Here is a 117,044-nt window from a genome sequence, read left to right as displayed (position 1 = left end):
TTTTATGACATTTTAGTTGTTTTACTCTTTGGGTTTTTATGTGTTAAGTTATTGGCTTTTAGTACATTTTGTTATACTTGTGTTTTAAATGTGTTCTGTTCTTATTGTAAAGTACTTTGTAACTGTGTTTCGAAAGTTGCTATATACAGTAAATATGTATTGTGTTTTATGTGTTTTAATATTTCCTATCTGGATGCGATATGTTGTTTTAATGTTGCCTTATACGTGAAAAGCAGACAGTAAAGTATTTTCTATTCCATTCTATAATTATAATACATTAATCCATAATATACTTTTGGTACTTTTAAGTATATTTTGTGCTAACACTTTTGTACTTTTACTTTAAGTAAGAGTTTGAATGCAGGACTCTAAAAGATCTGAATACTTCCACCACCGCATGTCAGCTGCATGTCTATATTAAGTATATGTTCCCTTATTTATCTACAGTATAACCAGCTCCAGTGCACCTGGTTGTGGTTTTCTTCAAAGCGTCTTAATACGGAAGGAGCAAAACCACTGATTATTTGAAGAACTACTGTAATAGTGCATCTGTATATCTCACTAGCTTAAAACGTCTGAAATACCACAAATGAGTCATGCTATTGGCATCTTTGTACATCCTTTCAACAGCTTTGAGGGTGGTTTTAAATATCTGTGTGCACCAATTCAAGCTGTAATATCAGTAATTTAAGGGAAAAGTCTGACAAAATCAAATATTAAGTTGCCCATATTCAATATTTGCTGCATTCACAACATTCTTTACATGTTTTTAAGGAATATTTTGTGCAATTATGACAAACATATTAACACAATACTGAATGTGTATTGTTACTAATGTGTTTTCAACTATAGACACCATAGTATAATAGAACACAAAAGCTCAAACATTGAAGACTAAATGAATTTCCTTTCTCCTCGATTGACATGAATAATTATCAGACACAAACACATTTTATGTGATTTTATTTTTCAGACGTTGCAGATATTTCATCGCCAAATCACATTAGTGGCAAGCAGAACAAGTAAAGCACTTTATAGTTGTTAGATGTAAATATACAGAGACAATCCAATATATAAGTTTTGCATTTTTGCAAGTGTACAGTTCAGTGAGTAGTGGGAAGGTAATATCCATTGATCAATGCACTGACAGTAGATGGAAAGCAACGGGGGGAAGGTAAAAGCATCAATAATAACATTGTGAGTGCATAAATCCCCGTTTACTTCTTCATCTCCAGGATTCCACTTCCTGGCCCGCGCTTCTTCGCACTGCAGATGTTACAAAACTGCACCCCAGGAATCTGAAACAGGAAAGAGAGAAAAGGTACAGGAGTCTCAGTATAGGTCAGTCAAGTTATGTGATGTGTTGTGTAAAGAGTGACACAGATTAAAGGGAAGTTACTTACTGATCCTGAAGACGGTAAACATTCCTTGTGAAACATGTGTCTGCAGTGAAACACCACCACGCTGAAGGGCTTGGCCATGTCTGAAACACAGGCGTGAAGCCAAAAAACTAGCAATGAATAGCTTTCAAATGCAAAACAACAGTCAAATACTTGAATACAACTACACAGAAAACCCACCTGACGGTAATATTGTAGCATGACACGATTCGCAAATGTTCTCCTCTGAAAAGAAAACCAACACTTGTGTTAGTACAGTTTAAAAATGAATTGATCTCCGCTGCTGCTTCTGCATAAACGCCAAGAAAGTGCATCGCCCACCGTCGAGCCGGACTCCTCTCATCTGCGTTCGGTGCATCTTCTGGAGCAGCGAGAGGGAGTCGGCCACCAGGATCTTCTTACATCCTTCTCTCAGAAGAATCTTAGAAAACGAGAAAACAAATGCTGGTTAATAAGCAAAACAACATGATGTTCGTGTCATTTCGGGTTGCAAAAAACCAAGTTGGCGACGGCCAAAATGCCGAACTCGAGGCTTCAGAACGGCAGTCTACAAACCAATGGGTGACGTCACAGTGAATACGTCCACTTCTTATATACGGTCTATGTGCAATCCCCAACTGACTATACTGGTACCTGTGAGGGTTATTTTAGTTTTTATCTTCTATTTCAACTGAACAAAAGCCGTACTAGTAGTGACGAACAATGTTTACTGCTGCACTACTGTATAATCTTATAATGTATAAAGATTTCTAATGAATAAGAGAAACATGTCTAACCTGTAGATTGTAGTCCTGGAGGATCTTTACTAGTGAATCTCGCAGGTTTGGGATCTCCATGCCCTCCTTAATGCGATGGATGAGCAGGATGGGATCCACATGAGTACCGATGTTATTAAGGAGGCCGGTGATGAACGCTGGGGAGACAGCAGCAGGCAGATAGAGACAAAGAAATATATATAAGAAAGTGGCAAAATGACAAAGAAAGACAGAATCAAACAGGGGTCAATGGGAGACTGCATCATACGTGGTTTGTCAATGGAGTAAGAGATGAGATCCTCCCAGAGCTCTGCGTCGTCCTGCTCTTTGGCGAACTCTATGGCCTTGTCTACGTCCTCCAGCTCCTCCATGATCATCTGCAGAGCTCGTCTGCAGTTTCCCATCCGGCCTGGGAGCCAACATGCTCGATTAGTTTCCTTTTAATAATGTCAAACACACTTAAAGTAGGAAAACAGACCTTAACACTTAACACTTACTGAGCAGGAAGACAGTCTCCTCTACAAAGTTCCTCTGCTGACAAACCTCCAGAGCCTGAGAGGAAAAAACAGAAAAAGAAGACACGATAAGTCATGTCTTTTAGCTTCTGGAAACATGAACATACAGTAGGATGATATGTAAGAATAGTACCTTTTCAAGCGGGCAGTGTGTGCTATCCCTCAGGAACGGTAAGAGATTTGGACGGTCATATTCGGCATACAGGCCAATCTGTCTCTCGTGGTATTTCTGGCCTTTGTGATGGTCCCGCTTGAACAGTTTATGGAGGTACTGCGGGGAAAAAGAGGAGTCAAATCAGTTCTGAATTCAATCTTGAAAGTTAATATGATTGTATTTAGTCAACTCACCACATGCAGAAGCTCAGGCCTGTCTGCCAGCTCTTCCACCACTCTGTCTGTCTGTTAGAGGAGAGAAGAGAAACAGGATCAGTGGGCTGCAGGTTTTCATCACATCCTTAATAAAATACTGAGAGAAGTCGGGAACACTCACCGATAACTTGTCCTCGTTGTCCAGAAGCATGTCAACAGCTTTCTGTAAATTTAGAGAATCTATTACTCAAACATCAAACTTATAAAATGAAAACATGACAGTAAAATGTGCACGTTTTCAGTCACCTCTTTGTCAAAATCCATGAGGAGTACGATCTTGTCCTCTATGGAGGAGAAAAGGTTGTGTTTGTGGATCAGCTGGTAGACGTCTTTGTGCCTCAGTCTCAGGTAGATTTCTAAGGCTCTGTCGTACCGCTGATCGTACGTGTAGCTGCAACAGCATCAAATACCAACAAGTCACTTTATGGAATTTGATTTTGTGTCATTTTAAAGTCCTTTGAAAGCTTCAACCCAACAAGTCCTACAGTAAATATATATTTGCAGACAAATATTGTGTAACCATGCATTGATCAGATACACAGAACTTCATTTAAAACTTCAGTCTAGATCATAGAATTTCAAAAAATACCAAATAATTGACACAGAATTCCTTACAAATGTGTACAATGTATGAACCTTTTCCATTTTGTTGCAATATTAAAAACTGGCAACTTGAGTTTGGATATTTCCCTCAATATGTATTAAAATGGTTGAGTAATGCACACGTTAATATCACTTACAGTTCAGCTAACGTGGTGAGCAGGGTTCTGTTGGTGGGGTCCCTCTTCAGGTGATCGGTGACAGCCTGAACAATGGCCATGTTGTTATAAAGCTCTCCAGGCCACTCCCGGATCAGTGTGGCAAAACCCTTTGTGGACAGCACAGGAACCATTAAGCTGACGATCAACCAGTGGATTAACTCTGGATTTCTCACAGGATATTATGGGACAAAGTACCTCATAGTCGGTTTTGAGAAATTCATGCAAGATCATTTCATAGATGGCCGGTCTGAGACGCAGATCTCCTCGGGGCAAATACTGACTGATGGCCTGAAATTAGAAAGAGAAGGAGCAATATTGATAACAGACGGATGCTGGAAGAAAGAAACACGACTTTCTGAAGAAAATGCATCATTATTTCATGATCATAATCACTTTAGTAATTAAGTTCTATTAAGGAAGAGAAATTCCTACCTTCAGCTGTCCGATGGTTTTGAACCTGTACACTTCATTTTCCCATAGTTCCATGTTTTTTCCAAGAACCTTTTGGCACTTCCTGAATCATTCAGATGAAATAAGAAGATTCTGGTTTTTGACTTTGTTAGCGGTGGACATGCTTGTGGCTGTCGAGTCATGAGTGAACTAGAATACGATCTTTGTGCTTAAAAGTTCCATTACAGGTAATTAAAATCTCATTTTATCCTTTCAGTAACCATGGTGATTTTAGTGAAAATACATTTGGATTATGTTTAAGAGTGTTCCCTCTTCCTACAATTTTAAATAAAGACACGAGTGAAATATTCTGCTTAGGGGTATAAGAAAATATCAATACACTTGAGTATCGTGATATTATGTTTTGTGAGACTGTATCGAGTCTAAAAAACACTAGATTTACATGCAAAGATTCGTGCTTAAACCCTGACTGCTAGATAGCAATGTTGTAATCTATCTTCAGCCATTTGACTCTTCCACTCCAACGTAACAACATAAACTGAGACAGGAAGTAGCCTAAGGGTGCACTGCAAACTTTTTTTCACTCATATTTTATGCATAAAGTGGTGTGTTCTTTATACTATGACAGTTTTCCTAAAATTATATTTTGAAAGAAATATATTGCCTTGCTTACAGTATCACAATATATCCCAATACATTAAATCGTAATCCCTGTATCATGATATGTACTGTATCGCCAAATATTTGCCAATACACAGCCCTAATTCTGCTCAACACTTAGAATGTTTCTGTAATATGGACACATATTTTTTTTCATATATCTCACACACGCTCACTCACTGAACAGCTTATGAAATGGATTAACTGACTGTCCACCTGCAGAAGTTAAACCCACCTCGCAGCGCTGTCATAGTCTCCTTTCTCCACTAAGTGATTGATGTAACCCATCCCAATCTGCTGAACGTCGTGTCTCTTGATGTTTTTGAAGCTGATCTCTGCAGCCATCAGCGCCTCCTGTCACAGCAACGGGACACACACAGTTAAACTATATAATTGTAGGCCGTAACCTTTTGCTGCATTCATAAAACTCAACAACGCAAACCTCATATTTCTTCTTTTCAAGCAGCCAATCGATGTGGTCGTCCTGGTCTCGCTCCTTGGCCACGACGATGTCTTTGGGACTGATGATGTAGAAGAGCGACTCTCCCTCAGAATGCTCTGTTAATGAAAATACATTTATGCCTCTGCGTACTGCGCATTACAGCTGACATTTGATGGCCGATGCATAATGAAATCAGAGCTCAGTAAAAGGCCGCGTGACATTTTCTCTTTTCATAGTCTCACCGAGGCGGTAGTCTCTGCACTCGTTGTCTTGGAAGTTGCGCACAGTCAGCGCGTCTGAAGAGATCTCCTCGCAGCTCTCAGGGAGAGGCTGGATGATGTCGAGACGAGGACGCGCACGAAACTCCTCGTCCTGCAGACACACAAGAGTACAAAATCTTACACCATATTTATATATATATATAAGAGGCTCTATTATGTGTCTTTTTTCCCCTTTCCTTTAGTGTGTTATATAGTTTTTTGTACATTTAAAAAATCTGCAAAGTTACAAAGCACAAAGTCCACGCCAAAGGGAGAAACATTGCTCCTGAACTGCCTGAAACACCTCGCTGAAAGTCTTGCCTTTTCTTCCGTAACATGGTGATGTCATCAAGTAATGCATTTGCATAATACCCGCCTAGTGACTAGTTTAGCACGCGCTCAAACAAAGCTAGTTAGAGCGGAGCTGGAGAGGTTGACCAGGAGCTCAAACAGAGCGTTTCAGACCGATCGTGAAAAGAGGTGCTGCAGCACAGCTGGTATAAGAAAAGTAAAGTGTTTTTTGGACATTAAATCATGTAAACCTGTTCTAGTAGAAACCCAAAACACAAGTTTGCATCTGACAATGAGCATAATAGGTCCTCTTTAAGATCTACATGTAAAAGAAGTATAATTACCATGTGATCAGAGTTCTCCTTGACGAAGTACAGGGTGACGAGCTGATCAGCCAGCGGGGCCAGGCCACTGATGAAGAACTCCGTCTCAAATGCAGACACTGTTTGAAAAAGAGAAACCAAACAAAAAAGGATCAAAGATAGTATGATAGATACTATGTTAGAGTGCATTTAATACATCTGTAAGTTGGCAGTAGTAACATAATGATATTCTATGCATTTATTGCCTGTTCTGGCTTTATGTTGTAAAACATCTTTGTTCAGAGAAGTGCTCTATAAATAAAGTTTATTATCATGTAGTTTATTAAAATGTGCAGTGTATTTCATACCTATTTCCACATAGCGGCTGGGCAGATCTCTCATCTCAGTGGGATTTCGCTCTTTCACAACACAAATCTGAGGAGAAATAAGAACAATAGAGAAAGTCTGAAACACTAGTGAACAGCTAATAGTGTCTGTAATGGATTTAAATAGAAAAAGCAGCAAACCTTGATGGAAGTGCCCCAGCCCACAATGAGAGTGCAGTTGTCCTTCCAGCACAGGCTGCAGGGGTACATGTCCGGCCTCAGGCTGACGTTGTCCCGCAGCACGTTTGTGATCCGCTGCTTTGTGCCGATATCGTAGATCTTAACTCCCTAAAAGACATCAGGAAAAAAACAAACATTTTATTTGGGCTGTAAAAGTTAACGTGATAATAACGTGTTAACGCAAATTCGTTTTAACAACACTAATTTCTTTAATGCATTAACGCAACTTGCGATTTTAAGGTTGTAGCGGGCTCAGTTTGAAGATACTGGTATCATATGAAACTAGGGTCTTTCTGAGTTTATTCTGGGCATTAGAAATTAACGCATGACGCGTCACACTAATGATGGCTTATAGCTGAAACGTGTTTGTTTTTTTGCCCAGAATAAACTAAGAAAGACCCTACAGTATATCTGTGAGTGCCGGTGATTTGTTTCTTCTGTTCTTACTACTACCTGGCACGCAATACTGTTCAAGATTTGGAGACGTGCTTGCTGCTACTTTCTATTTTATCATCATATGAAACTATAAAACCTAATGAATCCACTGGTACCAAACATGTCATACTGGCTTGTTGCGAAGGAGGCTAAATAACGCTCCAAACCTGCGCTAAATTTTGGTGAGGAAAAACTGGCATGCCAATTTTCAAAGGGGTCCCTTGACCTCTGACCTCAAGATATGTGAATGAAAATGGGTTCTATGGGTGCTAAATGCAGTACCTTTGAGGGTTTCTGGACAATATTTGTCATTGTTTTGTGTTGTAAATTGATTTAAAATAATAAATATATACATATATTTGCATAAAGCAAGCATAGTTGCTCACTCCCATGTTGATAAGAGTATTAAATAGTCTCCCTTTAAGGTACATTTTGAACAGATAAAAAAAATTTGCAATTCATTTGCGATTAATCATCTTTAATCATGGACAATCATGTGATTAATCACAATTACATATTTTAATCGGTTGACAGCCCTACATTTTACACATTCAATATTTTTAATTTTAATACTTTTAATACTTTTTATTGAAGTCTGTGTCTGATCACTCACCACATTGTTGGCCCAGGCGATGAGGTTACCTCTCCACTGGATGTTAGTGATGGAGCCCTCGCCTTCATGTAGAAGAGACGTCTTCCAGCGATTTAGCCAGTTTCTTTCATACAGTTGCAGCTGGGAAAGAAAACACATTTAATACTACAGTTTGCAGTTGTGCAGGCCGGCCTACAGAGGGCAGTAGATGAACAGCACAACGCACAGGGACAGCCAGTCAGGAGCTGAGTCTGATAAAAGAGTGAAACAGCCTTATAGATTTAACTTAAATCTGTTGGAAACTTTCTCATCCACGCTGCAAATTATGACGTAAAACCAGATTTTTAGTTCTTTATGAAGATCTTAATTCAGCTTCAGAGCATTTAGGCATAAAGACGATGAAGACAGATTGTTCATTAGACTCCATCAAAGTGAGAAAAGCTTCACATTCAGTGGTGGAAGAAGTCATTTTACAGGTTTCACATGGTTGACGTAATTTGAAGATGGTGTGATGCATTACAAGCATGATTTCATACATCCTTTTCGCTCCCATCATAATGGCTGCGGCTTCTTTAGGATACACACCATTTATTGTCGTCACTGTGGGCGGTGTAAAGTATAGAAACAAGTATTCAAACATCACATCTTCATGCTATGTTTAGGTGCGGATGCTCAGCGAGAGTGTTGTGTTTCTAACCGCAGGACTGCTTCATCAGCTGTCGTTTAATGTTCAGGCCTTGTGTTGTATGAGGACAAAAGCCCGTCATTCACATTCCCTGCATTGTTACTGTCCTCACTATATAAACTGCTAAATGCTCGTAATATGACCAAGGATGCCGAGAGAAGGTTGTATAGGCTCTTTAATTCAGCAGTTGTGCTATGTTAATAAACAGTTTGCTCTACAAAGAGATGATATGACAAAAGAACTGTGGAGACAAAATTGAATTTCCTTTGACAGGATGTGGCTCCCGTTGAGGCGTATTGATTTTCATCACGGGCACATTGTGGAGGCCTTCGCAACTTGGAACTGAGAGGAATCAGCGCCGATTGAAAGAAAATGGCAAAGTAACACTAACAATGGGGTTTGATAGAAAAAAAGTTGTTTTTCCTCACCCCTGTTGTATAAATGTCAGTATACTTTATTTACGAATGGATTTGCAATGACGCTACTTGCAGTTTATAGTTTTGTGTGTACAGTAATTGGCGTGTGGTAATAGGTAGGTGGTTTTACTTCCGAAAAACGAAATGACAAATATCTGAGATAGTTCCCGTGGTGGCATACCTACCAGAGAGAGATCACCGCATGCGCCCCGGAAACCCTAAGACTATCTCCCCTCTTGATAATGACATCTACTTGCCGTGCTCGCGAAGCATTGCCTTTCAAACACTGTTGAGCGAATAGCACTTTGTGAAAATGGGCAGCTCTCCCGAGAGCACTCCAGCAAAGAGACAGAAAACTAAGAGCCTTTCACGCCAGACAAAGGCCCGCGCATCGCAGCCGGCCAAGCCAGAGTGAGAAGGTTGGCGGGATTCGGTATTCGCCCCCGGACACAATCAGGATGAATTATTGTGGCAGGAAATGGCGAAAAAACTGTTCATAATGACTGCACGAGTAAAAAGTAGTGTTCAAACCTACCTTGTTGCCCCCGGTGACAAACTGTTTGTAGTTTGATCTGGTGAACTGAGGGTGTAACGCCACCACCTGCAAAACAATACAGACAGATTGTCTCATTCTGTTGCTAGGGCAACATCTTTGGTCCAAGTTTACTTCCTGTCAGCTACCCCATTAACAAACATTCAACATGAAATACAACATTTAAAATGTTCAAGTTGTCCAGTTTTAAAAGGTCTATATGCAGGTAATGCTGTAGCAACAGATGTATGATGAGGCACTTAAAGGAAGACTTCATCCACAAAATGACCATTTATATATCAATTACTCCTCCAGCGTTACCTTGAATTCTTAAAGAAAACTTTCTCACATGCTCCTCCATGGTGAAGGGAGAATCAAAAAAGAGTAAATCCTTGAGGAATTGAGGTGAATGGAGGCCGCGTTTAACAACAAAACTATATCAAAAGATCCATTTTGACACTCACACACTGTAATATAATATATAATAATCCAAGTCTCGTTTATCCAGTCGTATGCTCACTACTTCCCAAACACATGCATCTTTGCTAAAACCTCCACCAAAAAAAAAAAATCAAGGATCTGTTTACTGATTGGCTACGGGTCCTCTCTGGCCTCACTTTGCCGCTAAAAGTTAAACATTTCCCAACTTTTGTTTGGCCGCATCAGCAGCTTTTTGTGCGTGAAAATTGTCTGCAAAGTTACAAAGCCCAAAGTCCATGACGCCATAGAGAGAAACACTGCCCGCATAGCACGGGAGCAGCCGCCGCAGCTTTTCATAGACGTTGCACGGCGGCTCACCGCAGGCCGCACTTTGCCGCTGCTCTGGTGTGAATTCGGCATTGAATTTCGCTCGGAATCAATAAAGTTACTATCTATCTATCTATCTATCTATCTATCTATCTATCTATTAAAAGTGGCCCCCCATTTACTTCAATTCAAGACTTTTCTCAGTTTTTTTATCCTCTGTGCGCCATGGAGGCATGCAAGAAACACAAAGTTTTCTTCAAGAATTCAAGGTAACACAGGGTGAGTAATTGATGTACAATGTGTATGTATGTACAGTATATATATATGTGGGTGATAAGTGTGAAATGAACTTACTTTGATGGGACAGTCAAAGTTCTCGTGGAAGCCCTCTCTTGTATAGAGACCAAACACTTGAACCTGAAACAAAGACGAGACGGCTGAACAGGAAAGCAAAAGGTGAATAACTCAAACATTTCTCCTTTAATTGCTGCCTCTGCAACTATCCGAGGCCAGCGGGGGGAATTGTGGTCAGAAAAGACTTTGATTGGTTCCCTACTTCTCCGCTGGGTCACCAATTAGTGGACGAGTTGATTCTTTGAACCCCGCAGGGTTTAGAAACACATGTCGTCATCTTTGTTGGCTACAACAAACCCTAATGTACCATTAGAGTACATGGCACCCAGTTTCTCTTCATCCGAGGCCCCAAAAAGAAGAGTTTTTTTTGTAAGTAGAGGAATAATATAAAACTCCGATGCAATCTCATTTTTCGAACCGCACCAGCGATTAAGGATTAAGTTAGATTTTCAAAGGATTAACAGCCAACTGAATTGGTTGAGGGCAAACAATTGCTGCGGCATTGATTTTAATTGTCTGCTCCACTTTTTTTGCGCGACAAGATCTTGTTTTTGCCACCAGAGTGCTGGAAGTAAGGGGAGGGTGATATCAGAGAGCATATCTTGACTGCGAAATCCATGAAGGATGGTGGTAATGATGAGAAGAGACAAGATAACAGCGAGGTGGAGAACATGGAAAGGGTATCCATAGACGGCTGATGGCTGACTGACAGCTCGACGGATCCTTTCCTCCCTACTATTCAAAATAGGTGCAAGCTTTTTATAAATTCACGCATCATGAAAAAAAAAATATGTGTAGATATGGTGAAGATAAAACTTCTGGAAGAACTGCCTTCTAAAAATTCACAACCAAGTTCCATATCATTAGCATAAAGTTTAACAGTGATAAGATGAGTTTTTAGGATGAATTATGAGAGATGAAAAACACCCAAGGATCAGTAACCAGCGGCGATGAGCAGAGCGATCTCACCTTCCCATCCTCGGAGCAGATGCCCACATGCTCTCCACTCTCATCCAGACTGATCTGGTTGATCTTCACTGAACTCTGCGGAGACACAATATCATGGCATCTTTTTTTAGAGGCGGCGGGTGAGAATATCTTTGCGGCTGGCCAAATGTTGCTGGCTGACATTTTACCCCGTTAAGTGAAATGCCAGAAAAAGAGAAAAATTTGAGTATGTAATGGATGCACAGTCCCGTATGTGTCAATGCATGGAGCGTGGCATTAATACTGTGAAGGTTAGGGGGGTCTAAACTCACTGCTGATGCTTTTAAAGTTTACACATTCATGACACTATAGGGCTCTTTAGATAAAAGGAGACGACCAAATGGCATATATTATAGCAAATGTTACTTAAAAACCATCCCTGAAGGAGAACAAGGTTTTGCTTATCACATATTTTACAGTCTCTCCAGTGCATTAGGTTCACCTGGGTATTTGGTACGCATATTAAATCCTTTTCACTGAATTCAGACCGGTTTATTTTGAAACTATGTCACAAATCCATCAACCAGAACTCAGTGAAATCACTTCCTTGTTTCTTTTAGGCAGAGTCTGATAACTGGCCAGTACTGTAAGTTCCTCAGGTGAGTAGCACTTGAATCAATGCGCTCAGCGGAGACACTACAGTCAAATCAGCCCTGATTACTGATTTTGTTTGACTTGCAAATTAAATTACAGTTCAGAAGTAAATCCATCCACATCAAGTGAGCAGAAATGTTTAGTGAAAGTAAAATAGTGGGAATAAATCAGATATGCCTGCTGGTTAGAAATCCAACACGAGCAAAATGCCTCCTCATGCATCCCTTTAGGATCTAATATTAATGTCCCTAACCATTAAATGGTGTATGTAAAATAAACTGTGCTTCTGCTGTGTTTTAGAGACCAGAGGACTGTTAAAGGAATAGTTCGACATTTTGGGAAATATGCTTATTTGCTTATTTCATAGTTGAGTGTGTTAGCATGCTAACATTTGTTAATTATCATTGAACACACAGTAGAGCTGAGGCTGATGGGAATGTTACTAGTTTTGCAGGTATTTGGTCAAAAATATTAGACAAATCAAAATTTTGACCTGATGATGGCGCTAGATGAAAAGTCACATATGGGTACCAAAATTCATGGCAATCCATCCAATAATTAGGACTGTCCTCGACCAAAGAAATTCTTAGTTGACTAACACTCGTATGATTTGTCGACTAATCAATTAATTGATTGATTAACTGAGTTTCTCCACAAAGAATCACACAAAAGCACCACTTTAAATCTTGTGTTTACTAGAAATGAGCTCATAAGTTTCTTAGAAATAAGTCATTCAGCATAAAAAAAGCTTAAAAAACAACTAATCGACCAAAGAAATCTTAGTCGACTAATCAACTAAGAGGGGGCAGCCCTAGCAATAATTGTCAATACATGTCACTAAATAACACAAATGTCAACCTGCTGCTGGAGGCGCTAGAGGAAAAGTAAAAAAATCAACAAAATCATTAAGATTATTTAGTGTTAAAGGTGTTTAGTGTGTGGAGGATCTGGCGGCATCTATTGGTGAGGCTGCAGATTGCAACCAACTGAAACTTCTTCCAGAGTGCCAAGCGTGTAGCAGAACTACGGTGGCCAACGCGAAAACCTGAATGGCCCTATATAGAGCCAGTGTTTGGTTTGTCCGTTCTGGACTACTGTAGAAACATGGCGACCGGCTCCATGAAGAGGACCCGCTCCCTATGTAGATATAAACAGCTCATTCTAAGGTAACGAAAACAAAACGATTCGTATTTTCAGGTGATTATACACTAATGAAAACATACTTGTTAATATTATATTCCATTTCTGCAAATAGATCCCCTAATTGTTACAAACTGTTCCTTTAATATCATTAATAATATATCATATAATTACTAATATTAGCATTAGTCATTGGCATGGCTAAAAAGTTAATCACGTGCACCAGTAGGCCTTAATGAATTTCAGCATTATAATCCATTTCAATGTACTCACAATTTCAAACTTCTGAGTTACGTTTCCTTGGATGTCCAGCAGGAACACCTTTCCAAAATGAGTACCTAGGGCAAGAAACTGAAAAGAGACAAATGTAATGTAAATTAAACCAGAAGACACATGAAACAAATTCAAGTAAAAAAAAAAATCTTGTGCTGACGAAGGCTGTGTGAGAGGATAAAAAAAAAAAAATCACTTCCTGGAGCTGGAGCGACATGAGCAGAGTGGGATTGGGTGGGCTTGGAGGCAAAACTGTGAAATTGCAGGGGGTGGAAAAGCCCTATTTATTAAAGCATACAGTGTGAAATGGCATTTTTTTCACCCTCAAATTAAAATGCTTAAGCATAATAAATGCACTGTACATCTGACTTCTTCCCATGCTCCCCGCGCTACCCTCCCTGCCCAGCACACAGCTATTATTTCCACTGAGCAGCAACTGGTTTCTGTGTTTTGTGCATATGTGTGTGTGTACGTGAGTCCACTGGGACAAAAAAATTATAGAAACTGGGGGCTTTTGGCATTAGATTAAGTGTGTGTTCTTCCACCCCAGCCCCTGCACCGTGCCCTCCTCCTAATCCCCCTCCCTTCTAGACCAGCATGTGGATGTGCGGCGAGTCCACCATGCTTCAGTGCAGTCTATAATGAAATGCTTATATTTACAGGCACAGCTGAGCATGTCAGACAGAGCCCCGGCAATCTCCCCAAATAAAATAACCAAAAATAAATAAATAAAGGGTTCAACCTTGTGAGGCGGAGCGACTTTTAAAGGGATTTATCAGAATGGAATTGTTCAAATGAAATTCCGATTCAGACACTTAAAATATGAGGCAACATGAGGCAATATGTGCCGCCGGTGGCTTTAAGGCGGTGGGAGTTTTGCCGCGGCGGAGGGGGGGGGGGCTGGTGTGACCACACAGGTAGCTGGATGGCAGGAGCAGGAAGAAAGACAGTCAGATCAAATTTAGAATTGCAGCAAAGCGACGTCTCTCGCTGTGGCACGGTTTCTATTTTGAGGTTAAAAACAAAATCCTCAAAGTAAAAATAAATAAATGAAAATCAATAGCGGTTAATAAAACATCAGGTGAGGAGACATAACTGGGTATGACTTTTGCTCTGCTCAGGCGTGCATGTGCGCTGCTGGTGCCACAACGATTAACCATCTCGCCGAAGAGTGGCCCTCTTAAAAATACCAACAAACGGAGGAGAGGAAAAAATATGTAAGAGTGGGAATAAAAAAGAGGAGAAAACAATGGCGCCTTCTGATGCACCTCCCTGAGAGGGAAAAGCAGGGGGGAAGGTGAGAAAAGAATGGGCTGCCATCTCTACATAAACAATGTGTGCTTGAGATGGGTGGACTTGAGAGTGAAATGCCCTTGTGGTGGGTGGTGGATTATAACCTCTACCTTGTCATGGACGGTCATACAGCTGGCTGCATCCTTCTGGAGGATTTCTGTCACCCCATTGGAGAGCCTCTCATACTTCAGCTTGGGCTCCTCCTCGCTGTCCTCCTCCTGGTGGATAAAGCAGACGTGTAAGGTGGGCTCTCGCTATAACGTGTTCTTAAAAGGTATTCATTACAACAGCACAGTGTCCTCTACGGTTCACAATGTTCTTTGAAAGCCATCGACAAAACCCTTCACGCAGCAAACTGAAATATACACAATGTCCACCTCAAGTCATTTAAATCCTGTACTCTCCATTTTAAAACAAGTGAGAAGAAGAGAACAAGACTTTATAAGCTTCCAACTCAACTTAAAGGTGCCCTGTAGAATTTTTGACCACTAGTGGCGCTATGGAGCAATGTATTTATGTGCAACTCCCCACATATCCTGCCTTTGGTTTCACACTAGGGCTGTCAAAGTTAACGCGATAATAACATGTTAACGCAAAAAACCTAAGGAATCCATTGGTATCATGTCATACTAGCTTGTCGTGAAGGAGGTTGAATATCGCTCCAAACTTACGCTACATTTTGGCGAAAAAAAACTGTCATTGCCATTTTCAAAGGGGTCCCTTGACCTCTGACCTCAAGATATGTGAATGAAAATGGGTTCTATGGGAACCCACGGGTCTCCCCTTTACAGACATGCCCACTTTATGATAATCACATGCAGTTTGGAGCAAGTCATAGTCAAGTCAGCACACTGACACACTGACAGCTGTTGTTGCTTGTTGGGCTTGAGGTTGCCATGTTATGATTTGAGCATATTTGTTATGCTAAATGCAGTACCTGTGAGGGTTTCTGGACAATATTTGTCATTGTTTTGTGTTGTTAATTGATTTCCAATAATAAATATATACATACATTTGCATAAAGAAGCATATTTGTCCACTCCCATGTTGATAAGAGTATTAAATACTTGACAAATCTCCCTTTAAGGTACATTTTTGAACAGATAAAAAAATGTGTGACTAATTTGTGATTAATCACGATTAACTATGGACAATCATGTGATTAATCGCGATTACATATTTTAATCAATTGACAGCTAGAAGAAGACAACTAGGTAGTAAACATGGATGTAAACAATTCATCATTTTAAATGCTCTAAAAAGAAGAAGGAGATGCATTCAATGTGTTTGTTAGACGTCACAGATAAACACAACTTTGGTTTGCTTACAAGAAATCTCTGCAGGGCACCTTTAAGTCCATCAAACATGAAATAAGCTTGAAATAAGCATTTTGTAAGGCTGGTTAAATGGTTAAAAATCAATATCAGAACATTCATAAGAATATTTTTCCTATATAAATGTATGCAAAATCACATTAAATTAATTAATTGCGTTCCTCTGTTCATCAGATAAAATTCTTCACAAGTGTAAATAAAAAAGAAATAGACAATGCAAAGCCTCTTGAGGCAAATTTGTGATTTGTGATATTCAGCTATATTCATAAACTTGACAGGACATATTATTGTTTTTTAACTATATTTTGCTAAGAATTGGTGATATATTTTAAGGTATTGTTGCTTACATCAAGGTGTTGTATTTGCAAACTCTGGGTTGTTAGACCGCATTCATCTTCATTTAACTTGAACAAGAAAAAAACATCCATTTAGGGCTGCAACTAACAATTGTTTTCATTAATGATTAATGTGCTCATTATTTTTTTTTTTATTAAGAATTGTGTCCATAAAATAATAAAAAAGAAAAAGTGACATGACAAACATCTTGCGTTCACACCAAGAGTTTAAAATCCAAATAGTTAAGTATCATAAATGGCAAAGAAAAGCATGAAATCCTTTCATTTGAGAACCTGGAAACACAGAACATGTGCTTTAAAAATGACAAATGATTAACCAATTATTAAAAAGCTCTACATCCATTTATACACATGCATATGGTATAATACCAATGTATATAAAAGATAATAAAGACAGGGTCCTTCCTAGTCTTCAGCAGCATTCCTTTAACAATCTGCAGCAAAAAGTAACTAACTAACACATCATGGGAGGCTGGTTTCACATGCACAGTGCCCACCATCACTACCACAGTGACATTGAACCCAGCAGAACCTCACTGATGTCCAATCCTACATGTATTCTGGCCTCTTTAAAGACATTCATATGTCTTGCGTGTGTGTATCAGGAGATCTACTGTATGCACAAAGACACATTTCCATTACCTTGTGTGAAATGCAGCATAAAGTCATTTTGATTTTTCCACGAGACCGTTCATCCCCAGTGACATACATGCATTTAGTCATTTCATAAAGCAAACTTAAGGTATTCTACTGTGTTACACTTTCCAGCGTGAGCCAACATTTGCGGCCAGTCACAGCCTGAATATTACTCCTAATTCAGTTTATAACCAATGCTGCACAGTCTGTGGCTGCCCAGAGGGTGCATCAACTCAAAACAGTGTCTGCCATTATGTGCTACTGGGTTGGAGGTGGGGGGACAATAGCGTGGAAAAAATGTTATTTTCAAAAACAATCCTTTCCCACTCAACAACGCCATATCTAGGCTATTTCCTGTGTATTCTGGTTGTGAGATTTCTGATGCGGGGGCATTTGTCACGGGTTTCAAAGGTGTATCAAACAACAAAAAGAAAACTTCATCCCCGGAGAGAAACTACCCATTTTCAAACTTCTGCCATCTCTTGTAAGTTGCTTTTTGTTTTGTCAACTACTGAGCTGGCCTTTGTGTTGTAACCATTTTGGCCATATTATTTGCTTATTGCCAGTTAAGATACAACAGACTGAACCAAGCCGTCTGTCTACAATAAGAACAACATGCTGCTTTCAAATACACACTGAAGACCACACTAGTCACTAACTTACATTAAGGGTGAGAAAGGAGGACATGTCCTCTTCAATATTAAGAACATAATAGATCATCCTGCCCCCAACTCCTCCATTTACTTCCGTCTCAAACACAATGTACAGATGGGTGACCAATAATAGGAAAAACCTGAAGAAATGGCCTGATCTCAAACCATACAAACAACTAGGAGAGATTTTATATATATATATATATATATATATATATATATATTAGTAAGAATATATATATATATATATATATATATATATATAAATATTATGGCATGCCTTTCAGGAAATTATTATATAAATAATGTGAAATTTGAGAATATTGAATGAAATCCTGAATATATGGAATTATGTATTCAGGATTTCATTCAATATTCTCAAATTTCACATTATATATATAATAATTTCCTTAACGGCATGCCATAATATATATATAATATTTCTCTACCGTGTTCATAATCTTCCTGTCTATTCCTTGCCTTTATTTTTCCAGCTTTGGGGTCCTTGTCCCTAGCTGTTATTTATATTTCTGCGTAAGTACGTTTAAAGCAATGCATAAAAGTCAGAGTGAAATTCCTTGTATGACGCACTTGGCAAATAAAACAAATTCTTATTTCCTTTATACCACGAACAATCAAAAACACTTCCATCCAGGCTTATTGCTAGTATTATGTCATAACAAATCAGACTAGTCCGGCCAGATTATAAAGGTGAGTAGCATGCCTTTTACTTTCAAGATCAAATTGTTGTCCTGCTCATTTCCTGTGTGAGCAGCAGATTGTAGAGCAGCACACCGGCCCTCACTTCCTTCAACCAGTGAGCCTGCTGTTATAACACTTAACAGCAGCAGCAAGACACCAAGTGAGCTACATTATTTTGCTGTATTCCAAGTAAATAATCAGCTGCTTGCAGCCACTTGGAGGAGAGACAATCCCAAAGTCTGTAAGTGCCTGTTTCCCTGTGAGTGTTCATGTCCTACAGTACTGGACACACTGTGCACAGACAGGAAACAGGATGTAGGAGCTCTTTCTATTTACAAGCCTGCAGTTTTCCCCCTTTCCTCCTGTCCTTCTTAACTCTGCTGTCCGAGAGCCTTTCTCTGATATTTCATTCAATTCTCTGCTTCCTATAAAAAAAGACTCTCCCCTTCCTGCCAGGCTGATGTATAAAGTTATATTTTATTTAGCCTACTTGTGATTCTCACAAGCACAAGTGTACTGTAACATGCCGAAGCTCAGTCATAATATTGATGGATCTGGAGAGCTATCTGTAATTCATGAGTGTTTGACACCTCTCAAAAAACCTGACAAAGATCCTTCCGGGATCAAGCTGGGTTGATAAAGGCTGGGCTATGTATTACAGTCCTTTCAGTAGGCAGCGAGCTTTACTTGAGTTCAAAAAATCATCCATGCTTGACAGAAGTATGCACAGCCCTGTCATCGACAACATGCTGCTCTTGATGCATTTCTACATGGACACACTGGTGCAACCGCATGACATTTTTAGGTGTAATTCTTTCCCCTTTAAGCTCCATATTAACTCACTTTTTGTGCCTCACCACATCAGATCTGCTCCCTCTACAGAGTCTTTCAAAGCACAGCTCAAGACCCACCTCTTTTCTTTGGCTTTTGAATGTACTTGAATTGTGATTACTAATTGGCCTTTTATAAATGCTCATTATAACAGTCATGGATTTTACCTTGGTCTCTGTCTGTGGATGTGTGAGATTTTGTTGTCTGCTCTGTTGACCATTTTTCATTCTGCTTATGTCTGTAAAGCACTTTGGTCAGCTCTCGTTGTTTTAAATGTGCTATAGAAATAAATTTGACTTGACTTGTGTTTTTGTAGGAGAAAGAAATGGCAGCACATGTGATGATGTTTCTTACCTCAGACTCATCTGTGAATTCCTCACTTTGTTTTCTGCCCTGAATGAAGACACATTTTGAATGGATTATCATTAAATGTCTTACTATATCAAAGCACCAAAGCATACAGTAGAGCCACATTTAAAGTTAGAGTGCATTATAATGTAATTTAACTCAAACACCAGACTAGACTAGACTGCAAATAATATGTTTTACTTAGAAAAGGCAACACACAGGTATCAAATCAATGTAAAACTACTATCAAACCACAAAATGAACAAATGAAGAGACATTTTGAATGGATTTCAACAATCTGTCATTACATTTTTACTATATTAAAACACCAAAGCGTACACATTTAAAGTTAGAGTGCATTAGAATGTAATTTAACTCAAACACTAGACTAGATTAGATTGTAAATAACAGGTTTTACTTAAAAAAAGGCAACAAATAGATATTAAATCAATGTAAAACTACTATCAATCTACAAAATTAAGCTTTCCACGCCACAATAACTGTCACATAACATGTTAAATCTAATCAAAAGTGAGCTGACAGCATTCACTGATCACAATTCTTATTTATTTTGATGCATACATGTCTAAAAACATCAACATTAGCAATCTGCCATTACATTACTTACTATATTAAAGCACCAAAGCATACAGTAGAGCCCCACTTAGAGTGAGACTGCATTATAATGTAATTTAACTCAAACACTAGACTAGACTAGACTGTAAATAATATGTTTTACTTAGAAAAGGCAACAAATAGATAACAAATCAATGTAAAACTGCTATCAAACCACAAAATTAAGCTTTCCACACCACAGTAACTGTCACATTACACGTTAAATATAATCAAAAGGTAGCTGACAGCATGCACTGATCACAATTCTTGTTCATTTTGATGCACACACATATACAAATATCAACATTAGCCAGCTAAACATGCTATGCTCACCTGCTTCTCCTCCACATTCGCCATCCTTATTATTATCAGCCGTATCCGAGCAGAATAAGTTACAATATCTCACAACGTTTTAAGAGAATACATGTTAAAGATCCACAATATCGCAGTTAGGTTCGCTTTATGTCAAAAATACACCCACAATTCAACAAAGAGTGATGCTACTGTAGGTTTGTTGTTGAAGCTGCTTCCTCACTGTCATGAGTAACATCACATGACAGACACAGAGCCGTGATGCATTGTGGGTGTTGTAGTCGTTTTTGGCAGAGAGAGAGAGAGCGAGAGAGAGGGACGCCAACCGTCGAATGAAGAGACTTTGACGCTAATTAGCAACAGGTGAGACGTTTTTAATTGTTTTTAACGTGGTATTTATATTTGTCAAAAGATTTTTACGTTTTTGTGACTTCTTTTTGCTTGGTTTTAACTTTGTTTATTCACGTTTTGTTCATTTTAGACTGAATTAGCTTGGTGTTAAGCTATCAAGTTTCTGGAAAATTGACCGTTAGCTTTTTTTTTCTCTCGTAAAGTTGTGACTTTATTTTCGTTATATTACGACTTTTTATCTCGTTAATTTATTAATTTAATTTATTTAGCAACCTTTACTATCAAAAGAGCCATTTTAGGCAAAAAATAATAAAATAAAATCTGTCTGGAGCCGCAAAACATTTGAGCATTGTGATGAAGGTAACACAGTTTATAGTCTAAGTATATAGTATATGTCTAATGCAGTGAGGGCCAAAGAGACAATGTACTACGGAGTATTAGGGCCACATTGAGGGAAAAATATCGGAGATTTACAGAATAAAGTCATAATATTACAAGAAAAAAGTCATAATAATACGAGAAAAAAAGTTGTAATATTATGAAAATAAAGTCATAATTTTACGAAAAAAAAGTTGTAATATAACGAGTATGAAGTCATAACTTAACGAGAAAAAAGTCGTAATATTACAAGAATAAAGTCATAACTTTACAAGAGAAAAAAAGTCATAACTTTACGAAAAAAAAGTCATAATTTTACGAGAAAAAAGTAGTAATATAACGAGAATAAAGTGAGAACTTTACGAGAAAAAAAGTCGTAATATAATGGGAATAAAGTCATAACTTTATGAAAAAAAAGTCATAATTTTACGAGAAAAAAGTAGTAATATAACGAGAATAAAGTGAGAACTTTACGAGAAAAAAAGTCGTAATATAACGGGAATAAAGTCATAACTTTACGAGAAAAAGTCATAATTTTACGAAAAAAAAGTCGTAATATTACGAGAATAAAGTCATAACTTTACGAAAAAAAAGTCATAATTTTACGAGAGAAAAGTCGTAATATAACGAGAATAAAGTGAGAACTTTACGAGAAAAAAAGTCGTAATATAACGGGAATAAAGTCATAACTTTACGAGAAAAAGTCATAATTTTACGAAAAAAAAGTCGTAATATTACGAGAATAAAGTCATAACTTTAAGAAAAAAAAGTCGTAATATTACGAGAAAAAAAAGTTGTAATATTATGAGAGTAAAGTTATAACTTTGCGAGAAAAGAAGTCATAATTTTACGAGAAAAAAAGTCGTAATATAACGAGAATAAAGTCATAACTTAACAAGAAAAAAGTTGTAATATTACGAGAATAAAGTCATTACTTTACAAGAAAAAAGTCATAACTTTACGAGAAAAAGTCGTAATATTACGAGAAAGAAAGTTGTAATATTACGAGAATAAAGTCATAATTTTACGAAAAAAAAGTCGTAATATTACGAGAATAAAGTCATAACTTTACGAGAAAAAAAGTTGTAATATTACGAGAATAAAGTCATAATTTTACGAGTAAAAAGTCTTAATATTACGAGAATAAAGTCATAACTTTACGAGAAAAAAAGAAAACAGAAAGGTAACAGATTTCAACATAACACCTGAGCTTTGATTGGAATTTATTTTCATCTACCAATAAGAATAATAAAGGTGTAATTTGTCCCGCCCCAACAAGAGTCTCAATTAGTCTATACACGTCCACACAAGAGGTCTAATCAGCCAGATTAATTGAAAACACCTGTGTGGGTGTTCGGGGTCTTTCTGCGCCGAGTACAGGTAAGATATATGGCTAAACCATAAATCATATCTTCGCAGAGGTTTTTATTACAAATTTGAACGAGTGCCAAATTGAATAACTTAATAGCTAAACTGTTACGTCCAAACTTTCCCCAAGTGGATAGAATAATTGATAGCTAGCTTTACTGTGATGGAAAAGTAACTAAATACAGCTACATAAGCTACTCAAGTACAGTTTTTGAAGTATTATTGTGATACTTTACTTGAGTATTTTCATTTTATGGTACTTTATACTTCTTCTCTATATTTTAGTGAGATATATTGTATTTTTTACTCCACTAATTATACATTTATCTGACAGCTAACTGGTTACTGGTTACTTTGCAGTTTGATATTGAACTGCAAAGTAACCAGTAACCAGTAAGTAGTTAGCTGTCAGATAAATGTAGAAGTAGTGGAGTAAAAAGTACAATATATCTCACTGAAATGTAGTTTGATATTTTCAATAGAAACATATAATAAGCAATGTAAAATATCATTCATCGTTAGAATGAACTAGCCAGCAGTACTTAAAGTAGTGCAAAACAGCACCACCCCCCGCCAGCTACAACATTAAAATAGTAATTACACATCAAACACCCTCAGGGGTAATTCGGATGCATTACCTTTACTGTACTGTATGCTTTCATACCTAGGAGGAGTTTGAATGCAGGACTTTTATTTGTAATGTAATAAAAGTATTTTTACATTGTTGTATTGCCACGTCCACCACTGAAGACAAATGTCAGTACAGCAGCAATATTAAAATACTTAATTGCAAGTAAAAGTCCTGAAATATTATAAGTATTATTATCAAAATATACTAAACATAAATTACTTATTATGCAGAATGGCCCAGTTCAGAGTGTTATATTGTTATTACATGTTTATGCATCATGTTTGTTTGTTAAATCTGATTCTGCAAAGTACAATATTTGCCACTAAAAGGAAGTAGGGAGTAGTCGGATAAAGTAGAATAGAAATGCATCTTTTACCTCAAAATGATACAGTACAGTACTTGAATAAATGTACTTAGTTACTTTCCACCGCTGGATGACTGCTGCAGTTTTTTCTGAACTTGTCGCCCATGTATTCCTTTATTCAAAGTCCCTTTGCAATATTCAAACAAATAATTTTTGAATGGTTATAATATCAGAATTAGAGCTCAAAATCTCAACATTAAAATGACATAGAAGGCTGTGTTTGTGCATGTTGTAAAGGTAGTCAATTAGCTTATTGGTTTTGTATATTTCCAGACATTCCTGGACTTGATGGCCCAATGAATCCCTCAGAGTCGACTCTCCTGGTTCTTCTTCACTCTGCTGACAGCTGCTTGCCAGAGTCCAGATGAATGGCGAAGGTATGATTTGCCTCTTCTTTATTGAGATTGTCTCACACCCCCATCTCGCCTCATCCATCCTCAGGAGAATCCTAATGCACTGATACCAAGGGGGAATAATTTTTTTTTCTTTACAATCTACTTAGCAATGATTTATTGATTGCGGCTTCCACCCTCGCAGAGAATTACCGATCCTTTTTGGGAAATCAGATTTTCACACCTTTCATGAGTGTGTATGTGGCGGCAGGTCTCCAGAGACAGTGTGAGGGGAAACTGACTTTGAGGAGCAGCGGTGTGTGAATCTCTGCGGTGTCACTCCTCTGCTGCCAATGCTATGCCCCGTGGATGGCCCTGTGATTCTCTACTGCTCTCCCCATCGCTCTCTATAGTGTTGCATTATTTATCGCTTGATAAATACAGTGTCCGAGCTTGATTTCAATATGTTTTCCTTCTCTTTCAAACCTCTAAAACACATGATTCGCCCACTCTCGTATCATAAGCAATGTAGGAGCCCCTCTGAGGTATCAGCATTTTATAGAGGAAAAAAAAAAAAGGAAAATAATAAAAACAACCCTTGCCCTCATAGGAGGAGTCAGATTAGTGTGCTGAAAGCTTTGATGCTCCAGAATGTCAGCCCTGTGGATCGATCTAGCAAAAAACACACACACACACCTGACCAATCAGAGGCGTCTATCTGTTGTGGACCTGCTGGGCACCGTGGTTTACAAGCTTCAAAGAGCTCCTTTTAATACACTGCTTTGATAGCCCTCAGCCTTCACTGACCCACCGACCATCCACTGGGGAGCATTTTAGCTTTAGTGGAGTAGAGAGGAATAACTGCTGATCATATTAATAAGTGTGGAAAAAAATCACCTCAAATCTTAACTACTTACACCACCGGCCCACTGTTCGGCCCAAAAGTATTCAGAAGAAGTAGATTAGCTAGTAATGTGACAGGTAAAATAAAACAAACCTACTGCATTTTTCATGAGTAAATCATTAATAGCACTAATTAATAGCATAAAGGGACTTTGGTGAAACTACACAAAGATTCATTTACCATGAGAGAGGGGAACAGTTTGGTTAATAACCCTAAGGGGGAGACAAATCATCATCTAACATACCACATTAGACATGTGGGTCTTGGGATGTTTGCTCAGTACAGTAGAGTATAACAGCAGCACAGTTATTCAAAATAGGTGCTTCAGAATTATTGTTAGCTTTTGACTGATACATCAACATAAAAATGCAAAGTTCAGTATTTCATGTCTTCAAAAAAAAACGTTTTAAAGGTAGTCAAATCAACACTATAACTTTGAGAAAGGAACTGCTTTTTCTTAAAACACCAGAATGTCTTCTTTTAATCTTACATACAGTCTTATATGTTTATAGTCATTTTTGTGTAAAGCATTCCTTAAATACACTATTTATTAGAGCTCAAGAAGTCTTCATTTATATTTTGTTTAAATTAATTTATTCCTGGAAAACAAAATAAAAGAGTGACAGAAAATGTGACACATTTAAATAATTTTACTGCAGCAATGAAAACTAATTTCTTATGGCCAATATCGGATATACATTTTGGCAGCCTACATTGCAGGTCATTATGATTGCAATGCAAGAAATACTAACTCATTAGGTTCCAGCTGAAAAGTAATCAGCTAATGACGGTATGCATTTATTTGCTATTTAGCCAGTAAGCCACTTAGAGCAGTGATAATGAATTTAAAATAAAGCTATTATAGGTGATTTGTGAAGTGCTTGGAATACATGATGGACAAGATAAACACATGATTTGACAACATTAATGTTTATAATAACATGTGACATCTGAAAGAGACATCTGACACGTGGTGAGGTGTATTTAGGTAAGTTTTAAACCTCATTCTTTAATGATTTTTTTTTCACATGGACTTATCGAATTCACAATCACGGGTGTGCTGAGGTCAATCCCAGCATGCACTGGGCAGAAGGCAGGAAAACGGACAGGTCACCAATGCATTATGGAGATTATAAAACTCTTAATGCTGTGTCCCAACTCCATACTACATACTTAATGCAGAGCAGGTTTAGAATATGTTGTGTGTTTCACTGGAGAAGTAAGAAAATTAAGTATACACATAAACGTCAGTATGCGTTCTAGAAAATGCTTGATTTTTGAGTGTACTATGTACTGTCCGCAGTGCAATGCAAAAAAGGAAAAGGGGCAAGGGGAGCTGCAAATATTACACTAATCAGACAGATTGAGGGTAATATTAGAAAACAAAAAAAAATATTTTGATTATATCTTTATTTTGATTTGATTGTCACTGACCTTTCAAAGTCAGTTTGGGTGAGAGAAAGTTCATTTCTGGCATAGGGCTGCACAACTAGCGATCATTTTCATCATCGATTAATATGCCTATTTTCTCAATCGATCAATCATATTGTCTATAAAATGTGTCTGAAAATAGTGAAAAATGACTGTATCCCACAGCCAAAGATGATGTATTCACCTTGTTTGACCCACAGATATTCAGTTTACTATCATGTACGACAAAGAAAAGGAGCAGATTCTCCCATCTTGAAAAGCTAAAACCAGCAAATGTTTGCTGTTTTTGCTTAAAAAATGACAAAAAGCGATGTATTGATTATCAAAATAGTTGTTGATTAATTTTCTGTCGATTAATTAAGAAATTGTTTCAGCTCTACTGTTATACAACTGTACTGTCTTCAGCAACTTCACCTAGGCATGCACCGATCCGACTTTTTCAGTCCCGATACCGATAGCGATACCCGGGCTTTGGGTATCTGCTGATACCGAGTACTGATCCGATACCAGTGTTTAATTTATCAGCTGTATGCCTCACTGTGTGGAAGTAACTGGGATCATTCTTTTATGTGTAAGCCAACATCAGGCTTGACTTAAACATTGCTTTCCTAACTTTGTAAAACAAAATATAACAAATAAATACAGATATAAATTTAATTAATTGTTCTTTCAAATCTTCAAAATGAACAGGAATTACAATTCAAGTGGAAACCTTTTTAATGCAGCAACAAATTGGTCAAAATTCAAATTCCAGTATATAATGTACATAGTATATAAATATAGAACTGAATTTAATAGATCAGCCCTATTGTCACCGATACCCCAACTAGCTATTTCAGTCAGTATCAACCCGATATCCGATCCAGTATCGGTATTGTTGCATCCCTAACGTCACCCTACAACTACAGCATCACCAAGACCAGACCTCTGTTTGTACATCACACTATTAACAATGTCTTCAATAGTTTGAATGATGTATGTCAGTGCATGTATTGCATAACTTCCTGTTGATGCAAACCAGTGAAGTACATAACTTCTAACTTGGTCACAGCTATACAGTAGATACTCTGTTCCAACTGTTTGGGAGTCCATGTTGAAAACTGGTATAAATGTTAGAGATCATTGTGTATAAGATTGTTGTATGATATTGTGACAATTATCAGTATTAATGGTTTTTTCTCTGTTTAATAACCAGAAGAGCTTTGAGTGTTGGAGTGGAGTGTGTTGGTCCCAGGCAGAAAAATCCCTCAAACAGTGTCCCCCTCACACTGCTACAGCACTGGTAAGACCACTAGCTATTAGCATGGGTATCTGATGACGCTCGGGACTCTGCTAACCACTGATTATTCGGCCACTGGGGGAGTTTGGTGAGCGGGAGGCAGAGGGGGGGGATCAAGTGCTTTTTCTTGTTCCTGCAACCTGTTCCTGAGCTGTGGCCAGACTCAGTGAACAGAAAAGAAACGAGACAAACCTCCCTCATGTCTGCTCCCGCCAACCCTCTTCCACACACACATGAACAAACTCACATTATTGCTAATCAGAGGTCTGAGGGTTACTTTAAAAAATGAAGCTAATCCGTTACACATCCACTGCTTAGAATCAGTAATGTAATTTCTTATGGTAATTTTTAAATATCCCTTTTTATTAGGGATTTTTACAATAAGATTACAGTTATCCCATTATGTGTAATTGCATTACTCCCCGAGCTTAAATTAATAAACACACCCAACCTAGTGGCATGATTGCAAATAGGCGAAGCAAACTGTTTTGAAATGAGGTAATTAACAGCTGCGTGAGATGGTGAGAGATGTGCTGCCCCCTTATCCTCGAGCCTCAGAGGCCAGGGGAAGATTAGAGCTCTGATCTCATTCCCAGCACTTGTTTGGAGTCTGTCAGGAAGAGAAATGCCAGCATTAGAGAGGTACCGCCACACTCCTGATATGATGAAATAAGGAGAAAAGGGGAAAGGGAAAAAGATGGAGGGATGGACAGAAAGGACCATGCCCTTCTCTGAAGTGTCAGTAGCTTGTTTATTCTATTTTTCATCGTAGCTGCTGGGGCAAAGATTCCCATTTTTCCTTTATTTTTTTCCCTCACCTCCTAACAAAAAACGCTTCTCTCATTTTTTATAGGTCTTGCAAACTCTCATGCCCCAGTGAAAATTACATTGTGAAATGGTAGAATTTCAGGGCTGCCTGTGCTCTGCCCTGTCCCTCTGAGCTTTCAAACAGTCAACAGACTGTGAAGAATAAATAATAAAAAACTATTGATTATTTTGATGACTGCAAGATTCAATTAGGTATTAATTTTGCCCTCCAGTGGACCTATCAAGCAACTCAAAGGAGAGGAGGTAGGAGGTGGGGGTGGACCCAAATGCATGCAGAGTGTGGCCAGGCTCAGACAGAGGGGAAAATGTGTTTACCTCGGCGGGCAGAGAGGTGCATTGATGCGCAGTGTCCCACATTTAAGTGCTCCACAAATGAAGCCCTGATGACTAGTGACATTGTTACCGGGGATATGAGTATTGACCAGCCGGCTCACGTTTTTAACGACCGCTTAAACTATTTCTATTGATTAACATTTTCATAGATTATCATGTGTCATATCAAGGAGGGCTGATTCCTGTGATGAGCACATTAAAAAGGCCCCTCTGGGCAGGAACTCATCGACCACCCTGATAGAAAGGGTGGGGGGTGTTGATGGGTGCGGGGGCGAGATAAGACTCACCCTCTTTCTGTGCCTATATGTACAGGTCACCTGTCCTTTGCTCAGATATATTTAGGCTGGACTTTATTCATAAATAAGGAAGCGGGCCGTAGTCCTGCTGCTCTGTGTCTGTGTCTCAGAGCCTGAGGTGGGGTGAACACTGTCTGAGGAGCTCTCCAGTCACAGGACACAAGGGGGAAGAGACAGGAGGGAGGGAGTGTGTGAGGTAGAGAGAGAGAGAGAGGGAGGAGGTGACATCTCCAGTGCCTGTCTTAGGAAGCAACCTCAGGCTTGAACCTGTGGTGGCCATTCAGATACACGTAGGTTGAGGAGGCTGCTTCTGGTTCAGCAGAAAGAAGCATGTACTAGCTGGTCTCTGCGCTGTGGTGGCATGTTTTAGCTGCTGTTTGACCAACTTCAACATTTGGACTTTCTGAAAACTCTTTTTTTTTACTCTTTTCTGCTGGAGCTTTGTTTAGGTAAGAGCAGCGGCTTTTGAGAAACTTTACTTTTGATATTTGTAAAAGTCAGAAAAATATCCGTAGACTGGATTCTATTAATTGTGTTGGATAAAATGTCCTGATGGAAGCATTCATAAAATGCTCTTAAACATGCTTTTTTTTTGTATTTTTAAACCGTGGTGTTTCTTTCAAAGTTCTCTTTACTGAATTTGTTTCTATTCCAAGTTGTTCAGACAGATAATGCTCTAATCATGTCATGTAGATGCTCTTCATTTTTGTCTCTAAATACTGACAAAAAATGAAAATAATTGGGAGAAAATTTGGGGATCAGTGACTTCATCTCTTGTTTAAATCAGGCCTTAAATTCATGTTGCCTCACACTCTGCTGCAAGATGTCACCTTTGATCTCATTTAATGTCCCCAACTATGTGAAAATTGATATAATCACTGGTGTGTACTTCCACTCATATCTTCTTTTTAGATGTAGAATTATATTTATTTATCAGCCCACAGCTTGTGGACCTCTTTGTAGGCTGCTGTCAGCTTAGTGTTTGCTGAAGATGAGGCACATGTCAGGTAGTAATGAGCCCTTGGAGATGGATGTATCACCGTTTTAGGACTGCAGGGTATAATGGTAACGCCACGCGATCCGTAACAGTTCTTCACCAGGCAGCAGCCGGCAGTATCAGCGGGGTAGCACCAGCCTCAGATAAAAGAGAGAGCTGGAGAGGGAGGGAGCAGGAGAGAGAGGGAGAGTGATGAGTGAGCGATAGAAAGGGGAAGCTGGGTAGAGAGAGAGTGAGTAGAGACATAGAGAAGGAGCCGGTGAGGGTGAGACGCCGAAGCACATCTAACCAGGGGTGTTTTCTCTTTTTTTTCTCCTCCCTGTTTCCCATCTGGGCTCCCAGCTCCCTCCAGGATCCGATGATTACAGGGCAGCTGAGCAAGTCGCTGCTCTCCCTGCGCAGCGACATGAGCGCGGCAGAACTCCGGGCGGACGACAAAGCGGCCACCCCAGACAGCGATCTGAACGACGAGCCCCTGCTCCTGCCCTCCGACGCCACGGACAGAGAGGGCACTCCCAACAAGCTGTATGGTAAGTCAGCTCATGTTTGTCCCTTCTCCTTTCATAAAGCTGCTGGCGGAGGTCTGGTTTAGGCAGCGGTGAGGTGAGAACAGAGAGCTTCCAGTGCTGGGACAGGTGTCAGCAGTGTCAGGCAGCAAACTAAGTTTAAGTGCAATGAGCAAGTCACCGTTTGGCTCTTTTAAAGCTTGGGGAAATTGTATTTTATGTCATTTTTGTGTGTTAAGATGTTTCATGTACCTTCAGACTTTCAGCCTTCAGATTTTTGTAGGGGTCAGTCTGGTTAGTTGAAAGTGTATTGACTTGAATACAACAGGCAGTTATACTGCAGAAATGTTCCTTTGGAAGATGCGGTACATTTTTGTTGTACTGTCTGTCTTAAATACTGGATGCATTTGATGCTTTATCACTGTTTTATATTTTATGGCAGCATCTTTGCACGACTTTCCTTTATATAAAATGTATTTAAAAGTTGAATTAACCCTTAACAATCTGTCAGGATATATAGCTTCAACCTCACCTTCACAACTCGGGTGGTTATTCTTTTTTTCTTTCATTCAAATAGAGAAAATGTTATATTTGTTAGAATTCATAGCAACTAATGCAGATAAATAATAAGTAAGTGCTGAGTGAAATTAAAACCTCTACTTTATGTCAAGTATAATATTTATCATCAGCACATCAGATATAATATTATTGTTTCTAGATTATTGCAGAGACTTCTCTTCCTACAGTTATTTATTTCAGTTTATTCAGTAATTTTTAGTCTTGTGGCATCTTCAGTTGCAAATGATCTTTAAAATTAGCCGATTTTTATATCAGCATGCCTCATTATTTTTCCAGTTATCTCATGAATTGAGTGCTGACACTCACACTCTATTTTGGTTGTGTATAAATCAGTGTGTGTGTGTGTGTGTGTGTGTGTGTGTGTGTGTGTGTGTGTGTGTATGAGTGTGTGTGTGTGTGTTTTTATTATGAGGTGTTTCAGTCAAGGACTAATTTAATCACTGGGCCCTTATTATGAATCAATAAGCATAATGATATAAATTACCATTTTAGCACATTTTCAAATTATTTGATGGAATGAGAAAGGTACAGTAATAGAGCTATAATGTTTTTTTCCTGAGAGGCTTTCATTAGAGAATCATTCAAAATAAAACTGAATAATTTTAATTAAATCAAACTGTGGTGTCCAGTCACTGCATATATAATAGATTTGTCCTTGTGGAGAGAGCTACAGAATTTAAACTTGAATTTATATATTTAATTTTGAGGAAATGATGTGCTCTCATCCTTTTTAGTATTTGTGAAATGCATCCATTATTCTCCACTAAACAAATTAATTCCAAGACTTTGTTTTATTTGCTTAATTTCAGTAGGAAGCTTCTTTGAAGAGACCATTATAAATATTGTGCAAAACAAATTGGAAGGACTTTCTATGAAGAGCTGATTTGCTTAACATATCCTCATCATTTACCCTTTTTGTCAAGTTTTAATATTATTGTAATTATAGCATTTTTTTTTTTATGTGGATGCAAGGTGACAAAACTCTCTCTCTAATGACTTTAGATGATGGTTTCTGTTTTGTATATTTATACAAACTACCTTGTCTCTTCTGCTTGTGACGGTCTGTTTGTGTGTTTTTGCATCTCTGAAAGTTAAACTGTGTGTTTATTTGTGCGTGTGCATGTCTTAGTGTGTATGTGTGTGAGATTCTGGCATATAATTGTTTTATCGCTGGTTATGAATTTATACTGCGGTAAAAAGTGCAAATTTTTTGTTTTTCAAGATTTTAATGAGAGTTGTTAATAGAATATCATTATGTCTGGATGCCTGTGTGTGTGTGTTTGTTTGTCTGTCTGTGTGTGTGTTTCCTGGGCGGTAGCAGAGACTGTAGTATAGCTCCTATATACTGAGCTTGCCAAACATTTGTGAACGAAATAAAATACGAATTTGGACAAGAGATAGCCAAATATGACGCTCAAACCTAATGAGTGAGAGTTCAGCTGTCTCTTAAATCCTTCTTTCAAGAATAACCCGAGGCGAGAGTCTTCTAAACAAGGACTGTGTACTGCAGGATTTGTCTCAGAAGTGTTGCAATTTGGTTTAATAAGCATCAAGTCTCTCCGTCTTTCTTCGTTTCTGATCAGTCTCTATTTGACTCCTCTCCTGCTGCTCACTCGCTACTTTCTGCTTCTCTTTTTCTTGCGTGCACGTACACTTAAATGTTGTTAAACGCTTTAGTATTCATTTATATTTGAAGCTATTTTAACTTTACATTACTAATGCGCCTTTGTCAATGAGAAATTACTTAGGAAAAACATCAAGAAATACAAATCATTACTTATAAAATTAAGATTTTTCTATGTCTAGTTTGTGCTTGGTGTTCGCTGATGGCCCGTCTGATGGCTGGACGGAGCCTCTCCAGTGAGAGTTTTTGGGGGAATGGTTTCTCTCTGCCCGGTGGCGGAGCCCTGGGCTGTGCCAGCGGCAGGATTGGTTTGGGAACCGCTGCCCACATGACCTGTCAGAGAGAGAGAGAGAGGCAGGGACCGACGAGGAGACGTGGTACAGTCGTGTCTTTTGCTGGGGGAGATAGGAGGGAAGAATAAGAGAGAGAGAGTGGGGGGCTGAGGAACAGAGACTCAGCATTTTTCTGTAATGTAGTGTAGTGATCGGTCACTCACATTTTTTTAATCTAGAATTAGGATGGTAGTCTCCGTGTTTTGTTTGTTATTTAGTTGAAGTTTGAGTGAACATTTTGTAAACTTTTAACTGCAGTTGATGGATGATATAACCCGCTTTGAGTTGGCTCTATGAAACCTCTCTAAAACCAATTGAGCGTAACACACATGGCCATAAAGGTGAAAGCTATCCTGTTTATCTTAATTCCTGACAAGTTGACATTTTGAAGATGCACAATTTCCACACGATGACAAGTAATGCATCTTAAGGTACAGTATTTGGACCTTTTGAATAGCTAAAAATCTGTTGGATTTGATGTTGTAGTTATTTGAGCCACATTTGCTCGTATATGTGTTTGCAGTGAACATTCGTGGTTGCAAGGAGATGGTATTAAGTTTGCAATTCTCACCGTTCTATTATCAACATGAATGCCACTGATGTGAAAACAACCTTGAATTGAGCCTCTAAACTAGGCCTTACATTATTCAGTGGTTTTCTTTATGTGGTTCTGAACTGTGCAGAAGCCACAATATTTACTTGCATTGTGGTGAAGAAGCAAGAATACTGTCGAAAAATGTAAACTTTGTTCTTTTTTTACGGCTGTTATTTTGCATAATCTCTATGATATAGTGCTCCAGTTTCCTGAGTGACATTTTTACACAAACTAACACGCTTATCCCTTGCACAGAATAACAGCACACACTTAATAGTTTCAAGGAAATGCAAATCATCTTAAGAATTAATTAATAAATTAATGAATTAATAATCTTAAATGCAGTGAAACTAAACACATCTTTACTAAGTTTAGAGTAGTTTTATTACATACAAACACATGCATACGCAGTGTATGATGGAAATAATTGTGAGGATAGCCTGTAAGTCTTCTACCTACAGCTAATTAGTTATATACTCCTAGAAAATATACACAAGATCTCTTGTCGCTGGGGCTTTTTGTTACAAAAGTTGGGATGAATATGTTACCCTGCAGTTTACATCCATATACACATTATTATATTGATATTGAACAGTTTTGAATCATCATTGAATGCTGATATCGCTGCTGTCTACTTTGTGCTGCGATTACATGTGCCATACCCTATATGTGATTTCATAGTAGGGGTGTGAATCTCAAGTTTCATCACGATACAATATTATATTTATTCTTTGGACAACGATACGATATTTGCTGATATCACAAAGTCTGCCACGATACGATTTTGATTCAATTCAGGGGCCTGCCATCGATATGAGACAATATCATATGGCCATTTAATACAATCAGTTACATTTATATCAACTCACAAAAAGCAACTAAAATATGATTTGACAATTTTATTACTGGGCTCTTCCAGATATTTAAATGATCTATTCTTTTTATTTAAAAAAATAAATATAAAGTGTGAATTTCAAAATAAAGGCATATCTTAAAGATGATTTGTATCGATATTTATATCGATATTGGATTGTTGATCATTGAATCGATATATTGATCCAGATTGATGTACTGTTACACCCCTAGTATCTAGAGAGACCTACCACAACTTTTCTTCCATGCAGAGTCGATGTATGACTTTAGTTTTTAGTTCCCTAATACTATGTATGAGAGTTTGTGCTAGTGTGAGAAGCAGAAGTCAGTTGGAGACAATGACAGTAGCGGTCATGTTTGTCTACAGTAAATTGTCCACCTTCCACACCCACCACATGCTTACTGCAGTGGTGAAAGGGTCGTTCTCCTCCTAAAAGCTTGCCTGTGCAAATAGTCTTCCACTTCAGCTAACAGGGGCTACGAGGCACCACAAACATCCTGCCGCCTTGTATTTATTCCAAGTAGAAGTGGACATTAGGTGGGAAAGCTGTGGTTAGTAGGGCAAGCAATTTTTTTTTCAAAGCACGGGATGGTGTTGGATGCGTACAGTTTCTGTCTTCTCTTCTCAAGCAAATCTCCCCCTTTCAGACATCAACAGACAAGATAATAAGACACTCAGAGCACAATTCCGTATTATATTCAGCAACCAAAGGCTCATCTCTTGTCAGTTTGCATTTACTCTCCCAAGGATGTGACGCTTCTATCATCATGCTGTCAAAGTGAGCCAGGCTGGAACGACAGGAGCACTCATTTCATACACTTACTGTCTACATGAAATGGTCTGCACTTATTCGGATTCTGCCAAAATGGTGGAACATTTTCACAAAGGTCACCTAGAGACCCCCCTCCCCAAAAGAGCAAAATGAATCTTTCATCGATTCCTGGTATTGGAGGTCATTCAGAACAAAAAGTCCACACCGAATGCATCTGTTGTAATGCTGCTCCTGGCTTTTATGGGTTTCCTGGTTTGTTAGGCTTCACTTACAATCAGATTGCACGCTGGATGAGTGAAATTAATTTAATCTGGACTATTCATGGACTAGTCACTGACACACAGGACTTTATTGCGGAGAGTACTTCGGGTTGCGTCATAAGAAAAGTTGTAGTACTTCTCCTTAGGGCTGTAGTCAACCAAAGAAAATCTTGGTCGACTGAAATTCTACCTACTCTTAAACCAACCGACAGTGCACTGAGTGCACTCTTCTGGTAGCCTAATTTAATCATAAATAAACATAAAAAGCTATGTGTAGCATATTAAATTATTTTTAACCTAATTATTTTATACTTAAATGATAACAACAGACCCAAAGCTGACCAGCCTGCACTTGCCCATATTCATATGATTTACGAAAATAGAATGAGCCGTCGAAGCTGTCATAGTGCCTGTAGTTATATTATTTTTTAATACACGGACCCACCCACAAAAATATGCGTTAATCAATCACCCAAACCCGACCTGCAAACTGCCAACTTTATGCATTATGGTAGCTCAATTTTTAGGTTTTGAGGACTGAGCGTCGCGAGACTCTTCGAGGTGCTCCTCCTGCTGGGAGCAGCTACATCTAGAGAGCTACTCTCAATTCAATTCAATATACTTTATTGGCATGAATGTAACAAGGACAATATTGCAAAAGTGCTCTCTCTCACACACACACACACACACACACACACACACATATGTCCCTCCCGCCCTCGAAAGTAATGGATTAAGAAGCGATTGTCTGACCAATGAGAGCATATCGACCAACCAATTGACCAAGCATTCTGATGCCACTGTTCTTCAATATAGTGGAAGAGTAACTGTACATTTTTGTGTAAACATCCTAAAAGTCCTGTTAGCAGGTTATTTGGCCACGTCTGCCGTTTATGGAGGTATTTATGCCGCCGTTGCACGACATGTCGGATCATCAGTGACACCTCACAAAGGCGATAACGGCGCATACTCTGACGTCACAAGCCAAAAACTCTGTTTTCCTTGTCTACACGTCAACACGGAAAACTGAGTTTCTGAAAATCAGTGACCTAAAACGCATTTGGGTGTGGACGAAAGGTCAAAGCACATAAGTAAAGGCTAAGTTTACAAAAATACCCATGTAAGTGTGGACAAAGCCTAAGCTCCAAATTGTATATTTGCAGAAGCCTTGAAGTGTCACAATTTGACTTTGATTGACTTGATTTGATTTCATACCATCTTGTATTTTTTCTTATTATTACAAAACGGTAAAATATACTAATTTTGTATATTAACATACTCAGTGCATACTTGATAGTATGATTATGTAGTGTAGATATGGGATAAATCCACTGTCTTTCGTGCAAAATTCTCCTTTGCCTTTGCAAATTCATACACACATATACACACTAAGAGACACACACAGACTAACACCGCTGGAGGCACGAGTTCTTATTATTTTTGTGTAATCAGCTTAGTGAGCAGGATGCATGGTGGGATAGGCTGCTTGCTGATGCAAAGAGCCTCGTAATGTTGTGTGGTGAGGTTAAGTAATAAAGTGGCGCAAACCCAGTGCTGAATGGGCCACGCTGAGTAAATAAGAGTGGATAAAGGAGACCGAGGGAGAACAAGTCTCTCCCCAGGAGGTGGATCTCATTATGGGGATTTCAGCTGTCTGCGCAAACTTGAAAACCAGCTTAATGCATGCCTATAAAGCAGGTGTAATACATTTGCTAATGTGCCTGCAGTGCCCATGGCTACAGCAACACAATCGCTGCGTGGCATGGAGGACGGGGAGGATGAGCACAAGGCGCACTTCTTGTTTTCGATGCAAACAGCAGTAAAGGTCATCAGGCTTCACGGATGCTTGGTTATGCAGAAATGACTTTGAGCGAAACAAAGAACTTCAAAATAACTGACAATATAATTCTCCCTGTTGTTTGTGTATTTAAAGTTAAGAAGATTGTCGTCGCCTTGACTAGAAAGTATCCCAAACAAAAGCACATCACAAGGTCTGTAGCTGTTTCGGAAAATAAATTGAATTTCAATATTCATTTGTTTTAGTCATACAGCGTCTTTAAGTTGGGAAATCATTTTCAGAAAAACTTATATATGTCATGCATGCACTCCATAACCAATATCAATAAGCCTTTCATGTAGAGCTAACAAAGAGGCATCACATCTCCTGGCACGGACACGGTCGGTGTTGTTGAGATGTAATTGAAGCTGCAAGGGTCACATTTTCGGAATAGAAATTACAGTCTTGTCTTTGACTTGTGTGGCGTGAACCAGAGATGCATCCCACAGCCCTTGTGTCCTTCACAAGCCTTTATTATTTATATGCTCGCTCTTTGAGCAATGACCAGTACTAATGCATAACCTTCTGTCCTTCTGGCTGATTCGCTTCCTTTGAAACCAAAGATTGAGGCAGGAGAAGTGGGTGTATGGTGGATGAGGCAGGGGTGTGGGCGGGCGGTGGGGAGAGGGGGGGATGCTAGTATAGGGCAGTGGAGATCCAGGCTATCGAGAAGTTATTATGTTTTTTCCCTTTATATCTGAGGATGTGGAATAACACTGTGATGATTCTTTTCTCCAGAATAGAGTTATGGGCTTCAAAGCAATACTATTTCCAGACGTCCCTCCTTCCACTATTTGTCTGCTCCACCAGAATAATGTGCTGGGAGGGGTGGGGTGCGATGGGGTGGGCTGGGTGTCTTTTAGCTACATGATTATTTGCTTGTTTCCACCTTTACACACCCAGCTCTGTAAATATCTCTGCAACAGGGGAATAACTAATACAGGACTTTTTTCCAGATAAACTATTTTCTAGATAAACTCCGTTTAGCTCAGGTTCATTGGAGGGAAGATATAGTCTCGTGCAGCTTGTATCACCTGATGTTATCCTATAGTGATTGAGCCTGTGCTGCAGCGCTGGTGTGATCCATTGTTATTATACCTCTATGACAGAAGGAACGGGTGAGGAGGGGGTAGGAGGGGAGGCTTTGAGGGGCAAGGGGTAGAAAGTGGGACATAGGCAGCATTAGTGCCGGATAGCCTGGGGGGCCCCGGCTGATGTGTCAGGCATGACATGTGGGTGTCTAGCCCCCCACCCACCCACCCAAACACACACACACACATACACACACACACTCTCTGCCCTGGACTGCCCTCACACCCCACTGACTACTGCTAAATGTCCTGCAGCTGACCAGATGCAACGCAGGATGGACACAAGTCCAAAAAGATGCTGTTTTTAAAGTGATTATACTTTGACGATCCTAGTTTGAAGATCAACTGCAAATCATTTTTAAATTTGTATTATTGAATAATCTCTTTAGCTTGTTTATATTTTCCATTTAACAATCATTCTATTAACTGTTGGAAAAAAGTCAAAAATGTCCATCTCAACTTTCCAGATTTATTTTTATTTTTTTCAACAAACAGTACAAAACTAGAAATATTTTTGATTTGCAATGATGTAAAACATACATACATAAACTAATAGTAGATAATGGTGAGACAGCTTCAAGCATACCTGAGAAAAGTACATAAGAAAAGTATTAAATCTTTGGACAAACATTTTCTTTCTATTTGTTAAAGGCACAATGAGTAGGGGTTTTCCATAAAAATAAATGTATAGACTCATACACAAATAATCCCTCTCAATCATCACTTATGACCCACCAGTGTGTGAAGCGGTGTCTGAATCTGCAGAGACCCCGCAGCTCTCTGCCTGTATTTTCTTATTCTGCTGTGTGCAGGACGTTTCTGAGCGTCAGCCTCTATAAACATCCAAGAGGAAGCTATGAAAATGGAGAACACAGTGCTGAAAAAAACGTGAACATAGCAATGAATATTTTTTTATTTGTAATGATATAAAACAGAAGAGAACAGAAATCTGCAAATTTTCAAATTTGAGAAGCTGTTTGAAAAATGATAGATCGGCCCCATTGTCACCGATACCTGATATCTAGCTATTTGAGTCAGTATCAGCCCAATATCGGTATTGATGCATCCCTAAATTATAGATTACTGTCATTATTGTTTAATCTGCTGATTATTTTCTCGAACTATCAATTAAAAGTTTTGTCTATAAAACCAATACAGAAAATAGTAACTAATGTACATTTCCAAAACCCCAAGGTGATAGCTTGTTTTGTCTGACCAACAGTCCAAAACCCAAATACATTTACTTTACGTGATATAAAGCAGGGTTTGTTTGATTGAAAATTAACTTAATCACTTGTCAAAATTGACCAATTTTCTGTTGATCAACTAACTGATAATCATTCCTTGTCATATAAGCCTTGGGTTTCTATACAGACAAAGTCTGAACAAAGATTTGTGACACAGAGTGAGAGGAAAGCCTTTATTCAGCGCAGGGCGTCAGGCGGCCGGCAGCAGAATCCTATTTACAGCAAATATCATTTAAGTAATTTAGGAGGAGGAGCAATAGTGAAGCAGGCATCTCCTAAAAGGCTTACAGCTCTCTAAAGCTAGTCTTCATCTCAGCGTCTCGCCTCCGCTGATGGCCGTAAAAGGATGAAGAATAATTTGGATTGTTATTTGCCTCTTTCAACCCTGAGCTAATCAGGTTGACATTGCTTTGGGAATGAGGAGGACGCTCCATAACAGATGTGCTCAAAGTGTCCCAAATCCCCCGTGAAGATGCAACACAAAAGCACCTCTTCTCCCCTCCCCTTCCTCTTCCCTTCTCCATCCTCCTCTCTTCCATCACACCATCTCTCCTTCTTGACCTTTGAAATGGGCTTTGCCTCTTCTCACCAATTTACCTCCCTCTGGTCCCTCTTGTACTCGTGCTGCTTCCATCTCCACTACAGCATCGAGGGACAGACAGGTAAGAGCCTGAGCAGAGCACTCTCATGTCGAAGAGCCTTTTGCTGAAGACCTGTGGCCTCGAGTGAGAGCATAAGTGTTGGAGCACGGGGTCCTCACTGCTTTAAGCATCGTTTACATGCAGATTCATCAGAAACTGGGGGCTTACTTTTACTACTATTTTCTTTTGTTTACATGTAAAACCTCCAGCCAGTGGAGACATCTATGCATCCATTTCCTCTCTGTCTGTCCTTCTTCTTCTTCTGTCCTCTGAGTCTTCCCCCCGCTGCTTGTGGCTTAACAATCACCTCAGAAATAGTCGCAGAACTGCTGAGGTGTAAAATCCTTTCTGTTCGGCACACTCCGCGGCACCACCCCCTATGTAATTCCTTAACTCCATAATTCCACTTTGTGCCAGAATAATGAATGAGATAGATCTTTTTTCTCCCCCGTATGGTCTCCGCCCTTGCGCGATGAGGAATCAGGCTTTAATGTTAGAGGCCCGGAGAGAGTGCCGTGGCCTCTTCTCCCTCTTGCCCTGCGCTGGGCTCTTAATTAAGGAAATGACAGCTCTCCTAACAGCAGCGGTAGCCATAATGTAGCTAATAGTGTTACAGGCAGCCACTCAAAAGTCCGTCTCTGGTGATTTTCTATCCCCAGAAACACTATTGACCTATCCTTAGCAGCTTCTCCACCCCGGCCTCTAAACAGAGTATTACTTCCCAGCCGGTCCAGAGGGAGCCATCTGACTAAGAGCACCTGGAGTTATTGGCAGCAGATTATGCCCTGTGTTATTGTTGAGGGCTTTGGTGGGAGTAATGAAACACTGAGCTAAATCACTGGTGATTTCGGCCCTCTTGCATTCTACAAGGAGTTAGGTAAATCACTATAAAGCCGACACTGCATATTATAGGCTGCTCTCTTCCATACTGCACCATGACTTGTATGTAACATTACTTATTGGTAGGGCTGTCAATCGATTAAAGTAATTATTTGCATGATTGTCCATAGTTAATCGCGATTAATTGCATATTTTTTATCTGTTCAAAATGTACCTTAAAGGGAGATTTATCAAGTATTTAATACTCTTATCAACATGGGAGTGGGCAAATATGCTGCTTTATGTAAATGTATGTATATATTTATTATTGTAAATCAATTTAACATCACAAAACAATGACAAATATTGTACAGAAACCCTCACAGGTACTGCATTTAGCATAGAAAATATGCTCAAATCATAACATGGCAAACTGCAGCCCAACAGGCAACAACAGCTGTCAGTGTGTCAGTGAGCTGACTTGACTATGACTTGCCCCAAACTGCATGTGATTATCATAAAGTGGGCATGTCTGTAAAGGGGAGACTCGTGGGTACCCATAGAACCCATTTTCATTCACATATCTTGAGGTCAGAGGTCAAGGGACCCCTTTGAAAATGGCCATGCCAGTTTTGCTCACCAACATTTAGCGTAAGTTTGGAGCATTATTTAGCCTCATTCACGAGAAGCTAGTATGACATGGTTAGTACCAATGAATTCTTTAGCATTTATAGTTTCATATAATGCCAGTAGAGCCAGCAACAACCTAAAAATTGCAAGTTGCGTAAATGTGTTAAAGAAATTAGTGGCATTAAAATGAATTTGCATTATTATTGCGTTAACTTTGACAGCCCTACTTTTTGGACATTATTCCAGGCTGCTTTAGACAGAAAAATTAAAGTGAAATGAGCTGTCGCTTTACATTTCTGTCTCTCTCAGCCCTCTCCGCAATGCAACATCAACTTTCCAAGCGGCATTAACAAAATCAATGGTCAAACAATCTGGGACAATTGGTTGTGCATTGATGGAATTAAAGCTTGTGTATGATGTGGCTTGTTGTTTATCTGGGCCCATCCTTTACGCTTCAACAGCTCACAGATCGCCGTCCAACAAACGCTCTGAATCAACACATCTAATAATGAAAAGCATATTGCTGTTTTGCATGTTTTTGTGCTACAATAATTATCTCTACTTCAATAATCCAATTTATTATAACAATTAAGAATGTAATCATCTTATAATCTTCAGTTCTTTAAATGTGTTCACATGTGAAATTATTTTCCATGGATTAGATTTCACTGGCAAAATGATTGACACCATCTTAATAGCAAACACATGCACTCAGCCAGACATTTTCAAAAGGACCATTATAAAAATGGGGGGTTGGCTGTTCATTCTGAATAGCCTGAATCGTTACCAGGCCTCTCTCGTACATTTGACAACTTACATAATGCATTTCCACTAAAATAGCTTAAGTGTTAAAGCTTCTTTTATGGGCAAAAATTGATTCATGAATGCTTTGAGGCGAAAGCTAACATGAACACAAAGCTTTCAATAACACCCATTTTATTCAGACTGTCAATGTATGAAGCGGTTGCATTAGACAAGGTGGCATGCTGATTGCTTTATGAAATCCAGGCTAATTGTTTTGTGGTGTAGTCCTTGGGGCACCCTGCATTAAGACGGGCCGAACAAAGTCAAATAAATATGGCTCTTTGCCCCCCCCTCAACCACCCAACACGCACACACCCACCACAGAGAGACCTTCTGCCTTGTGTGGCATTGAAAGTCGCTCTCCAGTGGCCACTTTGGTGATCAATGAAAGAGAATTTATATAGTGGTGGATATTGGCAATATTTCCATGACATAACTCACATCAAATTGCACTCTGTGCCCTGTAATAAATATAATTATTTCACTTACATAAAAAAACGTTTCCACTGAAAATATCATCATGTCACTGTCAGTATGAGTTTGGAATTAATAAGACTTGATTCATATGATTAAATTCGTCCTCTTACTTTCAGTCAAGGCCGTGAAAATCGTACAAATCCAAACGTTTAAGGGCTGAAGAGTTTTGATTTGAGGGCACTTGTGCCGTTACAACAGTAGTTAAACTGCTCAGGAAGATGAAGCCTGAATGTCCTAGATAAATGTAAAGCTATGTTGAATGTGCATCGCCTGTTCTTTCATCCGTTTGGCCTCTTCTTTCATCTCTCCTCACATCAATACATCCATTCATTCCATTTTACCCATTGTGTAACCTGCGTATAATCACAGCATCAAAGGACTTTCTTTTTAGTGAAGGTTTGATATTTTCTCTTTTTCCCCCTGTATATTATATTAATCTCCATCTGGAAATCCATTCAAGAATCATTCACATTGGATACGTTTTTTTTCTTCTTTTTTTTAAAGAAAAGCAAAACATGTACAAAGATTCTAGCAATAAAAAAGAATTGAAGACTGACTCCCTGGGCATTTCTCCTGTCAGCTATTTAATTTAGTTAAAGAAATTACACAAATCCTTTGGGGGAAGATGTGCATGTGTATTTATTTATTATTGATTTTTTCCCCCTGCGATAAACGTGTTAACGTTACAGATATTTGCAAGGGGATGAAGCTTTCTAAGTTATTGTGAAATGAAGGCGTCAAGGAATCGTTATTCAGTAAGTCTCCCACACTGTTTATCAGATAGAATACATTATTCACAACCAATATCTTAACTACAGTCATGAGCTATACTGTTTGGAGCCTATTGATGATGTTATAAAGTCCTTCATTATTGCTGAATATCTTCATTTAGCTAATTGGCTTTGTTATGATGATAAATAGATAATTCAGTGGCGCAAAAGTTGTTCAGTAGCATAGCTGGGTTTATTTTATGTTATCACAGCAGCTTTTGAGATGTTGGAAAGTTGCAGTAAATGAAAATCAGAATGAAATTCATTACTTTAATTTAGAGCTGTCAAAGTTACTGTGATAATAACACAAATTTGTTTTAACGCCATTCATTTCTTTAACGCATTAAATAATAATAATAACGCTCCAGAATTACGCTAAATTTTGTCAAGGAAAAACTGTTAAGGCCATATTCAAATGGGTCCCTTGACCTCTCACCTCAAGATATGTGAATGTAAATGGGTTCTATGGGTACCCACGAGTCTCCCCTTTACAGACATGCCCACTTTATGATAATCACATGCAGTTTGAGGCAAGTCATAGTCAAGTCAGCACACTGACACACTGACAGCTGTTGTTGCCTGTTGGGCTGCAGTTTGCCATGTTATGATTTGAGCATATTTCTTTATGCTAAATGCAGTACCTGTGAGGGTTTCTGGACAATATTTGTCATTGTTTTGTGTTGGTAATTGATTTCCAATAATAAATGTATACATACATTTGCATAAAACAGCATATTTGCCCACTCCCATGTTGATAAGAGTATTAAATACTTTACAAATCTCCCTTTAAGGTACATTTTGAACAGATTTAAAAAAATGTGCAATTAATCGCAATTAAATATTTTAATCGATTGACAGCCCTACTTTAATTTGATAACATCCAAAATGAGAACTAACTGCTTGAACCAAATACTGCTACAGAAATCCAGTAAAAAAAAACATGGCCTTGATATTCACCCTCCAAAATAAATGTGATTATCCAGCAGATTATGATGACATTGTACTTTATCTGTCGCTTTATATTGACTCTAATACAGCCACAAAGTCTTTCCTGTATGTTCAGATTGATCTTAATTCCAGATACTGAGTGCAAAGGGTGGGGCTGCGCGCAACGTGATCTATAATGGGTGAAATAATTGGTGAAAAGAGACTGGCTTGTCAAAATATCCACTGCGTTGCGAGGTTGATAAGCGAGAGGATGTGGACCTTCATCGAGACGCAGGGCCAGCCAGCCAGCCAGAGGTAGAAACCAGCTCGAAAAGCAGGCTCCCCCTTGGGCTTTCACATCAGCCATCAAATGCTTGAGGTTTGTTAGGTCATGCCACTCACCAATTATTTGGATTTTATGTAAAGATGAAATGATTTTAGTTGGCGGAGTGGAGTTTAAAATGTAATGCATAAATATACTTGACAGGCAATGAGATATTTCTGGCAAAGGCTATTGAATAGTCGGCTTTGTATAAAGCTTTTAGAAAAGGACTAGAAACCACTGTATGTTTAACAAGAAAAAAAATCTATTCATGCAGTTTTGAGCGGACAAAGTATGCCTTTTAAACTCAAACTCAAAACTCAGTCAGAGCAGAAAAACTAAGGATGAAAATGTGCTGGTGACACCATGTCTCCAAAATAAGTAAAAAATAAAGATATCCACAAAGAAAGTCCTTAAATACTTTGGTTAACAGCTTGAAGGTCGAACAAGGACAGCCATGTTCATCCAGGTTAAATCTAATGTTGTAAAACATGGCAGTCGGCATCAATAAAAGGCCTGAAGTTGTCATTGGCACACGTGCGTGAGATGAATCAGTGAGAAGACGTTATCCACTACTGTATTGACAGCCTGTCAGTAAAGGAACAGGAGTCCTTGTTTATAATAGCACATAGTTTTATCATATTTGGTTTCTGCGGAGATACAACCTCACCTTCACCAACTTATTACAAAAAACATTCATCCTCTGGACATCTTTTCAACGGTCTTTTCTGAAATTCGAAAAATCAATTTTATTGTCTGACTGTTAACCGTTGTTTCTTTTTTTATATGCCAGTATTCGATATTTCTTCACAAGGATATTGTTTTAGTTCAAGTTTTTGGCACATTGGGAAAGAGAGATAACTGGTTGCTCTGTGCACTAAACTGTGAATCTAAAACGTGTTGGGTGCTTTCGGAAAACAGTGGAAAGATCAGAATAAACAGGAAGGCTATCCAGACACTCCAAAATATTAGAACGAGGGCTGTCAAAGTTAATGTGATAATAATGCGTTAACGCAAATTTGTTTTAACGCCACTAATTTCTTTAACACAACTTCCGATTTTTAGGTTGTAGCAGGCTCAGTTTTAAAGCGAAATTGAAGATATAGATATGGTATCATATGAAACTAGAAAGCCTAAAGAATCCATTGGTACCAACCATGTCATACTAGCTTGTTGTGAAGGAGGCTAAATAACGCTTCAAATGTACACTACATTTTTGCAAGGAAAAACTGTCATGGCCATTTTCAAAGGGGTCCCTTGACCTCTGACTTTAAGATATGTGAATGAAAATGGGTTCTATGGGTACCCACGAGTCTCCCCTTTACAGACATGCCCACTTTATGATAATCACATGCAGTTGGGGGCAAGTCATAGTCAAGTCAGCACACTGACACACTGACAGCTGTTGTTGCCTGTTGGGCTTGAGTTGGTCATGTTATGATTTGAGCATATTGTTTTATGCTAAATGCAGTACCTGTGAGGGTTTCTGGATAATATTTGTCATTGTTTTGTGTTGTTAATTGATTTCTAATAATAAATATATACATACATTTGTATAAAGCAGCATATTTTTCCACTCCCATGTTGATAAAAGTATTAAATACTTGAAAAATCTGCCTTTAAGGTACATTTTCAACAGATAAGAAATGTGTGATTAATTTGCTATTAATCGCAATTAACTATGGACAATCATGTGATTAAATATTTTAATCGACTGACGGCCCTAATTAGAACAAGTGACAATGAGGAAGGAATATTAAATTATATTATTATTATTATTATTATTATCATTAAAAAAGCCAACATGTTTTGACCACTGTAGATCTTCGTCAGGACATTAAAAAAAAAAAAAACAGACAAAACGGATGTGGCCTGAAAATAATGAAAACAATGAAATGGCATGAGATAAGATAAAACAGAAAAAACTTATTTATATACATCATCATTTAAAGATTTATACCCATAGGTTTTAAAATAGGCTTTAAGAAAAACATGGCAGCTCATACAGAGAAAAGAAAAAAATATATTACAGAAAACATGTAAAGTCTATATCCTCATTAAGATCAGGATACTTTAAAGCATCCAGTCGACGGATCCCAAACATGGCATATTGCTTTAGTAAGATCTTTGCGCTCTTCAAATTAAATTCATCCAGCTTTTAGTTTTCTCTTCTTTTACACAAATACCCCTAGAAAATTAAATAAAGTCATTTTTAGTCAGGTGGTATTTTTCCTCTGGACAGTCAGTTTGGTGGAAAAAACATCTAAGAGACATTTAATTTTTCTGACAGTTCTTTCTGCAACATTTACTCAGCAAGTCTTTGTTTTAACAGTGAGGCATCATGCGATCCCGATATCATCGAGGTCAAAGGGTGAGGGTCAACGCAGCCTTTCCGACCTTTTAGAGCAATCCACACTCAGTGCACCGCTGAGAGATTCTACGAGATGGGGATTGCTATGATATCCAATCGGCGGCGTCCTTTGTTTTCCCTGCAGCCATCAGAGAGCTTATTATCATGTCCCTGTCTGCTCCACTCCACTCTGCCCTCATAGCAAACAGGTCTAATTGTGTCTCGTAGCTGCAGGCTCAGAGCGGAGGGTTGTGGGGGGGGGAGTGGGTTTAGATGAGTGATACTCGGTGATGTAAATGGCTGAATAATATGGCCCCAGCGTTTGTGGTGGAGCTCTATCTCTCAGCGGTAATCTAGGCCATCGGGGACCCGCCAATATGCATCATCCCCCATCAATGAGCCTCTCCGCTGGTTGGTAATTTATTCAGCGCTACAGCGGTTATTGATAAAGCACTTAAATACAAATTCCCCTCCTTTCCCAACTGCCCTCCTCTGCGCCGTACGACACTGTGTGTTGTGATATCACAACGTGGTCTGTGTCGTGTGTTTATCTACTTATATCGTCTGTGTTGATCTAAGGTGGATTCTTTGTTGCGTCTTTTTCTCTCCCAGGAGCTCGCGACGGTTCGGTCCAGTCTGACACCAGCAGCAGTCCATCTGAGCAGAGTCACCTGGGCCAGTCCCACCCAGGATTCTCAATGGGACCACAGGTGAGTGAGGAGATCTGCAACAAACTGAACCCAAACCTAAAACACCGTTTAATCACGGATAATGTGAACACTTAAAGTGAGCTAATATTTTCATTCAAGATGTTTATTGTCACTCCGGTTATACAAGTACAATCGTGAAAAATGCTTTCACCGGGAGGCTCCATAAAAGAAAAAAATAAATAGTAAATATAAAAAGTTATAAACTTATAAAATGTAATAAAATATAAGAAGCAATAAAAATATCCATTAGGGAACATGATGAGGCTGCTCATCAGGTTTCAACCACCTGCTTGAGGCATTTAAGAAGTTTGCAAAAGCCGAAACTCCCACAATAGCTCAAATTATTATTATTATGGTTATGACACTCATCTGTAAAAGCTGAGTTAGCCGCCTCCTCGTCAAGCTTACAGAGGTCTGCAGAAATGTCATTAAAAGAAAACTGACATAATAAGATGTTAGACGAACAAATGTAAAAGGGCTTGCACTCTTGAACTCAGGATAAACTGACATATTATCATGCAAAGAAATAAGGTTGGCGAAGCTATTCAGAATCAATTTATTATCTCCTGCTTTGCCATTATTGTTTGTCTATGTAAAGCCCCTGAAAACCTTCACATCTTCAGTATTTCAAGTTCTTCATACTGTATTTTTATAAGTTGTAACTATTTCAATAGCCCACTGTGTCTCCACCTTATTCTAACTGACCTCCTAAAAAATACTGCGAAAAATTGAACTGACTGAAGCAGAGAGCTGCCAGCCTCATCAGGTTTCAACCACCTGCTCCACACCTAGAGGAGTCAAGATGGAAGGGTGACACCAGACATAAAGGTACAATACAAAAAAACAGGTCCAGCGACAATTTTGACCAATCGTTTTATGCTAAGTAGGTAAAAATACGACTGCAAAGTCATATCGCCTCCACGTCTGACTGTGTTGATTGTCACTTCCTTATCTCTCCTCAAATGATCTTTGATTTGAAGATATGTTGGTTCATGTAGGAACATAGTTGAGTGGATGAAATCAAACATATCCACTGTTTGGTTTGACTGTAGCAGTGGCGTACCGTGAGATGCTGTAATGATGATAAATGATTGGACTAACTGGAGGCGGGTGCGTGAGAAGTCACTCTGATTGGTTGGCTCAAGCATCCTTCTTTTTGATGATGAGCGTCCGACGTCGCCCCCTCGTTGTGTTTGGTGGGGGCTCCTTCATAGGGCTGGGCGATAAATCAATATGATCATTTATCATCTTTCAATGGAATCATATCATGATGAGATCATATAATGAGATATTGTGATACACAGTTACGTCATCTAAATTGATAATAAGAAGCACATACTCAAATTTCTCAGACAATCTGATCATTTTGCAATTAAATTCTTAATTAAATGAGAAAATACTCAGTACTTTTCATTTGTGAAGTATTTAATTCACACAGGAGTATAGATTACCATGTGGTTATTTCATATAGACTATTTCTTGCATTACCAGAAAACATGTTATCGCGATATATATCGTTATCGAGATACAAAATGAACTATATCGGGATGGAAAATTTTGGCCATATCTGCCACCCTAATCCTTCGTAGTTTATTTCTCTGTCTCCACACGTGTAGAATGATTCAAAGAAGCCAAACTGAGTTCAGTACACTAAGAACAAATAGAAAAATACACAACTAACTCTGTTAATTGAGTTATGTTTACTCTGATTGCTGCCATAATGAGAGAAATATTAAGGTGTTTGACAATTTCAGTAATGACATTCTTTGAGTACATATGGTGAGTGAAACAAAAAAATACTGAACGCTACACCGTGAATCGTTTTCAGCTAAAATGTGAAATCGTAAAGTATTTTGTCATCACACATCAAATGTAATTGAGTTGTGGCACTAATGAGCTGACAATACAGGCCTTGTCACAACAAGCAGGGAAGCAAAGAGCCTGCAGCCCTGTTAATAGCTCAATCAGGCATTGTCCTATCTGATTGGATTTATTGGCCTGGTGGCTCTGCGATGTTTAATGAACATCTATCTCATTAGCGTTGCTCAATGTCACCGCTCAACACACACATACAGAGCGTCAGATTTCTTCCACCCTCTTTAATAAGGCCATTCTCCCTGCACTCAGTGTTACTCAATGACAGTCAATCCTCATCAGGATAAACAAGAGAGGAAACATGAGAGGAGGAGAGTCGTTCAGGTTTGTAGGGTGAGAAATCCTCGGTGAAATCTGCTGCAAGCGGAGATGAAGAATGGACTTAATTAAAAGCACTTTTCTGATTACAGACACCCTCGCTGGTCAAAGCCACTGTTTCTGTAATAGATAAGAAATAAACACAAAAGGAAAGCATCTGGAGCAGGCAGCAGTTACAGTCTGAGCCTCAGCAGGCGGCTCTCAACAGTCACCATCTAATATATTAATGCTGTCAGTACAGTCTCTGTGAAGCTAACACTTTTCAGAAACAAAGGCGCTCCGCATGCCATACCCAATTCTCTTGTTCCAGGATCAATATGTTTTGATAGATTCTCGCTCCAGAGCCGGATATTGTTCGAACAACCATTATCCGATGGTAGTTTACCCAACATGAATCCACCTTCCTTCTGTTTCCCACTCGCAGTTAGGATGACAAAAGTCTGCTATCTGGGTGATTATGGGCAATTTCTCAGTGCCAGAGCTGCCAAGCAGATAGAAGGGCCTATTCTCCCCTGATGGGCAGAGAGGCTGGGTACCACATCCAGTCCTGAATGGGGCTGCTTCCCCATCCAGAGCCCAACACACACCCAGTCTGAGCGTCTGTGTGGCCCCTAGGAGACCACTTCTCAACACTCAGCTGTCAGGCCTGCCAAGCACTGTACAACAGATTTCCAACAGCACCTATGGAGAGGAGGAGTGAGAGTATCAGGCGGAAAGCCAGAAGGTGAACTGCTTGTAAATCTAGATGAGTGATGCTGGGGATTCTCGTAGTAACGGCTTGTTGTGTGGTTGCAGAGATGAGCTAAGTAGGCTCATGTTAATTATGATTTTGATGTGTGCATATACAGTGTTCTCACTTCAGATGAAGATCATAATCAGTCTTAAACTGGCACAACAAACAGCCTGAAGACCAAAAGCTTGCATGCTTTAATAGAAATCTGCCTCTCTGCAGCTGCCTGTGTGCCTAACAGCTGCCTGTTTCTCCAAAGCTGCCTGTAATGATAAATAAATCAGGGCTACATCTGATAATTGCAGAATTGTCTTTTAATGTTATTCCCTTCTATGTGAGGCTGTCTTTGCTGTCAAGCCTGGCAGTCTCATTTTGTTTGACTACGAGATGAAATGTTCAAAGAGTGTCTTTGATTATATGTTGCTTCGATTCGAGATTAAATTTAACTTAAAACGCAAGATTAAACATATGTCACTTGCAGCTAACAAACGGGATGCCTTTGTTATTGTCCTTTGAGGATTCTTTGAGCTCCCGGATTATTAATTCATTTTTTAAAGTTAATGGCAAATGTCATTTTGGATGCTCTCAGAAGCGTCAGATATTGTCATTTGCTATGCGCTGTTGTTGCGTATCAAAGCAAATGTTGAGAAAGAAGAATCCTATATGGTGTGTGTGATTACTCCTGCCAGCAACAATCACTTCTACGTGCTTTTTTATTCTTTAAACATCTTAGAAACACAAACAGGTGTTCATTTGTCTCAGATATTTGGCCTGAGATCTCTCTGTGCATTGTAGCTTTAAACCAACGTGACCTCGTACCTCTTAAACTGCGATCGCATGTATGTCGGAGCGGGTGCAGGCATTCTGCACCATGCAGGGTTATCACAGTGACACGCCTGTCACCTAGGAGCACCAGCTTTGGGAGTATGGTGGGGTCTTCGCACCAGTCAGCCCGCTCTGCATCCTGCGCAAGCTGCAGACACACCATGCAAAACAGAAGCAGATAGCTGACAATTGGAGTTAAAGGCTTGTGAACTTAAGTCACAGTGGAGGAGTCAACACAGTGCAGCCGGGTTCACCTAGCAACGTCTAAAGGCTGCTTTACTGCGGACACAACACAAGCTGACAGTGTGCTCTTATTATGTTATTCCAAACAGTTCAATTCAATGTTTAAACAGTAATTTTGTTGGATTTTGCAGCATCCCCAGTATCTCCCGTCTCGTAGCTCCTGTGTAAATTCAGTTTGACGTGCTCAAACGCTGACATAATTTGAAAAAAGGTCTTATCAGAATGAATACAATTTAAGATGTCATTCCCTGTGTATTCATGGAGATTTCAGCCACGGTACAAACATTACCAATTCTGACTCAAAGCTCTCGATGAAAAATGTGTTGGTGTATTTCCAAACCGACTTCCTCGGAAAATACATTTGAAGAGATCTTCTACTGTGCAAAATATCTCAGAGCGATACTTCTGATAACATATCTTTTCCTCTATGGGTATGACTGCACCGAATCCACTTGAACTAATGTGAATGAATGGATACACGGAGAGTTGAGAGTGATGTGTTATATCCCTCATCAAAAGAGTAAAGTACTGCTACTTTTTTTTCAGAAAAAGCACTGTGTATTTCAGGCACATTTCTCTGGTACCAGGGATTTGTTCAATGGGATGAATCATGAAACATAAATCACTCTGTATCTCCGTGAAAGAGAAATTCTCAGCTTTTTCATAAAGATTGGATTTGATCTCTGTCAGTACCGACGGCGGTGTGTTTTGACTGTCAGTCTGTGACACAGCAAAGCACAGAATTCATCTGCAATACAACTGCATTCATCAAAACACATTGATTAGGGGTACAGTCACTTTGGTGACATCTGCTTTACTGCTTTATTTCTTGTCTCAATTGAGCATCCCGGGATATAAAATAGTGTATATATGTATTCATCAATCCAATGTGATGCCCTTATTCTGTTTTTCTTCTAGTATTCTGCAGCACACACAAGTAATGACGGTAATGTGTGTGACGATAATTCAGTTATCATGTATCGACTACAGAGAAATCTTATCAAGGTATTGCTTTACAAAATTTTCAACAAAATAAGCTATTGAAGGTATTGTAGCCTCCTTCTATAACAGACTACTAAATCTAACGTATAAAATATAAACGTAGAATAACAGTAATATATTATATACATTAGCAAAGTGTGCAAAGTAGTTGCATTTTTTTGTTTTTAAATAAAAATGAAATGAGGTAGTATATGTGCAAATTCAACATGTGAAATGTTATTGAAGGAGCAAAACAGAATGGTGTTTGGTTGAGACAGAAACTATATATAATACAATAATATATAATATAGTAAAGTACTTTGAAGTAATTCAAATATATCACATTACAAACAGTGTTTATTCATTATAAGAAGGACTATATTACACAGTATAAATTAAAAAACTGTCCAGCACGTTACCCCATCTCACATTACTAATGATATTTTTGGTGATATGAAACCCATTTAAAAATAAAAACTACCCATCTGTGATTATATAACCAATGATGCTATGCATATGTGTCTGCTGCAGTCTCTCCTGGTGGCCCAGCAGCTGGCCAACGCAGTAGGCGGCGTGATGTCTGGGGCGGCGCCAGGCATGAACCAGCCCATCCTCATCCCCTTCAACGCAGGCGGACACCTTGGCGGGCAGCAGGGCCTCGTTCTCTCCCTGCCCACCGCCAACCTCCAGAGCCTGGTGGCTGCTGCTGCTGCAGGGGGCATCATGACACTCCCTCTCCAGAACCTGCAAGGTAAGAACGAGGGCAGTGTAGACATATGGCGACTCATTCGTATGACAAAACAAGGTCAGCGTGATATCTCAGGAAGAAAGTAGAAAATAAGGCAGGTACTCTAGGAGGCTGATGGATGTTCTAAAAAATCCACTATGTGATGGTCATGTACAGTAACCAGGCGGCAACCTCCGGGTCTGAAAAGTGAAGCCAATGCTGAAGTGCCTTAAACTTGCATTCTTTCTAATAGCCAGCAGGGGGCGACTCCTCTGGTTTCAAAAAGAAGTCTGATTGTATAGAAGTCTATGAGAAAATGAGCCTACTTCTCACTTGATTTATTACCTCAGTAAATATTGTAAACATGAGTTTATGGTCTCAATCGCTGGTTTCAAGTCTTCTTCAATACAGCATGATGTTCATTTAGTAAATTATGGTCCCATTTAGAGTCAAATAGACCATAAAGCAGGGGATGCTTTAGGGCAGGGCTACCTTGTGATTGACAGGTCGCTACCACGGCGTTGTCCGGTGTTGGAGTTGTCCGTGTTTTCGTTCATTAAAATTAATTGAAACATTTTTGTCGCCTAAAAATGTCTTATTCAGCGTTCGGTTGTACTTAGCTCCACCCTCTTGTGTCACTTTTGGCTGCAAAAAACAAGATGGTGACAGCAAAAATGCCGAACTCGAGGCTCCAAAACTGTAATCCACAAACCAATAGGTGACCTTACGGTTTTGTTTATTCTTTAATAAAAATGCTTTACAAAGCTCTTGACCAGGTACGAATCCCTAGGAGTTTGTATCCCAAAAAGCCGCTATCCTCAACTTGCCCGAAGGAACAAACATATTAATTACAGGTCAACGTTTTGCAGTGCAGCGCAAAAGCACTTTATGCCTCTTTCCTGTGCATAAGAGTGCACTGTACTTCACTTTTTTATCTCTTTTCCACCTCATCTGTCCATCCACATGGCTGTACTTATCCTTGCCTTTTAAACTTTAATGCCCAAGTGTTCTCTTTTGATCACAGTTGTAAATGGTTTTCATTTTAATGTTTAAAACATTGTCTCTTTTATACCATTAGATTGAGGGATGGATGGGGAAACCATCAGTCATAAATCTTGGATGAGAGAGCTGCACTAATGTAAAAAGATGCCAGGCTACATGTAAAGCAGTGTGTTTTTGGGATGGCGATTACAATAATGCCAGTGCAGCACAAAGTGCAGGGAGCGCTCCCCTCATGTGGGGAAATGGATGGACAGATGCCCTGAGTGAGGAAATGTGGAGGTAGAAGCCTAATGGACACAAACATGCATAAATAACATCAGCCATCGCTGTGGGCAGAGCTTTTAATAAACCCGCATCTATCCAGCGAACCCTTCAATGTATCCATCAGTAGTGGACGATAATGGGCCCAGCAGGCCCGTCTGACTCACACTTCAACAGATCTTCCTCCTGGAGCACGAGGAGCAACCCAGAGGCTTCAGCGATCTGATGAACTGATCGACAAACACATTGTCAGGGTGTCAGAACGCCAAAACAAACACCTCTCAGTCATCCTTATTGTCCACTGACAAACAAACCAACAGACAGTCTGGAATCCAATGTTCTGATAAAATTCCCCATCCATGAGAGATAGCAAAAAAAAAAACCGTTGTAGAGAAATGCCTCTGTGGCAGATCTTTTTTTAAGCGTGTGGACTGACAGACTGCCTGTTGGCACGTCCTCTTATCTAAAGGGGATGCATTGAAGGGACCTCCATGGAGAGAAAGTGACACAAGTCACGAGTGAAGCTAAATGTCTTGACTGTGTCCGGGCCCCTCTGGCCACGCGACGCTCCTCCACTCTCCCCTGTCTGAGTTCATCACAGCTCCGCTGAATGAGGCCTGCTGGCACAGCACCTCTGTCAGACAACTGCAGCTCTGGCCTCTGCCCCCGCGTCCCCCCCGCTCCCTCTCCCCGCCCCACCGGGTCTCCAGGCCTGATTAATCACACATATAATACAGCGGCACGCTGTCGCTGGGGAGCAGTCAGCTCATTTCACGACCTCAGGAGCAAGTGTGCTTTACAGCGCTCACGCTGCTAGCTAATTAGCGTCAGATCAGACACAAGACAACTGTGCAGCTCAGTAATGAGACTCCGGGAGGAGCCCGGCCAATGGCTGTATTTAAATGTAATGAGGCGGCTAATGACCAACTAATAAGGCTGTTTGTCTTGGGGAATGGGCGATTGAGGCTGGAGGAATTGTGTTCTTTACATGAGAGCCGGCATGCTTGTAGTCTCCTTTGTAAGAAAGCAATATTTAATAAGTTATGTTGGATAAAAATTAGGTTTTTCTGTTTAATTTGTTCTTGCATTTTGTACATTTCCATATTCAGTTTTAATGAGGGAAATTAAATGAAAAGAACAACAGCATCTTTGATCAGACGTTTTGATCATACTAATCAAAGCTGGCTCTGTAGGCGCGCATGTTGACAAGAGGGAAGCGGCTGAACCGCTGTGAGCTTTAGGAGGGCAGCTCGCTCAGACTGTGATGAATAACTATCACTGTAATGGGGTTGTGCTATAAATTTGGAGCGCTTGCTTAAATAAAACTGAGCAGCATCTCGTGGCAGACTCCGTAAACACAGGCACCACTGTAACTGGTTATTTGTCAGAATGATTTATGCCTGCAAACATGCAGTAAAAACAAATTCCCAATGAAACTAAACAAGGGAGAAAGTTATCTTTTGTGACAGAGTGCACACAATTCTAGCTGACTTCACAGAGGCAAAAACTAGGTTGGGTCATGCTAGAGGTCTGAAAATATGACGGCTCATATGTATAAAAAAAAATCATGCGTGATTTCCACGATTTAAAATGATGCAGACAAAACATCTACAGATTTTTTGTTGTTAGATATGATGCTAACTTTCTGATGCAATTTTAATAGGTTCTCATTTCGCATGATTTTCTAACAAGCAAAGCATGATTGCCATACTTGTAAAACTAGTTGTATCAAAGCACTGTACATGTAATACCCAATGGGAGGAAGCAGAACAAAGTCTCATCTGTCTACTCCTCTTCTCTAAGACTCACTCAAAGGTAATGCAAGAAGCTAGTTTACTGGAGCTCTTTCATATTAATAAGCACATCCCATCTTATTTGCTCTCAGCAGAAAGCCAGGCAGCGCATCACATCAGAGAGCCGAGCTCTAATGGTGAGGTGAGAGCATTGTTCCTCTGTACTCGTCCGCAGGAAACACAAAACAGCACTCAGGCTTCCTGATAAAGGTCGGCATCCCACTCACCTGCAGTAATGAGACCCGGTGTCAGCGCCAATCAAAGGCTTGTCTGCCGTTTTGATGGAGATGTTCAGCGGTGTGTCGTTCGCAGGTTGCGATACAAATTAGGGAAATCACTCTTCTCATTACACCACCAAAGGGTGGGCTCCTGGGGGAAGAGCCAAATGTTTCCACACTAGTAAGACATGTCAGACTGCATCTCTTCTGCCTCAGCTGACTGCTGCTCCTTTAAGAGGTTAGATCACCGGGCCGGGCCACTGACTTAACCTCTGTCTGCTGTGGGAATGCCTCTGTATCCCTTTACCCATTACATTATCGGAGCTAGAGAGTCTCAAGCATCCTTTTTGGGCTTGTTACAGCCACACTAGTTGCTCATTGTGAGCTGCTTTCTCTCATGTGTGCATTTGTCGAATCATTCTGGGATAAGAAAAGAAAGAAGCTATTGTTTGTGTGCACATTCGGCCAGTAGAGGACTGCATTAAGAGGACCCAGAGAGAGCAAGCGGTCCACATTTCCTCACATCAACATCTGCCATTTTAACACAATAGAGGCCAAACCCATCCCTTCTCCCTTATCGCGGTTTAATTTGAAGTGTTCTCAAGCAGTATGTATTCCACGTCGTCCTTTAATGATTTAACTTTGCTGTGGTTGTACGATGACTCGCAGGGGAGAGAGCTGCATTAAATAAATAACAGTGATAAAATGTAGACCTCATACATTTCAAAGCTAATGCAACTAGCGGTGCAATAGGAGCAGCTGCACACAGTCCTGGAGCGGTAATTTGATTGATTTGTTGTGACAGCAGCCAAATAATTGAGAGTGAGAGGTGCTGCTGGAGATGAAGCGCAGGCAGAGGCAGGTTCGCCAGGCAGTCCCAGCAGATATGGCACCCGGGTTCTCATCTCTGCCATTGATATCTGCCAGTGGTTTATTGTTTGTCTTCAATAAGCAGCTTGGAAACGTACGGGGTTACCGCCTTTGTGACAGTTTGGCGACGGAAAGAGGAAAAAAATCACCAATCAAAATGTACAGAGGAGCGATGAGAGGGTTAGAATCAAACACACACATTTACACTCGCAGGTTTACTGTACCTGCACGTACGAACACACAGACTCTCCCATGAGACTCATGATTTATACTCTGATGTCTGTTTTGAAGCTGAGATGTAAGTAAATTTTCCCCCCTGGTGTTTCACTTGTTGCCAACATGCTAATGATTTGTTCTGAATTCAAGTTACATATATTTCATAATTGCACAAAAATAACAGAACAAATGGTGCACAGGGTATTTGAATATACAGTAATATTTTTTTAACCTGTGCATCCCGAGGTATTTTTATGTTTTCTGTCTGGTAAAGCACAGTATAGGGCTGTTTGTCTTAACCTTCTGGCTCTTGACTCGTGTTTTGTGTCTGTGGATGGTGGCAGTGTCACTCTGGCTCAGCCATGCCACAGGACAGCACGCTGCCAGAGCCTGAAATAGAAAGAAAGAAAAGAAAAAGTGGGGGGGAGGAGGAGGAGGATGAGTCTTTATGGCGGTGTGGAGGAGGACAATAATATTGTTAATCAGATGTGGCTGTGTCTGCTCCTCCACAGCAAACCTTGACATCTGCCCTCACTGGTAAACACTGAGGGAGGCTTTTTGCAAACCTCCTGCCATAAACACACAATCTACAAGACAGTCTCTCTGCATTACACAGCGTGTCTGTCTGCACTGTGCATGCAGAGAGCGGAATGCATTTATTTAAATGGATTTTGTAGTAGGAGAGAGTGGGTTTGCCAACATGACAAATTTTCAAATTAGCTTCCAATTACATGAATAATTACGAACATGCTAAATTATTCTATTTTAATCCAGCTGTTTTCTATTCCCTTTGCTCCTGAGCTATAACAGATAACCTTCTCCCCGGTGTAATTAAGTTTTTAAATATGAAACATACACACTGTTGTGTCCGTTCAACCAAATTAACAGTTTGTTACGTGGGTAATTTTTAATAAAATCTCAATTATCTTTCTTAAATGTTCTGCACATGATATCCTCAATAAATATTCAGTATTTAAGATTGTTGCATATATCGAGTAGATGTCCCCAACAATTATGCCCAATCAATAGTGTTCATCTTTTCATCATAATAATAATAATCAGCCTTTTGTTCCTGGTGAGTAGACCAGTCAATCACACGTCTGAGGGAGGAGTGAATCTAATACAAATTATAGCACATAATAGCGTATTGTTTTCCTGATATTTCACCACTTGTAAAATGCTTCCAGTAAATGCCTTGACCACTTGGCCCTGGAGTTGTTTTGTAGAAATTACATCTCACTTTTTTTCCCTCCCTTTTTCCGGCCAGACTGTTTCCGAAAGATTTGCTAAAGGTCTGCCGTGTTGCCGAGGCGCAATCCAGAGGCTTTCAGCAACAATCTGTAGTCAAGCATTTTAAATGAAAATTGATTTGTGATTTACATGGTCAGTGAGGGGAAAATGAACTTATGAAATGTTGTAAATGAAATATTAGACAAGGTGCAGTGGGAGAGAGCAGGCAGAGATGGTAATCTTGTGGAACTGGAATTCCCGCCTGGCAGAACTGGGTGACATTTTACATTTATCTGTGTTCTGCATGAGTTGTAATGTTAATGGTAATTTTATGGGACTGAACCGGAATGAAAATGGTGTTATCACCGATTGCTTCAAATGTGGAATTGTGTAAAGTAGCACAGCTGCATCCTTTATTTCCCATTCCCCCAGTAATGTGAGTTATTGCATGATCTGTTCTCTAAGGTTTTTTATCAGAGCGCCTTAAATCACACACCTCCGCCACAGCATGAAATACACACACTGCTGTGTTTTCATATTAGTATAAATGCCAAATTTGTTTGTGAATGTTTCTCACATTTATTCAACAATAGGTTAATGCATCCCTGTGAATTTGTGTTTCACAGGTACTTAAAAAATAGATTTAATAGGATGTTAACGGCTGTTAACTAACTATATCTAGAGGAATGTCTTGATATAAATAATCCACTTCCACTTCAGTAAAAATATTCTATATGTTCAGTATCTTTTTATCCTCGCTTTTGTTATAACTGTATACAACATTATAATGTAAACTAACATATTATCGATATGGACTTAATAATACAAGCAAATCAATGTAGCATTACGCTCTAATCAATACTACTTACACTCAGCCCAGATGTTCTAATTTTGATCGATACCTTGTGCAGTGAATGTTTCCTATTCCCTCTCTGGCCGTGTACAGCATGTATGGATTTTCATAGAGCTCGCTCCTCCGTGTTTGAAAGAAAAAAAGAACCAAAGAAGTGAGAAGAACAAACGAAGTGGTCGCGCTGCAGCAGCAGCAGCAGCAGAGAGGCTGTGGGAGTCTGGGAGCCAGTCTGGATCACACAGAGGTCATTTTTAAACACGGCTCTCCAGTTCCCCGTCTGTGAAACCAAAGAGTCCGTGGTGACATTTGTCAGCAGATGGTATGGAACCAAACCCCTCACCAGCGGGGACGTCTTAGCCGCTGCTAAAAGCTATCTGTGGTTACTAATTGCTGACCAGGGCCTAATTACCTTAATTAATGGTTGAGGTATCTCGGGGCCAGATTTGTGGGGGCTTTTATCAGTATCAGTGCAGCTTAAAAGGTCCCGTAGGAGGCCTGAGGAGTGTGTTAAGTCCCGCGGGTGCTATTTCTGGACTAACTGCAGACACATCACAGATGGATCCTGTGGCATCAGTACAGGGCGGCATGTTTGGGGAGAGAGATATCTGTTACTTACACATCATAAGTACATCTCAGGCTAGAGAGGGAAAAAAGGGTTTTCTTCTGAAACATATATTCTACTTTTCGCTCTCATACACGCGAGCCCGTTTCCTGAATTACGCTGCTGTAATTCACAGTGACAAAGTAGACTTAGCACCTTTTTCCACAGACCGTGGGGGGTTTTATTCAGTGAGCTCTCACTGTGAAATTAGCCCCGGTACTTTCATTTTCCAGCTGCAGTGAAATGGTTAAAAGACACAGATCAGCCAGTATGAAAATAGAACTGATTCAACAAAATCTGCTGCTTCCCCTTGCTTGCTCGTCACCCATCCAGAAAAAACCCTCCCCCCTATTCTCCCCTTTTTTTTTTTTCCTCCCCTACTATCCCATCCTCCCCCAACCCCGTCAGCCACCTTGTCCGCATCTGAGGAAGGCTTGTAAGTTTCGGGTGCATACATTTCTTTTGATGATATATTGTCCCGGCGCGGAATTTCATTTACTGCCGCTGCCCTTTGCTGAACCTGTTGCTAGTCAGTGAGCACGATAAGCGTATAAGTAGCATGCTACTTCATTCATCATACATCGTTCTGGGCTCTCAAATATCTCATATGCGATTCAGGAAGAAACTACTAAACCGGCACAAAGGATCCCACCAGGATCAGCTGAGGTTCCATTAAACGCTGTGTACAAAATATAGTACTTGTTATCAAATACACATTTCTAGTGTTGCATCTACAAAACATTAGCCTTCATTTCATGGTGTACACATTGTTTATGTAGCAAGGGGAGAAATGTATCTCAAGTGCAGTGCTCGTGTTGTACATAATTCCATTCGCATTGCATTTTGAATGCATGCATTTTGAAATCTGTTTTTTCCCCTCAATCATAGTGGCTGCCCTGTGTTGTATTAAACAGCATTAATAATCACAAGAGGCTCAGTGTCACTCAGAAGTCTCCACATCACTAAGGCAGACAGTGTTGTGCTGCTGGGCATGTTGTGCTGTGTGAAAGTGCTTACACGCTCCCTCAGACAACCAAAGGGAATAATTAAAGACAGAAGATGGAGGCAGAAGAATGGAAAGCAAATCCCATTGTTTGGGGTTATTTCATCCCACTGAATTTCTTTTTCTCACTTTCTTTCGCTCTCTTCTCACATTCCTCCCCAAATGCACTGTGGGTATGTGGTACGCTATCAAAAGCATATGTAAGCGAAGCGGCGCAGAACAAAATCCCTATGATGTCCTCCTCGTACCCACATTGTCTTTTGATTATTCTACAATCATTTTATATCTGTGTAAGTTGGAAAGGAAGGGAAGGCTTAATAACCCCATAATATACAATACTGTAGCTGCTCAGAAACCACAACGCAAGATGTGTTTTAGACGATTTGAAAACAAGCTGGCTCATTCGTCATTTGTTCTCTTTTTCTCTAATGGCGTAATTTCTTCCAAGCCCTCCAATATCCAAGTTGTTACCAAAATAATCCACAATGAAATTCAAATTTAAGGTGAACTAGACTATTAGAGCAACTCTACTCCACTCCATTTCCAGAGCAGTAAATGTAGCCCCTCAATCTCTCAGCTTTTACTGTCAGTCAGAGAGCACTCAGTCATCTCCGTGCATCAGGCCCGCAATATTGATTTTTCCACCCACTGAAACAGCCGCATGAACATAAATTTTGCATGAGGCTTTTACTTGCGGCCTCCGCTTTGGTCTGACGACACATGATGGGACCATGAACACGCTGTAATAACCCGGTCTGTCCTGCCAGGCAGACAGGCTTAAGGAAGGGAGGGGGGGGGGGGGGTGCTTCTGGACTCTGAAGGACAAAAGCGAGCGACCCCGTACTGGGCGTCATAGTACTACATACTGTCCACTAGGGGTGTAACGATACATCGATCTGGATCGATTTATCGATTCAATCCAATCGATGCAAAGAGAAAACATTGATACATATCGTCATCTTTAAGATTACGCCTTTATTTTGAAATTCCTAACTGATAAAGAAACATTTGCACTTAAAAATGAGAAATGTGGCACTTTATAGTGAACAACAGGAAGTCTATTATTATTCTTTTTTATAAAAAAAAAAATAGATTTCTTTTATTTATAGTCATTTAAATTTCATTTTTTCATTTAACCGTCTGGAAGATCTCAGTAATAAAATTGTCAAATCATAATTTAGTTGCTTTTTGTTAGTTAATATAAATGTAACTGATTGAGTTAAATATATATTAAATATGATATCTTCTCATGACGATCGCAGTCCCCTGAATTAATTCAAAATCGTATCGTGGAAGACTTTGTGATATATGACTTTGTGCAAATATTGTATTGTTGTCCAAAGAATCAAAAAGATATTGTATCGTGATGAAACTTGTAATTCATACCCGTACTGTCCACATAGTATTTGAAATGATAGTTAAACTCATCTGTGACCAAAAGCAGGGGGAAATCTCTCAATGTATACAAGAGATCTAGTTAGTTTTGTCATTACTTTGATTTTTTTTTTTAAAGGTGTTTTGAGGCATTGTATAAGTAGAGTTAAATGCAGTTAATGTAGTTAAATACAAGATTCATTACCTAGATCAAGAGGTTTCCAATAGGGCTCTGTGATAATTCAATATGATAATTTATCGTCCTTCAGTAGAATCATGTATCGAGATATCATGATACGATACAACTTTATTGTCAGTGTGCACTGAAATTCATTTTGCATCCATAGGCAGCTCAATTTGAGAAAAACTACACATACAATAGACATACTGTTACCATAAACAAACAGACAAGTAAGACACAATTAACGATACATAACACATTGAAAATTACCATCTGTCCTCTGGATTTACATCTCCTTAGCAGCACATTAATTATTTTGTGATACACAATTACGTCGTCTAAATTCATAATCTGACTTGATAAGAATTCTGCTTATGGGAATACTCCAGTGGAATTAAATCAAACTATTAACTTGATCTAATTACTCTGTATTTGTGTGCATGCATGTTAACATAGTCAGTGTAAAGCTGGAAATATTTGTTCATTTATTTTTCTCTATAATCACACTTGACAGATGAAATTGTTATGTTCATTTTGCACTAAAGTTCTTAATTACATGAGAAAATACTCAAGTATTTCACTCACACAGGAGTATACAAAACAATATAATAAATGAAAAAATAGGCTTTACCATGTGGTTATTATATTTATATAGACTACTTATGCATTGAATTACCCGCAAACATGCTATATTGTTATATATATATCGTTATTGAGATATGAAATGACCTGTATCACTGTAGAAGATTATAGTCATATCGTCCAGCACATAAATCTTTCTTAAAATGAAAGTTAACCAAATGCTTCATCATGTCATTGAATAAAGTTTTATCCTAAAGAATTTTAATTTTAGTCCTAAATAAGACATAAGTGTACAGCAGCCTAGTGCCACGGAGGGCCAAGAGTCTGCAGGTTTTTCCTGTTAAAATCAGACAGTGAACCAGCTAACAAACCTTCAAGCAGAGAGACTTCAACTCATTTGTGAAATTAACTTATAAAGTCTTTAGTAGGAAAGAAAATATGCACACATTCAACATCATTAGCACCTAGTTTAATAGCTGAGGTCCATATTAAAAACAATATTCTTTATATATTCTCTCTCAGGAAGGAGATCGTGAAATTAAACTAGACCTTACTTTGCTTGGGACCCCCTGGATCTCTCTTAAGGGGCCCTAGAGGTCCCTGGACCACACTTTGGAAATCAATAACCTCGCGTAAGCAACACACAAAAGGGCAACATTATCGAGCACGCAGGGATTTTCTTGTATGTGTAACATCTCCATGGAGAGGATTTGATTCTTTGAAATGCTTCCCCCAGAGTGAGAACTCTACAACACAGCTTGATATTGCCTTGCATCACAAAGTGAAAGCATTATCTCTGGATCCCTACAAGCGATGTGGTTTACTCTCTAAAATCCTGTGGCTCCGCGACTCCACTCAAATCTTAACTGCCTATTTTTTTATTTATTTTTTTATTTTTTTGTAGTCGCTGAGTTCCCCCTGCAGCAGGGCTGAAACAGTGATATTGCCTGCTGTGGCTCTGAGTAATGTTTTTATTCAGTAGTTCAGTAGTTCCTTTAACGTTTCATTTTCTCCATGTTTATTCCAGCCATCGCCAAGGCACAAATCTATTTTCCATTCCTTTAACGTGATCACCAATTGTATGGACTTGCTGATAAAAGGAATTTAACGCAAATTTGTGTTCCAATTTGAGGTACTTTGCTTGAGTATTTACAATTTATGCCACTTTATACTTCTTCTTCACTACATTTCAGAGGGAAGTATTGTAGTTTTTTTACTCCACTGCATTTATCTGACAGCTATAGCTACAGATGAAGATTGTACATACAAAACATTAAACAAGCTTACAAAATATGATGCATTGTTATAAATTAAAATAACAATTGGTATATAAAACAGTTAGAGGCTCCACCTCCACCAACAACACTAAAATGCTACTTGCACATTCATAATAACTATACATACAGTAATAATATATTTTTTTGCATTAAGAGTACTTTAACTTTTAATATTTTAAATATATTTTGCTAATATTTAGGGCTGTCAAATGCATTAACGCAACTTGCAAAACCTAAGGAATCAAATGGTACCAACCATGTCATTCTAGCTTGTCGCAAAGGAGGCTAAATAACGCTCCAAACTTGTGCTAAATTTTTATTTTTTTATGCTAAATGCAGTACCTGTGAGGGTCTCTGGACAATATTTCTCATTGTTTTGTGTTGTTAATTGATTTACAATAATAAATATATACATACATTCTGCATAAAGCAGCATATTTGCCCACTCCCATGTTAATAAGAGTATTAAATACTTGACAAATCTCCCTTTAAGGTACATTTTGAAAAGATAAAAAAAATTGCAATTCATTTGTGATCAATCTAACTTAACTTGTTTTTCTTTCTTTTTTGTGTCTGTTTTTTGTCTGGTTAGTTGTAAAGGTTTACAGCTTTTAGGCTAAAAAAATAATTGTGAAAAAACATAATTGACAGATTGATCACTAATGAGAATGTTTTGTCACGTGAAGGAGTGTTATCACAGTGACCAACGGAGACAAAAGTTCACTAAAGAAACGAGGGCAGAAACAGTGATGTTATCCACTTCATCAGTGTGCGAGTGCTCCGATCTAATCCACAGAGTAAAAATGACCTTCCTTTGACCACCTTTGTAATTACCAGATCTCATAGAGGCTAAATCTCCTTACCTCCAGTGGAGTAATTATCAGTGTGACTCTCTGAAAAGGCAATTGAGACAGTGGTTTATGGACTCCCATAGCGGAACGTGAGGCAGAGCAGTAATGGGGAGCTTGTTTGTCTCCTCTCACCTCTCTTGTTAGAGAATGACAGCTGTGTTTAGACTAGAGCAGTTCCTAAAAATACAAGGTGCGTCACATTGGACAATTTCATTAACTCTTGACAGGCTCATCCGCAGCCTCTGATTAGCTCTTAATTTACAGCACATAAAAGATGCCAAAGACACTCAGACGCTACAACAGCGGTTAGGGATGATTTTCTTTAATTATGTCTCTGTGCTGAGTAGAAGACGTGATTCTAACACCAACTATATCTTTAAGGAAAGCAGTCAGTGCACTGATCTTACATAAAAACTACTATAGATTTTATTCATCCCTGTAAACTCAATACATTCTTATCAAGGTTTGCACAGTAGGTTTTTCTTTTTGACCCCCAGGAAAACTTGAATTCCTGCGACACGAGTCGATCGCATCTGCCTTCTTCTGACCGTACTTTATGCCGTGTGGAGCGCACACACAGTCTGATGCAGTGAAAGATAGTCAAAGTCCTTTTGTGTAGACGAGATGACTGTAGTCACTCTTCATGTCGGACTTCGCTGGGCCTTTTCTATGGGCTATAATATGATGGGCACCTGTTTGTGTAGGCTTTCTGGCGAGCCTAAATGCATCAATAGAAAGTTCTTTGAACACTTTTACAGCTGGAGTTAGTTTGAGGTGAAACCGTTTGATATGTAGTGTGTATTAGGGATGTAAGAAAATATTGAGTTTTGTGATACTGTATCGGTTCTCAAAAACACTATTTTGAATTAATTGTTTACATGTAAAGATTAACTTAGGCAATATTTATTTTTTTTGCAAAGATATGCACCCTCTCAGTGTATGTGCCTTCTCAAAGTAGTGCTATGATGTTGGGTGTTATATGGACTGTGATAAATGCAAATGCAGATCCCACTGTTCATGTTGCATAAAAAATATCAATCGATTAAAATATTTAATCGCGATTAATCGCATGATTGTCCATGATTAATTGTGATCCATTGCAAATTAATCGCACATTTTTCATGTTCAACATGTATCTTACAGGGAGATTTGTCAAGTATACAATACTTTTATCAACATATCTTGAGGTCAGAGGTCAAGGGACCCTTTGAAAATGGCCATGTCAGTTTTTCCTCGCCAAAATGTAGCTTAAGTTTGAAGCGTTATCGAACCTCCTTCGCAACGAGTATGCCATGGTTGGTACCAATGGATTCCTTATGTATTCTAGTTGCATATGATGCCAGTATCTTCACTCTAGCTTTAAAAATGAGTCCGTTACAACCTCCGGAAGATCGATTACGTTAATGCATTAAAGAAATTAGTGGCATTAAAACAAATTTGTGTTAACGCATTATTATCGTGTTAACTTTGACAGCCCAAATAAAAAAGTAAACCTTTTTTTATTCAGATTTTATGCATATGGTGGTCTTTATAATATAACAGTTTTCCTAAAATTGTATTTTTTAAAAATCACAATATATCGCAATATATTGAATTATAACCTCTGTATCGTGATATGTATTGTATCGCCAGATTCATGCCGATACACAGCCCTGGTGTGTATCTTTGGTACAAGTGCATCTTATGCCATTTTCATACGTGCACATCACACATACTGTGCATTTGTGGCAGTTTTTCAGCATTAATGTCCTGCGTGTTCCTCAACATTTAGGTTGAGTATCAGTGTAGAAAGGTTGGCTCCTGCCCAGACTCCACCTGTACACAAACATGCACACACACAAACGATGTATAAGATAACTCTTAGGGAATAGTTGTAAACGCAGGTGTTGTGCATTGAGAGGAGAACAAGGAGTCGAATCAGCCCCAGAGAGAAAAGTGCCGTAATAGGGGGGTTGGCAGGGACTACTGCGATAGCGCTGGTAATGAGAGAGCAGGCTGCTGCTTCCCCCCACCTTCACTCCTCAACCGCACAGGAAACAAAAATAGCATTTTGTCTGACGAATGAGCCGGCTTTGACCTAGCCTTTCGACCTCTGACAATCAGTCTCGCTTCGTCCTCCAGTACTTCAGAAAGCCGGGGCTGGGACAGTCAAAAGATAACAGTTGATTTCTACTGTGGCACTACAGCAAAAAAAGAAAGAGAGACGGCAAACAGTCTCTCAAAGCAGTGAGGTTGGAGGCCGTAGACTTCTCAGTCCCAAATGATTGTTGTTAAATGGTTAAATGGAGCACAAAACGCCACAGTTCAGCTTGTATCTGATCATTTAGCAGCGTGACTCTCTTTATACGATGTGGCTCATTCCTCATTACAAACATTAGCATAGGCGAGTTGTGACAACAGTGAAAGTGGGACCCCTTGCTCTTCTTACACCCCCCTCGGGCGTCATGATCAAGTGGGAGCGCCGCTTGCATCGCAGTCGGAGAACTAGTGAATATGAAACACAACAAAGAGACAGTGGGAGATATAATGAGCACTATAGGATCCCGGCACCCTTTTGGCCTCTCTCCATCACGAGTGAAGCTCCCACTCTCATCCTCGGCCCCGTGTCTGCTGGAGGAAGGAGCACAAACAATTAGCTGAGACAAGCCGTTTGGATTATGTGCTCAACCAAAGCAATCAGACAGCTGTGGTTAAAAGAATGAGCTTCAAAATGCCAGATGCCCAGTTAGAGAGGAAGGGAGGGTCAGTGGTCCTGACAGTCTTAACAAGATGACAGAATTTATAAAGCACTGCTGTTAAAGAATATAGTACCTGCGGTGTAGCCCTTATAATAAGGCCACATGGGGCTTCTTCCATATTCCCTCTGTATTTGTTTTCTTTTGCCTCATATTTTTTGTTGTACCTCTTGTTCCTTGGCGTAATGGTTGGCGCTGCAGGAAATTCTCCAGTCGTCTTTGATCTTCGCCTGGTTTCGATAATTTTTTGACAGAAATCTCATTTTACCCCCCTTTTGTTTTTTCTCCGTCTTTGTTCCCTTTTTTTATTCCATCTTTAAATAGGCCTCAACATTTTGTCGTTGCGAAGTTGCAAACGGAAAAAGAGCCGGTCCTGTCAGGGGCTCGGCGCTCGCCAGACAACTTGCCCCAACATTTCAAGTGAGAATTGGACTCTTGCCGTTTGCACAGGTGATATATAATTCATGACGGGGGGTGTGAGAGAGGTGTCAATGTGTCAGGAGGTAGAAGAAATATAAAAGTGCACTGTTTACTGGCCAAGAGACGCCAGCTTTCTTTTGCTGCGCTTCTGCGGAGTGAGGAAAGAGGAGGATGATCTGATGTTCATCAAATGTTCATACGTGCCTGTCCTGGAGTCGTAGTGACCACACTAATCAAAGACTTGTCTGCCCTGATGTTTTATTCATCTTTTATGAGGCAACCATACTTAAATAATTTAAGTGCATTGATTCTGTATGTATACAAGCTTGTCTACGCCTGTGTTCACAATTGCTTGGCTGCATTATCAATACACCCTTTTGTTATTCAGTCCTTTGTGTTTCAAGTCATTTTGATAGCACATTGTGCTTTCTCGTAATGCTGCAGATATTAGGTTGTAGTGAGTGAGGGGTCTTTCAACATATACTGTGTATGTTTTACATGCAATGTGTTAAACTAAATCTGTAATTAGGGAATTTGAATTCTTTCTTTCTTTCTTTTTCTTTTTTTATATCATTGAGAGAAAATGCGTTTCTTTAAATTCGTTTTAAGAGAGAAAAAGTTTATTTTGTACAATTTAATAATTTTTAATTTTTAATTTTCAATCTTTTCAATGCCCAGTTGGATTTTTTACCAGTTTGATGATTCTAAGCTAACAGGCTATTAGAAGATGCACAATAAATGTATTTTTCAGTAAGAAAGATTGATTAATTTAGTACTTCTAGACAGCAGTATATTGAGTATGCTTCACACTGTATATCTACCTTGCTTTTTAGTCATAGAAATAATTTTAAATGTTCTTATCATTTATTATGGGTAACTATCTTAACCTCGCCTGGCCTCAGTTTAAAGGAACAGTGTGTAACATTTCGGGAATTTATTAGCAGAAATGGAATATAATAGTCAAAACTATGTTTTCATGAGTGTAAAATAACCTGAAACTAAAAATTGTTGTGTTTTCATTAGCTTAGAATGAGCCCTTCATATCTTCACAGAGTCCGCCATGTTGCTCCGCCATGTTTCTACAGTAGCCCAGAACAGACAAACCAAACACTGGCTCTAGAGAGAGCCTTTCGCGTTTTTACGTTACCTGAAGGTCACCGTAGTTCTCCAACAGCTTGTGAAACTGCGATAACATGATTCGCAGAGTGCTAAACTGTGGTACCGCCAGCCGCCGTCTGACTTCCGTTGCTCCTTAAATAGTGTTATTATGGTAAGGATGGCCTCTGAGCGAGGCGAGCGGCTTGACCATGGTTTTGCACTTGGCGGCTCAAGCCGCACAGCAGTTTGTGAAATAGTCACGACATTTAATGTAATGATTTGTTTACAGCACTTCCGGAGCTATTTCAACCCAAACTGCAATCATTAAAGCTAACTAAGTAGTTTTGTTGCCTAAGTCTAACCAAGTCGATCTATTCCGAAACCTCACTTAGTAGTTTTATTTCAAAAAGACTGGAGAGTAAATTGACATGTGCGTCACATGTTTCTGGACTTTCGTAGGAAAACGCACAAACAATACGTTGCTGAAAGTCCTTGAAAAAACGGAAATTTGTGTCTATGTACAAGAATCAAATAGATTCAATTTCGTGACTATTTCACAAACTGCCATGAGACTGTGTTGCGTTACCGCAGTCTTGGAAAGGGAGGAGTATATATTAATGTATTAAACTTCATAAAGGTTTCTTTCTGTAGTGCAGTACAGTCTGTGAAGTCCAGTCAAATATCATCATTCAGCTCCGCTCTTGTTGCCTCCGAGCTTGTATAATCTTTGAATCCACAGAAAATCAAGTTGAATCCTCTCATCGTTATCCTTTAGTTATCTATACAAAGCTTTAACATCACAGTCAAAGGCAACAGATAAACTGTCTTTAGGTCATTGCACGAACAATATATTCTAAAGTCTAAAGCATTAGTGTTTACTTTAAGCCCTTTGCTTTTAGCATGACCTGTGAATAACCTTTTCGTGTCACTGTATACAGTGCATACGACTGTTTGTCTATAAAGATTTTTCTGTTGTGTTTGACTGAAAAAAGGCTGTCAAGAGTGCTCTGAATGTGAGCACAGATATAAAAACACTTTTCTATCCATCATATCTGTGTGAAAACTCAGTTTGTCCTTTTTTCCATCTGTGAAGGTCAACTTAGATGCTGTTTTTTAGCCCAATTCTCCACATATAGTATTACGGTTGATACCTTTAGTAGACATTATTTGTTGTATATGGATTTATGTGTGAACAGATGTTTTTGAGTGAACAGCCAAAGAAAATGACCATGAAGTTGAGGTGCACTTGCACAGTGTTCACACTTTTATATTTATTTTCTATTATATTTGCGGTGGACATTCTGGGTCATTGGGAGTATTTGCATGCTGGTGCGGCTCCAGCCTGGCTCGGCTTGAGTGTTAACCGTTTTTTTAAACAGCATAAAAATTTATAAGCATTTAAATGTAGAAATTAGGTTCTAATGGCGCGCCATTATTGGATCCAATTAGTTAATGGGTTTATTTCTAAAGTCTTCCAGGGAAGATGGATGTCTCTTTCTTATGAGATTTTAAGCCATTAAACCAAAGATTCTGACATTCTCCAAGTGACAATGAAGACTTTTTGGCTCCAGAGAGAGCAATTATATCAGTCAGGCTTGATAGCTTTGTCCTCCAACTAGCTAAATTAAATTCACTGACTCTATCACGCAGGCTAAAAACCCTGGAGGACCTTGTTGTGTCTCCATGCAATTTACATCTGTCTCTCACTACTCCTCCTATGCATCCCACACCTCTATATGTATTTCTATCTGAAGTGTGAGCATATTCTTCAAATAATGAGGGCTTCCTGTAAACACATGTTGTCATGTTGTCGGCCCCAATTTCATTTGTGTTTGCTGCTCTCTGTGTGGAGAGTTCAGGTCTCCAGCACAAAGGAGAATCAAACAACTCGCTGTTCTTTCATCAACAGCTACCTCATCACTGAACTCCCAGCTCCAACACCTGCAGCAGCTCCAACAGTTGCAGCAGCACCACCACCAGCAGCAGCAGCAGCAACAACAGCAGCAGCATCAGCAGCAACAGCAGCACCATCACCAACAGACCCTCGCCCACGTGCAGAACCAGCTTTCATCCCAGCATCGCATGACCCCGCCCAGCCAGCAGCAGACCTCCGTCCCGTCTCCAGGCTCCACCTGCTCCTCCACCTCTGGACATCCGCAGCACTCCCCGCCACACCGGCCCAACCAGTCACCGGCCCGCAGCCTTCCTTCGCCCGTCACCCCACCCATGCCTTTGCCGGTGAGTCCATAAACTGCACCAATCCAACTCTTTCTGACACGTAACCTCATAGAATTGGCCTCAAACTGATCTGGTACCAAGTCCCTTTTGTTTATATTTTGCATATTATACAACTGATTGGGATAATTCTTCTTTGTGTATCATGAGGCTGTAACTACATATCACCTCTTAGCTATAATTTGAGATGTTCATACACCAACTTTCTTTTCAGGCTTGAACAAATGTTAAGGATATTTTTCTAGAATATTTATAAGGTTGTGTTTTTACATTTTTTTTTATCAAAAAATGACCAAGAAACTGATATTGATTTTAAGGAGACATATCATGAAACATTCACTTCATCAGTGCTTGAGCACATACATTTGGGTATTTTGGAGTGCCGACCAACCCACAAACTAAGAAATAAGACGAACCAGTCAGTTTTTTGTTGGCTGTCTAGATCAGAAAACATGTGATTCAACAAGCCATTCAGATTTGGCTCCCTTTCCTATTTAGGGTTGGGTTATCATTTAAAAAATTACGATACCAGTACCAATACCAGCACCTTTAAAGTGATACCGACACCAATAGAGTACTTACCCATCAGCTAATCGCGGCCGCTGCACAGCGTTTATACAGCGCTTATACAGCAGTTACAGCTGATAACGCCGTCCCACGACCCACGGTGGCGGGATCGTGGAAACATAACGGCCATCCTCCCATTCCCCCCAGGGTTAAGCGTTAGCTCTGTCAGCACTTATTGTATGGGTTGTAGCTGCTGCGGTACACAGCTATCATTTCTCGATCCGGGCACAAAAAGGATTATCATTTGACTGGAGATGTTTCGAAACTGCTTGGTACTGGGTTGTTTTCGTTGATACCTCAAAGGAATCAAATACCGATACCCGGCCCTATTCACATGTCACATGCAGGCTCATTAGAATATATCGCCCACAGCTTGAGAGCTACCTTTGCAAAGGTGCACCATATTTTTCTCACTATCCAGTCAGAGCAGACTGAGCTTTTTCAGGATGGGGGATCTTAAATGGACAGGCACTAAAATGGAGCGTTTCAGACAGAGGGTGAACACAGGTATATTCAGACAGACAGTATGAGAAAAATAATGTGTTTTTTGAACATTAAAGCATATAAACATGTTCTAGTAGAAATACAAAATACAAGTATGAACCTGAAAATGAGGATGATGATATGTCCCCTTTAATGAATCCAGCATGTCAGCCAGTATCAGCAGTAATACCGATCCAGTTTATAAGACCAGTGCTTCGCTTTATCACTTGTTAATGATCTCAACGCTCGCCATTATACACAGATACAAGTCTCCCAGAAATTATCACCTTCTTTTAGCCCATTCATATAATATCTCATGGACACATTGAATGAATTACATCAGAAGAACCATACAAGTAACCCAGCTAATTAGTTTCTACAAATTACATTTGCAATTCCTGTAATTTTCCACTTAAAGAACTGAAGTGGTTAAGCAGTATACACAATGCTTGATTCTCTGTCAGCACTTGATCTTTATCAAGTGGCAGCATTTGAATGGAGGCTGGCAGCTCTTCTGTCTATGTGGGGCTATTAGAATAATGCATCTTGTTGCTGAAGCTTTGACGCATTTGAGCACATCAAACCTCACATCCAGACTCAAATCCTCCTACGGCAGATTCAGGATGAGGTTATCTAACCTTGGGCTCTCCAGCTGTAATCAGTCCCTTAATCTCTGCTGCTCTTCCTACTCAACCTCCTTTTTAGTCACTTTGTCCGTCCATCCATCTCGGCCCTTCTGTCCGTCTGGCTGTCACCGTGTGACGATAATAACCTATTTTATATCCCTGTGGTTTCATTTCTGGTGGAGACTGGCCAGGGTCGCCTTCCTGTCCCTGGTCACATTCATCAGCGTCAGACCCTTATTGGGTTGTGGTGCAACCTTCTTTATGGCCAGGATGAGTTGGGCTATTTGTTTCCCCCCTTGCAGCCCTCTCCGGCCCTGTCACGGCCTAGTGAGACTCAGCAGGAAAAACAGCCTCTGGATTTAATGGGCTCCAAAGGCTAGCCGCTACATCGCACCAAACACACTGTCCAGTCTGACTTTGGATACAAGGGCTACTGACCAACATACAGATTCATACATTAAGCTTGCATCAGGCAACGTAAAAAGACCTTGGATAACCGACACTACTATCAGATCTGATTTACTAGGAAACCACTGCTTTGTTAAATTTCCTAGAATCTGAATATCTCACAAAGACAGCAGGTTTACTGTAGAACAAGCATTGATAAGACTGCAGCTTCATACAGATTGTCTTCTTCTAAAAGAAGCAGCGAGGCTGATTATGATGACTGAGGACAGACCTCCCTTGAGGGGGGCCAAAGGGGCCACATCAGGTATCATTAAGATATTGCCTCATCAAATAGGATTATGAAACGTGTGTATGTGTGTGTGTGGGAGACCAGAATGGCCGTAAAAGGTTTAGTTTCTCTGGGTCAGCGCTGGTGTTGTCAAAGAGTGTGTCACCCAGCGAGGGGCCCGCCCAAGGACAGGTCGCAGCCTCAGCACCCACTCAAGGCTGCAATAGGATTTAAACAGCAGCTCCGCCTCTCTCCTCCGCCTGGGTCCGTGATTGGATTTCCAGTCCCAGAATCACTGAGCGACTCGCTGGTTAATTCGCAGAAGTTTTTAATTCGGGGAGACTCCCCCGAGCGGAGACTTTCTCACGTGAATTGTCGCCGTGATCTTCCTTTTGTTTGTTTTAATTGAAGGGCATTTCTGGTGTTCCCATGCTTCACCCAGAGGTCTGTGCCATAAAGTCGAGTCATAATTACCATAATACAATCAGCATTACACAGATAACACCCCTATTTCCTGCTGTCATTACTCAGACATGCAGAATCACCCAGCCATTCAGCTATTTGCTGAAAATACAGCACCGAGCTGCAGAGAGACAAACACTCATTATGTTCCAATTAATGTCCCATTGTAATTCCCTTCTCATGGGAGGTGTGTGATCTTAGGGAGGAAATCCCGAGCATTCATTACATCCCTAGTGTTTTTACTGTTTGCTGTTTTTAATTTGTGAAACAGAATTCATTAATTGGCTCATTAATATCCCGATTAGAATACAAATCGGGCCACAACAGACTGTGTCCCCTTGAGTCAACGGTCTGAACTCAGATTACTGCGGCTAATTTGGTTAAACGGAGTCAGAATTTACCTTTCCACCCCGCCCACCACCTCTCTGCTCCCAGAGTACAGTGAGATGCGGCCCGTGGCTTTCCTGAAATAGCCACCACAGTGATGACAAATAGACGGGGGGAGATTATGAAATTTGCTTAAGTGTGTTAATGGGCTGATTGCGGGAGCCCGCTGGATTTTGCTGGAAGTTGATTGATTAGAGCTGCGGGTTTTCTCCACGCCCGGAGAGCTCAGGGATTTGACGGGGTAAAGGCGCTCGCCAAGTCTGTTACACCGGAATTGATCTTAATTAGATCTGAAAGACCTGCCACAGCAGAATGGTCGCGGCGATTAAAATGAAAAACAGGAGAAATTACTGATCAAATTAATCATAATGTCGGGCTACAGCTGTAGGTCTGGTGTAATTTGCCACTCCAGTGAGTTACATCAGCCCAGGCAGGGAGAGGAGAGGTAGTACATACTGATCCGTGGCAGCGGGAAGCTTAGGCCAGCCTATCAACTCTTTTATTCCAGTTCGTATGCCCCGGACCTTCCTGACCCGGCTGCGCCATCCAGTGGAGCCCCAACATCTATCTCTCCGTGGCTCTGATCTAATTAATCATTGCCTTTTTTTTAGCCAAATCCTTCTACATTATGTCCTTCTCCATCCAGGAGCTTCTCTCTGCTGCTCCTGTCATAGCTGTCTTGTCACCGGCGTGTTAGCTAACAGCCTCTGACCTTGGTCCAGTGTCTGGCTGGCTGGTTTTCGGGGGGCCTGGCAGAGACGGAGGCGTCCCGTCTTCCTCCTCCGTCAGACTCCTGCCGTCTGTCTGTCTCTACTCCCCTTCGCAGTCGTCTCCTTGATCGCCGTCAGAGCCCCACACTGGGCCTGTCCACTCTCCATCCGCACACTCATAGGGGTAATTACAGCCTAGGGGCCTGCCTCCTACCCCTGTGCTCCACAATTTACCACCAAAGCGTCCACAGACATCTCTCTTCTTCCCCACTGCACCCCGACATCACAGGACCGCAGGGCCTCAGACCCACAAGTGCTGCAATTACCTGAGCCTCTCCTCTATCCTTTTCTTTCTCTCTCTTCTCACTCTCTCTCTCCTCTCCCTTCTCTCCCCCCTTGGCTCCCTCACTATTCCCTGGCAATCAGCCTTCATTAGAAGCCTCTGGTGAAAACCCATCGTCACCAAGGTCAGCGGCTGCCAACCACAACGGCCTTTCAGAGGCCTGGCTGTCTGCACTCTCCATCTCTCCTCACCTCCTTGCCATTCTCCCCTCCTCCTCCTCCTCCTCCTCCTTCGCTCCACCATCCTCCTCAAGTCTCGGGCCCATCTCTGCTGCTTTTGTCTCCAGCTGAGGCCCCTTCATGTCACTTTTTTCCGCTGCAGTGCACTTTTACTTATGTCAACCGCTGTTAAAATCACTACTGTCCAATTTGCTCCAAATGTGTCTTTTTTTATGGGCGGCGGGCGTCTCTCCCATTATATTAACATGTGTATTAAATGAGCCTTGCACATCGATTAATTGATTTTCCAGATTAGCTCCACGTCTATTCAATTTAGCAGAACGAGCCGCCATCATTCCACGGGGTATTAAATCAAAATTAAAATGACATGCTCAAATGTAGACCCAATGGTTTATACTGAGGCTTGTCGATGAAACCGGCAACGCTTAAGTTGAGGAAAGAGTCCATTATCTATCGGATGTCTCATAACTCAACTGTGGTGTCTGGTTTGGAAAAAGATCACAGAGTTTATTATTAGAAATATCATCTTGCAGATGATCTTCAAACTGATTTCTAACAGTAAACTAACATGTGCATAGAATCATTTTGAGTGCTTGTGAAAGCCAAACAAATTCATGTAAATTAAAAAAGGCACAAACATAATTATGTTTGTTTATTCAAGGTTGTCGTAGTAGTAAAGCACTGGGCCATACTGAATAATGAGGGCACTGAGGTCATGTGCTCCTTATTCTGATATTTTTTTACTTTTTGGAGGAAAATGCACATTAAATACATGTATTCCAAGTCTTAAAACGAGTATCCAGACCATCATGTTGGGAGATAAATTTGTCAGAAAACATAATTAATCAGGTAAATAACGGTGAGTAAATAAAAAAAAATGTCTTGGGGTGTGGGGTTGTGTTGTGGGAATTAGAGCTACAACGATTAATCTATTAGTTGTCAGCTATTAAATTAATCACCAACCATTTTGATAATCAATTTATCAGTTTGAGTAATTTTTTTAAGAAAAAAAAGTCTAAATTCTCTGATTCCAGCTTCTTAAATGTGAATATTTTCTGTTTTCTTTACTCTTCTATGACAGTAAAATTAATATATTTGAGTTGTGGACAAAACAAGACATTTTACACAATTTTCTGACAATTTATAGTACAAAAAACTAATCAATTAATCTTGAAAATAATCAACAGATTAATCAACAATGAAAATAATCGTTAGTTGTAGCCCTACTGGGAATCTGGTCTCATGATCTCAGTATTTCCTAAAATCCTGGCTGCAGCTCTGATAAAGTTGACTACTTACATTTGACATTAATCTTAAATTGAAGTTGCAAAAAATCTGAATACACTCCCATCTGACTATTATCCATAATAACACCTGTTTTAAAATCAAATTTTTCTAATAAAACTTTTAACTCTGTATAAATGGTGTGTGGTGGCAGTCTGTGGCGGTGTGGTTCAGAGCATGAACAGGCCCTCAGCTCTCCAGCAGCTCAGCCCAGCCTCTTATTAATGCACAGGAGATCCGGCTCTTAAGAAGGCAGAAAATTGCCTTACATAACAAGCGCTCCACAATTTAGAAATACAAATGTGCACTGTTGACTGAAGCAGAAAATAAGACTGTTGCCCATCAACAGAACCACATTTCATATGAATAATTATAAAGCATGGGAGCTAGATGAGGAAAACAACCTGACCATGACAGCTCTACTACTTTTATTTACTTCAAATGAGGGATTAGGCAGGAAGAAAATCTACAGACTTAAGGACCAACGATGAGCCCTGAATTTATAAATAGGGAGAAACTTAAATTTATCATATTTCAGAGGGATCATTTGGAAAAGTGTGAAGGCTCTTTCACTTTTTAAATTTACACCTACAGGCTGCCTTACATTTACTTTTTGGCTTCTCTGGTTTTATTGGGTTTGCAAACCTCACCTCAGTTGATATTTTCTTTGCTTTCTGAGGTCTTGGATTCTTCTAAACGTGGCCCCGCTACCCTCGTGGTGGTCAGAGGGCTTCCAGCTCCGACACCCGGCAGAAAGGCACAGCTCCCTGATCAGCCCACATGCACATTGGGGGCAACACGCATTAGACGCCCACAGGGGAGCCCTCAGATGGAGCACCAAGCAAGGGCTCACCTAACAGTGGATAAGGAATAGGGTTTCTTTAATTATGAGGCAGGGCTGTGACATTGAGTTCCCCCCTTCCTCCTCCAGCAGGCTCCCAGACACTGTCTAAGTGCTCCGCTCCGCTGAGGAGGCCAGTCCCCCCGCGGGGCGCGATTCCACTGCCTGTAATTTCTGATGCCCATTAGTGACCGCAAACAGAGCACCGGTTCACACAAGGAATACAGCCGCGCAGCGCTGCCACGCTGTAAAAAGACCCTTCTAATGCAATGTTATTGCATTATGCCCTCCTCATAGACCAAGTCAAAAGTCCCATTTGTGGTCCCTGCAGAGTATTATCAGAAATTCTTCTCCACAGTGTTTTCAGTCGTGGTAAGCGGAGGCTAGATTTGGTATTTTGCAATGTATCGTTGGGCTTCGTGAATTGAAATTCCTCTAAACTGTACTCTGCTGCCCTATGAGGAGCATTTTGCATTTTTATGTTTCCTAGCGGGTGATTTTAAGCCCTTTTTCATTACGGGAATGTGCAATTGATGGTTTTGTAAATAGACTCAAGTAGAATGCAAAAACAGTGTGTTTTCTTAAGTCGACTCTTGAAAGAGGGGAGCCTCAGAAGTCAGAACTCGAGTAATCAATACAAATACGAAGGCTGCAAATGTCATCAATTCATCTCTCCACTTATGCTGATTTAGCTTCTGCCAACGGTTGTGTATATTTTGGAGAAAAAGAGAGAGACAGTGAAGCAGAGAGACACAGAGGGGAGGGGAAGGAGGTGGATTTATCGATCAAGGGTGACCACATCTTAGCCACAGAGCCCCTCTCTCGTGATTAATCTTAGGGCTTAGAGTTGGCCAATGACACATGACAGGCCTCCCCCTCAAACTCCTCCATTTCTCTTCATTACTGGCCGTATTTTTGGACACCACAGTGGAGAGTAATCATTTACCTTTATTGTGTTTATAAAGCTGCGGCATGGATGACCCTTCCTATATTGAATTGAGGACATCAAAAGATCACTGGACATTGATTAGAAGGATATTAAAGTCATTCAAATGCTATATTTATATGTCAAACAACAGCAGAGTGAAAAGAGAAGCCATTTCCAGCTAAACGAAAACGAATGGGATGTCGTCGGTGCAGTGGAAATGGAAGTCTTAAAAAATAAAAGAAATATATTTCATTACATATCGAGGTAATTGTCATCCAAAGGCTGGGGAGAGTCTTCAATAATACACCGAATTAATGGTGTTCGTAATTTCTGTATAGTCTGATCTCCTGACTTTAATGATTTTATTTTTCATTTTCTCACAGCAAACACCAGGTATCCACTTTAAAGTCATAGAGCAGAGCAGCAGTAGATTTACTGCAACGCCGGTTTAACGCTGCTATGATTTCCAACCCAACACTAGTACGGTACAGAAATAACTGCACCAAATATGTCACATCATGAGCTGAAATGGTCAGCACTTTCCTGTAGATACTTAATCACCAAGTAGTTTCAAATTTAATACATCTGGAAACAGCTAAATATTATAGATCATTCCTCAGGAAGAGAAATAGTGTAAGAGGGATGTAGTATAACTTATATTTTTACTCGCAGCGTGTCCCCTAACCAGAGGAAATACACTGCTGCTGTGATTGATGACAAAGAACCCACTCTGAACCTCTGTGCCTCACAATTATCAACAAATGGGCTGGAGCAGATTTTATGTCATGATTAAAGCTGCTGTTAATTTCACATGAGGGTAATGAGTGGGGAGATTGACGGCCACTGTCCGGCACTCCATCATCCCTTTATAGTTAGTTTAAACGTTTTCACGACTCTTTTCCTCCTTCATTTGCATTTTGCCTCATTAGATATGGCCATTTCTGAGGCTGCCCGCGATATCCATTTCCTGGAGTTAATACATTTTATTTGATCAGCCAAACCTCCTCAGTTAACTAGCTGTCATTCTGGCGTTTCATATGACATCACTCCATTAGCACCCGCCGTGCCACCTCCACATCCACACCCGCTGCCACTGTCATCCCCCCACTGCCTTAAGCAATTACAATGTCCGAGCGTCTCCGGATGCAGCGTTATTGTATTTTCCAGGGTGTTATCTGCCCCAGTTGTTCTATCCGTCTTTCACTTCCCAATAGTTTTCCTCCAAGAATGGCTCTTTTTTTGGGGTTTATTTTTCACAACGGCTGGAGCAGAGGCCCAGTGGTGAGCAATAGCCGGGGCTCGGAGGACTCAGAGTGCACGACCACGGTGCGAGGCCCCGCTAACCAAGGGACCAGAGGTGTTTTGGAGGGCCTAATGGCATTTTGATGTTCATAAGCACAGAGGATGTGAGGGAGGGGAGACAGGGAGGTGGGGGAAAGGCCGTTTTGGGGGAGGAGGAGGAGGAGAGTCAGCAGAGGACTGACAGCGGAAGACTAGCAGAGTCCTGACAGACAGAGAACGTGTTTTCTCATGTCACAGCTGATTACATTCACTCCGAAGTGGGAAAAGAGCAGGGAGGAGACGGAGATGTTGGGCCCGGGATGAACGAGGGAAACTTCCATGTTGTTCTTCTCAGAAACAATAGTTCTATTGACTGTTAATTTACACTATTTGGCCCACTTTGACGCACTTTTGGCTGAGTGATAGAGAGTAAAGCATGAAGACTTTGGCACGTCTCTAGGGCTGACAATAATGATTATTTTCATTGTCGATTATTTTCTCGATTAATGGATTAGTTGTTTGGTCTATAAAATATCAGAAAATTGTGAAAAATGTTGATCAGTGTTTCCCAAAGCCCAAAATGACGTCCTCAAATGTCTTATTTTGTCCAAAACTCAAAGATATTCAGTTTACTGTCATAGAGGAGTAAAGGAACCAGAAAATATTCACATGTAAGAAGCTGGAATCAGAGAATTTTGACTTTTGATTTAGAAAAAATTACTCAAACTGATTAATTGATTATCAAAATATTCAACAATAATCGATTAATCGCTGCAGCTCTAATTCCCACAACACAACCACACCCCCCTAAGACATTTTCCACTTTTGACTTTATTTTTTTTATTTACTCACCTTTACTTACCTGGTTAACTATGTTTTCTGACAATTTATCTCGATGGTCTGAATGCTTTTTTTTAAGGCTTGGAGAAATACTAAATACATGTATTTAATGTACATTCCCCTCCAAAAAAAGTAAAACAAATTTCACAATATTCACATTTAAGAAGCTGGAATCAAAGAATTTTAACCTTTTTTCCTAAAAAAAAAACTCAAACCGATTAATCATAATAGGTGGCGATTCATTTTATAGAAGTGGACCTTTTTTTTATAGATGACCTCTAGACAAAAGTTTACATATATCTGCTTCAATTAAAAACATTACTGACCACTGACTTGCTAAATCATTCCCTGTGGTCTTATATTCTCTTTCAGTTTTTCTCTGATATATTAGATAAATGTTTGATTCTGTTGTTGAATCATAGATGAGCAGAAAATAAGTTTTACACACCACTGAAGCCCGAGAGTAGACAAATCTGCCTGCCTGCTGGTGTCTGCACCACTTTGTCCATTTATCTTTGCTCTTTTTTGTCCTGTGCAGGCCCAGGAAAAAAAAAAAAAAAAAGCAATTAAGTTTAAAACGGCCACATGAAAAGAGCAAAACCAAGAATAAACTCCAGTTAGTTTGTGTCAGACAATTTTGGTTTCCAGGGGTCTCTCCACGGTTTGTGGGGACGCTATTTTTCCCTCTATTCCTGAGATTACACGGGTTGCTGCACCAGGTGACCCTCATGGTCAAACAGGCAATGGAGAGCCTGGCGGAGTTTAGACTCCCTCCCCTTCATACCGTCCAGAGAAAAGATGCATTTTTAAGAATTTGCAGGCTTTTTTTTTTTTTTTGTCCTTTCAGAGAGACTTATTTAGTGTTTGCTGATCCCTGTGTAGCCCTTTTATATTTGGCTATATTAAACTGTGATAGTGCAGAGAGTGATAGTGGTTGTGAGGACTTAAAGGTGACAAGATGATGTCACATGCTGGAGCAGTTTTCTGCTGCACAATGTGAGAATTTGTTGACAAAAAGACTGTAAAATATTTCTACATTTCTGACTTGAATTTCTCAAACATTTCTTTAACAAATGCACAGTTTGTTTTTGTTATCCCAACATTGACCAGAGTGGTCTACGCTGCTGAAAATCCTCTTGACGCCCCTTTTCATTGGGAATGAAAAGAATGAAACACAATGGTTAACATGCAGGCTCTGCAAACTGGGAGATCACTGTTTATCTCCTCCAACACATGCAATCAGTACAAATGCTAGGCCAGGTCTGTCATTTTGTGCCTCCCGCCGAGGTGTTGAGAGGAGTCACCGTGGCGGAAAATCACCTGTTTAGGTGTTGAACACAGCCTCGCCTCTCCTTATTCCTGGCTCTCCTTCCAACTGCTATCCATATTACCCAGTGCCAGGAAGATGCGGCAATAAAGCCTGCTCTCTTTTCACCTAGATTTACCAGAATAACAGAGCACCTGAAAGGGCTATCATCGAATGAAGCGCAATGATAATATTTCAAATAAATCTGAAAGCTTCTCCAACAACCTATCACTCACGCAATGACACCAAGCACAGCAGATTTTCAGGGGGACTCTGGGTGTGCTTGCCCGAGCAGATCGCATTATCTGTGTGTTGATCTGTGGCCTCGTTTTAACTCTGTTTAACTGGCCCTGTTGGCTTCTCTCTGTGTTCCCATTCACTATCACAACACCCATAATAATACTGTGTTTCCACCAGAAACTACCACCACCAGTAGCTGGTCCAGGGTTTATTTCTTCTTCTCAACTACTACTTCTACTTTCACATAAGTAAAGGGGAAATTATCTGCACAGTAATAGTTCAGCACTTAGTAGCTGTGTTTCCGGTCGCGCATTTTATGCACATTTTACTGTATTAATTTAGATATTTTCAAAAGTAAAAGTCCCTAGAAGTGTGTCATTCAACTTTTCCCCATGGTGTACTGTAGTATTCAAAAATAAATTGTAATCTCAATACTTGTAGAATCACAATACTTACATATTGTACGTAATACATATCGACTCGGCACCCAAGTATCGGGATATTATCGAATCAGGAGATAAGCATATCGTCCCAGCCCTAACATTTATTGCGATTGTGATGATAATAATAATAATAATTGAGGTTTTAATCTCAATGTGACTTTCTAGTTAAATAAAGGTTATGAATAAATAATAATACCAAAAACTATAATATAACCATTTGTACATTTATCAAAATATTTATGTTAAGTTAAGGCTAGTTGACACGGTTGAAATAATTGTCACAAATTATTGAGGATATTTTTCAAAATGTATACAGTATATGTCATGATATGGATGTTTGTAAAATCATATGTAGAATTATCTAAATGCATTACATGAAACCAATCTCTTCCAGTTAGCTTGGAATCGTTAGTTTGGAAAACAGAAATTTGTTAAACGATAACATGGTAAGATCATAATAAACATGCTAAAAGTTGATACATAATACGGTTGCTTTATCACCCAGGCGTAATAGCAGTTATTGTTTCATCCCATATTGCTTTCTATATTGTAGTCAAATGAGTCAGACCTTTATGTGAATTAAAATGTCACTATTTAGCAAAAGCAAACTGGGTAAAGAACAGTTTGGTAAAGAAGATGCATCTTTGGAAGGAGACAAATCTGACAAGATACAATAGTAAACTCCTGTCTTTGGAAGCTCAAGCATCAGCAAATGTTATTAGAAATTACATGTTTTGGGATAAATTGTTTCCCATATGATAAATGCATGCGTCTTCCACTGCTGATCTCTGAGTTTGATGAACATATATAGTATTTTTTCTAAAGTATTAGATCATCCAAATACTATCAAATGTTGCAGCTTGACTGAGGTCAGGTTTGTACTTTTCTAACATTTGAGACGTCAAGATTTCCGAAGGACAACTGCTGGACACATAAAAGACAATCTTGCGATTATCGAGGAAAAACTGGATGACTTTCAGACGAGGGGAGGCAATATCAATCACGGCCAATTTGAGGCCACCTACATGAAATATGATTTCATAAGACAAATGCAGTGTCATTCTTAATGTGCTTAACCTTTACTGTCAATGAAAAAGTATTGATCGCTCTGTGGCATTTTTTCATCATTTGATTTCAGAAAGTGTAATAATATATGGTGGTGGGGTAAGATAAAAAATGAATGGCAACCGAATGATTCCAGATGAACAAAGCTGAGTTCCCTGCAGAGTACAGAGAGATGCTTTCAGTAAAAGAGTTTCTTTTACAGCACGTTGTATTTTACGTAATAATATATAAAACACATGCAATACTTTATTTTAAACCTTTTATATTTCAATTTCAGCAGTTTTGTTTCAATATGTTTTAGCAGCAGGGAGCAGGCAGCCTGCTTCTAAGCAGTGTTTCTATTATTTCTCTATTCTGTTGAGTAATTGGGAGGTCTCCTATCTCTTCTTGGTCTTTGATCTACTTACTCAACCTAATAAGACTTTGCTCTGCTGCACTACAACCAAATCAGCAGTGCATTTTCAGCCCCCTAATAAGTGGTTAGCTTGATTTATATGGGTAATCTCGGCGATGTGGCGGGGCTCTACAACCTGTCCCCGATGCGAGGAGCCTCTTTCCACAACCACAGGCCAGACCAGATGAGTCTATTACAGCGGGGGTAAAGATGGTCATTTTAACCCTCCTCTCCTTCAAAAAGAAACAGTGTGCTAGTGCATTTATGACGCAGGAGGAATTCTCAGTCGAAGCGTATTGAAGGGGTTGGCGATACAGTGATGCATGGCCACGCTGGCCGGCTCTATTGTGAGAGCGGGATGCTGTTGGGCCGCTGCTGCGGGTGGAGAGGCTCGGCTCGGCCAGTGGGGAGCCCCGGGGGCCAGAGGAAGCACTTAGAGTGGTAAAATGGCCACTTATTCACAACCACCCTCCCCGTTCTCACTGCTCCTCCCTTACCCTCGAGCCTCCCACTGGGTTCAGGAGCACAGACCTCTGGGAACTGTATGATGGACTACTGGACTACACAGACCTCACTGCAGTTAGCCTATTCTGGCCTTGACAACAATGAAGCCCCGCACACCGAGCCCTCCTAAACCTGCTTTTTTATACGTAAACATTTGCACGAGTGACATAAAGAGATTCAGTTTTGACGAATGATTTCTTTGCCCCCACCAGCTGAATCCATTGGCCAGCCAGGCGGCGGTAGCAGCAGCGGCAGCCATGGGATCCATCGCCGGGTCTCAGGTGTTCGGCAACGCCCTGTCAAACCTGCAAGGAGCCACCGGACAGCTGGTCACCAATGCACAAGGACAGGTGAGTGTGCTGGATGCTAAACTTTCTGAATCTATTAAACATACAGCTAATTAAACACCACAGTTTCCTTGGTAACAGATCTGTAAGAGGCCATCTATCACGTACGAGTGTGCGGCTCCAAATAAAACATTCGTATAGTATTTCTGATCTTTCCTTATAGATTTCTAGTGGCGAGTCTGTGTGTTGTCTTGGAGCTGTTTGTCTACACTCGAGTAGCCACCCCAACATATATTAAGCTTTTTGGGAATAAACAAAGCCTCTTCTTTCTCTTATCCGCATGCGCCTGTCGCAGTAAAACGCTGACCTTGTCATATTTACAGGGTGGCTGCAGAATTGTTCCATCAGTAGCCAGAGGCTTGAACGATGATGCTTGTCATTGTGGGACCCTATCTAATGAATCATCTTATCGCAGGTGCACACAGCACATATTAAAGGAGAATTGTATGGACAATGTGCCCTTTCATGCCACTCGGTGTTATTTACCTTAACCCTTGTTTCATCTTTTAACACTTGCACTGTCCCTAGTGTAAACTTAACACAAACATGGTGGAACAGAATAGGGGAAAATCGATGCCTCGCAATATTGTATCGATACACGGACGTCAAGTCTTGATCTTATATAAACATTAACCTGTTAACAAACCACTATTCTGTCTAGTAGAAGGTGTAGCAAGTTCAGTCTTAAAGCTAGAGTGAATACTGGTGTCATATGAAACTAGAAAAACCTAATGAATCCATTGGTACCATGTCATACTAGCTTGTCCGAAAGAACGCTAAGTATTCTTCCAAAGTTACGCTAAATTTTGGCGAGGAAAAACTGGCATTTTCAAAGGGGTCCCTTGACCTCTGACCTCAAGATATATGAATGAAAACTCTGAGATGAACAGAGTGAAAACTTTATCTTATTAGATAAAACAGATGTTGACACCTTATGTGACACTTCTATATCTTTAAATGTCAAACTAACTTTGTGTGTTTCTTGTGAGACAAGAGTGACTGACAACAGCAATTTTCATCTTTTCATTCTAGGGGTAGGGGGAAAAATGTATACAGCATATCGCGATATTTTGCGTGGCAATATTGTATTGATACATGGACATCAAGTTGATTTTTTATTATATAAACTATTAACCTCTTAACAATCCCATAGCCCAACGCTATTCTGTCTTTCAGAGGTTGTAGCGGGCTCAGTCTTAAAGCTAGAGTGAATCTACTGGTAGTTTGTTGGGAATAACGCAAAATAACGCTCCAAAGTTACGCTAAATTCTGGCGAGGAAAAACTGTCATGGCCGTTTTCAAAGGGGTCCTTTGACCTCTCACCTCAAGAAAGAAAATTGTGAGATTAACAGAGTGAAAACTGAATCTTATTAAATAAAACAGATGTTGACAAAAGCATAATTTGCAGTTGAAAAAAAGGTAATAAATCGCAATATATCTTATCCTAATACTATTGCAATAAGATCGTATTGTGACTTAAGTATCGTGATAATATTGTATTGTGGGGCCTCTAGTGATTCCCACCCCTAAAACCGAAGCAGTAGGTGACATTTCTAAGCACTAAAAATAAAGCAAAAACTGATATTTAATTGTTAAACTCGACACTTAGCCCACTGGTATTAGGTTTCATCACCACCAGTGTGACCATGCCTCATTGTTTATCGTAAAGTGTGCGAGCGCTTGATGCTAAACGTCGCTAATGAGACAGTATGGGCTTCCCTGGCACACAAGGTGCCTGGAGCACTGGGGACAGATCACTGTGGATATGGACTTGATGGGATGCTCTGTGCTTTTGTAGTGTCTTGGCGGCTGACAGTCCCTGACATAATCAGGTCACAGAGACGGTCAAAGCCGTGGGCTACAGCCTTTGCTCCCCACCTCATTATTCCACAGCATTATTCAGACGGAGGGCTCTGAAACACGCACTACCATATCAGAAGGTCCCGCCCTCCCTCCCCCCCCAACACTGGGGAGATTATACAGGCTAATACGTACCTCAAACAAGGCTAGAGGTCCACCAAACACACCCTGAGAACTTGTGTCTGCATGGAAAAGCTTCAAAATAGGAGACAGTGGAGCAGCTTTTATCTAATTTCGGTTTGTAGAACTGTTTCCATTCAGGCTAGTGTGTCATTGGAATTTAGAGAACAATCTTTATCATCACTACATGAGTAAAAAGTCACCTTTCCTTGAATATAGAACACGGCATAACGTCTTTGACCTCCTAATTTCCTCCACAACTCTGTCAAAAGACCTTTTCATAAGCGAGAGCTCTGGGGACCTTGAAAAGTGCCGGGTTTGATGGACGTTTGGAGTTCAATATGTTTTTAAACCTTAATTATATTGGCCCCAGCCTCTTTATTCTCCAAGGAGAATCAATGAGGCTCTTTTATTCGCACCGCCTCTACAACAGTGATTAAGGCTGTGGATAAAAGGCCAGAATATTGTCACTCTCACTCCTGATTTTTTTTTTTTCCCTTTGTGGCATCTTCTATTCAGTGCAAATTCTCACTTTGCCTGCAGCTTTAATATGGCAGTAAAACTGTGTTGGGAACTGAGGACATTAAGGGCTGTTTCATGGAGCGCACCGTACGTCCTGAAATGGTTTGTGAGTGTGGCAAATCCCAGTTTGATAAACCCTGGTTCCTCAGCTCTGTGTATGGAAACCCTCTCCTCTCTGAATTTTGGCTTTCAGGCCATCCATCCCATTTACTCCCAGCATTCCCAGCCTTTGGCGAGGGCTTTGACCCCTGGGATGGACACTGCTTGAACTAATGCAGAGAACAACAGGTAGGAACTAGGGCTGTCAAAGTTAACGCGATAACGCGTTAACGCAAATTCGTTTTAACGCCACAAATTTGTCGCATTAACGTAATCGATCTTTTGGAAGTTTTAGCTCAGATTTAAAGCTAGAAAGAAGAAACAAATAAGATATTGCTACCATATGAAACTACAAAACCTAAGGAATCCATTGGTACCAACCATGGCATACTAGCTTTTTGTGAAGGAGGTTAAATAACGCTCCAAACTTGTTCTAAATTTTGGCGAGGAAAAACTGTCATGGCCATTTTCAAAGGGGTCACTTGACCTCTGACCTCCAGATATGTGAATGAAAATGCGTTCTATGGGTACCCACGAGTCTCCCCTTTACAGACATGCCAACTTTATGATAATCACATGCAGTTTGTTTTGTGTTGTTAATTGATTTCCAATCATAAATATATACATATATTTGCATAAAGCAAGAATATTTGTCCACTCCCATGTTGATAGGAGTATTAAACACTTGACAAATCTCCCTTTAAGGTACATTTTGAACAAATAAAAATTGTGCGATTAATTTGCGATTAATCGCGATTAACTATGGACAATCATGCAATTAATCGCGATTAAATATTTTAATCGATTGACAGCCCTAGTAGGAACACATGCACGGTTAACCTGCAAAGCAAGTTGGCCTGCAAAGTGGGTGAACACAAGTGTGCCCTTTGTATTGATGGATGCTTCCAGCCCTTAGATCGAGTGTAACCACAGTGTAAACTGCTGTTGCCCTTGTAATTGTAAATCTACTGTAGGGCTGCAGCTATTGATTATTTTCAGTATCAATTACTCTGTCGATGCCCTACCAAGTTCCCAGATTGCTTGTTTTGTCCGACTAACACTCCAAAAAGCAAAGATATTACATTTCTAATGATATAAAACACAGAAAAGCAGCAAAGTTGAGACGCTGCAGCAGCTAATGTTTGACATTTTTGTTGGATAAATAAACAACTAATCATTGCTGCGTATCTGCATCTTGAGAAAATAAAACAAAGGCTGTTAAATTAATAGAAAACACCTGTCTACCCAGGAAATGTCTTCTATCCAGTGCACCATTATGAGTTTGCTGTTTTAGCCTTGGATTTGCTCTGAATGTTAGCCTTTTTTGGACTTGTGTGTTGACACGAGTCCAAACTTCCCAAACATTTTTCCCTCTCGGGTCTCAATTCACCGCATGAACAGTGGAGGAGAGAAAATGGGCAAAGATATTGCCTGGCGACCATGGCTAAAGACACAGATTGCCCTGGCTGGAGAGATGAGATGACATTTCTGTGGAAACAAGAGCAGCATAATCTTAATGAGTTCTGCTGGGTGGAGAGAGAGCACGTTACTCACATGCCATACGAAGTGGAGCGGGAAGCAAACACAGGAAGCCAAATAAAGGAGAGCAAACTCAAAGATAACTGAGGAGAGGGCCTCAGCAGTGAATGACAGAAGGTCCTGAAAGCTGCTTACTTATGGAATTGTGGTACGATGAAAGAAATGGAAATGATTGCATGTCTCCATCAGTGAGTGGAGTTCCTGCTGGTTGATTTGGAGTAGTGCAGCTTTGGAGGCACACGTTCACCAAATATGAGTAACCTTCTGAAGAGTAACTTCACTGGTGGTGTACATAATCAGTAAAAACATGAGGAATTTATAGCAAGACCTGATGTGTTTCACATTTAAATGAATGAAAGAGGGGTAGGAATCACCCGAGTCCCCACGATACAATATTATGTGTTTTTAAACATTTTGCAGTATGTTTAGTATTGCAATAAGATATTTTGCGATTTTTTACCTTTTTTCAACTGCAAATTATGCAGTTTGTCAACATCTGTTTTATCTAATAAGATCCAGTTTTCAGTCTGTTCATCTCAGAGTTTTCATTCACATACTGTATCTTGAGGTCAGAGGTCAAGGGACCCCTTTGAAAGTCGCCATGCCAGTTTTTCCTCGCCAAAATGTAGCGTAACTTTGCAGCGTTATTTAGCGTTCTTCCCGACAAACCAGTATGACATTATCTTCCAGTATCTTCACTCTAGCTTTAAGATTGAGCCTGCCACAACCTCTGAAAGATAAATTAGTTTATATAATAAAAGATTGATACTTGACGTCCGTGTATTGATACAATACGCCTAGAATGAAACCAGTGACTTAAAAAATTGTTGTTGTCAGTCCCTTTTGTCTCACAAGAAACACAGAAAGTTAGTTTAAGATTTAAACATAACAGAAGTGTTGCATACTTTTTTTAAAAACACAAGCATACATTGGGAAATGGTCTTAATATGCAGCCTATAGGGTTGGGCATTTTCTTTAAATTTTTTGATTTTTTGATAGCTGAGGTTTGGTTCAATACTAAAACAATGCTTATGTTGATACCTTAATTTGGAGAATATAAACATGTTGCCAAACTGCCAGATACATCAGTGTTAAATTATGAACTTTGCCTCAATATAAACTAAAGTTAAAAAACAATTGTTGATTTAGATCTGGAAAGTTCTGTTAAAACAATTAGTAAACCTGAGAACGGCCATGAGATCGATCATTGTTTCGGTGCTACAGATGCGTTTCAGTTGTTACTCAAGACGCATTGAGATTTGATTACCTTAAACTATAAACTTTTATAAATGAGGGCCATGATCTGTAAACCTTTCCCCATTAGGAAAGTGTATAATAAAGTCCCTTCTGTCTATAAATTCTAACAGTTGACTACTGTGAGAACTTTACCCCTCCAGCTCTGTGAGACACTGCCATGAAACATCTGCCTGAGATAGTGAGATGGAGGAGCATTGCATGGTGGGACGGGGACGAGAGCTAAGCTGTCAGTTGCCTGCTCTTTTATTATGCTTATAGAACAACCACTTAGTCCAATGACGATGAATAATTGAGCGGAACAAGTTCCCTGCCACGGCGGCATGCAAAGCGGGATCAGTGGGACTCCGGAGACGAGAGCGTCAGGCAGGGCAATAAAATATGCTAAGTGGCAGGAGAGCATTACAGCGAATTTGTAAAGCCGGCGCGGAGAGAGAGATAAATTATCTCTCCCCTAATGCGAAGCAACGTAAGCAAATGAGCCGTGGCAGGGATGAATTACAGATTGTCGGCCCACCTTTCTCTCACTGATCCCTCCCTATTATGTCAAAGAGACGGGGGGAGAGGAGGGGGAGGAGGGCCACGCGCTGAAACACATCAGCAGCGCTGGCGATAGAGACTAGGCAGCCAGACGAGGCTCGGTTAAAGCTATGTAGAAGCCGTGTTGAGGTGTAGAAGCTCGCACTGAAATATGAACTTAAAGAAGAGTCGAAGCAATTTTTGCAAAAGCAGCTCTTTGTCCAGTTGCCAAACAACAGAATTTGGACTGATGGGCGTCTCATCCATGTTGAGCTACTCTCTGGTGTAATGAGGCTTGGTGGAGGAGCGGTGTCAGCGGGGGGACGGGGCGACGGCTGCTCAGAACCAGTCCCCAGATGACATTAACCTTCATCATGGTGAAGAGGCGCTAAGTCCCCCCTAAAGCGCCACTCTTGGCCACACTCTGGCAGCTCTGAGAGCTAAAACGCTGCAGTGACACTCTGCCGCCCCCTTTGATCTGCCCTTCCTGATTACAGCCACAGAGGAGAGGAAAGCCTGGGCTGGAGGGGGGTGGAGGAGGGGTGAAGTACCCCTGGGACCCTGAGAGTTGAATTAGAAACACAGCGTCCTGTCCTGTCTCACTCTCCGATGCTCCTCTTTTCTCCCTCTTATTGTTTCTTTTCTTGCTCTTTCTCTCCACTTCTTCCTCTCTGCCTGTGAGGGTGAAATGGAGGTTTCTGTCTCTCAGCAGCCTCACTCCTTCTCACCAGAGACAGACAAAGACACTTACAGCACAAACACACTTAGACACACACACACAGTCACACATACGCACACTCATCCCGGTCTTGGCCTGGTGATGGATAATACAGTCAGTGGTGTGCACCATCACACACACAGGTATTCAGTGCTGACCTTTGCAGTGTGCTCCCAGCAGTCTGCTTTGGCTTCACTTGCTCCAGCCTGTAAAACCACTTCAGTGACAGACCATCAGTGGACACTTGTGCATGTTTTTTTCTCACAAAATCACACACAGACGACTCACCAACTGATTGCTCTGATTAACCTCATAACACGGCTAAATGGCCGCTTTGTTTCCGATTACATTGCCAAAAAAAGCTCTCGCAGCGACGGAGATCATTAAGACAGATACCTCCAGTAGCGTTTACCCTCTCTGCTCCATCTTCTTTTTAAAACCGCCCAGCTGATTTCTCCTCCTCTCTACCCCCTTTGTAGATAATTGGAACAATCCCACTGATGCCCAACTCTGCAGGGCCCTCCAGCCAATCAGGGGGTGGCAACCCAGCACTGCAGGTACAGCCAATTACACCTCAGCTTCTGACCAACGCTCAAGGCCAGATCATCGCCACGGTGATCGGCAATCAGATCCTGCCTGTCATCAACACCCAGGGAATCACGCTGTCACCAATCAAGCCTGGACAGCAGGTAACACACACTCGGATGCACAAACACACACATGTAGAGGAAGATATCTTGTATTATTATAAACTGATGTTTCAACCATGATCAAGACGTTAAAACTGTTGAATGAGCAACACCTAGTGGAGTCAGACCAGAGCTCTGTTTATTCATGAAAGCATTACTCCAGCACTGCTAGTCAGGTCTGCTTTATGCTAATAAACACCTCGTATTTTTCCTGCTTCAACACTCGTAACGATCATTTGCATCATTCCACTTGGGAAATTGTAGCTTTTGGTACAATGTGTGTGTGTGTGTTTGCATGTTTGGAAGGCACTTGTCAGCCAACCTTTCAGGCTCAGGGAGCCTGCTGCGCCCCTGCAGAGCCCAAACCCCCCAAAAACAAAACAAAGACACACTTTTCATCACCCCACTTAAAACTCAAACACTCCACCTCTCGCTCCTTCCTCAATCACACTCTCCAGCTTTATGATTTGTCCTCTCTGAGCTGAACAAGAAGTATTTTGTTTTGATTTAAAGGTGCATAAAAACACACAAGTTCTTTCTTTTTTTATACACTAGATTTGAGTTAAAACTGTAAGTCTAGAAACTCTCAAACACCCCCAACTTGCAGATCTATACAGCGTTCAGTTGCGGAGTCAGATGCATGCACACAACAATGAAAATGTTATTGACTTGATAATGACGATGTCAGCGCAGAATTACAGGGTAAAAGTTCACACTGAAGGCCCGTACAGTGCAGAATGGATGAACCTCTCAGCAGATGGACACCTAATTGTGGCGTATCCGAACCACCAGATCATACTCTTGAATGAATTAATGCATTTGTAATAATGTTTATGCTTTTGTCTCCACTTCAAAGCCCGCATGTACACATTGTTCCACGGGCATAATTTACGGTTGTCAGAGCCTGCAGTCTAGAATATTTCCAGTGAAGCTAGATAATTCTCCGAGCCTGTCAACAGTCCTGACAGTGTGTGCATCGCTGTTGACACCCCCCACCATCCAAACAAACACATGCCACAGAGAAAATAATTAATAGCAAAAGAAGGAGAGGAGAAGCCGGCCTAGCTTATGGCGGAGACAGCTTTTCGCTTTAAGAGTGAAGACGCACCATCTTGATCTTGTAAAAGCAATTCAAATGTGCATAAAACATGAAAATACATAGTTTTTTCCGCCATCAGAGCACGCAGCGTGTGGATCATGAATTATGTTTGATATAGGGACTGCTGTGTCCACGTTTATATCTCAGATTCAGGCTGCCATTATTAGCATCCTCGCAGGTCTGATGACGAGGGAGAAGACTCTAATTGTCGCGAGCAGTTTTCAAGTTGATTTCTGCAGATAAGCGTTTGTAAAGCGGTGGAGTACCTCAGCTGACTCTCACTGTCTCCTGCAATAGTACCTAGTCTATTGAGCAGACTATTGACACTATATTCTGCTCCGTCGGTTTAAATACTGCAGGCAGTAATTAACATTTATTCATCAGGTCCAAGGTAAATGTCATTATATTCAGCTTCTAAGTGGCTAATTTAATAGCTGTTGATTGGTTGATTAGGTTTAATATAACAGCCTAATCACTATAATGACATGATAACTGTAAATGATGATTATTGGGATGATGTGGGCGAGGGAATAATGGATATTTTTCCTCCACTGCCTGCTGTCAATATATTATATCAGCTCTCTGTGTGTGTGTGTTTGTGTGTGTGTCCAGCTGCCTCAGGCTCAGCAGGGTCAGACAGGCCCCGCATCGTCTCAGCCCAACCTGCTCCACATGCCCCACAGACAGAGTCCTCTCCACCAGGCCTCTTCCTCCTCCTCCACCTCCTCCTCTTCCTCGGCTCTCAGCGTGGGGCAGCTGGTCAGCAGTAAGTGTCCGACACAGCTCACAAAAACGCAACACGCCTTCAAATACATGGAAGAAAAGAACCATAACCCTTCTCTGATTATACAAGTCCACTGACTCTTGTATCATATTATGACAATGAATGTGCGCTCAAGGGTCACTCAAATTACAACAAAACATATCTAGCCATGCAGGATATCCAGCCACCTATTCATTTCTACTGAAGAGGTACTGTAGATCTTAAAAAAATGGGTCACAAATACATACTTTCATTTTTAAAGAAGACTAAGTAATTTCCTAAAACAGCTGGGCACTGTAGCTTTTAGCAAACATCATCCAAACAGGAGGAAATAGCATATTTGTTGGGGACTATTTTCAGCAGCAGATTAATACACATTTGGTGCTCTAGTAAGTATTTACAGCAGCAGGACAGTGTACGTGGTATTGACTCAAAATAAACTACAGTGCATTCTAATGAAGGAACATGTTGCTCAGTTCAACAATGTGTTTTTATTAGTTTTGGACGATAATGGAGCTCTATGGTACAGAGGAATAAAATATATCAAGAAATGGCTGTCAGAAGGGTCAATTCATTGATGGTTTTTAGTCTTTTCATGGGATTTGTTGAGAATAAAATGTATAATGTCTAGGGGTGCAACGGATCACCAAACTCACGGTTCGGATCGTATCACGGTTTTGAGTCACAGATCGGATCAGCAGAAAAAAAGGGAGTAAATATAACTTTTAGAGATGCCCGATCACGTTTTTTGCCGCAGATACAGATTGCAGATCGTCGATGAGCCATATCGGCCGATACAGATTGTTTTTATTGTTGTTTTTATATTTAAATGTTATCCTTTTACTTTGTTATAGTCATCTATTTGCATAAAAACACACAAAATCAGGTTACATTTTTCATGGTGCTAGTACAGATAGTGACTCTCATTTCTAGAAAATTCTTGAAATAAGTTATTAGAAACTGTTTCAAATATCCTCACTGCCTTGGCCTTTTCTTCACTTTGTTTTAAGAAAATAAGACTATAATAAATGAAATGAAATCTTGATAAGAGTGATATTTATTATCTGGTTATTCAAATACCCAGGACAATGAAATCTAGACAGAATTAACATGATCATATGGACATTTTTGCAATGCAGAGACGTCACTCGGGGTGTCACGATATACTGGTATTGACGACAGCCGTGATATTTTAAAAATGAAATATTGATAGCATGTTAACAATACACATATGATAATATCATGTCAATATCATGAAAATCTGATATTGCGACAGTCCTAGATGTCACTGTGAATTGTTTTAATTGGAGCTACTTTCCACTGAATAAATAGTCCAGATGAAAACTGGTGACAACATGTGGATTATCCAGAGTAACAGGGACACAGTCACTGTAAAGACATGTTGCTGCTGATTTTTTCAATACACATTTTTGAATGTTTTGAGTATTACCAATGAAATTTAATTTGATCTGCATGGCTGGATCCCGGAGGTGAGAGAATGAAAATGTCTTTTTGTAATTTGGGTGAACTGTCCCTTTACAGATTCAACATGGCGGCCACACAGTTTCTACATTACTCTCAGTGATGACTGATCCCCGCCTCCTACAATGTTTGATTTTTTCCTGACTGTCAGTTCTTTGGTTTATTAGACGATCCAAAGTGGCGTGTGTTATGTTTAATGAACATAAGTTTCATTCTCCCAATGCGTGGGCCTATAAATCACTGGGCCACAGCCTGTCAGCATGCAGCTACTGCCTTTAAAAACTCTCTTTTATTCAGATAAATTTCATTTGTCAGAGTCGATTCCCCTAAACTCCATGTAAACTCATTTCAAAGGCAGCTACAATGCCACTGAATTTAATAAAAAACAAGTCGCCATTGATCAACTTGTTGTAGACACCGTGTTTAGTTTGTGTTTACTCGCAGCTCGGAAAATATCTTATAAACCATTTTTGAGTCTGCACAAAATCATTGTGGCTCGCTTCTGCGGTAAATAGAATTAATGCTTTATGCTGAGTACGAGCCATATCACTTCCCCTCAATATCACTCGCAGCATACATACACAAAGGAAAATCCCATGACAGAATCAGAGTCGTCTGCCGAGGAGAGAAGATGAAATGTCATTGCGTTCGCTGGCCACAAACAAAGTGCCAGAAAACAGATTAAAACGCTGAGAATGTCTGTTGCTGTTATTTAAAAATAATCAGATGGGGAAAATGTCAATCAGAAAGAAGAATGTCAGCAATATTTTTGCCTTCGGGTTGTTTTCATTTTAACTTTATATTTATATTTCTCATAGGAAACTCAAAGTGTTTTCTAGCAACACTCAATTTAGCATTCATCTTACCACTACATCACTTCTTTCTAACTGATGTGCATATTGATATCTGATCACAGTGTGGTGAATTGACATAACAAGAATGCTTATTGATCCCAGGTGTAAATACAAAGAGCGAACAATGTATCCAGATACAGATCAAATGTTAATAGCAGGTGTAAATAAGGTCTAAAACAGAACTTGTTAAGGGACAGGAGAACATTATTTGTTCACTTTTCCTCGTCATATTTTCTAAGACTATGTAGATTTCTAACTTCTAAAGTCACAACTAAAAAGTTCATCATCATTTAGTCTAGCCGCAACTAACGGTTATTTTCATTGTTTATTAAGCTGTTGATTATTTTCTCGACTAATCGATAGAAAATGGTGAAAAATGTCGCATCAGTGTTTCCCAAAGCCCAAGATGACATCCTCAAATGTCTTGTTTTTCCAAAACTCAAAGATATTCAGTTTACTGTCATAGAGGAGTAAAAAAAAAAAAAGAAAATAATCACATTTAAGAAGCTGGAATCAGAGAATTTACACTGTTTTTTCTTAAAATATTACTCAAACAGATTAATCCATTATCAAAATAGTTGGTGATTAATTTAGTAGTTGACAACTAATCGATTAATCGTTGCAGCTCTAAAACTTTTGATTGATAAACTTTACATTTTAACATTACATGAAAATATAAGACAGTGAACTACTGTACTTTACTGTCATCTATCACAAGATGCTTTGAAATGTACCGTTGATGTTTTCAGGTGGATTACGAACATTTCAGCACAAGTAAAACAAACATTTTTTTAGCTTAAAGGGATAGTTGGGGTGTTTTGAAGTGGGGTTGTTTAAGGTATTTATCCATAGTCAGTGTATTACCTACAGTAGATGACACCCAGCATCGAGAAGCAGACAGGAGTTACCGACACCGGAGCAAAGCAATGTACTGCTGGGGACGGCAGCAAAACGTATTTTAGCCACCTAAAAGAAAGGCTCACGTAAAAAAAATCGATATCCATTCAAATGTACGCTATATTTAGAATATTTTCCGACGGCAAACTGAACTGAAAACTTCTATCTATACTGTTTTTGTCATCTGAGCCTGCTGGCTTTGAAGAGAACATAAATAAGTTTCACTTTCAGTTCAGTTTCCCCGTCAGAAAGGGCCGTCTGACGTTAAGGTAAAGTGGTGAAAATATTCTAAATATAACGTACCCTTAAATGAATATTGTTTTTTTTAGGTGAGCCTTTCTTTTAGGTGGCTAAAATATGTTTTTCTGCCATCCACAACAATACACTGCTTTGCTTCCGTGTCGATACTCCTGTCTGTTTCTCCAAACGGTGGGCATGCAGACCGTCATCTACTGTAGGTAATACACTGACTATGGTTAAGTATCTCATACAACCCCACTTCAAAACACCCAAACTATCCCTTTAAGTGGAGGACAGACAGAGACAAACGCTTGACTTCATTGTGTGTCTGGCTCATAATAAGAATGAGTCTCGCCTGTAATTTATGAAGGTGCTTTTTCTCATTTTCTTTTTCAGCATATAAATTGAGTGTTTAAGTTGTTATTGTCCTGTTGTAATTATGAAGCTTATTAGTGTATTATTGGTGTGAAGAAAAGACCCAGACATTGATTGTCTCAATTGTTTCAGTTGTTTTTTTAATTTATCTTCTCAAACATTTTATTTACCTCTCTGTTTGTTTTGTGAAAGCCTTGCTCCTCCATTTGTTATTGCAAAATAGATTAGAAGTGTTTAAATCTTAAATCATGTTTGGGTTCATGTCTAAAGATAAATATGGATCCAGAGGTTAGACCAGTTGCTCTGGAGCGCCATTAGTCTTTCAAACCACTGAGTAAATAGACTCTGTGGGGAATGATGAAGAGATGCTCATCAATGTGGAGATGATGGGACCCGAAGCTGTGAGTGCTCATCCCTCCCATTTAGTCGGCTCCGAGTCTCCGGTCCCTCATCTTCCAAGTGTTCACACGTCTGGAGCACGCCGCATACGCTACACGTCACTTATGAGGCACAACGAGATGGCAGCCCCATAGATTTTTGCTTAAATACGCTTGGAGGATTCCTTTAATAATTCATTGATAATGACCAAGATGAATAATTCAGAGGCACAAACTTTGCTTTAGTAAGCAGGATGCCAGGGCACCTGACATTGATGTACAATGTGAAATCACTTTTTATTAGCAGGGAAATTCTTCAAAATGCTTCAGTGAAGTTTTTCAGATCAGAGTCACAAACAGCATTTCTGTGCATAAAGAGCTTTCTCTGTTGGACTGGAGCTGGAGGTTTGAAGGCCTGAACTGTCTTCACACAGGGTCAGACGGATTATACATTCTTAAATGTTTAGCTTTGGTATGTATGTGTATTCATACAGACGAGATAAAAGAAAAAGACCTACAGTATCGATCTGCTCAACATCTATTGAAGCTCTGTGTCGTGTCGTTTTGTCCCCATGCTTTTGTATGTGGGATTAAAGATTCACACTTGCAAGTCAGAGCAATGACACGCCTGCATTCACACCTCAGACGAATTTATTCGTCCAAACATCTCTCCGAGTTTACAGCAGAAGGGCAGAGAGAGATAATAAGTTCTGACCCGGAGCTGGACTCTTTTTTCAAAAATTGTTTAGAGACGATCATGATCACATATGTCTGGATGTTTGCTTCATTCACTCTGGAAAATGAGGTAAGCGACGGCGGAGCAGAGGGCTAATAAAATGAGATATGTGTGTTGTATTGCAGACCCGCAGACCGCCCCCAGCGAGGTGGACGGGGTCAACCTGGAGGAGATTCGTGAATTCGCCAAAGCATTCAAGATCCGCCGGCTGTCCCTGGGCCTGACACAGACTCAGGTGGGCCAGGCGCTCAGCGCCGCCGAGGGGCCGGCGTACAGCCAGTCTGCCATCTGCAGGTAAGAGCAAACAAAGAGAGCCAAACGCTTCATTATTTCTGATCAATATGTCCTAATTCTGTCAGGTCCTGCAGCCTCACTGAGTCGTCTGGTGCTCATAACTGCCATCTATTTTTCATCCTGTGTTTTAACAGACATTATTAAGATATTAAAATACATAATTGACTATCACCACCCTGACAAACGAAGCTCTCATGTCTGTACTTCCTCTCCCTTCCCTTCCACCCCGCTGACATGACAGCCGGGTATGCAAAATACATACACAAGTATTACACGAAGCACTTAAAGCATTTAATAATTACTAAGGCCCGACGCCGGCTGCTGCGCCTGAACATGAGAGAGCTTGACGGCGATGATCTGTTAATAAGATTGCCATGTTTTACGGCTGCCACCAGGACAGCTTAGTCATAAATGGTGCATTATATATTCATGAGACAATCAGACAATCAGCGGTTCATCCCTCCTGTTTTTCCACTTGAATAACATTTAGCATCAATGAGCCACATTTCCCTTTCAAGTCAGAATAATTGGGCCACATCATGCCCAAATATTTTTCAAGAAATAATAAAATATATTATTCTACAATGCAACAAAACTATTTAATTAAAAAGTTAACAAATGGAAGTTAATGTTAAATAAAATCTAATTAAAGGTTATACATGTTTGACAACTTTTCTTTGTCAAAAACACACAAAACGTAACACAACTGTAGCCTGTTTTCCCCTCCGTCTGCAGCTCTTATTCCTGTATTAATTTTAATGTCCACCCTGCATGTGCTTTGCTTATGACCTGTACTGTTTATGTGACACGGCGCTGCCACGCACTTTTAAAAATTTCATCACATCAACATCAAACAGCGGATAAAATGTGAAATGCTACAGGGGTCGGGGTTCTTATGAGGCCCAGCCATCTCTGACTAATGTTTAAAGTCTTGAAATCACACATGAAATATTTACAGCCAGGCATAATTCAAATATTTATAACATACATTAAAAGCCATTAGCTTCAAAAATAAACACTCTGTGGGCTGTTATTCATGCCGTTAAGACAATTTTTTTTTGTTTGTATGACATCGGACATGACATCCTGATGTTTTAAGTAGTAGGGGCAAACTTCACATGCTTTAGTTTAGTTAACATCAACACAGACATGAAGTTTGAGGAGGAGCGGGACGTCACGGTAGCTCTGGGGCTGCGGCTCTGAACCCAGACGCTGAACAGACACTGACAGATGCTTCCATCTCGTCTCCTTTCATTGCTCTCTATGTTTCCAGGCACTTTATTAGTTTATCTAAACAGGCACAGGCATTACAGCAGGGCATCATCAAACCAATGATGCACCAGTGTGTCCTCTCATGGCTCTAATTTGTCTCTAAATCTAACATACATTTCTCAATTTAATTATACGATTTAAGATAGAAAACGTTGTTTAGTTGATAGTAAGTTGCTAAATATTTCCAAAGACACATTTGACCTTGCATAAACAAACATGACCAGCTTATAGAAACATAATCTTATGTATTTTATCATTAGAGCGAGACAATAAACCCACTGATGTTATGAATCTCTTACAGATTCAAATGTATATCTCAAGGGCAGGTTATCATTCAATTAGGGCTGGGCAATATGACGATTTATATCGTCAAAACAATATAAAAATGTCTATAGTATATATTTTTCTATATTGTTTCTATAGCGATATAGGCTAGGCCTGTATTTATTTAATTTTTCTCTATAATTTCATTTAAAACTGTTTTTAATTATGCACTCAAGTTTTTAAAATGAGAAAATACTCAGTTTACTTTTCATTTATCAAGTATTTAATTCACACAGGAGTATACAAAAATAGGCTTTACCATGTAGTTATTTCATTAGACTATTTATTTATTGTATTACCAGAAAACATGCTATAACGTGATATATATCATTATCAAGCTATGAAATCTGAAATACATCATGATAGTAGATTTTGACCATATTGCCCAGCCGTAGTTTTAATGTTGTGTGTACAATACCTGAATACAACACTTTTTTTTAAAGTATAAAAATGTTTTGTCTACAAAATCTTTTTTCTATTAAACAAAAGAAGCCAAACTTCTTAATAGGATCAGTGTTTTACTTTTACTCAACATGAATGGCCTTACAAGAACTTTGCCTCATAAAATACAGTCTAAAATTATCTAAATTAATATCTAAACCAGGAAATATTTAATCAAGTAAACAAGACCAAGAATCTTATAAAACATTTGATTCCAACTCTCCTGACAGTAAGGTTGAGTGATATGGATAAAATATGAATATTATGGTATACAGTGCGTCATTTTATATCATTATATCAATATTAATAATATAAATATATATAAAATACATGTTTGATTTTGACTTATCCAGTTACACCTGAAAAATCAAAGTACTTGATGTATCAAGTACTTTATATGAATTCAAAGTCATATTTAATGACATCCAATATTCCCCACAATAGTCTATAACAACCAGAGATATGTTACATACCACAGTATAAACAGTTTAACAGATAGTTAAATGATATTGTCTCACTGTATATATCGACAGTTTTCAATAAATGTCTATAAACAGACCAATCAGCAGTTCATTGTCTTAAACTGGTCGTACTGTAATTAAACAGCAAATCGTATCTGAAGTGAACCAACCGGAGAAAGGAGATACGTGTGCTGATGTATAAAAAATAATAGTTGTCATATTTGTTGTTGTCGAGGTAAATCTCTTCATATAGTGTAGATTTTAGGTCATACGCCCTCGTTTTAAGCGTATACTTTCAAAGCCTTCTTGGCTGTAAAGCTTCAGGCCAACAGTAACTGAGGCCTAAACATACAGCATGTCTAAGCAGACTCCTAAGGTACTTTAAAGAAGAGAGGCTGGAGGTGCATTCAGGGAAATCTCCCTCGTGCTGATGCACTAGAGGAGGGAGTGCATACCCCAGCTGAGCAGCTCTCAACTCATTTTAGTATCCGCGGTTCCTGTTGATCCATGAAATGTCCTGTCTCTGGTGACTCCTCATATTTACTAATGTATTCCCCGCAGTACGGAGCCCTCCTCTCTCCACTGTTTAGGACGAGGTTATAAATAATACCGCCTGTCGACCAGGAGGAATGCACCAACGAGGTGTAGCGGCAGAGGAAGTTCATGCACGCATGGTCATCTCTCCCTCGCTTGCTGTTGTCTGCAGCAGCTCACCTCGCCATTAAAAAATGTCTTGTTCGCATTGTTTGTTCCACAGAGAGCAGAGCAGATCTCTGCTGTCAGATCACGAGTTGTTTTACTAAAAGCATTCACACACGCAGTCACACTCGTGTTTGTCCCAGAGACACTTTTAGTAAACTCGTATCCTTATTTCTTTAATAATGTTTGGAAATCAGCGTTTAAAGAGCAGCTATGATAAGATATCTTCCTCTATTATATGCACATATGATGCTTATGAAGACTTTATTTTCTGTGGTGAAATTTAAGGTTACATAAATCCGGAAATCTCATTTAGATCAAGATATTTTTTGCAAAAAAGACCTGAGGGTGCATCCTGGTGGCCTCGAGGTCTTAGACACTGACATGTGATGACAAGTTCCCTGGTCTGAGTCCAGCTTTGTTACATGTCATCTCTCTTCTCCCTCCTTTTATCACCTCTATATTGTCTGCTATCAAATAAGGTAAAAAAGAGAACAAATTGCAAATATACAAGATCATCACGACTTGATTTGCTCCTTCAATTAAATTAATTTAAGTACTAAGTGACTATTGAAACTGTCACTTATTTGAGTCTAAACAGACCTTTATCTCATGTTATCCCCGTATCGTTCTTCCCATGTTTCCTGTCGCTCTATCAAAAGATAAAATGGCCATAAAACAAACAATAAACCCCAAAGAATGACTCAAATCTATCCAGTCAGGTCAGTTAGCATCACTGCGACTTGAATAACTGAAATAATAATAGAGCCCGACCAAACATTATCGACAAATATTAACTGTAAGGGTGGTGTTCATATATAGTCCATCAATTAAGTATGTGACTTGTAAATAAATACAAAATATCTAAAACAACATTACAATATTTACAAAATACAATATTAAATTATAGGAGTCTACACCTTGCTCTGTAAAAGTGTCAAAATTGTAATCTTTAATAACCTAATTTAAAGGATCCTTATCAAAAATGTGTGCTGATAATGTACGGTTAAAAAACAAATGTTAATATAATTTTTAAACTCTCATATCAATGACAGAATTGATCTCAAAAATCCACTTTTGGTCAGACTCAGGCCAATAACAGTAAATTAAAACATTAAAACATCTAAACAAAATTGAGATAAAGTAGTCTCCTTTCCCACTAAATAACATAAACATAACAGACATGAGAGGAATCCTTTTACTGTCAAATATAAGACCATCATCTTCATCATATCTCAGTCTAACACCATATACAGTATCTGTTCATATGCACCTGACAGAGTCATTGGGCTGCCAGCCAGCAGTGTTTGTTTTTTATAAAAAGCTTCATTCTCCATTCTTACTGAGACTTGCTAAAATGCGGCGAGAAGTCAGAATTACGCGTCACACGGCCGTAAAGTTGCAGGAACCTTCAGGATTAGAGTGTGCAAATGTATTCTTATTAAATATAAAATGAGACGTTGTTAAGAGGACGAAAGAAAGTTTGAAAAATGTATTAAATGTACATTTTGATTAATAATTCAAGCTCTTTTTGTAAATAAATGATGGTGCCATATTTAACTGCATGCATTAGTGGATTTTTGTTTTTTTATCACCTGAAGGAAAGAAATGGGATATTTTGGAGTAATTCCTGTTTCTTTTTTTTGTTGCTTTATGAGTACAGTTTTCAGTTAGATGTTTTGTATGTTTTTGGTTCAACTGGACCTGTTTTTAGTCACTGGCAACATCTCCTTGCTCCAGTATTGCCAATTTGGGACAGAGGCACAGCCTCCTCCAGAAAAGTAACACCCTACTGGCAACCGTCAGCTCCAGCTGCTGCAGCTGAGGGGTTTCCAGGTGCAGAATACAGGAGTTTGGCTCGGATGTGTACCTGGATGTTAGTCTCAGTCCCTGTGGCATTCTGGGTGAGGAGACAAAAGACAGGCAGCTTATCCGTTGTTCTGGCAGGGCACCTAAGATTCTTTTTTCTCAATTCTCCCCAGACACACCATCCTGAGAAGCCACTTTTTCCTACCACAGGAAGCCCAAGAGAACACTATAGGTAGCAGTCTGACAGGCAAACTGAACCCTGGCCTTTTATATCCTGCCAGGTTTGAGAAGTTGGACATCACCCCTAAAAGCGCCCAGAAGATTAAGCCCGTTCTGGAGCGCTGGATGGCCGAGGCTGAAGCCCGCCACCGATCCGGCATGCAGAACCTGACTGAGTTTATCGGCAGCGAGCCTTCCAAAAAACGCAAGCGGAGGACCTCTTTCACCCCGCAGGCGCTCGAGATCCTCAACAGCCACTTTGAGAAGAACACGCACCCCTCCGGACAGGAAATGACGGAAATAGCCGAGAAGCTGAACTATGACAGGGAGGTGGTGCGCGTCTGGTTCTGCAACAAGAGGCAAGCCTTGAAAAACACAATAAAGCGTTTGAAGCCCGACCTCGGCCCGGCTGCACCGATGGACCCTCTCACTGATTCTCTAGAGGAGCTCCCGAAATGAGCGAGCTCCACCGGCAAAAACGGCGGAGTGGAAAAGTGGCAGCCATTAAATAGAACAAAGGTGGATGAACTCATCTTTGAAATGAGAACTGAAAAAATGTTCCACGAGTCACCCGGATGGACAGTTTGCAAACAAAAACTATGTGTTGTCAGTGTGATTACCACAGCTATGTAAATGACCTTGGCGAAACCAAAAACATGAAAAAAGAGATTAATATCTGAGAATTATGTAAAAACATATGGTGTGCTGTTTCAAAGAGTTTTAGATTCTGGCCTCACAGACCAGACTATCGCCCAAATTTTGGTTCCCACGAGGAGGGATTTAGTAAAGAGATCATACCAAATCAAAACACTATTTACCAAAGTCTGTTGCATCTGAGTACTAAGAATAATTTTGTAATGTAAATGTGCTCTAAATTTTTACATTTGTACTGGCAAATCTAAGCTATATGTGTGAGGTTGAGTATACATTTTATCTTTGTCTCGCTTACTTTTTTCTTCATTGTTTGTATGTAAATATCTGAAAAAAAGAAAAAAACAACAGAAAAATGCTGTCTTCGAATTGAATCACGCTGATGAAGTTTCTCTTTTGGACAAAAAAAAAAGAACCTTTGCTGTTAAACAATTGCATAATAATGTTGTTTGCCTCTGATTTGTGTTTCATCTGCAGATATTTTCAGTCACAGTGTAACTTTGTACAACTTTTACAGGTATTTACTATTAATAATCTCATGAGATTGTTTCAGAGGACGACAGAAGATAGTAAACTAAGGACTTTCACATGATGATGATGATGATGATGATGATGAGGGTTTCAGTGTCTGTCAAGTCTACTGCAGCTTTGTTTTGAGCTACTGTGTCATTCTGTTGCCAAAGCCTGATAGCCAAAGAACACATACATTTCAGCTCAAGGACTGGTGAAGATTTTTATTTTATTGTTCACACGGCTTTCTCCTCCCCCCCTTTTTCTAAAGTGTTTTACTCTGTGGGTCAACTTTAACAAAAAAAAAAAACACTACCATGTCAAACAGCTGCAACAGTGTCTGCTGTAATAACTGATCACGGCAATATAGAAAAATGTGTTGGATGAATTTTATTTCAAGCAAATTTGCTTCTGCATGCTTCAACTCAAACCACATGTAGAAGGATACTTTTTGTTATTATTAAAGCTTCATCTAAGATCAATTTCAACCCCAAAATTAACATCATTACCTGCTAACATCACTGAAAATAACACATTATTTTACACGATAAACCCTTTAATTAAGCCCTAAAATTAAATAAACGTGTTTTTGAAGCCTGTTTTGTTGCCACTGACCAAACTACCGAGCTCATTCCAGTTCAGATGTTTTTATAACCTGAATATTTCAACTCGAATATGCTTTTCTGCGATGTTGTTTCCTTTATATTCTGTACTCAGTTAAGTGAAGGTTTACAATCAACCATTTTAATGGAAATGTGTGTTTTTCTGCACCTATGAATTGATTTCTACTACAGTAAAAATGCTTAAAAAGGTTAATTTCAACAGATTCTCTTCAAGATTTCATGTTATTTTCTTTAATTTCAGTCAATTGACTGTACTAAACTGTTCATTTTAACGTGGTATTACCTTGTGAGGAACTGTCAATATTCCAGGCAAGAACGTCCCCGCAAATCTCACAAAAACCCTCACAGGAAAAGATATATATAAAAAGAAGTGAATGTTGAGAATAAGTGTCACATGTCAGAACGAGTGAACTTAATTTGAAGTGAGGTGAAATTTGATGCAATTTATTCAGAATCATGTGTCTGCTCGATATCTGTCCTTCCATGTCACATTGGTTATCTCAGTCTTTCAGTCCTCCTGTCTGTGCACTGCTGTGTTCTTCTTCACTGCCTGGAAAACACGCACACTCTGTAAACGTTAGAAAAACACATGAAAAAGCTTTACTTGTGTGTGTTTTTAAAGAAATAAGCAACTCATTTTCTTTGGTGCGCAGAGACTTTAGATATAATTTTGATTATATATTCATTTTCTGCATGTCTACAGCAACACTTTTAGTGTATTTCCACCTTTATTTTGCTTCCATTCAAGCGAATCTTTGGCCAAGAAACTACACGTCTGCATCCCACCCACCAGATACGAGAAAGCAGCAGGCTCCTGCAGGTAGAATATGGATCTATTCTGAGGCTTATCAATAAAGCTGTAACCAAAACCAAAAAATAAATGAATAAAAAAAAAAAGAAGTCACAGGAAGGAGTAATGCCTTTGCTCAACTTTTCAATGCTGGACCAAAGCTCTATAGTTATGCACATTGTACAGAGAAATAGATTCATGATGTTGACAATCTTTAAAAAACTGAGATAAAAGAATTGAAGAGTAGAAATGTACAGTAGTTCATCCAAGGTTTACCTCAGTACTGTTCTCGTGAGAATCATACAAACGCCATACAAGCAGCAGCAGGTCAGTATAGAAAAAGACAGACGGTTACTCTGCACTGTGTGTGTTGATGTTCACCTTCAATGTGGAGGGAGAGGCTTGTGTTTTATTTATTATTATGTGACACATGATTGTTTTATTTTTGTGAAGTGGTTTCCTGAGCCACACACGTGTGACTCTGGTCATCAGTTTTTTATTATTGTTGCATTATTTCTCATTGTGACGTTCACCTCTCAGTTTTTCACAGACCTGTAGACCCGCGTAGAAAAAGGAGATTACAGTAATGTTGCTCTTAACCCAATTAGGAGGATTTGTTAATCACCTTTAAATGCTTTTTGTGGAAATTTTACTAACAAAAACGAACCGGTTTGACGTTTTTTGTTTAATAGTCGAAGAACTCGAAACCAAAGCTGAAGAGCCTGCAGAGGTTGGTTTTCATTTTTTTATAGACTGAAAACTGTACTTAATCTATAGAGCAATATCTGTTTGGTCAGTTAAGCAGCACTTTGTGTATTTCCAAAAAAAAAAAAAAAAAGCTTCAAGTCTGTCACATTGATTTGTACCATAATTAGTAATAAACAATTGTTTGACATGAATTTTGTGTCCTGTTTTCAGTGGAATTATTTCTTTTTTAGAGATTAAAACACAGTAAATAGGCCTACTTATTTTGTCAAAGCTGAATTTAAAGACAGGAATCTGATTGTTTGGCATCTGTTTTTTTCATATTGCCTAAAAATAATTATACCATAGAAATATATTTCATAAGAAAACATGTAAAATTGTCACAGGGACGAACAACTAACTTATGAGATATCCACTGCTAGCCTTAACTAAAGCTAGAAATAGATTATATTTACTTACTGATTTTTTTCCTCGCTGTAGCCTAATCTGTAATTAAAAAATATGATTAACTAATATTTTAGTATTCAGTTTGTTATTTCACAATATTAATGCTGCAGTGACATAAACCTAAATACCTAGACTCAAGTGTGATCAAAAAAGCATTAACTGCCATTTGACACTAGTGGAATTCATGTGATTTTGAGTGATTAAACTGCCTTTAAATCACATATTATATTGTAGATGAATCTTTTTTATTTTAAATTTGGTAACATTTGTTATTCCACATAACTAAATGAAGCAATCATGATAGAAGAAACAGCTAAACTCCTGCTAAAGCTAACTAGTTTAGCCGTAACATCAACTGCCATTTGACACACTGCTGGAATTCATGTGATTTTGAGTGATTAAACTAACTTTAAATCACATATTATATTGTAGATGAATCTTTTTTATTTTAAATTTGGTAACATTTGTTATTCCACACAACTAAATGAGGCAATCATGATTGAAAATACAGCTGAACTCCGGCTAACGAGCTAAGCAGATTAGCGATAACTGCCGTTTCAGCTTTTGACTCTAGTGGACTTCATGTATCATCACATAAATGTATTAAATTGTCATGTAAATTACCATTTATTCCAATGTTGGTAACTCAATTTGTTATTCTACATAACTAAATGAGAAAGTAGTTAAATTAAATGATGATGGAGGGAAAAAAACAAGCTAAACTCTTGCTTACGGTAACTAGCTAACGGTAGCCTAACTGCCATCTAAGCTATTGACTCCAGTGGAATTCACGTGGTTTGATTTAGTTAAGCTAAATCACATATTAAATGTATTATATTGTAGATTAATATATTCTTAATTTTAAATTTGGTAGCCTAACATTTGTTATTCCACATAACTAAATGAGTGGCTAAATCCAATCATGAAGCTAATGAGCTGAGCAGATTAGCATTAACTGCTATTTCAGCTTTTTGATGTTGTTTAACTAGCTATACATCACATAAATGTATTATATTGTTGTTTAAATTACAATTGATTCCAATGTTGGTAACTCAGTTTGTTATTCTACATAACTAAATGAGAAAGTAGTTAAATTAAATCATGGATGAAAAAAAACGGGCCAAACTCTTGCTAACGGTAACTAGTTTAGCAGATTAGCAGCAGCCTAACTGCCATCTCAGTTATTGACTCTAGTGGAATTCATGTGGTTTGATTGAGATAAGCTAAATCACATATTAAATGTATTATATTGTAGATTAATATATTCCTGGGATGGAAAAATAAACATCTAAAAACGCCTGCTAAAGCTAATGAGCTGAGCAGATTACCACTAACTAGCTTTTTGATGTTGTATAGCAATCTATACATCACATAAATGTATTGTATTGTTGTTTAAATTACCATTGATTCCAATGTTGGTAACTCAGTTTGTTATTCTACATAACTAAATGAGAAAGTAGTTAAATGAAATCATGATGGTGAAAAAAAACCAAGCTAAACTCTTGCTAACGGTAACTAGTTTGGCAGATTAGCAGTAGCCTAACTGCCATCTAAGTTTTTGACTCCAATTTTATATTGTAGATTAATATATTCTTGATTTTAAATTGGGTAGCCTAACATTTGTTATTCCACATAACTAAATGAGTGGCTAAATCCAATCATGATGGAAAAAGCATCTAAACTACAGCTAATGAGCTGAGCAGATTAGCACTATTCAGTTTTTTTATGTTGTTTAGCAAGCTATACATCACATAAATGTATTATATTGCTGTTTAAATTACCATTGATTCCAATGTTGGTAACTCAGTTTGTTATTCCACATAACTATATGAGACTGTAGTTAAATTAAATCATGTTGGAGAAAAAAAAACAAGCGAAACTCTTGCTAACGGTTTAGCAGAGTAGCCTAGCTGCCATCTAAGCTATTGACTCCAGTGGGATTCATGTGATTTGATTTGGTTTGGTTAAACTAAATCACATATTTAAATTCATTATAGTGTTAATTTATCATTGATTACAATCTTGGAAATCCAGTATGTTTTTAAATTTAGTCATGATGTAAAAACGTAGCTAAACTCATGCTAACGACAACTAGCAGCCATCTCTCTATAGCGAAATTCATGCAGTTTGGTGCGGTTAAACTTACGTTTAAATGTGTTCAATTTACATTAATTTATCATTGATTTCATATATTATACTATTTCATATATGGTTAATATTTCCAGGATAGAAAAGATAAGCAACATAGATAAACAGACAGACAGATAGACGGATAGATGGATAGATAGATGTAACACAGGTATTGCTCAGTTCAAAGGTTCAAAGGTTTCAGTAACATACAAATATTCTACAAACATCACTGACTTCTCTTTTCATCTTCATCTTTTCAACTCCACACATAAACACAGTGATTGAAAATGTCAAATAAAATCCTGACTTTCTCTCTCGGAGAGAGGTCATGGTCAAGAGCATCTTAAATCATCATGCACAGACGCCTTAAGATTTAAGATGTTTTTTTGACATTTAACCTATTGTTGGTGCTGATAGATGAAGTGACTATTTGATGTGTTTAATGAGAGACGGGGCTACGAGAGTAGCCTTGCAATATTTAGCTATTTATTTAGATTTCCTTGGGGTCAGTAGAGAAGAATAGGCTACATGTCAGGTTTGCTTCTCATCAAAGCTTCATGTGTTTGCCTCACCAAATAACAACAAGACAAGTGTAAAGAAGAAGAAATATATAAATAAACGGGGAGAAAGTCTTTTGAAACTAAACTCAAAAGTTTGATACGGCTTCCCTGTCCATGATGCCTTTGAAAAACGGGCAGGCTGCTGAAAAGAAAGTAGTAAATAAATAAATAATAATAATAAAAAGCACAGACAACATAAATTATTAACATTAGACTGAAAACTGATGTTCAAGATGCTTTTTCGTCTTCCTTTCAGCTCTCTCTCACCCCCCTTCATTTCAAAACACTGGATGTATTTTTGAGTGGTGATGGCTGAGGTGTACACAGCTCCAGTCAGTTATTTGATGTTCTTTTGTTTTCCATCCGCGCCATTTTTATTGTCTTTCCCATTAACAATGTAATTGTGCAGATGCAGCTCCTGACCCATATCTGTTTTCTCAAACTGTTTGTATTCTGCTGCTGATAAAAGTTTACTTTCTATTCTCTGTCTCTCCAACAGCACAGCGGTTGCTTTTGAATGAAGGGTAACGGCACGGTTTAAAGGAATCCTGGTGCAGAATTATAGAGTAAATGTCAAGGTTTGAGCTTTGTATCAATCATTCCTGGATGGGAATCTGATCAGATGCACAAAAAGTTTGTCTTTGTGCACAAGTTTCTTAAGTTTTATAGTATCCTTTATCCTTATTTAACAACTTTAATAAAAAAAGGAAGTAATATCCCATTCCTAAAAAGCTCCTTTTCCTAAAGATCTTCATATTTGTATACCTGCGTAAATTTAAAGACATTTTTCATGATGGCACTTAAAACAAACAGGAGTAAAGAAAGTTACCTGAAATATTTCCTATATTTTATGACCCACTTTTCATAAAGATTAGATTTTAATTCAGTAAAGTCAATTTTATTCATATAGCCCAAAATCACAGGTTTGTCTCAGAGAGTTTTACAATCTTACAACATGAGATAGGATCCCACCACTGCCAGGTCTTAAGAAAACAGTATGTTAACATTTTAATTTCATATATTAGATATTATATATATTAAACTTATCCATAAATGCCCAAATAACCACACTCCTCATGCGCTCAGTGACTTGGTACCCCATGTCTGGATTACGAATTGGGCAATGCAAAGTTTTAGCACAATATAAAATGAAATAAAGGCAATAAAACTAGATTTAAAGTTGAAGGCACCACTACAAAATAGGGCCTCAAGTCTTATTATTTCAGCTCATGTTGTGCTAAATTGTGCAATAGATTAATTTACCAAAGTCAAATTGTTAAACAGACTCAGTAATCCAATCTAGATTAGGCAAGTAAGAAGAAAGTTACAAAGCCCAAAGTCCACACCAAAAGGAGAAACACTGCTCCTGAACTCCCTGAAACGCCTTGCTTGAAGTCCCGCCTTTTCTTCTGTAACATGGTGATGTCATCAAGTAACACATTTGCATAATACCTGCATATCAGTTAGTTTAGTGGCACACCCTCAAACAAAGCTAGTTAGAGCGGAGCTGGAGCAGAGTCTGAGGAGTTTGGTTTGGTTGACCAATCACAACAGAGTGGGCCAGCTCACCAATCAGAGCAGACTGAGCTTTTCTGGACGGGCGGGGCTAAAACAGAGCGTTTCAGACAGAGGGTGAAAAGAGGTGTTGCGGCACAGCCGGTATGAGAAAAATAAAGCATTTTTTCAACATTAAAGCATGTCAACATGTTCTATTAGAAACACAAAATACAAGTATGCACCTGAAAATAAGCATAATAGGTCCTCTTTAATTAAACACATAAATATACATACAACTTTACACCCCGGATTTGGATCAGGAAAAACCTAAAAAAGAATCTTAAGAACCCACAAGCAACAAGCCATTAGTAATAAGCATCATATTCAGTACATAAAGTATGATATTAAGTAAAGATGAAGTTTAATAAGTGAACGTTTAAAAGTAAAGTGCTCAGTTCAAAGTGCTTCAGGGACAAATGCAGAATATTTTGAAGAAAACTCAAAGAGGAGTGGAAATACTACATTTTCTTCTTCTTTTCTTAACTTGGCAGAGATCTAAGAGAAATAAACAGTAGTTTGTGGATTGACAGCGGGGCCTTTGTGGTGTATTATATTTCTCGTAAAGACGGTAATCCAGTAGAGAAGAGTTTTGACCTCTGAATCTTGGGGTTTATTGTTATTTTCTGAACCTACAGGACAGCTGAGGTCTCCTTAAGAAGGATTTAAAGTGAACTATAAGTCATTTTCTTTGTGTCCCTCCATCTCTCTCTATATATATATATTTCTCTCTAAACAGAATCAAAGTGAAGACTCTGGTCTGTTCAACCTGCAACCACCTGAAATAGTCCTGACTGGGAGAGAGAGGGAGGCCGGTAGAAATATTATGACATGTCGGCGCTCCAAATGGATTATGTTTCAATATCAGTCAGGACACAGAAACAGAGAGGTGGAGGGAGAGAGTGCATGTGTTGGATGCAGATGGCTTTAAATTGCTGCCTTTGTTTTCCATCAGGCATGAAGCATTCACTTTCCTTATCTTTCAGACAATGCGCGGTGGGCTGATGTTCTGGGTAAATGAACTGTCGGTATATCCCTCACCCTCCCGCTCCTCCGCCTTCTTGTTTTCACTTCCTCCTCAAGGTTGAGATGTTGGTACACTGACTGTGAAGCCCGAGCTGCTCAGGCGTCTCCCACTTTGCTGCTCTGCACACCCAGATGCCTCTGGGGGTGCAATTACCAATCCTCACATGCAATCGGGGTTGGCCATGCATATGATCCCTTTTGCTTTCACTGTTGTTCCTGTGTGTTTTTTTCAGCGTTATTAGCAATGACACACTGTGAGGTATTTGCAGGTAGAGGAGTTAATAGCCCGGGTCTTTACAGAGACACCTGTCTGACTTGAGCAGCTGATTGCATCGCCTCATAGTCCATTTAACTTTCTAGCAGCCCAGTTTTTGAATGCATGTCTTTAGGCGGTGATGTCTCTGTTTTCTAACAGCGCTCCAACTCTGCTTAGTGTTTCGGTGAAGGAATCTTTCCCAAAAGTCTCAGAAACACACAGGTGAGACTGTTACAGCTGCTGTTGCACACCTGCTTTCCACCTGCCTCCTGCAGATACACTCTATACCACAAGTACATGTATTTCAGTACTGTACCATTTTATGCTACTTTATACTTCTACTCCACTACATTTTGGTAGCCAATTATACTTTGTACTCCACTACATTTATTTGACAGTTACTTTGCAGATTCAGATTGTTAAAGAAGACCTATTATGCTCATTTTCAGGTTCATACTTGTATTTTAGGTTTCTACTAGAACATGTTTACATGCTTTAATGTTCAAAAAACACTTTATTTTTCTCATACCGTCTGTGCTGCAGCACCTCTTTTCAGCTTCCGTAACTAGCTTTGTTTGAATGTTGGCGTGCCAAACTAGTCGCAAGGCAGGTTTTATGCAAATGTATTACTTGGTGACATCACCACGTTACGGAGGAAAAGGCGGGACTTCAAGCGAGGCATTTCAGGCCGTTCGGGAGCAGTGTTTCTCCTTTTATTGTGGACTTTGGGCTTTGTAACTTTGCAGACCTTTTACATGCTTAAAAAATTATATAACACACAGAAGTATAATATAGGTCCTCTTTAATACCAAATATAATGAATTAATCAAATTAATTATGATGTGTTATTATAGCAGTATATACATTTGTTGAAATTAGCTCCATCTTTACCAGCGGCAACATTAAAGTGATGCTTACACATAAATGCATCAATAATGATCTATAATCTAGTGGTATAATATATATTATTCTGAAACAATCATTTCTGCATAATGTATACTTTTACTTTTGGTACTTTGATAATAATAATATTAACAAGATTATTAACAATTAGAACTTATTAATAATAATGTATTATTATTATATGTTATTGTTATTGTTATTATTAGTATTGCTATTATTATCATTACTGTTAATAATTCTTATAATAATTATAATAATAAATCATAATTAAAAAATAATACATTTATTTAGTATAGCACCTTTCATAGAACACGATTCACAAAGTGCTTTACAAGAATAAGAATAAATAATAATCAAAAACAAACATGCTTTACTTTATACTATACTTTAAGTATATATTGATTCTAATACTTTTGTACTTTTACTTCAGTAAAATCTTGAATGCAGGACTTTTACTTGTAACAAAGTACTTCTAGATTGTAGTATTGATACTTTTACTTATGTAAATGATCTGAATACTCTAACCAACAGCATAGTGGTTAAATTACAGGTATAACATTTTATTTTGCAGTTCCTGTTATTTCCTCTTAGATTTA

The 117,044-nt window shown here is 39.4% G+C and overlaps 2 protein-coding genes across 5 annotated transcripts; one reads left to right on the top strand and one right to left on the bottom strand.

Annotated features, from left to right (window-relative positions):
* Positions 1–946: 946 nt before the first annotated feature.
* Positions 947–20,797, bottom strand: vps41 (VPS41 subunit of HOPS complex). 2 transcript variants are annotated; one of them, XM_037756631.1, is made up of 29 exons: positions 20,589–20,797; positions 19,647–19,685; positions 16,462–16,518; positions 14,891–14,998; positions 13,488–13,565; positions 11,463–11,537; positions 10,494–10,556; positions 9,396–9,461; positions 7,781–7,900; positions 6,694–6,840; positions 6,535–6,601; positions 6,209–6,306; positions 5,556–5,685; positions 5,314–5,429; positions 5,107–5,225; positions 4,233–4,314; positions 3,996–4,088; positions 3,780–3,907; positions 3,286–3,430; positions 3,161–3,202; positions 3,019–3,069; positions 2,804–2,941; positions 2,653–2,707; positions 2,424–2,564; positions 2,177–2,313; positions 1,722–1,821; positions 1,581–1,625; positions 1,404–1,483; positions 947–1,298 (listed from the first exon to the last, which is right to left on the bottom strand). In XM_037756631.1, exons 1-29 carry the CDS (start codon positions 20,610–20,612, stop codon positions 1,218–1,220), a joined length of 2,625 nt encoding a protein of 874 aa, XP_037612559.1. In that variant the 5' UTR covers positions 20,613–20,797; the 3' UTR covers positions 947–1,217. The 2 variants fall into 2 exon arrangements, with proteins under 2 accessions (XP_037612559.1, XP_037612560.1); XM_037756632.1 differs by lacking the exon at positions 16,462–16,518 and having other exon boundaries at positions 1,218–1,298.
* A 15-nt stretch (positions 20,798–20,812) lies between these two features.
* On the top strand, positions 20,813–109,752 carry pou6f2 (POU class 6 homeobox 2). 3 transcript variants are annotated; one of them, XM_037756638.1, is made up of 12 exons: positions 20,813–20,930; positions 23,933–24,036; positions 27,522–27,608; positions 30,402–30,589; positions 48,129–48,226; positions 53,730–53,949; positions 72,400–72,728; positions 86,497–86,634; positions 93,742–93,951; positions 95,663–95,816; positions 100,900–101,068; positions 106,356–109,752. In XM_037756638.1, exons 4-12 carry the CDS (start codon positions 30,418–30,420, stop codon positions 106,750–106,752), a joined length of 1,887 nt encoding a protein of 628 aa, XP_037612566.1. In that variant the 5' UTR covers positions 20,813–20,930; positions 23,933–24,036; positions 27,522–27,608; positions 30,402–30,417; the 3' UTR covers positions 106,753–109,752. The 3 variants fall into 3 exon arrangements, with proteins under 3 accessions (XP_037612566.1, XP_037612564.1, XP_037612565.1); XM_037756636.1 differs by having other exon boundaries at positions 106,248–109,752; XM_037756637.1 differs by lacking the exon at positions 20,813–20,930 and adding an exon at positions 22,579–22,676 and having other exon boundaries at positions 106,248–109,752.
* The last annotated feature ends 7,292 nt before the right edge of the window (positions 109,753–117,044 follow it).

Source organism: Sebastes umbrosus, chromosome 21 (genome assembly GCF_015220745.1).
Source record: "Sebastes umbrosus isolate fSebUmb1 chromosome 21, fSebUmb1.pri, whole genome shotgun sequence".
Classification (NCBI taxonomy): Eukaryota; Metazoa; Chordata; class Actinopteri; order Perciformes; family Sebastidae; genus Sebastes; species Sebastes umbrosus.
The sequence above is the reverse complement of the archived record's forward strand: the minus strand, read 5'-3'. Positions and strand labels throughout refer to the sequence as shown.

Coding starts and splice junctions, on each gene's coding strand:
- vps41 (XM_037756631.1), bottom strand. CDS start 20,612: ATGGCGAATGTGGAGGAGAAGCAG. Junction 4,089..4,232: donor AAACCATCGGACAGCTGAAG/GTAGGAATTTCT, acceptor TTCTAATTTCAG/GCCATCAGTCAGTATTTGCC. Junction 3,203..3,285: donor TCATGGATTTTGACAAAGAG/GTGACTGAAAAC, acceptor CTAAATTTACAG/AAAGCTGTTGACATGCTTCT.
- pou6f2 (XM_037756636.1), top strand. CDS start 30,418: ATGATTACAGGGCAGCTGAGCAAGTCGCTGCTCTCCCTGCGCAGCGAC. Junction 86,635..93,741: donor TCACCAATGCACAAGGACAG/GTGAGTGTGCTG, acceptor CCCCCTTTGTAG/ATAATTGGAACAATCCCACT. Junction 95,817..100,899: donor CGTGGGGCAGCTGGTCAGCA/GTAAGTGTCCGA, acceptor GTTGTATTGCAG/ACCCGCAGACCGCCCCCAGC.